Source organism: Rattus rattus, chromosome 12 (assembly GCF_011064425.1).
Source record: "Rattus rattus isolate New Zealand chromosome 12, Rrattus_CSIRO_v1, whole genome shotgun sequence".
Lineage (NCBI taxonomy): Eukaryota > Metazoa > Chordata > Mammalia > Rodentia > Muridae > Rattus > Rattus rattus.
The window spans coordinates 22,365,870-22,510,048 of NC_046165.1; the positions used below are offsets into that span (position 1 = coordinate 22,365,870).

Sequence of the window (144,179 nt, forward strand, 5' to 3'; positions counted from 1 at the left end):
ATCTTTTATAGAATACTCAATAATGTGACATCTGACCATGAATCAGACATTCGTCATGGTGGAGATTAAAACAATAATGAGTGTTTAATGAAATACACTTGGGAAAGGGCAAAGCTTATCTAACTTAAATTCAGTGAACCTGTGTGAAATAGTTAGGAGAGTTTGTTCATAATAGAAACTACAGGTCTATCATTTAACCTTTGGCATGGATGGCTCTATTCCGTCTACGAAACCTCACTATTCTATCTCATCTGCTATGTCACTTTCTTAAGGCTGGGAAATGCTCTCCCCCTTCCTTAACTGGGACCCACAGAGCATCTTCTATAGTGCCCTGACCAGTCTGTCTGTTACTAGAGCTTTGCTCTATGTGGAGGGGCGATATTGAAGTACAAGAGGGTCTTTCCTCAAACCAATAGGACAATGATGTCTTTGTTCCACATTTCCATAATTAATCCCCTGTGTATGCTGTAGTGTGGCCTTGCAATTTTGATAAATCAATAGAAAGTCTGACACTGCTTTAGAATTACAAGAAAATGAAGCTGGAAAGTGGAACTGAATATCCCACGAAGCAAACAATAATGATTGGGAAGAGCGCAAAGCTACACAAATTCACACGCAAGTCTTCCTATTGCTTCATGTTTTCAAATTTATAGACTATAATTAATTAGTCTACAGTGACATCCATCTCAGCAGTTTAAGGTTGATGTTAAGCATGTATCCTCTTTTACCTTGCTGGTGAAGAATTGTTAATCCTTTTCTTTTTTTGTCTGGGTTGATACATGCATAGCGTTAAATTGCCATACATGCATAGCGTTAAATTGCCATACATGCATAGTGTTAAATTGCCGTCAAGTGGCTGTGTCTCCGCCTGTTGTTCTGTCTCAGATTCCTGGAGCTCGACTTGGACAAGTGCCAGTCTGTTTCCATTCCTTTGCCTTCGAAGGCTTTGTTTGCTATAGTTCAGCCAGTGTGGGTTGCTACTGTTTGCTCTGGGATACTTTATCTTCCTTTCCTGATAAGTCTCAGCTAAATTATGTCTGCTTTCAGCCACAGTCTTATGGTTGTTTCGTGTATTCAGTCACTGATTGTGAAAGAAATGTCAAGGGCATTTCAGACTGTTACTTACCAACCTCTTAATTTCCTGATTCACCCTGGAGTGTCTGGGTTTTATGTGTATGTCAAAAATATGCAGAACAAAAGAAATAATTGATAAAAGTTGTAAGTTTAGAGAATTTCTTTACTCACTATCTAATCTTCATTTTGTTTTGAAACACCTACTCTTTACTCTTGGCTTCATTCAAGAACCTGATATCAACTCTAATATTATTGATAAATATTTGTCTCTACTTTTATATCATACCATGTTTGTTAGTAATAAGCATGATGGTTTACTTTTTTGTAGCTCCAAAAGTCTGGGACAGTATCTATCCAGTAATATCAAATAACTAATTCTTGCTATTAGGGATTCTTACTGAGTAGAATCGAAAACTTTTGGTAAATACACATGATTCCCCAGAAATATATCTGTGTGTCAAGGAAAGCTATATACTTATAACTCAATGTGTGCTAAATATATAAATGCTATATTAATCTTGAATTTTAGTGAATCAGCTTCTAATTTATTGTTACATGTACCACAGTTGCAGATTAATAACTCATTTTTGCTAAAAATGTATTATTATTTGGAATAATCACAACTTTGTAATTTTAGAGAAAAATAAATTTGAAAGAACAAAATAATGAGAGGCTGTTCTCTCCTTTAAAACTCAATCCTGCAATCTTTGCAAATTATCTTCAGCATACAAGACTCTCCTTTTGATCAGATAATGAAGGGTAGAGATGTCTAGGTAAATGTCAACTTGCAGCATTTATCAATTGTGAGCTTTGAAGATAGTCATGTTATCTTTTCTTCTTATTGATAACAAAAATTATAATATGTGGCACTTTGCTGTAAAGTAGAAATGAAGAATTGACTATTGATACCTGTCCCCCTGATTTGCATGAGAGATTGATATTAATTCAGCTATGTTCATAGTCATTTCTAGATACCTTGAGCTACCTTGCTTGCATTTAAGCATGTAATATCACCTGTAGCGACAATTTTGGAATGTTGGTTTCGTTAAAAAAATACAGAAATAGTTTATGATTTATTTTGATCCCAAATGTGGGGATATGGGGTCATTTAGCAGCACCTGACTATGATTTGCCTTGTGCTTCAGCAGGGGCACAGATTTTCCTAGCTGCAGATAGTTTCTGCCTTTGTGTGATGTTTGGAATTCTAGGGACTTTTCAGAGGGCACATAAATGCTAAGGCCCCCAAAGGATGTGGTGGGGTGTTGTTGGTTTGCTGTTGGTTGTGGTGGGTTACTCTTAAGAAGTTGGGCATAAAGAAGAAACAACAATAAGAAATTAGATATCCTGAGAGTGAAGATCAAACTTGTCTCAAGGCATTCAATGCCTATATTCAGTGGGAAGTAGTCTAAGAATAACATCACCCCCTTTCCCCTCTTTCCTTTTTTTCCTACTCTCCTATCCAGGGTCAGGGGAATAAAAGGGTGGAAAAAGTGTGGAGAAGGGTAGGAAAGAAGAACCTATAAAGTATCAAAAGAAGCTACAGTGACCCATTTTCTAGCAACACTCATGTACAACTTGAGAACTCAGATGAGGTTAGGTTTATGAGTTTCCCAAGGAAGACAGAACATGGTGACATCTTTAAAAGAAGATCAAACTCAGAATATGAATGAATCTGTTCATAATCATGTATGTTCTATTATCTTCTGGCTATTCAAATGTTCCTCCTACAACTTTGAAGGCAGAGTCTGAAGTCATGTTGTAGAACGGAGCCATTAGATAATGACATTAAAGTAGTAAGTGATTTTAATTAAAGAAAAAATGAGCTTGAGACAGCCCATGAGACATTTCAGAAGGACCTTACCTCCGATGGGGAGTTAAATGCTGTTGACAATGTTAATTCGATGATAGAGTTTTATTGTATTTAGTATTTTCATTCTTTCTTTAACTGAGTGAAACAGGAGTAAACCTTTTGCTGCTTGACCGACAGCTGTCAAAATCTTCTCAGGCTTCCGGCACAGAAGCAGGTAACTTGGATAAGAGCCAAATGATTGCCTTGGGGCTGCCAGGAAGAGAAGACAGATATGGAGCGAGCAGTTTCAGTTGTCAAATGCAGCATGACTGTGAAGAACGTTGCTGCTACTCATTAGAGTCTATCCAGACGGTCTTAGCCATAGCTTCAGTGCCCATCACGTCTACAGAGATAGCAAGAGCTTTTAGGCAAGAGGTCATTTCTCCAGGGAGTCCTTAATTTTTCATGAGAATAAACTAGTCTGTTTAAGCTCCCCGGATCTACTAGGAGATACTGAGATCCACCCATTAATATGAAGGTGAGAGTTCAGACGAGCCATAATGACCAGTGAAGAAAACACTAGGAATGGTGCATGATTGTTTGACTGCCTATAAGAGCAACATTCCTCCTGACCTAGGCCAGCTTCCCTGGAGACTTCTCTGCAAAGGACACACAGATTACATCCCAAGGGCTTATTTACTACTTTTGGTCTTTTGTCAAGGGTAGATTGGGCTGAGCTGGGTTGCATGAAGACTGGATGACAGCTAAGGCGGCTAACCCCAGGCTACCCAGCAGCATCAATTAGAGGTTGACTGAGGTGTTACAGAGAGCAGCTGGGAGCAGTGGAGGCAGACAACTAAGAGGAGACTATAAAAGCACTGGGAAGGTTAGAGATGGTGGAGAGCAGAGACAGACTGGAAAAGCGCAAACCAGTAGCAGGAAGAGTTCAGAAGCCCAGCGAGAGAGTTACCTTGGGCAGATAAGCAGCAACCCAGAGGTGTGCTACTGTGTTGAGGTTATCACAGGACTTTCTTATAGCCAGAGTTGAAGATCCAATAATCCTAAGGTTAGAACTCTTGACATTAGCTACTGAGAATTTGGGTCCGTGACATATCAAAGCTCGAAGCTTTAACACTAACAGCAAAGGGACCTACCTGTCTCCCCAAGTATAGAAATGTCAATGCAAAGGAAGCTACATTTCAGCGATTCAAGCATTCCACCAGGCTAGTACAGGACAGTCAGTCAGTTGCTGAAGACCTGAGAAATTTGAAGTTATCATTTGAGCTCCATTTTGCTGAATCAGTCTCTAAAATGGCTCAGAAAGGCGGGGAGATGATATTAGTAGGAAATCAGAATGATACAGTATTCTTTGGCTTGATATTAAAGCACTGGATACTGAGCATTCCTTCCAATATGCAACAACTATCAGATGATTCTCTGTAAAACACACATGAAGGCAACGTACACCTTTGGAAAAAACTTCAGATGCAACATGAAAAGCAGAAAATATACTTGGATGGGTCAAAATGTTCTTTTGAAAACTGACTAATGATTGAAATAGTTAATTTCAAAGAAAGGACAAGGGTAGAGATCCCACAGAACAACTGATCTGCTCCATGAGACACATGGCTTATGTGCACTTTGGATAAGTTAACATGACTTGCACTGACTGAGGAAATCATACTAGGCAGATCATCTAGCTTGATTGATCTTACCTATGTATTGTGTGACCTCAACTATGTTTCCGACTCTTAAACACTGGAAAGGTAGGAGAATAGGACAGCAAGTGAAGTTTGAAAGGCCTGTGAAATGGCTACAGAATTAACATGTGAAAAAAACATATTAGCTAGAACATACATACACACACATGAACACACACACACACACACACACACACACACACACACACACTCAAGCACAGGCCAAAGTAAAAATATAGCAGGTTGAACACATGTGAAATCCTGCACTACGCTTACAACCCAATCCACAAGTGGGCATATAATATTCTCCATTAGAAATGTATTTTCTCTTAATAAATCATCTGTTTGTGCTACCTTCTCCATGCCTCCATCCAATCACTTATCCTATGATACAAGAATCTTGAATTGCTGTCAGTACCACTGAACTTCAGTCTCCATGGAAACAAACAGGAAATCCTATTAGTGTGTCGGCATCATAGATTATACTGGTTTGAAAAGTATTTCTTTTTACCAAGTGTAGAGTGGGTTGAGCACAAAGAATAGGTGGCCACTAAGGTGATATGCTTGATGTTGTTTATGGACTAACAGCGTTCCACAAGACTAAGCTAACAAAAAGTTTGCTCGTCTAAAGTTTTCCTTCTAACAGTGAAGAGAAACCAAACGATGAGCCAGTTAGATGTAATTTACACTTCAAATATAAATAGACTACACATCTTTGAAATAGTGCAAACCTATGGGAAAGTAGGGAATGGGAATAGGAGGATCAGGTTTACTCTGTGCCTCATTGAGAGAGTCTACCAATGAATTGGGTAGTAACTTGGTGCTTTACTAACAAGTTAAACTCTAAAGATAAAATATGGCATGCTCTCAGTAGTAGATCCCCATATTCCAATCTTCAATTCTTATCACGTTATTAGGTAAATACTTAATGTAAAAGCCAAAGTGAGCTCTTTGAGTCATCTACCTTGTCAAAGATTTTGTTTGCTGGCTTGTCTTAGTACTAACGATTGATACTAAGCAAAGAAAGTGGTTTGCCTTGATTCTCCTGGACACTACAGGTTGTTACAAACTATCCCACAAAGAGTATGAGATATCACGACACCATTTTTTGCATAGCTCTTAGTCAAGAATGTGGGAAGAAAAAAAATAAATAGTCTAAAGATTATTTGCCATTAAATGCAGAACATATGAATAATGGTGTAATGTTTGATTAAGCTGGAAATAATGATAGATACTATATTCTCCCATTAAGATGGAGACCAGAGTAGGATTACTGTGTTCAGGTAGGCAGTGCAGGCTGTGTAGGTCCTAAGGATTTCAAGCTCATTGGTCTTTCATTTACATTCCTTTGTGTTCTTTTTTCTCAAGTCAAGAATTTACATTATCAACTCTCTGGAAATATTAGCCCATTGTGAGGCATTGCACAGCAAGGAAGTCATCTTAGAGGTAGTATTTGTGATATCTAATTTCCTTGAACTTGCCCCAAGTTCACACTTTCATTATGCTCCCATTAGGTTTTTAAAAGGATCCTGTCAGGTGCTCAAGAAATCTCCTCTCCCACGGAATATTTCATAACGGTCCAATGTCTAGCTTCCCACAAGTGAAACTAATAACATTCCTACAACTCTGCAGTATGGAGCTGTCAAACTGAAAAGCACCCTCCACACACTGACTGGTAACTCATGATCTGTCTCAGCAGAAAAACAGACTTTTAAAGATTTCCCAAAGCAATCTGTGGAAGAGTTAAATTGTGATAGAGAAAAAAATCCTTTTTAAGACGGCTGAAAATTGAACTGGTTCATAAAACAGTGGTCATAAGAATTTCTGCCCTGCAACTGTCCCACTGGAGGTCAAAGTGCCACGTGGTTCTATGTCCAGCCAGTGGCTAATTGTTTCTTGGTAAATATATACATATATATATTTTTTTCTTTTTTTAACTAGGACACCATGGTTGACTTTGGAGGCCTGAAAATGTACCCAGATGAAGCTAGGAATGTAGAGTAAATCACTGTTATAAAGATTCTGTTGCTATCTAAGACCCAGATTTAGTTTTAGGGGAGAGCGCTATTATCTAGTCTTAGAGAATTGAGTACCCCCTGGATCTCTATGCTAGCGACATCAAAACACTCTTTTTCCTTGTCCACCGGCCCCAGGAGTATCACTTCAAAGATGCCAAAAGCAGCCAGATACAAGGGATTTAATACAAGATTATTAATCACATTTATTATGCTTACAGAGTGTGCTACTTTTTATGCAAACATCAGATGAAAAGAGAAGCAGGCACAAGACACAGACATATAAGAACTGAAAGCATGCATCATAAAAAGCCATCCCATTTATGGTATGATCATTTTCAAGATGAGGGTAAACTAAATACAGAAATGTATGTCTTGAAACCTTGAAATTGAATAGGTTCCCGTGTGAATTAGTGAATTCCCTGATTAAGGGAAGTAAATTGTTTCAAAATGTGCAGTTAGAACGCAACGCTTAATTTTAACTCTGATATTAAAATACATATGATCTCAGGATTTGATTATTTCTGTTTTATTCTGTATTTTAATTATAAACAGTGGAAATGCATAAAATATTACAGAAAAATGTAGTGGCTTTCTAGGTATCTGCTACTGTGGCTCAATAATTCCCATCAAGTTTGCCTTATCTCTGTCTCCAATCACTCTTCTAGATGTAAATAATTTTAAACTGACAACCGACATCTTATAATTCAGCCATAAATATTTCAGTATATCTCATTCTGGTAAAGACTTCTGAAAATCCTAACCACGATATTATCAATACACCTATAGATCAATGTCTGAAAAGACACCAATTAAATACTGAGAGCTGGTTATGACACCATAAGAAGATTGGTGGATCCTTCTTTGCAAAGCAAACAAACAAAAAGTAGAAGATGGAACCCAATTGTTGATAACAGCAATTTCAGTCTGCGGAACTCAACCATGCAGACAAAACACCGAGAAGCATCATTTATTTAAAACCTGCCAGAGCTTTAGATCAGAGCAGCAGGTGTCTGTGTTTCTGCCTGGGGCTGCTCTGCCCTCTTCCACCCAAGACTAGTGTCAGAGCTGTAGATTTCCTGCGAGGGTCTGATCACAAAAAAGCAGCAGTTTTGATGATGGGGAGAGGACAGCCAGGTTTGAAGCTACACATACAAATTTAGTAGGAAATGAAAGGGGACCCTTACAGCTTTGCAAGGTCCAGGTAAACCTGGAAAATGACACGTGGAAAGGGATTGCAACTGTCTTGCCTGGAATTAGGATATCCTAAAGAGATGCTCATGCCATGCTGTCTGTCTCCTCCATTACTAAAACGACAAACTTCAAGCATTCAGCATTGCTCCAAAAGTCCCTTGATGGAGAAAGGAAAGGGACCAGTCCTGGTGTCCTCCACAGGGGGAGCTTGTCTCCAAGAAAAGAGATTTTTATACTGTTCTGACAGTTTGTCAGACAACTATGCTTGACAGGCTGAAGCCCAGACAGTGACAATGGGCAAGACCACTCTGTGACATGACTGCTTAGCTGTGTATCCCTCTCCACCATTAGTTAAGACCATGCCTCATGCCAGCACACTCACAACTGAAATGGGAGGTAGCTGGAACCCTCTGCTCATTCTAATGTAGCCACATTGAGTAAACCTTTCTTCTGTTTCTCATTATTATGTGTTTATTTAGTTGACTTGTGAGGGACATGTGGGAGAGACTAGCTTGTCGGGGTTACCAGGGCCCAGGCATCAGCTTAAAAATTCTTGTAAGAAAATAATATCCTTAAAGATCTCTGGAAGACTGGAAAACCATACATTAATATATAGAAAGTCCTAGACAGACCAAGGAAAGGAAAAAGCCATCTATGAACTGAGGAAAAGTTTAACTGAATTGGTAGATTCTGTGTAGATTCACAAGGACTGTTAGGCTAAATGTTACTCACTCTATCCAAGCTGACTACCGAGATACACAAACAGAGAAGCAGACCACAGGAAGTCAGGCTTAACAAATATGATTTTTTATATAAATTAGTGGTGACATTTGTAAGTAAATATTACAATTCAAAACATTAAATCTGGACAAGTTATAAATGAAATAAAAGAAAAAGCAAAATAAGGAAATATAAACTATCCTAAATATAAAATCCATGTTTACTAAACTATATTAAGTACAAGTTTCCAAGTTTTAAACAAATACTTTCAGGTACTCAGAGAAGCAAGGGATAGAGAGGTTGTTCAAAACTGACTCTTTCAAAAAAAACAAAAAAAAAACAAAAAAAAACCTGACTCTTTCTTACCCAGAACTTGAATGGAGCAAACACTTATAAAGAAGCCACTGTAAGTCCATTGATAAAATTAAAACCATGAGGACAGTGGCTAAAAACAGAATGAACCCTAACTTATTATATTAAGCTATAGTTACTCTGATACCTAAACCACGCAAAAAACCAACAAATAATATTGTTGCAGAAGTGCTCAATAAAATCTCATAAACTGAATCCAAGAACACATTGAAGCCATTGTTCACCACAACCAAGTAGGCTTCATCCCAGGGATTAAGGGATTCAGGGATGGTTCAACACATGAAAAATCCATCTCATATATATATATATATATATATATATATATATATATATATATATATATATGTGTGTGTGTGTGTGTGTGTGTGTGTGTGTGTGTAATTTATATAATCAAAAAATCACATGATCATTTCATGAGATGCTGAAAACGCTATGATAAAACACAACATTGCTTTATATTAAAAGTCTTGGAGAGATCAGGAATTCATGGCACATTTCTAAACATAATAAAAGAAATATATAGCAAATCAACAACCAACATCAGATTAAATGGACGGAAACAAGGAGTAATCCCACTAAAATCAGTAACAAGACAAGGGTCCACTCTCTAACTACCTATTCAATATAGTACTTGAAGTTTTTGCTAGAGTAATTAGACAACAAAAAGATATGAAGAGAATGAGAATACACATCAGAAAGGAAGAATTTAAACTATCACTATTTGTAGATGATAAGATAGTATATTTAAGCAACCTCAAATATTCTACCAGAGACCTCCTACAACTGATAAACAACTTCAGAAACAAAAGTGGAGAAGACACTGAAGGAAAGGCAGTCCAGTGACTGGCCCAATTTGGGATCCATCTAATGGGTCTAATGAGGGGAGGAGCAGCAAGACTTGACATTATTACTGATGCTATGATGTATTTGGCTGTCTTCTGAGAGATCCTACTAGCAGCTGAATGAGACAGAAGCAGATATTTACACCCAACCATTGGACTCAAGTTGGAGACCCCTATGTTTAAATTAGGGAAATGATCGAAGAAGTTGAAGGGGAGGGAGACCCCATAGGAAGACAGCAGTTTCAACTAACCTGGAACCCTGGGAGCTCTCAGAGACAGAGCCAGTAACCAGGCAACATACTCTGGCTGGTCTGAGGCCCTGGCACATATGTAGCAGAGGACTGTCTGGTCTAGCCTCAGTGAAAGAAGATGTGCCTAATTTTGGAGAGACTTAAGGCTCCAGGGAGGGGGCAGGTTTTGTGGGGGGAGGGGGATCATTCCCTTGGAGGCAAGGATGAGGAGGAATGGGATGAAGAACTGTGTGAAGGGGGATCTGGGGGGCGGCAATGTCTGGAATGTAAATAAATAAAATAATCATACACATATACAAATATGTGTGATAACCAAATAAGCAAAACAAATGAATGTATGATATTAAGGACTCTATGAGGCCGCATGGATAGATGGGACTGTAGAATAATATACAATGTGTAAGCCTGAAACATTGACATGCTATTCAATGATTATTTCAGGTGCACGGTAGTTGGTAAATTAAATGGCTTTCTAAATTTAGTTCATGAGCTAAAAATAATTATTTTCCTGAAACAGTTTAGCACAAGTTAAATATAAGTACCGGGGGCCTTCTTTTTGAAGAACACTAAGGTAAAACTACATGACTTACCTTTAAAATAGAAATAATCATGTAGCAGTTCAATATCTTTAGTGAGTATCTTAAAGCAACCTGACAACCAGAAGAGAAAGTCTTCCTTGACTCTCATTTCTAGATTTAAATAGGTTGAAGTTTGATTTTTCAGTGGTTTGGCTTACAGATACAACATATCATTCGGATTTAAAAAGTAAGGCCATCCTTCCATTTGCGGTAATGTGAGGCCAGGTTGCAACTGCGGCACTGTGAAAAATACGGAGAAAGATGTATTACGTGGCATATGACAGACAGTGGAGAACAAATACTCTGTGACCCTGTAGGTATTTGTGTATGTGTGTGTGTGTGTGTGTGTGTGTGTGTGTGTGTGCGAGTGTGTGTGGTGTGTGTGTGTATTGTGTGATATGTATGGTGTGTGTGTGTGTGGTGTGTGGTATTTGTGTATATGTGTGTGTGTCTGTGTGTGGTGTGTGTGTGTGTGTGTGGTATGTGTGCATATGTGTGTATATGTGTGTGTCTCTGTGTGTGTGTCTGTGTGTGTGTGTGGTATGTGTGTATATGTGTGTGTGTCTGTGTGTGCATGTGTGCATTTGTGTATATATGTGCATGTGCATGTGTGTGTGCACGTGTCTAGATTAGTAGGAGACCTCCAGGAAGTCTGATAACCGAAGGAGAAGAAGTGCCACGCACATGAACACTCTGGGAATAAAAAAGGCTCATCTCTCAGGACAAAAATGACCTTGCTTCCTGGCTTCTGTTTCATCATTTCTTCAAGTCTTGATGCTGCTAGGAGCAAAGCAGAGAAGCACTGAGAAATTCTCTTCCAGTTTTGGCTAAAGCTGTAAATAAATTTGTATTTCTTTTTCCATAGATGTTAGTCTCTTAATTTGGACTACCATTTGGACCCAGACCTGGACCTTAGGTCCAGGGATATCAGTATTTATTTGAATTCCATGAGGAACTAAAATTTCTGAATTATATGAGGAAGAAAGGATGGTTGTGGTCAGAGGGTGCAGAAACAGAAATCAGGCAAAAGGCACAGGTCAGGCCCAGGAAGGGCAAGTACTAGGAACCTGCACTTACTATTGATGCCTGCCATTAGCAAAGCACATTGTATACTTAAAATACGACTGGGGCAGACCTTACAGTAAGCATTCTTTTCCTAGTAATTTTAAAGCATGGACAAGAGGAAAATAGGAAAATAGGTTATAGTACAGACTGTGCTTACAGTTTCATAGTCATGGACTAGTTTCAGAACTCAGGCAGGCCAGCCATTATACATGCTGTTATATGTCATTCACACAATAAACTCCAAAAAGAAAAGTATTCTCCAAAAACTTTACTTTTTAACAGACTTTGATAAAAATATTTTGTAGGAAATTTTTGCATTTTATAAATGCTACACGAAGAAACTACACAAAGGGTGCCTGCATTCTAAGAGATAATATAAAAAAGAAACTCACTCCTAAGGGGTGTTAAACCATGTGCACATTGGCCAGTTTCTACATCAGTCCAAAAATCTTTCTTTTTATTCCCTGCCAGTAAAAATGTCATTCCCTAATACTAAGGCAGAAGAGGGATTCAGTGTTTTAGCACAGAGGATTACTGGATTGAAATTGATACGCCATTTATTTATCTCAGAAGACTCCATCTGTACACGATGTTGGGTTGGCAATACCAGTCTGGTCAAGAATGTTTTAAAACCCAATCATAGAAAGAGGTTTACAGTGCATGTACACGGCTTATAAATACCTAGTATTTAACCGTAACTTTAATTCTCCCTTCCCTTTGGTTTTGCACGATAGTGACTCTTTTGAAAAAGCCACTGGAATTAATGTGCTATTTTATAAGAGCCTATTATGAAAATATTCCATTCAAAACAATTTAAATGGACGACTGCTGAAGCAACTGGGCCAACAGCAGTCAGTCTTGGGCAACTATTTCACTATCTATCTTCCCAACCTCATAACAGTTACTGGGTTTTCACAACACAAGAAGATTTTTAAGTTTTGTATGCCTTATAGAACAGTGAATACCTAATATTCTATTAATTAGACTCCACAAATCAAACACATAAGTAAAATGTGTATGGGAAGATTATATCTATTGAAAATGGATACATTTGTGTAATGAAAAGTATAAACCAAGAAAAAGATGATATTCGTATTTAACTTAATAATTATATGTATTCTCTTAATTTAGTAAACTCACAACTTTATTACACTTGATTTTCAAGTCTTTTATTTTTTAACTAATTCGTAGGTTAAAAGTCTGTTAACCTTATGTACACTCTCCTGGTGTATAGGTTGTATTTTTGAGACCTTTTGAACTTCTCAGAATTTCTTTATTAAGATCTTATTATGAGATTTAGTCCAAATGAGTTTCTCTTGATATTCCAATTTAGGAGAATATGTAACTTTGTGTTGAATACATAAGGAAAATCTCTCATTTTAAAATAATGATCTAGACTTTTATGATTTTATTATGTTGAGTTCCTAATATTCTAAGTCAGTGAAACTTATGCTATGAATTTTCCTCTTAATAATTCTTTCATTGTGTCTCATAAGTTTGAGTATGCTGTGTCTTCATTTTCATTGAATTCTATAAAGTCTTTGACTTCTTTCTTTTTATTCTCCCTGACCAAGTTATTATTGACCAGATAGTTGTTCAGTTTCCTCGAGTATGTGGTCTTATTGTTATTTTTGTTGTTATTGAAATCCAACCTTCCTTTGGGGTGATCACATAGAATGCATGGCATATTTCAATCTTCTTGTATCTGTTGAAGCTTGTTTTATGTCCAATTACATGGTCAATTTTGTAGAAGGTCTCAGGAGGTATTGAGAAGAAGGGATATTCTCTTGTTTTGGGGTGAAATGTTCTGTAGATGTCTGTTAAATATATTTTGTTCATAACTTCTATAAGGTATTCTGTGTCTCTGTTTAGTTTCTGTTTTAATGACATGTCCATTGGTGAGAGTGGGGGGTTGAAATCTCCCAGTATTAATGTGTTTTGAGCTTTAGTAAATTTACTATTATGAATGTATATGCCCTTGTATTTTGGGCACAGATCTTCAGAATTAAGATTTCCTCTTGGTGGATTTTTTCTTTTGAGTATGAAGTTTCCTTCCCCACCTCATTTGATAACATTTTTGTTGGAAATCTTTTTACTGGATGTTAGAATGGCTACTTCATGGGGTTTTGGGGGGGGGCAATTTGCTTGGAAAACTTTTTTCCATTCCTTTATTTTGAGGTGTCTGTCTTTGTCACTGAGGTGTGTTTCTTGTACGCAGAAAAATTCTGGATCCTTTTTAGGTATCTGTTCTGTTAGTCTGTGTCTTTTTATTGGAAAATTGAGTTCATTGATGTTGAGAGATATTAGAGACAGATGATTGTTAGTTCCTGATACTTTTGTTGCTGGAGGTGGTATTATGTATGTGCATGGTTCTTTTCTTTTGGGTTTGTTGTTGGCTGTTTAATTTCTTTTGTTTTCTTAGGGGTAGTTACCCTCATTGTGTTGGAGTTTTCCTTCCAGTATCCTCTGTGGGGGTGGATTAGTAGAAAGATATTGTTTAAATTTGGATTTGTTGTGAAATATCTTGGTTTCTCCATCAATGGTGATTGAGAATTTTGCTGGGTATAGTAGCCTGGACTGGCATTTGTGTTCTCTTAAGGTTTGGATGCATCTGTCCAGGATCTTCTAACTTTTATTGTCACTGTTTGAGAAGTCTGGTGTAATTTTGATAGGTCTGCCTTTATATGCTACTTGGCCTTTTTACTTACTGCTTTTAATATTTCTTTGTTCTGTGCATTTAGTGTTTTGATCATTATGTAACAGGAAGATTTACTTTTCTGATCCAATCTATTTAGTGTTCTGTAGGCTTCTTGTATGTTTCTTTCTTAAGAAAGAGGCATCTCTTTCTTAAGTTAGGGAAGTTTTCTTCTATGATTTTGTTGAAGATTCTTTTCTCGCCCTTTGAAATGGGAATTTTCACCCTCTTCTATTCTTATTATTTTTAGATTTGATCTTTTCATTCTGTCCTGAATTTCCTGGATATTTTGGGTTAGGAGCTTTTTCTACTTTGTAATTTCTTTGACTGGTATCTTCAATTCCTGAGATTCTCTCTTCTAGCTCTTGTATTCTGTTGGTAATAATTGCATCTGTAGTTCCTGATCTCTCCTAAGCTGTCCATATCTAGGTTTGCCTCTGTCGGTGTTTTCTTTATTTTTCCTTTTTCCATTTTTAGGTCTTGGATTATTTTGTTCAATTCCTTCACCTGCTTGATTGTATCTTCTTGTAGTTCTTTAAGGGATTTATTTGTTTCCTTTTCTAAGGACTTGTACTTGTTTGCCTGTGTTTTTCTGTACTTCTTTAAGGGAGTTATTTATATCTTTCTTGAAGGACTCTATCATCTTTTTTAGATAGGATATAGGTCAGAATCTTGCTTTTCAGATGTGTTAGGGTATCCAGTGCTTGCTGTGGTGGGAGAAATAGGTTCTCTGGGTGCCAATTGGCTTCTGTAGCTTATGGTTTTGTACTTGCCTCTAACCAACTCGTTATAATTGGTGTTAACTGGCCTGGGTTTCTCGGACTGGAGCCAGTCTCCATGGAGGCAGGTAGAGCTCTGTGACCTGGGTTAGAGTGAGGCTTCTGAGAGTCAGGTACTCCTATCTTTGGTTGGGGAAAGGGGGGGGTGTTCTGTGTCTCTGGCTAAAGCAGGCTTCCTGTGTCCCTGGTTAAGGCAGACTTCTTGTGTTCCTTGTTAGGGAAAATCTCCTGGGAGACATGTAGACTTTGGGTTCTAGTTGAAGATAGCATTGCAAATTGGAAGGACCATTCCCTTGGTTAAGGCAGACCTTCTGTGTCCCTGGTTAAGGCAGACTTCCTGTGTTCCTTGTTATCGCATACCTCCTGGGAGACAGGCAGGCTGTGGGGTGTGGGAGGGTATTAGCCTGCCACACTGGCCTGGGTAGAGTAGCAGATTAGAAGGAAAGTGGAGCTCGGCAGGAAGAGTAGGTCTCACATCAGCTGGGCTCTGTTGGTGCCCAAGCTGGCATGGGTATTTGGGTGGGAGTGTCACCTGTGTCCCTGGTTACTGTAAACTTCTTGGAAGACAGGCAGACTATAGGATATAGGAGACCTCTGATCTGGCCCAGATAGAGAAGCAGACCTGAAGGGCTCACACATATTCTTAATCCCTTTGTAGAGACCTGAATACTGTTGTGTAATGAATTAGCACTACTCAGAGATCTTTAAATATTTTTATCTTCTAAAAGGATTTTATTCTTTGTAATTCTGAATGTTGACCTTGACTTTCCATGTATATAAGTGGTCCTTGCCCTATCTCCCTAGCCTTTGCAGAAACTACTAAACATTTCACTCATATAACAATCACATTTCCTTCCAGTTATATGAAGATTTGATCTGATTGGCTGAGATAAATGTTTGTAAGTCTGTTGTCCCCATTTCAAGTTAGTGGAAATGCAGAAGTCTTTCTGATGCTTGGGGGAAAACCGGTCCTTGAATTGACAGCTAGACTCTGCTGCTCCAGAGATGATGGCCTCACACTTCAAGAATTAATGAAAACATTGCACCCTGGTTTCTGTACAGTTCCATACATTATGAGCTACATGGTTTTACATTTCTGCCTGAAGAATTATTGAAATCAATCTATATAGAGGAAAACATTTCTTTTTATAGTTCTCATCCAACAATTGAAAAAAATGCCTTTTTTTTTTGCAAATGAAATAGACTCATCATATCGTACCTTTTATATAAATGTCATTTCTCAACAGATAAATATGGTCAACTCTGAATTTTAGATTTCTTCCAATTCCTACAGTATTTTTGTGTGTGTAAGATAATGTATCTGTAACAGTTCTATCACAAAAATCCATTTTTACCCCAAAGGCAATAGATTAAAACTACATGAAATGCTCTTTCATGTACTTCATGTTTTTAGAATATTTTATTAGAAGTTCCTGGTTTTGTTTTCAAATAATTATAACAGCCTAGGAAAAATATATTACAAATATAAACAAACTAAACAAAGAAGTGTAAATATTTAACAAGCCCAGACAAACACAAAGTGTTAAGAAGAACTGTGATGCTGGCCTGAACAAATAAGTTTATGTGATGTGGTGGAAATTAAAATGTCATTGACAATTAAAAAAAACTCGCTTATTGGCTTTTTCTTTTTTGCTATGTTTTTGTTTGATGGGGAAAATATCTTTTTAGCCCTACCATACAACAACAAATTGCTGCTATGTGTCACAGTTTATATATCCATTCATTTGTAGATATGTGTATGTGTGCTTGTGCATGTGTGTGTATGCATGTGTGTATGTGTATGCATGTGTGTGTGTGTGTGTGTGTGTGTGTAATTACAGCAAATGATGGTCTTACTGATGAACACATAGTTATGGTTTTGAGTAGAAAATCATTATTTTTTTTCTTGGTAAAGAGACAGAGAGAAATCCATATGGGTCACCAGAAACTCTATGGTGTCATCCATGAGAGTGTACACTTTTCTAAGACTATGCCTTTCGCCAGTCCTTATTGGTGGCTCCTCTTTCCAAACAGTCAGTAGCTACCTCCATTTTCCCCCAGATGTCAAATCTCATTTCCAGTGTCAATTCAAAACATACAGCACACAAGGAAACAGCAATCTTTTCCAATTTTAGAGAGAAAAGTCTGGTGCTTTCTTCTGCACCTTATAGTCCTATGCTTGTCTGTGTTCTTATTGTTCCTATATCTTAAAATAAAATTTAACAAAAAAGTATAAGCTCAACATTCCTTTTGTTTTTCAAGATATCTAACAATTGTCAAGGAAGAGGATTCCTTAGAGATGAGATAAAATCAAGGTGAGCCAACAACTTCACCAACTACTCCCTTAAATGTGTTACTAGGCTTCTAAATGGAGATAGGAAGCCCAGATAAAGCCTATCAAGTGTATGCATACCTTGCTCCAAGTCAGACATAGCTCAATGAATCTATTTAGTAACAGAAACCAATTGGAAAAAAGCCAGAGATCTGTAAGAATTCTCATTGTGACATCCTTTGATCTTTCCCAAGACATGCCCACTGTTATGGAATATAGATACAAAAATAATCTGGCAATTTTTATTCCATGCTCTTTCAATGTATGAGAGCCAATAAACCACAAAGTGTAGTAAAAAATAGACAATAAAACCCAAGAAGAAAATAAAATGAAAACAATCATTCTTATACATCCATTACTCAGCCTTTTTTTTTCTTCAGTGTTGAGATACTGTGTCTGATCATGTCACAACATGCAAAGAGCTATCTGAAGTCATCAACGTGGTCAGTCCTCACAGTGTATATTATCAAATGTCTAATCTCCTTGTGGCAGCAAGTAAAAAAAATGTTAGATCAAAGATACATGATGAAAGAATAGCAGTAGAAGCAACCAGTACCAACCAAACATTTACTATGAAACGAACACCATTCATGGAGCTATAGAATTTAACTGTATTTTCAACCTTATGGATAAAGCATTCTAGCAATGTTATAAAGTAACTAAAGTTATTCTTATTTTAAGTGTTCATGGAAGGAAAATCAATAATAGTTTAAGAGATGGCTGACTTAAGCATATTTATCTGAAAGAAACATGATGTTCATTTTTCAGAGTCAGAAATATTCTTTGGTTTAAATAAACATCTTAACAAGTCTTTTGAGCGTTGAAAGAAAGCTATGGAGGTAGGGAGAGAGCTGGACTCTCAGAAGTGCTGACAATCCAGAGAGCTCAGAGCATAGAACTACTTTTACCCATATTTCTGACCCAAAAGGAACCCACCTATTGCCCTCTCTGCCCTCTGGGCATAGAGACCTAGGAGCTGTCAGGGGCAGGACCCTTCCAGTTTCTGCCTGCACTGAGAGGTGAAAGCCAGTCTCCAGGAGTACCTACACACCTGAGAGCAGAGGTAAGACCAACTCTTCTGCTTCAAGCGACCCACCTGGAGGCTTAAGGTCACACAAACCCAGGAACAGCCCTCTCTTCCCAGATTTGGCTGAGAGAAAACAGGTCTATAGGAGTACTGACACACAGGCTTACAGGAGGCTCAAGCCACTATCAGGCTAACACCAGAGAAAACCTGATGGTGAGAGGTAAGCACAGGAACCTAATCAACAGAAACCAAGACTACTTGGCATCATCAGAGCCCAATTCTCCCATGAAAGCCATTTTGTTCTGATGAAAGTGTCCTTTGCTTTGCACTTTTATGAGGTCCGATTTGTCAGTGTTTGATCTTAGAGCTTAAGGCATTGGTGTTTTGTTCAGGAACTTTTCCTTAGTGCTAATTTGTTCAAGGCTCTTCCCCACTTTTTCTTCTATTAGTTTGAGTGTATCCGGTTTTATGTGCAGGTACTTGATCCACATGGATTTAAGCTTTGTACAGGTGATAAGAGTGGGTCGATTTGCATTTTTCTACATTCTGACCTCCAGTTGAACCAGCATCATTTGTTGAAAGTGCTATCTTTTTTCCACTGGATGGTTTTAGATCCTTTGTCAAAGATCAAGTGACCAAAAGTATGTGAATTCATCTCTTGTGGAAATTTTGGGGCCACTTAAGTATACTATCATATCATTGGCAAATAGCAGTATTTTGACTTCTTCCTTTCCAATTTGTATCCGTTTGACCTCCTTTTGTTGTCTGATTGCTCTGGCTAGGACTTGGAGTACTATATTGAATAAGTACAGAGAGAGTGGGCAGCCTTGTCTAGTACCAGATTTTAGTGGGATTGCTTCAAGTTTCTCTCTCTTTAGTTTAATGTTGGCTACTGGTTGGCTGTATATTGCTTTTATTATGTTTAGGTATGGGCCTTGGATTCCTGATCTTTCCAAGACTTTTATCATGAAGGGGTACTGAATTTTGTCAAGTGCTTTCTCATCATCTAATGAAATAATCATGTGGTTTTTTTTTTCCTTTGAGTTTGTTTACATAGCGGATTATGTTGATGGATTTCCATATATTGAACCATCTCGGCATCCCTGGGATGAAGCCTACTTGATCATGATGGTTGATCGTTTTGCTGTGTTCTTGGATTCAGTTTGTGAGAATCTCATTGAGTATTTTGGCATCAATATTCTCAAGGAAAATTGGTCTGAAGTTCTCTTTCTTTATTGGGTCTTTGTGTAGTTTAGGTGTAAGCATAATTGTGGCTTCAAAGAAGAAATTGAATAGTATTACTTCTATTCCTATTTTGTGGAATAGTTTGAAGAGTATTGGTGTTAGGTCTCCTTTGAAGGTTCGATAGAATTCTGCACTAAACCCATCTGGTCCTGGGCCTTTTGTTGTTGTTGTTGTTGTTGTTGGGAGACTTTTACTAACTGCTTCTATTTCTTTAGGAGTTATGGGATTGTTTAAATGGTTTATCTGATCCTGATTTAACTGTGGTAACTGGGATCTGTCTAGAAAATTGCCCATTTCATCCAGATTTTCTAGTGTTGGTAAATATAGGCTTCTACAGTAGGATCTGATGATTTTTAGGATTTCTTCAGATTATGTTGTTATGTCTCCCTTTTCATTTCTGATTTTGTTAATTTGGATACTCTTTCTGTGTCCTCTGGTTAGTCTGGCTAAGGCTTTATCTATCTTGTTGATTTTTTTTTTTTTTTTTTTGCAAATAACCAACTTCTGGTTATGTTGATTCTTTGTATAATCCTTTTTGTTTCACTTGGTTGATTTCAGCCCTGAGTTTGATTATTTCCTGCCTACTTCTCCTCTTGGGTATATTTGCTTCTTTTTCTTCTAGAGCATTTAGGTGTCAAGCTGCTAATGTATGCTCTCTCCTGTTTCTTTTTGGAGGCACTCAGAGCTATGAATTTTCCTCTTAGAACTGATTTCATTGTGTCGCATAAGTTTGGGAATGCCGTGCCTTCATTTTCATTAAATTCTAAAAAGTCTTTAATATCTTTATTTCTTACTTGACAAAGTTATCATTGAGAAGAGCAATGTTCCATGTACATATGGGATTTCTGTCATTATTGCTGTTATTGAAGACAAGTCTTAGTCCATAGTGATCTGATGGGAGGCATGGGATTATTCCAATCTTCTTAAACCCATTGAGGCCTGTTTTGTGACATTATATGGTCAATTTTGGAGAAGGTCCCATGATGTGCTGAGAAGGTGTATTCTTTTGTTTTAGAATGAAATGTTCTATAAATATTTGTTAAATCCATGTGGTTCATAATTGCTGTTAGTCTTTCTATGTCTCTGTTTGGTTTCTGTTTCCATGATCTGTCCCTTGATGAAAGTGAGGTGTTGAAATCTCCTACTACTATTGTGTGAGGTACAATGTGTGCTGTGAGCTTTAGTAAAGTTTCTTTTATGAATGTAGGTGCCCGTGCATTTGGAGCATAGATATTTAGGATTGAGAATTCATCTTGGTGGATTTTTCCTTTGATGAATATGAAGTGTCCTTCCTTATCTTTTTTGATAACATTTGGTTGAAAGTCGATTTTATTCGATATTGGAATGGCTACTCCAGCTTGTTTCTTGGGACCATTTGCTTGGAAAATTGTTTTCCAGCCTTTTCCTCTGAGGTAGTGTCTGTCTTTGTCACTGAGGTATGTTTCCTGTATGCAGTAAAATGATGAGTCCTTTTTATGTATCCAATCTGTTAGTCTATGTCTTTTTATTGTGGAATTGAGTCCATTGATGTTAAGAGATATTAATGAATAGTGATTGTTGTTTCCTGTTATTTTTGTTGTTAGAGGTTTAATTATGTTTGTGTGTCTCCCTTTTGGTTTTATTGCAAGGACATTATGTTCTTGCTTTTTCTAGGGTATAGTTTCCCTCCTTATGTTGGAGTTTTCCGTCTATTGTCCTTTGTAGAGCTGGATTTGTATAAAGATATTATGTAAATTTGTCATGGAATATCTTGGTTTCTCCACCTATGCACCTATGTTAATTAATAGTTTTGCTGGCTATAGTAGCCTGGGCTGGCATTTGTGTTCTCTAAGAGTCTGTATGATATCTGCCCAGGATCTTCTGGCTTTCAAAGTCTCTGGTGAAAAACCTGGTGTAATTCTGATAGGCCTGCCATTATATGGTACTTGCCCTTTTTCCTTTACTGCTTTTAATAGTCTTTCTTTGCTTTTTGAGTTTGGTGTTTTGACTATCATGTGACAGGAGGAATTTCTTTTCTGGCCCAATCTATTTGGAGTTCTGCAGGCTTCCTGTACGTTTATGGGCATCTCTACATTATCTTTGACAGTTGTGTCGATGTTTTCTATGGTATCTTCTGCCCCCCCCCCGAGATTCTCTCCTCTACCTCTTGTATTCTGTTGGTGATGCTTGCATCTATGACTCCTGATCTCTTTCCTAGGTTTTCTATCTGCAGGTTTGTCTCCCTTTGTGATGTCTTTATTGTTTCAATTTACATTTTTAGATCCTGGATGGTTTTGTTCAATTCCTTCACCTGGTTGTGTTTTCCTGTAATTCTTTAAGGGATTTTTTGTTTCCTCTTTAAGGGCTCCTCTTTGTTTATCTTTGTTGTCCTGTATTTCTTTAATGGAGCTATTTATGTCCATCTTAAAGTCTTCTATCATCATCATCATGAGATGAGATTTTAGATTCCAGTTTTGCTTTTCCAGTGTGTTGGGATATCCAGTATTTACTGTGGTAGGAGAACTGGGTCCTGATGATGACCTCTTGGTTTCTGTTGCTTATGTTCTTGTGCCTGCCTCTTTCCATTTGGTTATCTCTGATGTTAGTTGGTCTTGCTGTCTCTCACTGGAGCTTTTTATTCCAATGGGCCTGTGAGCCTGTGAGCCTATCTTTGGGGTGAAAACATTCCTGATAGACTAGCTCTTTGCAGGCAGGTTGTGGGTCTGAGAGCTGTGGAAGAGCCCCAGCTCTGGGTACAAATGGAGACTGGAAGGGTCCTGTCCCAGGCCACCGTGCTGCTCCCAAGCCCTGTGCACTCCCTGCTCGTCTCTCTTTGGGCAGTCAAGGGATAGAAAGTGGTGTTCTATATGTGGGCTGTGGGCTTAGAAGGGAGAGTACTCCTGGCAGTCCAATTCTCTGCAGGCAGGTTTTGTGTCTGAGGGCTGTGGTACAGCTCTGGGTACAGATGGAGACCAGAAGGGTCTCCATTATTCATTCTTAATCTAGAAAATCATAATAAATAAAATTGTCCAAAACAGATTGCTCATTGAGTTTGAATCTTTGGCATTAAAATACACTACAGAATCTTCTGCAGGAACAGAGATTCATACCTACTGACAGAAACTATGATTCACTAGAGTTGATATCATTTCATGGGTGATTGCGAAGGCTTTATTCTGCAGCTTGCCATGCAATTGTGAATCTTCAGCAATTAAAGGAAAACTTGTCTTCTTGAGCAAAAGAGGCTAAATGTATGGACTTATCATTCAGCCAGTTGTGTACACTTCACTACAATCAGATCGTTGGTGAGTATCCGGAAAATATCACCACAATATGTTATTGGACACAGGTTGGTACATATGCTAGAAAAGAGCTAGAAAGAAAAAGCCAAAACTAGTATTGAATTTGGTGATCTAGGGTACGTTCTGCAGAATTGAAGAAGAAATAACTTATCAAAATATTGAGCCACTGGATGAAATAAGATATGCAAGCATAGCAAGAATAGCATAGGTAGGTGGAGGCAGAATCCAAACAGATTGGCAAATATCAATCTTCTGTGCTTTGCCTTTGCCAAAAACATGGTTAAGCTTATCATATATTCAAGAATACACATTTAAAATGGTAAAGGTGAAATATGGGTTAATAGATGAAGACAATAAATGGCACCCTGAGGAAGCATCACCTACATTGAGAATGCGAATAATCATTGTGACTGAACCTTAAAACACGATTCTTCTAATAACCAATGGCATGAAAGCAATGGGAAAGGGGACTTATGGAGAAGGAAAAAACTGTAAACAAATAACTTTAACAAGTGGTTCTTATTTTCTTCTTGGTTCTAACAAACCAAGTGAACAAAGCTAAAATTAATCACATTGCAAATAACAATTTGGATGTTTTATTGAATTTGTTATGATTGAGGTTTGATGATTACAGGAAAATTTTACAATTTCTGATGTGCACTAAGGATTTAAATATAATGTGATGTTATGATTGGTCATATCATCAACACGGCAAGACTAAAAAAGAGATGGAGTTTTAAAAAAGCAAGTAGCTGGGAATTGCTCAAATCCTTGATAATATAACATATTTTTGTCTATTTTCGTGTCTGTTTGAAATTTACCACAATGAAGAGATTTTTACATATGTGGCTATTCAACTAATATATCATTAATATTCATTGATTTCATGCCTTGGAAACTCATGTAATGAAACCTGGAAGATTTGTTCTTGAGTACTTATGAATTTAAACAAATCTTTTAGCTAAATCAATCTTTGGACTTGATTTTCCCACTAGAGTTTTGAAATCACTGATGCTCCTCTATGTAAAAAATTATGCAAGCTCAATCAAATGATTGAGCATACAGGTTGTGTCCTATGCAATCATGGCTATATATAATTGATCATAATTTGTTTGGTGAAAATTCTGGACTTTGCTTTGTATGAGGCACTATTTTCAAACACAGGGTTGGATGCACAGGCTTAGTACACAGACTATTAATGTATATTTAAGTAAATAGAATTCCCAGGGCCTTGGGATTAAAGACCATCATTGCAGAGAGTGTTTAACATCTCCGGCTTCTAATTCAGCCTCCTACACACACTGTGGTACTCTCCCATATATGTTGGATTCTTTATGAGTGAGGAGGTGTGGAAAATTAGAGTTTCAGGCATTCTACATGAGCCCTTTGGACAGGAATTTGCAACCACAGCCATTCAGAAGATGTCAAAAATGGGAAAACCACTGAATTGTGTATAATATTCTCTACAAAGAAAATATACTAAAATACATCCACAGGGCAACAAGGGTGAAAGTGAATTCAATCCAGATAGAAACTGTGCCTTAGAATAAGCATCATTTTGTTCCCAACAGTAACTGAGGATAATATAAAATTAATCTTCTTACCAGTTTCTATGAACTCAATCCCAAGGAATTCAAAAGCACTAGGAATAAGAAGAACCCCCAAAATATCAGAAAGCCTCAAGATTGTTACTAAGCTTCCATGTGCATAAAAATGATGATTTTAATGGCAGCCACAATATGTTGTGGACCCTAAGGCAAACACAGCATTAGAAACTAGATTGCCATAAAATGCCTTCCTCAAGGGACTAAAATTTATTCAAGTTGTCATTAGTTCCCAACATAACAAGCTAATGCGAACAGCAGTGAAAATTGAATCTGAGTTCTGCTAAAAAAAAAAAAAAACCAAAAAAAAACAGGTCATGTGTAAAAACAGCTCATGGTAAGAAGCAAAGCAAAGCACAGGAACCAATGTCACCCTCAGCACTATCTGTGACTGCAAAGCATGGCTATGTGTGACCAAACTCAGCTTAGTCATTCACTCCCCAATGGGTTCTGCATCTCCAGAGAGCAAAGTTATCAAATGTGAAGGGGAGTCTAGGAATGGTAGATATTTGGGCATGTGAGCTTCTATTTCTTTACCAACTCACTTTTGTTACTCACCTCCTGAGCAAAGTACCAAATTGCTAACATCCTCAACAGAAGAAATTGGGAGAGCAGGAATGAAGGATTCAGAGTTCTTGGGGGGTGTTGAATGGTTGTATCCTAAAACCTGTTCTATTTGCACAGACCCAAACACATGTTCTGTGTTGACTAAGTACATGGTCAACCTAACCTCTTAGGGACTTTGTGGAATGGCCAGCTTACTGCCCCATGCTGCTAATATCTCTTCCTGGAGACCAAGGTATCAGGGATGGAGATGGCTCAGTGGTTAAAAGTACTTGTTCTCACAGAGAATCCAAATTCAGTCTCCAGCACCCATGTCAGGTGGCTCACAACTTCAATTCCGGTGGATCTAATGCCCTCCTCCTAACTGCCTATAATCACATGCACATACCTACACACATACAATCACATAATTTTAAAATAAAATAAACATTTTTAGAAAGGAGCAGGATTTAGTTTTTATTTTGGAAACTTTTAAATGATGTCTGCTCATTATTCATACTTAAAAAGGGACTGTGATAAGCGTGTGTGTGTGTGTGTGTGTGTGTGTGTGTGTGTGTGTGTAATATACAATGTAGAGTAAATTATCTTTTATGTTGACCAAAAAATTAGAGCAGTTCAATGTATATAGAAGAGATGGTGCCTATGAAAGAAGGCGTTTGTGCTAGTCCATAAGCGAGTTGGATGAAGGGCAGGAACTTGGTTGTGTGGTTTGCACATTGTATGGGTGGGGAGTTGTGTAGCTGCTTGACTAAAGAAAATCCCAAATAAAATGACGAATAATCCAGAATTGAAAGTAAACCCAAGAACAAGCATCCTGTGAGACTCCCCTTGGATTGCATCATGTGTCTCTTGATTGTGAGACTTCAGCATGACTGGTTTTGTTGCCACTTGATAGTTACTTGGTATAAGCCACAGAGGAGGCAACAGATGCCAACAGGAGGGCACACATTGCACCAAGAACAGTATTCTAAATACTGGAAAGTTTAAGCCTTAGCCCTATCAGACCTTAAATTATTTGAATTAGTTCAACTCCAGTTTCCCTGTGAATTCGATGAAATTAGGCAATTCATTAGAGAGGTGAGGTCTTGTCTTGTGTGAGGCCAATGACCTTTCTGGTAAGGACCCTTCTCTTTTTTATATTATTTGTTCTATTTGTGTTTAATTTTCTAGGCCATGATAACAGATATGTTCATATATTTTGAAGCATTCTTACAGCGATGCATAATGTCTTTGTTCAGGGACAATTCTTTCTTTATATTGCTGCCACTCGATACAGTATACAATAACAGTTGACCAGAGTATACAGCATGATATACAAGCTAGAGCCATATACTATACTATATTACTATATACTATATACTATATACTATATTATCTATTATTACATGCTAACACATATTTATAATATACTTTAACAAAATCAACAGGGTAATTTAAATTAAAAATAAAACAAAACCAAACCAAATTATTTCAATAAATTATTCACTGAATTATCTATATATTTTAAAAATTTTTACTTCATACTCTTTGTGCTTATGACATATGAAGCATTATTGTCCATTTAAGGTGTGATTTTCATTGCAATGATTTAGAGGCCTCTGTATGGATCATGCATATGCAAAAGCAGTTCACTTTCCAATGATTTTTTTCCTAGAAATATTTTGTCGTACAAAAATAAGTTGGCTTTAAAAAAAAACACTAATCACTTTCCACAAATATTAGTAGGTGAAGGGTAGAGTGAACATATTTCAGTGAAGTGTTTGTTTTCTATGGGCGTAATATATTTTTTAAAAGTACATTTTTGCCTTCTGGGTGATCTGATGGCGTTTAAACACAAAATGAAGTTGTGGGTTTGCATAATTTATACATACACAATTCAAACTCTGGAATCAAGTTAGGACATGAAGAATTTAAGAATTTAGTTGCATAAATCCCAGCTCTGTTCTTTGTATGCTTTTGGCTTTGTTTTGTTTTGCATTATTTTGTCTTAGAAACAAGGTGTTGCCCAAATCCTCTTACTTTATGCTGCAGACACCAGTGTCAGCTACACTTTGCAGTTTGCTGCTACTCGATTTTTTCCACTGGAAAATGGATATTATTACCTCATTGTTATGCAATGCAATGACAGTTACCATGAAGTGTTTAAAGTATCCTCTAATTTATATCAGATATTCAATAAGTATTATTTAAGTTCAGATAAGTCTATAAACCTCATCCTTACTTTTTGATCTTTTAAATGAAATCCATCTTATGACTGTCCCTCAATCATGTTCTTAAAGGTTCTACATAACACTCATTATTCAAAGCTATTTGATTGTATATTTCTTTGCCTGAGTTAGTCAATTTTATTTATTGTCAAATGCAAAAGCAGTATCTACCAGATGAAATGCATTAATATTTTATTTCCATGCGGCTTCTTCAAAAGCACAATCCTACAATTATTTGGGCTTTTTAGTTTATAGTAGATGAAGTTTTCTATACTCGAGTTTTTAAATTCTTTCCTTTCCTTCACCTTAGTTGTATAGACATTCGCTTTGTCTATAAACACACACACACACACACACACACACACACGCACACACACACACGCACACACACACGCACACACACACACAAATTAAAGCAAGTTAGATTGTTAGATTCAATCATTCTGACACACAATTTGTTATATCTGATCAAAACTATAAAGCATTGATTTTCCCCCTGAATCTTTTCCCATTATCTTGCCTGTCTCTGTGTTGTTTATGCAACACCCGTAAACATCTAGAATTGAATCTTGGACAAATTTGCACAGTATGCACCATTTCGATAGAGACATGTTGCAGATCCCCGGGAGTCGCCTGTGTGTCTACCAAACAACATATTCTAAACTAATCTTCGGGGCTGCTTTCTTCCCCTGCACGGACTGCCTCAGCTTCTGCCAAACAGGAAGCCACACTGGGATCCAGACACTATGTTTCTGTCCCCAGGACTCCTTCATGATCTTGCTGCCTGCAGGAACTCAAATGACTTAAGGGGTGACAGATAGAACAAACTTTATGGAGACCTGAAGAAGAAACGAGAAAGCAACTTCCCGCAGAAACCAACCAGATGTCTTGCAGCCATTTATTTATTCTCCCTCTTCTGTGTTTTGCAAGCTGGTTTAAATTTAATAGATTCATTATATACCACAAAATGTCATGTGAGCCCACACGAACTTCTTCTCCAAGAGGCAAGAGGTTAGGCAATTGTTTGAATTTCATAAAGAGAGCCAGATGTGACTGTGGTTTCACACTAATGCAACTCAGACCGTGAGAGGGAATGGTAATCTCTGCTGCTGCTGCTGCTGCTGCTGCTGCTGCTGCTGCTGCTGCTGCTGCTGCTATTAGACTTGGGGCTAACAGAGAAGACTGAAAGACCCTTACTCACCTTTCCTGCATAAAAACAGCGGGAAATTCTAAAGAAATCCAGTATGCTATTTGTCTTATTTAGTTTGTTAATTCTGTTTTTGGAATATTAGGTTAAGAAATCAAAATCCATGAAAATATACGAGTTGAGGGAGATGAAGGGGGGAGGGAAATGATGTAAATATAGCACTTATGTATGAAAATCTCAAAAAATAAAAAATTTAAATGAAAAACTAAGTAAGGAACATTTTGTGAAGTCTCTTTGGTTTCATTTGGTGTGCCAACTAGCTGAATCTATTTATTCAATAAACACTAGACTATTTCAAAAATCACTATAGAAACTAGAACGTGTGAGAACACATTCTACACAATATATCACATTTTATGTGATGGGTTTCGATTTCCCTCCACGCCCTATTCACTAGCTCCCAAATATATCTGCATATTAGTGACTCGGCCTGTTTTATTCTTTGGAGTGTTTGAAATCAGGATATCAAAAGTGCCCAGAGACAGGGTCTGGGAACAAACATTCAACTAAAAACCAAAAATCTTCAAAGTGTTTTTTGATGATCAAACCAATTGAAGGATGATTGATCCACACAGGAAATATATCAATTATCTGATTATTGCATCAAGGCAAGTCTTTAATAAATGCCTCAGAGCAAAAGCCAACCATTTGTTTCCTGGAGCCTAAATTTCTGTTCTGAAGACACAAGTGGGAATTCAGTCTCCAGTACTGACTGTACGGGTGAGAGGCAAAGGCAGGATCCTACTCTAGAGAAAATTAACTTAAGTATTTTCTGTACTACGATGGTGAGATACGGGGCTGTTTGAAATAAGCCTATCTGGACTTGATTTCAAAGGCAGAGGCTGGGCTACAGTTGTGGTCTCCAACAAATCCTAGCATGGCCAACTTTATAATCACACCCATGTGCTATGAACTGTTTCAAAAGTGGCAAAGTGGTGTCCATCTTCTCATGGGCACTTCTTCCCTCTCTCTTCATGATACCATGAGTCTACTTAAGGAGACCCCCCCCCAAAAGCGTCCAGCTGTAAATCACTTCTTACTCCTTTGTGAGGCAATTGATTCCACAAGTTCTTCCTCTACTTTTACAACTTTGACCTCCAGGGTTTGGGAAGTCCGCACGTTTAAGAGCTCCTCAAAATAGTCTCTGCTACATTAAAAAATCTAAGTATATAGTTTTTCATTAATTAACAATACACAGATTTCTGAGTGGCTTTTTTACTTGTGAAAATCAGCTAAGCCCTATGCTAGAGCCCCTGCACAATTTATTAATGTGACAAATCTCTTTATAAGTCATCAATAGTTATAAAAATAAAGTATTCATAGTACCTAAAGTAACCATCTGAGAAAACAAGCTTTAGGAACAATGGCTTTAGCACAGCAACCACATAAAAGGAAGAGAAAGGCAGACATTACAAAATAAATGGTAGAATTCAGAGTGTGATAGGTGTGCACATGGTAGTAATTAGGAAATAAAAGCATATGCAGCTAAAAGTCAGAGATTCGAAATGCTCATATTGAAGAAATAGTCTCTGTGTTATAGATGATGAGATTCATAGGATCCTAGGTAAAAGGAGGGAAAATCAATAAGGCTCTAGCATTTTGCTCTGCATCAGCGTGTGTGTGTGTGTGTGTGTGTGTGTGTGTGTGTGTGTGTGTGTGTGTGTGTGTATTGAGACCAGAGCAACCTTGTACCTGTTCAGGATGTCTTCTTCCACCCAGGTACATGCCCATCTCAGTACTTCCCTCAACACTGAACTTAAGTCTACCTTAAAACAAGGTGTCAATAGACCTTCAGCCCTCCCTTGCATGCCAGTCAGCTGTCACGCTGCCTCATTCAGGAAAGAGTCCTGCAGATCCCACATCACAGTCGGTATGGGTGATCTTCATTGCTGTAGATCTGGGAGTACCCATAAAGTCTTTGCATTGCATCTAATCTTAAAGAAAAATGCTAGTTTAAAAGGGGCTAGAGATGTAAAACATAATGAAAGCAGTAGATTTACAATGTAAATATAAGTGAAAGAATGAGATAAAATTTTGAGAATTAGGATATTTAAAAAATATTCTTAAAACAATGTTTCTCAGAAGATATTAGACATTGCATATGTCCTGTACTTGAGAAACTATTTAAAAGCAGATTCCAGACGACTCTGAGTAAGAAACACTAAATTAGAATAAGGAGTTGTTTTCCTTTGGGTCCAGGAGATGTCTTAGATTATGGAATTGTACCTTAATTATACTGGAAAATCACTCAGGAATTGGTGGGATGTCAGAGATGTCTGCAAACTCATCTTACAAAGAAAATGGTTTCTGTCAGTTATGTAGATGTGAAACCCCATCTGCTTAAATGTCCAGAATTGTGCTGATGTGCTTTTCTGAACGAGTAGGTCCTAGTCTCTAGGAAATAACTCAGGTGCCTATTTAATTGCCACAACTATATTTAAAGTGGATTTAAAAAATAGAGGCACCTGGTTTCAATGCTAAAACTTTTTTAAATGAATGAATTCAAAGTAAATTAACAATGCTCCCCTAACTTCCTATGTTGTAAACTGTGAGTGAATAAACTGAGCAGCCTGCTGACTCTCAAAGGAATAAAGAACCTAGGAGGTATCTCTGTCCCTGGGCTTTCTGCCAACAGTCTAACTTTTTGATGGACAGTTCTTGTTAAAAGTACGAAAATCAGCGAGCATATCGACCTGGAAGTTTTTTTACTTCAATTGACACAATGCAGATCCACCACCAGCTTACACAGATAAGGCCTTTTATCCCCTCAAAATAAGATGTGAAGCCGAGGTATGACGAAACTGCTCCAGAATGTCACTCACAAGGCTGCATCCTGTTCTATCTGCTCCACTGCCCACAGTGGGAGGCTCTCATCCTAACACTTGCAGTATGTTTGCTGTCCCTCTAGGCTTGAATCACCTGCCAGATTCAAGGATGAAGTAGAAATTAGTTAACGTATATAATACTGGAGTTATCTTTTGTATTTTAAAAAATTATCCAATACCTTAACCAGTATCAGTTGTGAACTAAAACTGAATCACTTGGCCATGTATAGCTGCAAGAGAGTCTACAAAGGAGACTGTTTGGACTTTCTATTTATCATAATTGAAACAGGAAAAAGATAATGAAATTATAGATGGTATTTTTTCATAATTTTAATTTATTCTTTAAATTTTCCATGAATTTATACAATGTATTTTTACCAAATTCACCCAGTACTACCACCCACCAACTTCTAGGAGTACAATTCAGACATTCTCCTCCAAAGTCGTGTCTTTATTGTTTTGTGGAGGGGGTTGTTGAGTGAACATTTTCACAGACTAACTAGAATTACAAATTTCTCAGTTTCTTTTGTTTTTTTTTTACATTTGGTGTGTGTGTGTGTGTGTGTGTGTGTGTGTGTGTGTGTGTGTGTGTATCAGAGGACATTAGAGAGTCTCGGGGTTTTTTTCCCCGGTTTTTGAGGATTTATCTCAGGCTATCAGGCTTCACAGCAAGCACCTTTTCCTATTGAGCCTCGTTACTGCCCATCAGCCATTAATTTTAAGGGACTCCTTAATAGTCTTTCTTCTTCTTTTTTTTTCTTTTTTTCGGAGCTGAGGACCGAACCCAGGGCCTTGAGCTTGCTAGGCAAGCGCTCTACCAATGAGCTAAATCCCCACCCCCAATAGTCTTTCTTCTTAAATAATTTTTATATCTTTTAATCCATGATCCATGCATTATTTTATATTTGGTGTTAATGTGTAAATTCGGAAAAATGTACTTCTTGGCATCCACAATATTGTCTGGGTTTGGTAGTTGTATATGGGATGCATCCCCATATTGGGCAGCCTGAAGTATCCACACTTTGGTCTTCCTACTTCTTGGGGTTCGTGTGGCTTGTGAATTGTATCTTGGGTATTCTGAGCTTTGGGTCTAATATCTGCTCATCAGTGAGTGCATACTATGTGTGTTCTTTTGTGACTGGTTTACCTCAGGATGATATTTTCAAGTTCCATTTATTTGCCTAAGAATTTCACAAAGTCATTGTTTTTAATAGCTGAGTAGTATTCCATTGTGTAAATGTACCACATTTTCTGTAGTCATTCCTCTGTTGAAGAACATCTAGGATCTTTCCAGCTTCTGGCTATTATAAATAAGGCTAAGTCAAGCACTTCTTTACAATGACCCAAGAAAGATACCTACTCATCAACATATACCTTAGTCTTCTAAAAGTCTTTTACCTGGCAATTTTCATGGATTCTACAACCCCAGTGTCACGCCTCAGTTCAGAGATTCATCATTCCTTGGAATAATTTCATGACAGGCTCTTTGTCCGCCCATCTCATGTGGCTCCTCTCACTCCTCCATCCCATCACCAAATTGACCTCTACACCCTAATATTCACCCTTTCATAATAAAATTATCTATGACACATTTTACTCTGAATAAAGGTCATAATTCTTGGAGTGGCACCAGAGATCCTTTGACTCTTGTCTACTTGGCCAATGTACTTTTTAACATCTCTTGAATCCTTTTTTTTTTTCCTTTCTAGACAAAACCGTTTGCACCATCTCTGATGAGGCAGCCTATTTCATAGCTCTGTGCTCCCACTCATTGTGTCTACAATGCCCTTCTGTTTCCTGCTGATGGATGCAGGGATAACTCTTACTGAAAAAGGACTGACTTCCCTTTGAAGATGCAGATCTATGACTATATGCTCTGTAAAGGGATCTTTTCTGACCTCAGCACTCCTTCTTCATCGCCAAACTGCCGCTCCACTGACTTGGCACATTTATTAATATTCACCCGTAGTAATTTCCCATACCTGTATCTCCTAAAGATAAAAAGTGAATTAGAATCTGAGCTTTCTCTCACACTGCCATCAGTGTATAGAGTTTTATAACTCTGCTCCTGTTGCCAGATGTAGTTCTAATAAAGCAGTGTAACCGTGATGCCAGCAGGCTTTCTGTATTCCTCATAGATGATGGCTTCTGAATAAACCACATGCTACAAACACTTGCTGTATACTGACAGCATGTGTTCATGGAGCTCCGGTATGCAGGCATCATTTACAACACTTTGTTATTCGGTATCTTGTTCTTTTCATCCTTGACAAATTCATTTCATTCCTTGAATGAAATTGTCCTTTCTGATAACTTGTTTATTATTTATTTTTATATTACATTCTAATGGAACTTGGGAGCACAGTGTCACAGCAAAAAGGCTATGATTCGAGGATAAAAACAATAACCTCGGTGTTCAAACAGCATGAAATAGGATGTAATCATTTTAGTTTGTTTTTGACAGATGTATAGAGCAATTTCATGCCACACCATTTCCTATCTACATCACAAAAAATGAGCTGGTACTAGTGATTATTAGCTGTTTGTTTATCTCATAACTTTCTTTCCAATTGCACAGGTGTTACCATTGGGCATCTCACCTAATTAACCGCTTGCTTATGCCAACAAGACCAGTTCAGTATTGGAGAATGGATAGAGTATAACTTACTCTTCATAATGGAGCCAAACGGGGAGATGGCGTGATGAGCTTGACTTGTTCTGTATCACTGTGTTGAAGTTATACAACTAGATAAATCATTTTTTTATCATTTGTTACTTATACCACCTTCTTAGGATACTTCTGAACCTGTTAGAGCAGTGGTTCTCATCCTTCCTGAAGCTGTGACCCTTTAATACACTTCCTCAAGTTGTGGTGATCCCCAAACCAGAAAATTATTTCATTGTTATTTCATATCTGCAATTTTGCTATTACCAGGAATCATAATGTAAGTATCTGACATGCAGGATGTCTGATATGTGACCTCCAAATGGGGCCTCCATGTCTGGTCATTAATGTAACTTCTTTTTAATCCATCAATAGTTTTATATTGAAATTTACTACTTGGTGTTTATTGCTGAATTTTGCTTGCTATATTGGACTTTTTTTCTGATGACGTTTTATTTGAAGAATTCTTGGGTTTTAATATTGTTTTGTTAGCTTCGTTGTGTGACTATTGGAAAGTGTTTCTTCTCATGTGCTCCAGGAGAGACTGAGAGTTACAGCAGCATTAGCAGCTGCTCATGGCTTTTGACCTCTGATTCTTTACAGTTAGACTCTAAAAAAGCAATCATTTTCCTCTTTTGTTCCAAATCTTAACTACATATAGTATGTCCTCAAGTACTTCCTATAACTAAAGGAGAGTAAATAAGGTAGAATGAAACAAACGAATAAACAAAAAATGAATGTAAATGGTATTAGGTTTATATTCCCTAAACAATTTTTAGGGAATATAAAATGAAGATGATCCCTGGATAAGGGTGTTTATAAAAAGAGGTCTGATGCTTTTTCTAACTGGTGATTTGTTCAAATGGCAGATAGCTGCCAACACTCTCTTTCTGTTGAAAGTGGGATAGGAGAATTCTAGAAAAATTGGGGAAGTAGAAGAGATTTGTGGAAGAGTAGTCTGTGATTTCTGTTTGATATGGGGAAGAGGGGGAAGTCTACTCTCCGTAGGGTAGCTGGGCTGGAGCCATTTGACTAATATCTGCTCTCCAGCACAGCCATCTTCTGGTTGCGGGATCCTCACTGCAAAGTACACTATAGAGACAATGATGGAAATTGGGCCAATGGCAGATTGAGTATAAACCAGACTCCTGGGCTTCAAGTATCAGTGTATGGACTAGCATCTAAGCTCCAGTGAAATAAATGATAATCTTGTGTTTTATCTTAACATTGGTCATAAAAGGCCCTCAACAATGTAGTGAACATTCCTCCAGTTACCAATACTAAGAAACACCAAGTATCTTCCCATGCATTTCCTTCTGTGTTAGTCTACCTGTCAAAGAACTTGGATCCCAAATAGTTAGGGAAATAATTGGGGTAGGAACGGCATCCTGAATCATCCCTCCTCTTCATTCAAGTCAATTCCGTGTTGAGTGGGAGGGATGGAGGGAGGACTTTAAGTAATGTCTGAATGAAACATTATTTTTGGACTACACCAAAATTACCTTGAAGTTAAATAATTCTCCCTTAGTTGTTCTTAAGGCACTGCAAAGGACATTTCACATAGCACCCTATAAGGCATGGATCTAGAAAAGTAACAAGTTTTCAGAGTTGCCCACAGACATTCCTAGAAGTCCTGAAGATTTGATCATTTCATGGATAATATGCTAGTTTCTTTGAGATTATTTTCAGCTGAGTTATGGTTTGGTGTGTGTGTGTGTGTGTGTGTGTGTGTGTGTGTGTGTGTGTGTGTGTATGTGTGTGTCTGTGTGTCTGTGTGTGTGTATTTCAGCTGTACAACTTGATTCTTTAATAAATAATTACCACAACCAAAGATTCTGTACTCTTGGTACTGACACTTTAGAAAGGTGTAGGATATATATATATATATATATATATATATATATATATCTTTCATAATAATATATCAACAACAAACAGTTACTTGATGTTTACTGTTATAATCATCAACTTCCCATTACTGGAGCAAAATACTTAAGACAACCAATTTAAATAAAAGAAGACATTTTGATTCACAGTGTTAAAGGTTTCAGAACATGTCACTTGATTCCGTTTTTTTGATTTGGTTTGGTTTTGGTTTTGGTTTTGTTTTGGAGAGTCTCTAGAAAGATTCTATATTGTGGCCAAAAAAAAAAAATGAAATGGAAAATCTCCTGGCTGAGAACAAGTGAGTGAATCAGGAAAGCCAGTGCCCTACAATCCTCCTCGGGAGCGAGCACTCCTGGTGACTTCACGTTCTCTCTAGGTTCCTACCTTGCCAGTTTCTACCAGATCCCAATAGTGCCAAGCTGAAGAGCAAGCCATTAACACATGCGGCCCTCGAAGGGCACTGCAAATTCAAAGGAGAGCAACTACTGGTGCATTTTACGTGGGTGCCCATTTCACTTCTGCTGGGTAGCCTCCAGAGCCTCGGTGAGGTGAGTTTTTATGATTTGTTTCTGACTGTTAGGATGAATGACCCAAGCTATGTGTGTTGCAGCACGAAGCATTCCCTATTAGTGCTGAAATTAACAAGGACCACTTAGTTCAATTTGCACAAACTCTATGCAAGAGCGAGCTTCAACCCTGTTGCTTGAAATTCTAGCTTCTGCTCTGCTTTCTCCTGCCTTGGCTCATCTGCATTTGACCTCTGTATGTGCCTCTTTCTACATCAATGCAAGGCTGGCTACTAATGCCTCCAACTTTACTGTTCTGAAATACATTTCTTCATCTCTCTATTCTTTATGAATATCCTTATTCTTTATTATTGTAGGTGGTAGAAATAAACAAAGATATGGGGTTAACTTTAAAAAACACAAAATTTCCTAATTTATTTTGTTAAAAAGTATGCTATGTCATGGTTAATAAAATAGTTGCATGAAATGAAAATTAAATAAATTTGTAATTCTAACACAGGTGTCAAGACAAGCACTGTGACTCATGCCTGTAACCCCAGTCAAGGCATCGCCTTGGGTTTGAAGACAACTGGAGTTACATAGTGAGTTGCAGGCAAGCCTGAGCTATAGTCTTGAAAAATAAAATAGCAGCGGTTCACAGAAATCAAGGCAAAATTGGTTTTATTGCTGTAAAGAGACCATTCAAGCAATCATAATTTCTAAATTCCTAATTTAGAACTTGAAAATTGAATGGATGTTTGATTTGCAGCTCTCCACAGCTTCATGGAGCATTCAGATAATCTGGGAGAGGGTGCCATGGTTCACAAGCTGGGTCTCTTCACTCTGATAAGCATGCCTGGATGGAACTCCTGCCAGCCGGTTTCTCTGGCAGTGGGACGGTAGAGGGATGCTTCCCTAATGACACTCTTTGCTCTGGTAGATGTACTATTGGTGTGTTCCATTCCTGGGCTGCTGCTCATTGTAATATGATGAAAGGCATTTCTTAGAGCATCACACCTATGAACAAGGCTGCAAAACCTTTCACTCTATGGCATTTCCAACAAACTATATAAGATATTTATATGGTTGCTAGTCATCTTTATTTTAAACATTATAGAGATGAAGGGAAAGTATAATACATGTTTCTTCAATCCTGACTAGAAGCTTCTACTAAGAATGATAACCTTTTACACCCCCCTTAATGCCCATGTAAAATTGCATTAATTTAAAGTCAAATTTCCATCTTTTGCAAGTTCACAAAACTTGGGTAAATGGGCAGAGGTAGATAAGAAAGAATTGAAGCTGTTCTTGTGCATATGACTCTCCATGGAGAAATGGCTCCCAGAATCTGCTAGGCTTTTATTTATATCCATGGCAAGAATACATAACACACACACACACACACACACACACACACACACACACACACACACACACACCACACATACACACACACACCACACACATATACAAACTACATACACACATGCACACATAACACACACATACACATACACACATGCACACATAACACACACACACATGCACACATAACACACACACATGCACACATAACACACACACACATGCACACATAACACACATACACGCACACATAACACACACACACACCACACACACACACATACACACACACATACACACACACACACACACACACACCAAGTATATTACCAGGATTATGTATTATTTTATTTTTAAGTTTCATAAAAATGATATAACCAAAGTGAAGACATCTGTTTGATGTGTTTTTATTTTAACACTCTTTCTGACATTAAATTAGGAAGACGCAGAAGATGAGGAAGGTAATAGAACAAGGGACACTTTGTGCATCTTGTTCCCGAGGATCGCAGGAATGATGAAAAGGTCAGGCTGTTTTCAGCCATGATGGCCTTGCCACTAGGCCTCTGGCCTTCATTCCTAGGGACAAGCCTAATTTGAACCACCAGATGTCATTCACTGTGGCTTTAAACATTTCCAGAGACCATTTATTTAAACATTTGGCCAGACGTTTTCAAGATAAATCCCATTTTAGCATAAAAGTTACACAGATGGTCCGAGGCTGGATTTTCTAACGTGTGGACAGCAGGTGTCATTGTTTTCAGAATTCATTTCTGAGTCAGGAAATTGAATGAAGTACAGAGGGAGATAGAGTTGTTTCCCAAAGTTGGCCTCGGGAGCAGTCTGCAGTTTCCACAGTGTTTTTCGAAACTCCCTTCCCCTTGTGCCCTTAGCAGAGTTTCTGTTTTACTTAGAAATCCAGGCAAAAACAATCACAATACATCCAAAGTTCTGTTTATATAGAAACTTTCTGAGAATTGAGTTGCAGGCAAAGAAATCACAGTATCAATCTTCCTTTCCCGTTTGAAAGGCAGGAGATGCAGCACTTCTTAACGAAGGCAATGCAGAAGGGATATGTTTGCTGAGACTTGATGACATAGCCATGGGCATAGTCTACCACAATGGTAGGTTTTCCTTCTACACATCCACAGCTCAACCTAATGATGAATCCCTGTCCTTTGTGAACTCACTGGACACTAGCAGTGTCCTGAATTTCTAGAAGGTGTCCCTTCCTGTTCAACAAGAAGACACTCCTCAATAGGGGTGATTTTCAGATTTCCTGGGTGAAATAGGAGCACACTTGGGATTTGTTATTGAAAACAGGGAAATAGGGAGAGATTGTATCCAGCGGCCGAGATGGATTTGACTTACCCTGGTCAAGGGCGAGGCTGTGTTTCCCTTGTGCTTTATATGTAATTCTATGAGGTGAATGTCTTATACACTCTGGAGGAGACAAGAGGCACACAGAGATATTAAGTTTTATGCTCAAGGTTACACATTAAAGATTCATGTCTTTTGTAGGATGTTTTCCTTTTAATGGGAAACTATTTTACAAAGTGAAAACATTTAAAAAAAGTGCAATTGCAATCTAAAAATTAATTGATTTCTGGTTACTTGTTTTCCTACTTATTAAAAACGGGAAGGATAAGGCTGTAGCCCATTGGTGAGGCCTTGAGTAGCATGGACAAAGCTCTGGTTTCAATCCCTGACCCCGCTGGAGAAGTAAAGTGACAAGATATGGCTAAGGGAAAAAGTTAACTCTTGAAGAGCAGAAAAAATGATTTAAAAAATAAATTAGATCAGTGACCTAAATATATTTTCTGAAGTTCTTTGGGTTTCAGAAAGCAATTTTACAAGGTATAAGGAAGCATTTACTAGATATTGAGCCCATCAAAGAGGAAATGAAATGGAGAATATTGAGTTGAAAATGTGAGCCAACGCCTTATTGTCTGCTGCATTGCATCACCTCAAATTGATGTTGCTATTTCAACCCCTGGAACCTCACACATAGCCATATATGGGGAGGACGTTAAGTAGAAGATTAAGTTAAAAATGAGACTGCTTGAGTGGAGTTTAATCTAATTGAATTGTGTCCTTATAAAAAGAAAGGGACACCAGGCTTTCATGGGCACTCAGAAGAAACACCACATCAGGACCCAAATAGGGGATAGTCAATAAGTCCAAAACAGAGGCCTGGACGGAAACCAAACCTTTGAACTCCCTAAAGCTGTATGCTTAACTTCCAGGCTGAAGGGAAAATACGTTTTGCTGGTGATGAGTCCTTCTGTTATTTGTTTTGGCAGACGTTGGTAACTAATATCAACCCTTTCTAGTGTGTCTAATCTTTACATAGTGAAAATTGTATTACAATGACCTGCAATGTGTATAAACTAGAGCTGTACAATCAATAACCATCAGTAAAATAGTGAGGATGGAGGGAATTGTTCTCCATATTAAACTATTACTGAAAAATCAATGTTTATCGTTGCTGTATATCTGGTAATTATATTCCTGAGGTTGGCTTGTGGTTATTATTTTTTTTCTTTGGTCAACACTAGTATAGCCTATATTCAACTTACTAAGTTGCAATATTTTATAGTGATATGTTTATATTTAATAAGATTATGACTCACTATTCACTCACACTACAGCATCCAAAAAGAACTCTTGTCTTTTTTTTTTTCCCCAGAGCTGAGGACCAAACCCAGGGCCTTGCAATTGCTAGGCAAGCGCTCTACCACTGAGCTAAATCCCCAACCTCAGAACTCTTGTCTTAAATTACTTTTTGAGACTGAAAATTTTACTTCTCTTCCAGTTATAAGTAGTCTAAATCTTGGCCCTAACCTTCTCATAGCTGAATTTCTAATTGGTCCTTCATACAATTCATATTTCTAATTTATACTGTTATGTTGTACAATTTTATACCTTTATGAGTTAACTTAATATTTACTTATTTGCATATAAAGTTATGTTTAAAAATCAAGCTAAGGAAGAGACAAAGAAGAAATCCAGTGTGTAAGGAGACAGTCAGTAGGATCAGCGTAAATGAAACAATGTGGCTATGACCTTTGACCACTTAATACTTAGCCCTAAATTTCTCTAGAGACATTGAAAAGGCAGAATCACAAAAGGCAACTCAAACCTTGTAGGATAACAGAAGGAAAATTACATTTCTCAACAAAGTCATATTTATCTATACTTCAAACACTAAGAAAATATCTCTCAGTGGGAAATTCATAAAGAGATCTGGGAGACAAAAATGGGTTTTGTTCTGAGAAATGTTTTGTTTTTATCTAACAAAAGTAAGTACCTGTAAATACTTTCTACACACCTCATAAATTCTTTTCTGCAAAGAAAAGACAGAAAATGTTTGCCTAACAAAAACATAAATTCCTCATTAGAAAATGCAATCAGAAATAGAAAGCCTTAAAGAATAGATATTTTAGTGTTTGAAGTTCTTTCTAGCTATGCGCTTATCAGTAAGAGCTCCCCTCCAGCTTTCTTTCAAATGCCTGGTTTCACATCTCTGTTCCAAACAATAAGCTTCTTGGTGCAAATGAATTTGGTAATTTCACAGCCATGTTACAATACAAAGATTGTTCTCCTTTGTTTCCTAATAACTTAGTTTTTTTTTCCAGATACTTATGAAGCAGTAATAAATTATAATTTTGAATAATAAATGAGCATTTATCTTCTCAAAGAGTCAGTTCATATATTTTATCCTACTATGGGAAATTCTCAAATTTAGTGATTTGGAGCACAGCATTTGTGGAAACTATAGAGTAGAAGACCTTGCTTTTTTGTTAGTTTGTGTGTTTGTTTAGTTTTGTGCACAGTGACCAGTACAGTTTTATCCTGACATATTCTTACTCTGCTCACATAGCCTTTATGACATGCAAATCACATACCATGATATGCATACACATTATGTAAAGAGCAAACAGCCAAAGAGATGTGTGAACATTGTAAGTGGGTCTAGCATATGGTCTGAGCTCCAGGGACTCAGGATACCATTTCTTCATCTTTCAGGCTTACCTAAAACATCAACTCTAGTATCTTTTCCTAAGCCATTCAATTAAGAAAGAAAATGGTGGGAACCACAGATACCTACTAACAAAAGCAAAGTGGCCAAAAAATTAGTCTCTCCTGGGGCTTAAGTGGTTTTGAGTGACACCAGTTCAGACTGCTAGCTATATGGAGCTTTCTGTAGTTTGCCATAAAGATAATTGTAACACTCACAAGATTGTGGGAACAAAACAAACTGGACATTACTACATTCCCATGAATCTGAAAGAAAATAGCTGCTCTGTGGCTCAAAATTAGATAACAGATTAAAATGCAGAAACATTAAACTTTGAATTTATAAATGAAACAATAAGGTTCAACTTAAGCTCTTACTGGAGCGAAAAAGGAAAGGGAGTTTTTTGTGCCAAGAGAGAGGAACATTTGGCTCTACTAAATCTCCAAACCCCAAGGTCCCTGCCTCTTCCACCAACTGGGTAAGTGACAACGTTGATAAGTCACTACTTGGAACAAGAAACAAGCTGCAGCCAACATGCAGATACCCTGGTTAGGTGAATCTCTGTGAGTTCAAGGCCAGCCTGGTCTACAAAAGAAGTCCAGGATGGCCAGGACTGTTACATAGAGAAACCTTGTTTCAAAACAACAAGAATAAGAACAACAACAACACAGCAATAGTAATAAAAATAAAAATTATTGATGTTGAAAATGCTCCAATGGGTAAAATGTTTGCTATGCAAGCATAAGAATTCAAGTTTGGATGCTAATGGCTGCCTGACAAGAACCCCAGTGTGTGGAAAGTGGAGATAGGATGTCACTGTTTGTATATGCTTGGCTTAGGGAGTGGCACTATTCAGAGGTGTGACCTTGTTGCAGTAGGTGAGTCACTGTAGGTGTAGGCTTAAAACCCTCATTCTAGGTTCCTGGAAGTGAGTTTTCCACTAACAGCCTTCAGATGAAACTGTAGAACTCTTAGCTCCTTCTCCTGTACCATGCCATGTCTCCACTTTGATGATACTAGACTGAATCTTTGAACCTATAAGCCATCCCCAGTTAAATGTTGCCTTTTATAAGACTTACATTGGTCATGGTGTCTGTTCACAGCAATGAAACCCTAAGACACAGGAGATCCATGGATCGAGGTAACTAGATGGCCTTTTTGGTTCAATTGAGAGACCTTGTCTCAATAAATAAAGTGGAGAATGATTCAGAAAGACACCTGGCTGCAAACTCAGGCCACTGGGAACATACACATGAATACATAGTACCTTGTATCCATGCACACTCATGAGAGCCTGTAAACACTTATCCCACACATACACACAAAATCAGTGACCGCACAGAGCACTCAAGTTGATGAATGAAGTCAGGAAATCAATTCTAAACCTAGATAAAAAAATTTTTTTCTTTTTTTTTTTCCAGAGCTGGGGACCGAACCCAGGGCCTTGTGCTTGCTAGGCAAGCGCTCTACCACTGAGCTAAATCCCCAACCCCTAGGTAAAAAATTTAGACTAGAAATCGTCATAAATATTGATGAGAAATTCAAAACCATGCCTGAAAATTATAGCAAGTAAATTGAGATTTTGAAAGAAGAAATATCAGAAATGAAGGTCAATCTGTTGAATGAAAAACACAATAAAAAAATAAATCACCAACTTACCGAGAGAGAGAGAGAGACAGACAGACAGACAGACAAAACAAAGTCATGAATAACAGACAACATTAATACAAACCAAAAATGAACATGATTGAAAGGAAGAACTGTAGGATGTATTCAATGGAACAAAGCTAAAAAATCTAAGAAGAAAAATAGAATCGAGCTATAATTTAAGCTGTAAAAAAATGTGTTCAATAAAACTATAGCAGATGATTGCATATTATTATCGATAGACGTTGAAATTATTGAACGAAATTGACATCCAAGTAGAATATTTAGAATACCAGACAGACATGAACAAAGAATGATCCATCTATAACATCTTGCAGTCAGGATGAGAAGAGGACAACACAAAGAAAAGAACATAAAAAAACATCTGTAATGGAAAACCACCTACAAAAGCAAAAACATCAGAATAATAAGACATCTCTCATCAGCAATCATACAAGCCAGATCGACATGGAACCATAATTTCCAGGGCCCCAGTGCAAACAACTGCCAATCAAAATTGTTATATTCAATCGCGTTTTTAAATCCACAGAGGAATAAGACATTATCAATTCACGACCAACCTGGCGTGGCAATGATTCTCAAAGGTATGTGAGACAGAAGGAAGGGGAAAGCACCACACACTGGAGCTCAGAAAAAGGTAGATTTCATAAGAAGGAGATTAGACCAAGGACAACCAGGAAAGAAACTATCATGCTAGCAAAATAAACAAACAAACCCGTAATGGTAACAATAACCAAAAAATGGAAAACGTTCCAATTAAACCAGAAAAAATAACCAGCAATCTTGCAGGAATTGCTATTTCTCAGTATTAACTTGAAATGTGAATGGTTTTAACTCAGTAAGAGAGTGAGGCAGAAGGGCTCATTATTTTAAAATAAGACACAATTCATTATCTGCTGTTACCAAGAAACACGCCCATGGCAAAGGTATTGCTGTGGGGCAAGTGGACATGCCACCAGACAGAACTGGTAAAGTTGGGCAGGCTGAAATCCTGGGGTTTCTCAGAATTGAGAAGTGCAGGCATGGGGCCAGCTTTATGCCAAGCTCTACTTGTTCTGGAACATATAACCAGGACACCCCACTGAGTGGGCCATAACAATCTGTCACTTAGGGACAACCTCTGAAGTCCTTCCCCATGCAAATAGAGCATCCCTAACATCCCAGACTGAGCCAATGGGAAGCATTTACCCCTGGATCCTAACCTACTTCCAACATGTTTGTAAGGTCTCTACCACATGGAATAAAACACACACGGAGTTATTTCACCAAGAATCATCAGAGAGTAACTGCTTCATTGAGAACACTCAGAGGAAGAGTTTTCTCTCCCAAATCATTCATTGCCGGACCTTGGATCCACCCAGCAGGGCAGGTTTGTGTCCTATTGTAGCCTATTCACAGGTACTCTTCCTGTTGAACATAGCTGCTACTTCCTGTCTCCCGCTGTGGTTTGTTTTTCCTGCTTGCCTTGGCTTGCTCAGGTCAGCCACCAAGCTGTCACTGACATTGGCACAGCTACTGTCGTGGGAGAGACCTCAGTGAGCTTCCCTTCAGAGAGCTGTAAACCTTTGGCCATTCTGCAGACCAGAGTCCCACGAATCTTATTTCTTCTGGTTCCTCTGAGAAAGACACCTGAAGATACAAGGACTTTGTTCTTCCTTCCTTGTAAACCCCAGGGGCCACCAATTCCAGTCGTAACATATCCCTAGACTGAGGATCAAATGATGGAAGTCGATGTACCAAGCAAATCGAAGCTGAAAACACTTTAGCACAGCTGTTGTTTGATAAAGTATGCTTCAAGCCAAAATTAGTCGAAGAGATAAAATGGCGACTACAAGCTAATAAAGAAAACAATTCATTAAGGAGCAGTCACTATGGAAATCTTCATGAGTAGTCCTTAAATGCCTAAAACCAGAGCTAGGCGATGCTCAAAGGAATCTAACTCTACAATAACAAATATACCACCTCTATATTCATGCCTGTTTCCCAATCGCCACAGTATAGAGCAGCTTAGAGAGCCGACAACATACATACAACAAAGAAAACACGGGCTATCTATCTACATATAACAATAGAGTCTTATTAGACCATAAAGAAGAAGGAAATCCTGTCATTTTCAGGAAACAAAACTAGAGCAGGCTTAGGATGGTTGGATAATGGGCTCATATGCAGCCCTGTTGGAGAGGCAGAATTAGGATGTGAATTTGGCCTGCAGATCAAGTTCATCTGCTGAAAATTATCTTAAATTCAGAAGGAACTCTGTAGCTAATTACAGGAAAATGAATGAGTTTTCAAGTGAGTAAATATATTAATTTAGCTAAAGACTGCATCAAAATAATTGTTTTCTTTTAGGGGCTACAATAAAAATCTTTAAATTTAGATTTTTCTCAAAGTTTAGCTGCCCATTTTACTATATAGCTCTTCATATGCAGTTTCTGGTTTTTTCTGTTTTTTATTAGGATTACTAAGAAGCTATTATTTTCTTCAAAACTTTAAACAACATTTTGACCCTTTCGGTCACCAGTTTTCAGAATGGTCTTAGGTCTTTCGCAGGTCCTCGGATGCCCATTTGTTTAGCCCATAAGGGACACGTCTTTCTACATAGTGATACAAAAATGATTGGTGTAGGTCGGTGACATCCGTGCTCATGGAACTAAATGATGAAGGAAGACAGTGCCAGAGCATAAATCACAACAGCGCTCATCAGGGTCGTCTCCGTGCACACCTGGGAGATAAAGGGTCAGCTGATTTATGTGCAAGTTAATTCTCAACAGCTTGACATATGCCTCGACATACGGGAAGAGGGAACCTTGGTTGAGGAATCACCTATCAAATCGTCCTGTGGACGTTGATTTCTGTGCGGCATTTTGCTGATTAATAACCCATGTAGAGATGCCAACTAGACATGGTACCACACCAGGTCAAGTGCTCCCGGGCTGTAAAAGAAAGCAAACTAAAGGCTTCATTGCATTTATATACTTAGAATTGCTACAACAATGAAAGAAAAAGAGTCTGTGAATCTGAGAGAGAGAGAGAAAGGAGGGCATATGTGAGGAATTGGAAAAACGGAAGTGAGGAAAAATGGTGTAAGCATATTTTAAAAGTTTAAGCTAATTAAACATAAAGATGTTGAAATGGATTGAAACTCAAGCTGAGCAAGGCTTGGGGAAAAAGCCAATAAGAAGCACTCTTCCACGGCTTTTTCTTATATTTGATAATAATATACAGTAAATGCTATTAATAACTCTAGAAGAGAGACTTTTGAAGGCTATAAGCAAAGACTTATCCAAGATGGAGCCCAAAACAAAGAGGGATGTCCCTAAGCTCAGGGACTCTAATGGAAGAGTTGGGAGAATGATTGAAGGCTCCAAGAGGATATAACTTTATAGGAAGAACAACAGAGTCAACGAACCTGGAACCTTAGGATTCCCAGTGACTGAACCAACAACCAAAGAGCACACACGGTCTGGACCCAGGACCCACACACATATGTAGCAGATGTGCGACTCAGTCTTCATGTGGGTCCCACAGAAACTGGAACGGGAATTGTCCCTAAAACTGTTGCCCATCTGCAGAATCTGTTTGCCTGGCTGGGCTGCCTTGTCTGGCCTCAGTGGTAAAGGAAGTTATTAATGAGGCAGAGACTTGAGAGCCAGGGTCAGGGGGGCATGGAGAGGTGGGGCTCCACCCTCTCAGAGGGACCGTGTGATTTGGAGGGGAAAGGGGGCCCATGACGGGAATGTAAAGTGAATAAATAAAGTAATGAGGGGAGAGGGACATCCTCTCCCAACACAAAGTGAAGGCACTGAAAGCTGAAAGGTATCCCTAGCCACTCAAAGATGATCCAGGGGTCCCCATTTCTAGAGTTATCTTGTTTGGTTGGGTGTTTTGGTCAGTCACTTTCCACCTTATGTTGGGGGAGAGGACATTTACTTGTCCTGAAAGTTACAAATTCATTTTTGTTAGATTGGCCAGCCAGAGAATGCTTGAATATACCTATTCCTTGTTCTGCCACAGCAGCCCTGGGATGGTAGGCATGTACCCTCAAGACTGCAATGTTACACCAGCCCTGGGATGGTGGCATGTAGCCTGGAGACTGCAATGTTGCTCAGATGTTTGGTTGCATAGTAAACATTTTACTGACCAAGTCTTATCTTCATCTTCCAACCTAAAAATATAATAAAAAGGAATGTTCCTGATGAATTAGAAAATGGGCTACATTTTCTTAGATCCCCAATGCTTTTATTCATCTCTTTTTAATAATCCATATATTGAAACGAAAATATGTATACAGAAAACACAACAAACATAATTATACCGAGGGAAATCACTCAACGATTTGTTTCGATTAGGAGTTTATAGTTTTTTTGTTTTTTTTTTTAACAAAACTATGTTTGCTTTAATAAGGAACTCTAAAAAAGGAGGCAGAAATATACTTTTTTAAAAAATGAATAAACATATTCTGTAAAGAAAATATGTGAAGTCACATATTTTGCTGCTAATAATAAAATTTGAGTTTTCTGGAAAAAAGTCATGTTGGGAAATGTTCACCGTGTCACTATGAAAGCTATCCAATACATATTATTTTTGATCATGTTAGTAGTCATATTAGCAAGTGGGGGAGCTTTGACATTTCAAAATGAAAGCTATAAATCAACTTTTCGCAAGTAACCAATGTGTATCATCGGCAAATCATGGCAGGATTTGAAGTGCAGACTGACCAATTAAATTTGATGTAACAGAGCACACAAAGTTCACTGATATCATTTGAAACTCCACATTGCAATTAACCTTCAAGATACCACTGCTTGTCAACCTTTATTATGGTGTTAAGAAAATGCATCTATAATTATCTGGGGAAAGCTATGAGATAATCTTCATTTTTAAAATCTATACATATATGTATGGTCCTGTTGTTTCAAATGGCAGAATTAATGAAGACCCATGGGGGCATAGTGGTATTCCACTAAGCCAGAAATGAAAATTTTTCTTAGAATGCAGCACAGTACACTTATTTTAAATATTTTTTGGGGAAAGTATAACTACTTTTCATGGAAGCATGTTATTTATATTGCTATTCGTGTAAGGACACATTTCTTGATTTTAAATTAGTACATATTTAAAAGAAACTTGATCTCCAATGTCAATTTCACTAAACAAAAGTTTTTTGGAGTACCCAATAGTTGCATGAATATCAAGGATTTCTAAGATTAAAATGTTTGTGAATAGCCTAGTAAGAGCACCAGTGGAAGGGGAAGCCCTTGGTCCTGCCAAGACTGAACCCCCAGTGAATGTGATTGTTGGGGGGAGGGCGGTAATGGGGGGAGGATGGGGAGGGGAACACCCATATAGAAGGGGAGGGGGAGGAGGTAGGGGGATATTGGCTTGGAAAGGGGGAAAGGGAATAACAATCGAAATGTAAAGAAGAAAAAAAGAAGAAAAAAATGTAAATAAGAAATACCCAAGTTAATAAAGATGAAAAAAATGTTTGAAAAACACTAATTTATGCATATCCTGTGTATGAGAGGTTTTCCTATTAATTCTTTAACTCACTCTGTCTGAAACGCTCTGTCTTCCTGCTTTTCCTTTATTGCCTTCATAGAGCATGTAATCTTGCACACTAATACTAAATCACATTGGTTTGTTGGATTTTGCAAAGAATTTTCTCCGGGACATATTCAATGTTTTTGTTTTATTGTGTTGTGTTTTGGGAAGGATTGTTTGTTCACTTGTTTGAGACAAAATCTCACTATTTTTTGCAAATGGCTTGAATCCATGGTCTTTTGCCCACAACTCTCATTTACTATTAAGTTATATCATTGCTACATGCTTTCTGTTTTCATATCTATGTCTTCCAACAGATGGCAATGAGTCACATTTGCTGTCCTTGAGGTCATATTTTCATCTTTACTGGGATTCTTGACTACTTGTTAGCTAAAGTCCATGGGTACGAGTCTGACTCTTCAATCATTTATTATATTTTTTCCTATAATCTACCATGGATTTGAAATGTTTCAACATGGAATTTAAAACACTAGAAGGTCTCCCTTCCACTTTAATTTATTCCATACTATATTCCTATTGTAGTCTTGTATGTTTTTCTTGTGCATATCTCAAAATAGAAGTGAGAGAGGAAAGTAAGATGAACATTGAAAAGTACTGTTTTAAAACTTTTGGGGGACACCTGTACACTGAAAAAGAAGCTAGGTATAATGTAGCTCTGCTTTCTGCCATCAACTGTGAGGTTCTGTTTGCTGGTTGATTGTGGAGATAAATGGATTCTTGTTCAACATGTATTCACCTGCTTTCCTCTTCACATGGGCAGAATATACCTCCTTGACCCTTTGAGCTAAAGTGTCCTTAATTTAGAAGACCAGGTGATGATTCGCTTCAGTTGTCAACTTGACACAATCTAGAGTCACTAGAAAGACTCTGAAGGATAGGTGGTCTAAATTAGGCTGGGGACATGTCTGTAGGGGATTGTCTTGACTACATGAATTGATGTGGAAAGAGCCAGTCCACAGTGGACAGAGCCATTTTCTCAGCAGGGCACCCTGTGTTATAAAAGTATAAAAGGGATATTGAATGTTGAGTAGGCATACATGTATCTTGTATGCACTTATTTCTCTCTGCTCTTGACTGTAGATGTGATATGACTAGATGTTTTAAGTTCGTATCACTTGAATGCCCCTGCCATAATACACAGTACTTGATATCAGTGCTATTATAGACTGCATAAACCCCTTCATTACCTAATTTGCTTTCTTTTTTTTCCAACATAATATTTTTATTGATTATTTGGGAATTTCATATAATGCACCCCAGGCACACTCATTTTCCAGTCCTCTCAGGCCTACCCCCACCATTGACCTACACACACACACACACACACACACACACACACACACACACACACACACACACACATGCAAACAAACAAAAAAGAAGAAAACAAAGAAATCCAAACCAAAAATAAGCAAGTTCAATTTGTGTTGCCCAGTCTGTTAAAGAAAACTGAGTCATCCCCACCTACCGCCCTGCCAGATGTTATCAATCACAGAGAGCCACACCTCAGCATCCTTAACATAATTTTAAAGAGTTTTCTTCAATGGATTCCTATGTAGGCTTTTTTTTTAAAGAGGTGGAGGAATAGGGGTTGTGGAGGTGGGGGAATAGGGGCTGTCACTGAAAGTGTCTATGTCTCTCTTTCTCAACTGTGCATCTACAGTCTTCAATAGTACTTCAAAAGCAGCTTCTTTGTCCTTTACAGTCAGTGGCAGTATGGATTGTGAACTTTCTCGTGCTTTCTGGAAATAGCACAGACCTCGAACATCCACATGGCCTTCTGGGTCAGCAAATGAAATAGACCTCAGCGTGGTCTCTGGTGTCAGTACAGTTCACAGGCATCGACATTGTCCTCTGCTGCAGCATGGGCTACAGACACCCCCATAGTCCACAGTGGCAGCACAGACCAGAGACATCAACATGGTTTCTGGCAGCAACATGGGGCATGGACATCTGATTTACTTATTGTTCAAGCATTTTGTCACAGCAACAGAAATGAAACTAAAGCAGAGTTTGGGGAAGACATGGAATTGGAGAATTTACACTGTGTTCTTCGTGTTGTCTGATGATGTGCTGTGGGCGAAAAATACAGGGGTCATCAATAGCTCTTCAAAAGCAGCTTTCTTCACAGTTGGTGGCAAAATGGATCATGGACTTTCATATATTTTCTGGCAAAAACACAGACCTAGGATATCCACACCATAGCCTGGAGCTGAATACAGGTAACCTGCTTACGAAAGCTCAACCTTTATCAGCTGAGCCACAGCCAACCGTAGACATTTGACTGGGAGTTCTGAGCAAGAAAGCATCTGTGTTGTATTGACCTCTACTAAGCTCTTGCCCTCTCTGACCACAAAACTGTGACTACATAAAACATTTTATCTTAGCCCCTTCGATTATTTTTCTTGACTCTATGACAAGACCTCTAGTAGAACTAAGTTAGAGGGAAGAATGGTTTGTTTCGGCTGAGGCTTAAAAGGAAATAGTCGTCTGTGAGGGAGATATGGTGGTGTATGATGACAGGGAAGCAAGGCAACTGCTTGTGGCCTCTCTGAGAAATCTAGAAGCAGAGAGAGGGCTGGGATTGGGCTGGGCTACATCATTCCTAATGATACATCCTACCCCCTACAGCTAGCTATTCCTAGCCTCCCAACAAAAGCATTACCAGCTAAGGACCAAGTGTTCAAACACATGATCCTCTGGGAGATGTGTCACTCTCAAGCTATGACACCTTTCCTTGACCCTTTCAGAGGTAATTCTATTTTAAAGCCCAGGTAGTTTCATGGCTTTTGTTAAGGACCTGGGATGCATCACTTTTGAAATGTGATCATAAAGGAAGACAATATCCCTGTTGTCCACGTTCTATGGGAGAGCAGCAGCTAATTTTAGAAGGTAGTTCTTGTTCCAGGGTGGAGAGCTGTCTTCTGTCTTGGAGAAAGCCTGGGAGCATTGAGCATTTACATACACATCCTACTCTCCATCCCACTTCAGCCATACTTAGATCATTCAGTCAGCTTCAAAATGAGAAATGAATCTTCATTTTCCTGTCTTACAATCTCCCTGGACCAGTCTCCCTTCCTGCTTTACTTTGTCAATGTTGATTTTTCTTTGGCAGATTAAGTGTTTACTGTGTAAGACATTGAATTTGAGGAGGACTTATATTCCACCTTCACTGTGGCAATAGCTTGCTTAAACTTGGTATAAATTACTTTCTATGCTACTTATGATTCTTTCAAAATAAAAGGGAAAGGGTAGGAAAGGATGACATGGAGAGGATCCGGACTGGGGATAAGAATCAAAGTGTGTGTGGGCTGCAAAAAGCTAGGTCAGAATTAATCTTGGTACAGATAGCTCAAAGGGAAAATGAGCATACGGCAATCACTATCTACTATTGGAAAACTCATATTGTGCAGGATGGACTTGTTTCTTGTTATTCAACATCAATAGGTTAAATTTCACATAGGGTCAGCAGCAACATAAAGTTTCTTGCAATTTAGTTAAAAAAACATGGAAGTAACCATAGATTTCTTTTCTTACTAGGGAAAATAAAATAATTAAGAATGCTTGTTATACCCCAGTGAACGTGATTGTTGGGGGAGGGCAGCAATGGGGGGAGGGTGGGGAGGGGAACACCATAAAGAAGGGGAGGGGGAGGGATTAGGGGGATGTTTGCCCGGAAACCGGGAAAGGGAATAACATTCGAAATGGAAATAACAAATACTCAAGTTAATAAAAAAAATAAAATTAAAAAAAGAATGTTTGTTATAAAATGATTCAAGAAGACATTTCTATAGCGATAAAAAATAACAATAAAGTTTAATTACCTGTACTGCTCTATTTCTAATTAATAGAACAGCAAAAGAAGTGTCCAGAATTACTTTATTTACTGGGAGAGATGCTTCCCATGTTTTCTATAACAGGAAGTCTTTGTTGATCATTTGTACACATCTGTAGAAGTCACTGTACTCAATACATATCTTCTTGTCACTCCTTACAAATAATCATTACAATATCCCACGTCAGATGCTTGCAGAAATTCAGAATCTTAGAAGAATTACATTAGCCAGTTAAGATTTGTCTACATCAGAGTCTACATGTTTTCTCAATTAAAAATTTGAACAAAAAACCTCTGATAAAGCTTTTAATTATGAAAAATACAGTGACATCACTAGAGGTTATACCCATCTACATCAAGATTCCAGGAATGCTCAGATGTATTGCACATAACCTGTGTTTACCTGTTCCATGCTGACTGCACAAAACTCATTTGTGGGCTTATTAAAAACATATAGTCTAGCCTGAGGGTCTGACTGAAAAAGCCTGGAAGAGCCCAGAATCCATATTTTTACCAAGTCATCTGGCTTTGTCTTAAAGGGTCATATTAGAGAATCATTTCATTAGCCTTTGCCTTTAGAACAAAAACTATTTCAGTAGGAATTTTAATCAGAGTAGAATAATAAATCTTTTGAGGAAATATTGATAGAAAAATACTGAAATGTAAGTATTTTTATTTAATATGTTGAAAGGAGAGCCTCGTAATAAAATACCCAAATAGATGTCAAAGTTCTGACTTTATTATTTACATGAAAAGACTCACACTGAAAGGTAGGGTGACTTTGTTTTTTTTTTTTTAAATATAAGTCCAATCAGCAATCAAAGCTAATCCATTCTTCCGCAAATAACTAGATCTTCTCAGAAGTCTGAATTAGCCTTTGGCCGAAGATGTGAAATTCATACTTCAGAGAAAGAAAGAAATGGAAAGTTTTCAGTTGTGCTTTCTAAAGAAGAGAAGCCAATCCAAAGCTCTCCAGCATTGCAAGGAGCAGAGCTGCCCTCTGGCAGGTCATGCACACATGCCTAAGTAACTGGTGATATGCAGGTGAATGTGTGTGCATATAGGTACATATGTGTAGATGTCAAAGGTCAACACCAAGCACCCTCCACAAGTGTTTAAATGCAGGGTTTCTTATTGGCCTGGGGTTTGGCAAGAGGGCTGGGTTGCAAGGACAGGGATTCCCCAGTGATCCCCATGTCTACCCTTCCCTATCATGCCATCCCCTCATGCTCGTCTTCCATGCTGGCCATCTGAGCTATTCTCCTCAGCTCAGAACCAGCTGCTTCTGAAAGCACTGTGGTAATGGGATGACAAAGCCATTTGCATGGGTGTGTCCTTGGGTTTCAACACCTGCAATCAATTTTTCCAACATGGCGTCAAGAGAGTAACAATGGTATATGGGATTCAAATGATATAAAGCATAATCATAGAGATATATTAATCCCCAAATAGAAGCAAACTTAAACTCTCCTTGGCAAAGCTTCCTACTAGGTAAGAGGTATAAAAACACAGAGGAAAAATTAGATCCACATGGCATACTGTGCCTTAATCCTTTGTAAACCTTCTCTCAATATATGTCTGTAGCACCTAGACATCTTCGAGAACATAATTAGATTCCTTATGTTTACCTGGCAACATGTATTTCATAAAATGTGCTTGACTGAAAAGTATCGATAGAGCTTCCTGTGAAAAGAATGCGATGGGCTATTTTTTCTATTGTAAAAATGTTGAAATGAAAAGAAAATTCTATAAATGGCAGAAAGACAGAAAATCCTGTCTTAAAATCATGATTACCTTAGCTTCCCAGACTGCTCATAAGGAAATATCCCGGGCAGGTCTGCACTCAGCAAATGCGTCGTCCTACCCCTCGTGGACTTGGAGTTTGAAACCAAGAGGCAGAGGGAAGTGCCTCCTTCAGATTGCCTTCTGCCTGGTAGACATTCTCCAGCTGGGATTCTGCAACTTTTATGTACTATATCTTTCTGTATCCAAATTTGATCTTTATGTAAAGATACAGATAGATATAGTACATAAAAGTGTGTGTGTGTGTGTGTGCCTGTGCGTGTGTGTGTGTGTGTGTGTGTGTGTGTGTGTGTGTGTGTGTACCACACAGGAGATAGCAGCATAATTCAATTCATACCTAACAGACCTAATGCTGCATGTTTAAGTATCCACCTTAAAGACTGGTAAGGCAAGTGTGGTGGCATGCACCAGTGCTTTCAAGGCACAATCAGGTTGATTTGTGAGTTTAGGGCTAGCCTGGCCTACCCAGAACCTAGAGTGGGTTCTACGATCCAGGGTTACACAGAGAAATCCTATCTCCAAACAAAGAAACAAAATATTTAAAGATATATCACTGCAATCTTTATTTGTACAGTCATTTTAAATTCACAGTAATCACACTGGTCACTAAAAGTTAGGTTGTAATAGCCATTATGGTCCCACTCAATGATTTTACAGATATCAGAGACACTGCATGTTTGAACATGGAGCATTTATTTCATATAAGGATATAAATTGCATTTACCCTTTTGTTTACTTTGTGTGTATGTGCATATGTGTGTAGAGGTCAAAGGACAACGTGCAAGAGTCAGTTTCTATAGAAACCATGATTCCTGCAATACAGTTGAGGTCATCAGGCAGAGCGGAAAGTGCTCTTTAACTGCTGAGCCATTTTACCAGTCTGAGCATCAAGCGTTTTAACAGCAAATGGCTACAAACCAACGACAACAAACAAAAACAACCAGCTAGACAAAAACGGACTCAGCAGGGTATATTTACATATCTGTACATGTATACATACATACACATATGTGCAATAACAATAATCACAGAGGCTATCAATTTGAGGTACCATGGGAAAGGTTGGAAGGAAGAAAGAGAATGAAGAGAAATAGACTTATATATTAAATTAAAAATATATTAGGAACTGGAAAGATGTCTCAACAATTAAGAGCACTGGCCGTTCTTTCAGAGGACAAGAGTTCAAGTCCCCAGACCTATGTGGCAGCTCACAACCATCTGTAATTCCAGTCCCAGAAGATCTTCTGCCCCTTTTGGACTTGACAGGCCAAGCAAGCATGCTGTCAACAGATATAGATGCATGCAAAACATACATACACATAAAATTTTAAAAATTACTATATTAAAAATGTTTACCTATGCAATGATCAGAGAAAGATGAACTACATTGACTTATTGTTTATCATTTATAAATTTTAGCCAAGATTAAATGGCTCAGATAACTAACTGGCAGATGGCTAACATGGATGGACAAACAGCAGCAGAAGCTGGATGACACGAGTTTCTCTTTTTACTGTGAATGATTTCATTTGATGGCTTAGAACCTTGTTTGTTCCCAACAGTAAGCATCCATTGATTTATGCATTTTATACCTGTCGTAATTATAGTAGAATATATCATTTTCTTTTTTTACCATTGTTAACCTCCAGCCCCTCCCCTTGTGCTGGCTTAGATGCATGACCTCTCTTCTTTGATACAACCGGCTAGATCCTTACAAAGTTACTTGCATGGACGGTTGCAGGGCTGACCACTTGTATTAGATAACCAATTTGGGGGATCTTCCTTGAAGAATACTTTCTCCTGCTGTCAGCATTCTGTAGTTACTTGTAGTTTTTCTCCAGGACTGAGGACTTCTGAATTCCCCCATCCCATGTTAATATGTCTATTGCTGTCGACCTTGTTCACATAGTGCTCAGGCAGCCATTTTGGGAGATTTCATGGAGGTGGCTTCTGATACTTCTAGAAGAGACAACTCCACAGAAAATGTCCTGTTCCTCTGGCTCTTGCAATGTGTCTACCAGCCCTCTTCTTGAATGATCCCTGGACCTTAGGTGGAGGAATTTGCTGTGAATATACTAGTTGGAACTCGGATCCACACCTCTGACTTTTGATCTGTTGTGGTCTCTGTAATGTTCTCTGTAATGTGGTTTCTATAATGGTCTTTGCTTATTATATAGAACCGTTACCTTGACACTAAATATTTATTATGCAATTAGGGATTATACTAATTTTACAAACCGGCAGTTGTAGGCTCTCCTCCAAGATCTGTGACTTTACCAGTCTTGAGTAGTGGACCAGGTTTCCAGTACCAGGAAAGATTTCCCTTTTGCTGAAGAGGACCTTAAATCCAATTAGAGAGCTGCAGGTTACCGCCAAGATATGTGTACCATTATTGTTGGCCTGGGGTTTTAGTTTATTGCTGTTTTGGCTTGGTTTTGGTTCTCCAAAATAACTCAGAATGGCACAATAAAGCTAATTCTACTTTAAGCTGAGATTGATAGTTGATAGCAATGTATTTTAATTTTAATATAAAAACTGGCTCATCAATGACAATAAATGTGCCAAACAAAGTTACCAAGATGATTACCAAGATACTGTAGAAGGAATGAGGAGCAGGTAGAAGTAGAAGCTGGAAAGAGGAGGGTCAAGGGAGCGAGGAAGTGAAAGGAGAAGAGCTTAGAGGGGGGGAAGGAAAGGGGATGGAGGGGAGGAGCAAGAGTGTGGGGGAGAGGAGGAAGAGAAAGGGAGAGAGATATAAAGGCAGTACTTAGTAAAGTGAAATATCACCTGACTTATAAACTTTAATGAAGAAAGGGCTTATTTCAAGAAGAGAAATTTGGAAATGCATAAAGTTTGCATCCTATGAATATGTTTCCAAGTTTAAGCAAATCAGGATGAGTGAGAAAATTAACATTCAGGGACACACAGGAAGGCACACAGTGTCTCTCTCTCTCTCTCTCTCTCCTCTCCCCTCTCTCCCTCCCTCCTCCTCCCTCCCTCCCTCCCTCCCCTCCCTCCCCTCTCTCTTGACTAAAAAAGAGATTCTGAAATATTCATCAGCACTCAATTGTAAATTCATTCACATAGAGCATCTCTCTGGAGTCAGAGTTTACAAGAAGGGTTGCTAAATTCAGATGGGAGCCACTGTGGTATTTCATTAAATATTTACATTAACGGAGTACACACACACACACACACACACACACACACACACACACACACACACACACCACTTTGGTCCAACTCCTAGAAATGTATCAATCAATCTTTACAGAGAGCTCAAATGCTTCTTTAATTCCTTTAACATCCTCAGACACGACACAAAGTAGCCTCTCAAAGTCACTTAAGGCCCCAGCAACCTTCCAAATTTGGCCATATACACAGTCAGCTTCTCTTGAGGAACAGCTCTGAGGCTGGAGGATGACAACTTTCCAGAGGAGAATTGCTGCAGATGTAAGCTTACTTTTCTTCTCGAGTTGTCAGTGATTGCTATTCCTGGAGAATCATTTATAAAACCCCTATGTGCAAAGTCTATGGGTGATTTATGAATCCGGGGCCACCGTAGAGCACCTGGAGATCCATCATGCCTGGATTTGTATTAGCAATAATGAATTCCAGTCAATGATCAAAGTCAGTGCAGCGTCCTCCAAATGGCCTGAGAAGCTGCTGGCCCTCTGGCTGTCGTCAGCTCTCTGCTTTTTATCATTGTCTAATCATACAGTCTCTCTTTTCTTTCCTTTATGATAGAAAAAGAGTGTACTCTATAGAATAATAAAATATAGCTTAGCTTCCAGGTTCTACTTTTCTGTTTTCCGCTCTTGTTCACAGCTCCAGTGTTCTTCTATGGTCTTTCATTTTTATGCCTGAAATTCCCCTGTACAGCTTAAAAGATGGGGATGTGTTCCAAGACAGGGACATACTCTGAGATTTTGTGACCGTACCAACATGATGCAGTTCTCTTCCATGGTCCCAGATACCATTGCCCTTCTGCTCACAGGGGCTGTGCAGTTCAACCTATTACAGCCAAGCTACAGATTCATGGGGTAAAGCACGGAACTGAGACTATGGCTACTGCAACCTAGGAGTAAAGACTCATGTATGTAAGCATCTCTTAATATGGAATATAAATGGTTTGAATAATTCTCACATAAATTAAAAAGTATAAAGCGTGCTAGTGGACAGCACTTACCCACAGGGAGCTTACAGAATGGGAGCTGTTCTTGGGAATTGATGACTGAGTGAGGAGTCAATCCGTGTGTGGTCCCCAGAGCCTCATAGGCTTGAGTGATTGTTCCCCATCTGGAAGGTGTGTTAATGGGGGCTGGCCTTGAGGTTCCGGAAGACTCCTTTGTGTCCAGTGTGCTCTCTGCCTCCTGCTGGTGGATCATGACGTGAACTCCCTCTGTTCCTGCCCTCATGCTTTGGCTCCACTTTCACGACTCTCACCCTCTGAAGCCATACGCTCAATAAATTTTCTCTTCTCAAATCAATTGGTCATGGTGTTCTTTCACACAGTAGAAAAGGGACTAAGATGATATGATTGACTAGGATGTCTCCATGTCCTATTTAAGTGCTATGTACTCAGAGTGTTCTAAATTAAAGTTTATAAGCCCCTTCTAGTAAATAACTTACTATAACGTTTTGGGGGTACAAACTTATAGTTTTGTGATGATTCAGAACTTACTCTTTGTGCAATTGTATACCAGTGTTTTCCCTCTTCTGTTTTTAAAACATTTGTAGGGTTCTAGAAAGATAGCCCAGTGGTTGAGAGCATGTACTCGTGAGCTGTTCCTTTAACAGAGCACCTGAGTGCAGTTCTCGGCCTCTACATTGGATTGATCAGAAAATGACTGCAGTTCTGCGGGGGTCCCATGCCTTTGCTTTCACTGGCACTTGTCCTCAGGTCCACAAATTCAAGCACAGACACACACACACACACACACACACACACACACACACACACACACACACAGGTTTCAGGGGTGGTTAATGAGAGGGTTTGTGGGCAAAGGGCTTGTCACAGAAACCCGAAAACTTGTCAATCCTCGGAAGCCATGTAAAAGTGACAGGAGAGAATTTACTCCCAGAGTTACCCTTTGACCTCTACGCACAAGCTGGGGCACGTGGTATACAAACGCCCATGTAAATACACCCTATCTATAGACACGCAGTCGTAATGACAATGATGTTTGGATAAACAGTTTATCAAAACCTTTTTTTACATTTTTAACATTTCTTAAGACGTAAGACACAAAGCAGCAATAAAGCTCCTCCTATCTCCTCAGGAGTCTGAGCATCGCTGTCCTGTCTACAGCCCGTCCCACCTAAGCTCTCCAGGGACAGCAGCAAGCATGGAGCTGTCACTTTTCGTGATAACAGCGGTTCCTAGAGAGCAGCCTGAGGGAGTTGCCTAAGGCCATTTCACAGGGATGTTTATTTTTTCATAAGGAGGAATACACACTAAAATAGGCGTGGAAAGCGTAGTGTGGTGAATGCGTAAGCCCTCAGCGTAGGCATTCGTTACCATCATCAGGGGCTATGTGCAGTACACTATTGTGAGTGCACACTGGTACGACAGGCTGTGCATAGCTTTGCTTAGGACAGCCTCACTGCACAAACGTGTGAATGGCGTAACACACTGTGCTGCGACAGCAGCAGCTGAATCACTCGGGGGAGGGATGCTGTCAGCCCCATGATTGTCTTCAGGGAGAATCATCCTCCACACAGCCCACCCTGATTGAGATGCTGCTGAGAAACACAGGCCACCTTCTTTCCTCCGTCCTTTCTGTATCCCTCTGCTCGGAATTGTGTCTCTATTTCCTTACAGTTCTCCATCGTGTTATATTCTTCTTCATGGTCTCACCTCTGAAAGTTTATTTCTTTTCTTGCCATTGTTCTCCCATTCTTTCTCCTTTTATTCTTTCTCTCTTTTATGTTATTTCAAATACTAGGGTTTTTTTTTCTCCCTTTTCCCGTTTCATCCCTTGCTTCTATTTCACACTCCCAAAGAACATCCCAGCCTTCAGAGTAATGGACTGTGATCTGGGAGAAGACAAAGAATAAAGTTCAGGACTATCTTGGAAAATTATTCCTTTTTGACAGATAGACCACAAGGGATACTCCTCAGCCTTTAATCCCGGGATTGAAATAAGCCGTCTAGAATGGATTTGCAAATTCAATGTACGAGTCTCAGGTAATATAAGACAAGAGGAAAAGTAATTGTCAACTATAAGAATTACAGGAGAATGATGAAGCAAATTTTAAATCTTTGCTGAAAATGAAAACCTGTCTTGGCAATGGAGAAAAATATCATGGGAATTCAGAACAGCCTCCTGACTTCTGGAAAAACAATAGCTGCAAGTGAACCTGGAAAGAGCTGAGCTCTCCCTCGATTTTGTTTCAGAACAGCAATGATCTCTCTCTCTCTCTCTCTCTCTCTCTCTCTCTCTCTCTCTCTCTCTCTCTCTCTCTCTCTCTCTGTCTCTGTCCCTCCCCCTCCCTATCCCTCTCCCCTCCCTCCCCTGCTTGCCCCCCCCCCTGTGTGTGTGTGTGTGTGTGTGTGTGTGTGTGTGTGTGTGTGTGTGTGTGTGAAAAATGAGACTACTAGGATGAGCCCTGTATTATTAATATTATTAGTCTGTTTTTTGTTGCTGTGAAAACCACCATAATTAGAAACAACTTGAGGGGTGGGTGGAATTATTCGGCATACATGTCCTGATCCTATTCCATCACTGAGAGAATAAGAGTACTGTGGTGATTTGAATGAGAATGGACCCCATAAGCACATATGTTAGAATAAATGGTTTCTAGTTGGTTGAACTGTTTTGGAGGTATGGTCTTAATGAAGGAGATGTGCCTCTGGGGCAGGATTTGAGGTTTCAAAAGAGTGGTACCATTCCCAGCGTGTTCTTTCTGTCTCCTGTTTGTGGATCCTTGAGGATCAGGTTGTGAGTGCTAAGCTGTTAGAGTGTCATGTCTGCCTGCTCACTGCCGTGCTTCCCACGGTGACAGTGATGGATGAACCGTAAGCCCCCAAGAAACCCTTCCTTCTGTAGGTTGCCTTTCTTGAGGTATTTTTCACAGCAGTAGAAAAGTAACCAACACAGACTCTGAGCCTTCTAGAAACTGAGAGAAGAAACTTGATAAACTCTTCCAGGCAACACTTGACTGCAGCCTAGCATTATAGACTGAATATAAGTGTTTTCCTGGGGTTGGGGATTTGGCTCAGTGGTAGAGCGCTTAAAGGTCCTGGTTGGTCCCCACCCTGGAAAAAAAAAAGAAAAAGAAAAAAGTGTTTTCTCTGAAATATACATGTTTGGTCATGGTGACTTTTTTTGCCATGATAAAACACCCGAGCAACTGCTGAAAGACCCAGAGTTGAAGGATACCTATGGTGACCTATGACAGAGAAGGTCCTGTAGCATCTGGTCACACTGTAGACAGCTAGGAAGAAGAAAGCAGTGTGTGTAGGTGCTACTAAGAAGAGAGCAATGCATGCTGGTTCTGAGATAGCTTTCTTTTCAGATAGTCCAGGATCCAGGCCAGGATATGCCACTTTTAGGGTGAGCCTTCCAATCTCAGTTTACCTAATCTAGACAATCCCTATAGATGCAGCTAAATTTCCCCCATTGGAAGCCACTCCAGTGCTGGTGTTTGTCCACCTGATCCTTGAGCCTGAGGCCCTAGGGAGAAAGAGCAAGGCCAGTGAGCTAAAGTCTGTTGTAATTCCTCCAAGCCCAGGAGTTAATGAGGATTCCAGAGAGGCCCTTCCTCGTCTGATCGTTCTTGACAATGGTCATTGGTCATTATAAATCTCTAATCCCTAATATGACTATGTGCATAGTTAGGACCAGGATAAAGTTTGGCTGCAGTTGTGTAGACCCCTAATCCAAGGCTGTAACCGTACTTAGAAGTGGGAGAAAAATAATAGAAATGTCATCTCTGTTTCTCCCTTTCATTTCCGTTATCACGTGATGACACACTGAGAGAATGACAACTGACAAGCCACAAACAAAAAGTTCTCACCAGCTACTATGCTGACTAGATTTTTCTTTATTTTTTTTTATTTTATGGCATCTGGAGTTGTTGTAGAATTAGTGCACATAATCTGAGTCACAGACTCTGCCTCATTTTACTAGGGACTGCCAAGTAGACTAAGCAACGTTCGAAGCGTATATTGGCCATTTGAGATACGTAGCTGAAAGAAGATAATACATTGCATTTCCTTATGTCTGAATCATTAAAATATCAAGGAAAACAAGCACACTCTACATCACTAGACATCCAATGAGAGTTGGCATGTGGACTAGCATCATAATGTACTATTTTACTTTATGTGTATGGGAAAATTCATATGCTATGCCTATGAAAACCAGAAAAGGGTGAATCTTTTGAGCTAAAGTTATAGTTGGTTATGAGCTGGCTAATGTGGGTGGTGGGAACTGAGCTCTAGTCCTGTAGGAGTATAGCTAGCGATCGTAAGAGCTGTGCTACCTCCCAGACCCTTAATGTGCTGTTTTTAGTTCATCTTTTAATTATCTTACTTTAAAACATATTCTAATTGTAGCAAACATGTAGACTTTGAATTGGAAACACAGGAACAGAGGGACATGAGGCCAGTAATTACAGGCACAGTGCTGTGCATGGAAGACACAATAATGCACAATGTTTACTGATTGGTTCAGCCTGGGCTTCACTCACACTGCTTTGAAAAAAAATCATTTAAATCACATCATGAAAATATTTTTCTTTTAATATCTGTTGATTTTGAAACTCTAAAATTCGATGAAAATGACATTTTTAAAAAGCCAAATGATATGGTAAAATATTACCATTTGTGGAACATTTTACACCTATAATTTATCTGGAGCTATAAATTATTTCTGTTGCCTAGGATGCATGCATGAACCGTAAAATCAGCATTTAGAAGATTAAGACAAAAAAATATAATTTGGGGCTGGATAGCCTGAAGAAAGACACCCAAGCACCATTATGATGTGCAAATATATGATGGAGAGGTGGGAGACAAAGTGAAGCTGAGGGGTTGAGGGTTTAGCTCAGTGGTAGAGCTGCCTAGGAAGCACAAGGCCCTGGAAAAAAAAAAAAAAACAAACAAACAAACAAACAAAAAACAAACAAACAAAGTGGCTGAGGGTTCGGATACAGAAATGGAGCTGGAAACTCATCAGTGGTGAGGAACAGACCATGGTGACATCTGTGTCACCACCAAAGGCTACGTGGATGTCAATAGTCTGGGTTGCCACCTGAAGCTGCTGTAGAGCATGGCTTGCTAATCTGAGTAGCCTGTGCTGCTACTTAAGGCCATAGTGACATCCAGGCCCATGCTCCTGTGCAGGACCATGTCTATGTCCTTAGTCCTATCTTAGGTGGAGTCTGTTTTGATGTTTGTCGTGGTTTGAATATGCTTGGACCAGGGAGTGGCATTATTTGAAGGTTTGGCCTTCACTGTATCACTGAAAGTATGGACTTTAAGATCCTCATCTGGGCTGGAAGTCAATATTCTACTAGCAGCCTTCAGATGAAGATGTAGAACTCTTAGCTCCTCCTGCACTATGCTTGCCTGGATGCTGCCATGCTCCCACCTTGATGATAATAGATGGAACCTCTGAACCTGTAAGCCAGCCACAATTAAATGTTGTCCTTACAAGAGTTGCCTTGGTCATGGTATCTGTTCACAGCAGTAAAACCCTAAGACAATGTCCAAAGCCCTGTTTACCACAAAAATACCATGCAGATGTCCCTTGTCTAGGCTGCCACCTAATACCATGTTGCTGTCCAAGTACTTGTTGAGCTAGCCCCATCCCTTGCCTGCAGCAGGAGAGCTGTCCCTGCCCCCATCTACCAAGTGTTGGTGTGAATGAGGGAAAGATGTCCTCCCCTCTACCCCTCACTGCCTTTGGCAGGGACAAAAACTGGCCTCAAGGTCATGAGAGCTAGAAAACTGGCCTCACCCATTCACAGCTGCAGCACTGGGGAGGGTGGAGTGCAGACCCTGCTCATGTAGGGAGGGGTGAGCCAACCAGAGGATGTTAGAGTGGGAGAGCTAGTCTTGCCCCATTGGCTGACTGCAGTACTGAGTGAGCTAGCAAGGGCAGTACTGGAGAGCTAACCCTGGTAGTGCGGGTATGGAAAAGTGTACTACCCAGGCCTAGAGTGCAGGGCTTTGAGCTGATCCGCATCAACATCTACCCCATCTGTGAACTGTTGGAGTATGTGAAGCTGCCAGTCTTGCAGATCCGAAGCTGAAGGATCTCCATGACACAGGGCAACAATAAGATATCTGAGAAGAGTCCTAGTCAAGATCCAGTATTGATAGTGTAGCAGAAGCCAGAGGCCTTGAGCCAAATCAATGACTCATTGTAATGAAAATTTGCAAGTAAAGATGTGTGGACCATGTGCATACTGTGTGACAGAGTGTAACATACTATAGATTCCATGATATACTAGGTTTTTGTTTTACTCTTTTCAGGGGAGGGGTTGCAAGGGCAGATAGAAAGGAACAGGGAGATGAGTGGGATCAGTCATGCATGGCTGGATATGTATGATGTGAAATTCACAATATATATTGTGAATATATATATATATATATACATATATGTATATATATATGAAATTTCCACACAATCAGGAATATGTACATGCACATAAAATAAATAAATTTATTTTTATTTTTAAAAGCATTACTCTTTAAATGCGAAGATCATGTCAGAATACTGAATGTAATCTCTCTGGCTATCCCTTTTCTCTCTTCAAGGCCCAGGCAAGTATCTATTTATTTTGTGTTATATTTTATCACATTTATTACCTTAGTTTGTGTGATTTTGTACTAAACATGAATGTGTGTATATGTGTGTGTTTGTGCATGCGTGCACGTGGATGTACACCCATTATGATGCAAAGAGTTGGTTCTCTCCTTTCTCCTTGTAAATGCTCAGAATTGGACTAAATTTATGAAAAGGAAATTTATCACTAAGCTGATTTTTAGTGTATTGTTTGAGAATTTAATACACAGTCCTACAAGACCACTTACCTGTTTGCTTCAGCTACCTGGATCTATCCAATGCCATAGCACCATTTTCCCCTGACTAGAAATAAAACTCGCTAATTGAAACAGTTGCGCATTCTGATTTTCTACATTCCTTCTTCTGGTCAATATGCCACATTGATTTAGGAAAAAAATCACCTAAGGAGCTAGAAGTATTTCAAAACTATGTGATTGTAGAGAGGAAAAAAAAAAAAAACAGGAAAGAAATCGTATTCAGTTAAATGAGTGGTTAAAATATTTGCCTCTCCTTTTCTTTGTTATTCAATATACTGGAGAAAGTGGATCCCCCTTCCTTACTCTCTTGCCAAGAACCCTCTGTTAAGGGTTCTTTGTCTCTTTTACTAGACAAATCCAGTACTTCTGGATTTTACCTCATCTCTTTATAGACTTATTACTGTATTCCTGGGCCTTTCCATGCCCCTCACCTCTCCTGGTAGGATACACCTGTTGGTGTGTCCTCTGGTAGAAATGCAGAAATACGCAAAACACCTCTAACTTACCATCTTATAAAAATTTGTGTTTATGTGATGTTCTTAAATTCTTAAGTAAACTTATATACCCATGCCACAGCTGCCTCTCTACAAGTACACATGGTGTTTTGTATTCTTCAAAATATTTTTCTTCTAGACAACAGACTAATTCTCAGAACTCATCCATACTGTTTTCCCTATTCAAATTTAAGGACTTATATATAAAATTATAAATGCAAAATTCATTATCTATTGCATCTTTTCTATCAATATTAAACTGTACTTTCAATAACTTCTAAGATAAAGTCATCTTAAGTATGCATAAGCAATTCTGTTCATAATTTGTTGCATGCTATAAGAGGAAGAAGTAAAAATTTGTTTCAATTATTTTTTCTGAACTCCACTTGCTTCTTCTTTCAAAATAGATCTAAGGGTAGAACACGGGCTCAGTAATAGTGTAAATGATGTATTCTTCAAGGATAAATGAACACATTTTCGACAACAACCTGGTCTGGATCAGGAAAACGGTGGCAGTATGAAAGATACACCAGAAGCAGTGTGTAGAAGAGATCAAAATGAATTGACTGCGAACACAATCTTTTTCTTGCCTTTCTTTATGAACAGAATCTTCCATTACAGAAGAGAAATAAAAGAGAAACCAAACTTTGGAAACATCTGTTATCTGAGCGTCTAAAGCCCTAGTTCCCTAACTGAATTACGATGAGATATAAAGACTGAAAGGTTGGCCATGACATCGGGCAGACACAGTAAACAGCTGGGTCCCCAACTGCCAGAAAGTCTCCAGCAGACGCTTCCCAGGTTCACAGGAGGTGATAAGCCTCTCCCTGGAGCAATCAACATTTCTAAATAAGAAATCAAGAGAAGATGAATTGCCTTTCAAGGTTAACTCAACAGTTATAGCAGATTTAAAGCATGGGAGTATGATCTATATTTAGAGTGTAAGGTCGGTGTCTACCTTATTGTTTCCAGTGTTCTCTTAATTTTGTTTCCAATTAATTAAATACCTGTTTATATTTCAAGCTGCTAGATCCATGTCCATAAATATGGATGTCTGTTTATGATCTTTGTAGCCTACCACTTCATGAGCATAATTACCTGCTCATACCTTCCAATGCACTTCCAAGCAATAGATCACATTTAAACCTCCTAACTATAGAGTAGACATTAGTAAATGACTCTTCAAACAGGCAGACTGAGGTCTAATTCAGAAGCTATCTTGAACACAAATGGGCACTGTCATCATAGAGTACAGGATCAAATGCTCAGCTCTACGTAGGGGGCATGTGTGCTTGACAGAGTACAGGGTTGTCTGCTCTGGGACAGTGTCTGTCCTAAGTTGAGGAGGGGTTTGGAAAGGGTGTGTTAGTCTATTTATTTTTCTCTCTTTTTCCCCCCTCTACTGTCACCAGCTTTCTGAAATGATATTTGGAATTCCTGTATTGTCTTCCTTCACTCCAATGTAGTTTTCTACAGTGACCCTAAGAATGACAGTTGGAAACACAAATGTGATTCTGTCATTGCCATGGTTTCAGATACTTTCCACTTCTCTGTAATTGAAGATCACCAACCTTGGGCCAGCCATTTGGAAATAATTTGTACTTTTCACAATATATGAACAAAATGCAAATACAAGCTATCGTACCTTCTCATAATATAAAATTATAACTACAAAAAAAGTATGTCCATAATGTTTTTTATATAAGCATTAAACGAGAGAAGGCTCAGGGAATAAAAGAAACTGTTGCTCTTTCAGAATCCTGGAGGTTGATTTAAAGCACCCAAATAATACTAACAACATTATGTTAGTGTTAACTCCAGTTCCGAGAGATCTTATGCCCTTTTCTTGACTTCCATGGCATTGTACATATATTGCACAAACATGCATGTAGTTAAAACATAAATAAACATAAAACTGAGGGAAATTTTAAAAACTGTTTTTAAACCACTCCTTTTAATAACTTCTAAATAAAAATATATGTTGGTGAAGACGAGGGGCCATTAGTAACTAGACTTAAAATTTTGTCTGCCATTCTGAAAGATGAAGAAGTAAAAAAAATTGCTTTCTGATACTTGCACTTCCAATATGTGGGGGGCTAAAGTATGAGGATTACTGAGAGTTCAAGACCAAACATGGATACGTAGTGTATTCCAGGCTGGCCATGGCTACTGTATTAGATCTTATCTCAAACTTTTACAGTCACAGTCTTTGACTTGACTTGCTATCTATATCAGAGGCTCACTCCATACTTCATCTTTCATCTGGCCCATGCTCTTCAAGCATGGACCATATCTCTTCTCAGCCATGATAGACTTACTAAAAGTTTATGACCTTAATCAGTTCTTCCCAGCATCCTGATTTGCCTTTCTAGAAAGTCTGCTCTTGGTATTGCTAAGCTCAGTTTACTATAACTTCATGTCTGGGGGACTGGAAGTCAGGGTGGATGGGTAGGGGAACACCCTTATAGAAGAAGGGGATGGAGATAGGATAGGGGGCTTATGTCCAGGAAACTGGGAAAGGGAATAATATTTGAGATGTAAATAAAAAAATCCAATAAAAAATATCACTTCTTCAAGAAGTAGTCTATTCTTAGGCTGGGCTAGATTTCCAGTATAAATGGAAATGTCTTGATAATAACCAGCGTGCTCATTTTTTTTGTTTAACATTTTGTGTCCTTGTCCTCAATCCTAATGCTTTCTCTATGTCACCAATAAATCCCTACCCCATGACATTGAATAGATAATAAGCAGTCTTGGTTAAGTCAATCATGACATATCTTCCAAAATTACTCATTCCAATTAGACTTTCCAAAGCTTTGCAGCTTTGATAACCTTTCTATAGCACTGTAGATGAAACCACACACTCTAGTGTTTATACTATATAGACCTCGTTCCTTCCCACTCCACTGGATCTGCTACTTTCTTCCCTCCATGGTTCTATGTTTTAACTTTGCCAAACCATCTCTCAGGATTTTCTTTTTTTATAAACATTTGATATTCTAGACCTTTTTCTATGGTTCCCTTTCCTCATAGAGCTTACTTGAGATTTCAACAGGACTCAGTATAAATGAATATCATCCCTGTCACTTTTATAAGAAATATTTGTTAATACTTATGATATTTTGAAATTTATAACACCATGATAATACATCAACACCACTTACATATTATTATATTATAGTTGAAAGTTATTTAAAATTTTTGCACGATGCATTAAATTTGATATCTTGCAGGAAAAGTATAATTTGTGAACTTTGGTTGGTTCCATACAAATTTCAGCAAAGAAAAAACTTAATTTGTAAACTCTTGCTCAAATCCCACTAAATAAGTCATGCATTATTTTTTAGATCATTCAGTGGTTATGCTATAATATTCTATAGATCTGAATGTTTACAGAAGAACCCCGGAATGCCATGAATACCACCTCACTTTTAACAACTCTTTGAATATCAGCAAGGCCAATATCTGTTTTAAAATACTCATACATTCTTCTGATTCTCAATTTTTTTCAAACATACCATTAGTATACTCTTTCTGGACACACATGTTTGAGTACAGATAAATGTATATTTTTAAATAGTTTGATTTTATAAGTTAAGAATAATGTAAAATATTTAGTGGGAGCATTCAGGATGCTTTAAGATTACAGTGTAGGAAAGAAATATTTGGGAGATAGTAATTATAAGAGCAGTGAGAATTAGCGTAGTGTGAATCATGAACAGATGGAAACATTTGATATTTTTAAAATGATTTTTTCCAGATTGAAGCAATTATATATCCTCATTATGGACAACGAGAAAAATCTAATAAGGAATTAAAACTTGTAATAATATCACCATAAAAGGTAATTGAATCAGGCTAGAAAACAGGTAGGCTTCTGCAGATCTTCATCTTTCCCTCAGCTCACCAAATCCAATCTCCCAGTCTCACCCTGCAGCTGCTCTACAGCAGAACATCTGTTGCAGACCTCCCACACCCCCTCATCTCCAGTGGATCACATAGATGGTCGCCTTTTAACTTCCCTGACTAAACAGGGAGGCTAACTGAAGGTCTTCACCTCTCCCTCCATTCCTCCAAGTCCAACACCCTATTCTTATCCCCAGATCTGTAGTAGACATTCTACTGTGGCTTCACCACATTCTCTGTCCCTATCCGCAATGAACTAAGTAGGTGCTAGTGGAACATTCTGCTTCCCTCCATCCTATGGACCTCCTCAACTTCACCTCTCCCAAGCCAATTCCCATGCCTAAGTGTCAGATCCAATCACCTAGATACGTTTTACCTGGAACCTGTCCATGGCCTCACCTTTCAGGATCCCAGAATAAATTCTTCCCAGGAAAATCATAGTCACTCCACTCTCTGAAGAAGCAGAGAGGGTAACAGAAACCAAGGAGGTGCAGGGAGAACAAAGACAAGAAAGGGTACAGAGCCTAGAATTACAATCTTCCTAAACCTAGTTCCCTAGATGTCAGTGTAAAGAAAACTATAACAACCAGAACAATATGTGTCCACTAGAGTCCAGCAATCCTACTGCACAGGCCCTGAGTATTGCAATATAAATGAAGCACAAGAAAAAGACCTTCAAATACACTGTATGAATATAAAGGTCCTGAAAGAAGAAATCAATAAATATCTTAAAGAAATCTTTGAGAATGCAAACAGTGAAGGGGAATGAATAAACCAATTAAAGACCTGAAAGTGAATCAATAAAGAAAACCCAAAATAAGGAACATCTGGAAATGAAAATTTTAGGAACTGAAATAGGAACCTTGAGGCAAGCCTCACCAACAGAATACAAGAGATTGAAGAAGGAATCTCTCATGCTCATAGATTATGAGGATTAGTGGGATTAATATAGTAAAAATGGCCATCCTACCAAAATCAATCTACAGATTCAGTGTAATTCCCATCAAAATTCCAACACAATTCTTCATAGGTCTTAAAATACAATTTTCAGATCCACATGGAAACACACACACACACACACACACACACACACACACACACACACACATAATCCATGGTAGCTAAAATAATCATGAATAATAAAAGAAGCACTGCAGGTATCACCATCCCTACAGTATACTGCAGTGGCATACTGTTGTTGTGAAAATATAAAAATAAAAAAAAGTAAGGTTGACTTTTACCCCTCAAGGTCTGCACCCCAGTGCCCCCAAGATATCTGCTAGATATCTTGGAGGAAACACATCCCAGCCACACACTTTCCTACACTCAAACCGTCACATAAAAGAACACACAACACAATAATCTTTGACCCAATTTGTGAGGAGCTGTCCGAGGAGCTGTCCTCACAGATGTGAGGAGCTGTCTGTCCGAGGAGCTGTCCTCACATATGTGAGGAGCTGTCCTTACATACTCCATTACAAGATGGCACCAGCATCTGGCAGAACGCACCTAGTAAAAGGGCACACGCAGGCGCCTGGTAACTTCCCTACTCAAGGGACACGTGCGTTATGGTACGCCATCTGGCATAATTGGCAGCGACCAGTCAGAGAGTGACACGTCCTAGGCGAGGATAGTTTCCTATATAAGGGACGGTTATTCCTCACTCGGCGTCTCCGCATTGTAAGCTTATGCTCTCCCTCTCAAGACGCAGTAAAGCTTTTTCTGTAGAAGGATCCTGTGTGTGCCGCGTCGTTCCTGCTGGCGAGACGTAGCGCGGGACACCAATTGGTAATATATAATTGCCCACTGAAACATACAAAGCCCGGTACCATCCATCCCTTAGGAACATTGATAACCTGTAAATACACAGAGCAGAATCTTAACATCGCCTGCCATGGCTTCTCACCCTCTCCTCCACCCTGTCTCTCCTTCTCCTCTAGTCTCCTTCTCTTCCTTCAAACTTCTCTCCCGCCCATCCTTCCTTCTCCTCCAATGACAGGCCTCCTTCTATCCTGTACCTGCCCCTCACCTGTACTTTACAAATTCAATGGGGAGGTTCTGGTGAAGTCACCTGATTTCTGAATACTTATATCTTACCAATTGGGTCAAAGATTATTGTGTTGTGTGTTCTTTTATGTGACGGTTTGAGTGTAGGAAAGTGTGCAGCGGCACGAGACAATGGGCCGCCGCTGAGCTGAGATGTGTTTCCGCCAAGATATGTAGCAGATACCTTGGGCACTGGGGTATGGACCAAGCGGGGTAAAAGACATTACCAATTTTTTATTTTTATAGTTTTACAACAACAGCATACTAATAGAAAGTATATGACACTAATCCAGAAACAGAGGTATTGGCCAATGAGATTGAGTTGGATACCCAGACATAAATCCGCACACCTATAGACACCTTATTTCTGATGAAGAAGCCAGAATTACACGCTAAGAAAAAAAGGCAGTGTTTTCATCAAATGCTACTGGTCAAACTGCACAGTTGCATGTAGAAGACTCCAAATAGATCCATACTTAATATCTTGCACAAAATTCAACTCCAAATGAATCAAAGACCTCAGCGTAAAACAAGACATACTGAACCTTATGGAAGAGAAAGTGGGAAATAACCTTGAATGCATTGCCACTAGAAAAGGCTTCTGAGCAGAATACCCATAAGCAATGGCAATAAGATAATAAATCTGACTTTATTAAACTGAGGGGCTTGCACTTTGCAAAGGGCACTGTCATTCACTTAAAGCAGCAGCGTACTGAATGGGAAGACATTTTTACCAACTACACATTCAGTAGTGGTCTACTATCCAAAATGTAAAGAACTCAAAACACTGGATATCAAGAAAATAAATAACCCAATTTAAAATGGAGTACAGATATAAACAGATAATTCTCAAAAAAGAAGAAATTAAAATACTGAGAAACACTTAAAGAACATTCATCATTCTTATGAAATGAAATGAAACTACATTGAGATTTCCTCTTACTCCTATCAGAATGGCCAAGATAAATAAACCCAATGACAGCTCATGCTGGCAAGTATGCGGAGTAATGTGCACTCGTCCATTGACAGCAGATGTGTAAACTTGCACACATACAGTAGAAATCAATGTGGCAAACATAAACACCAACCTACCTCAAGATCCGGCTATGCCATCATGAGTATATTCCTGAGTGACACTTTATTCTACTACACAGACACTTCCCCAACTATGTTCATGGCTGCTCTATTCGTAATACCCTGAAACTGGAAACAACCTCCATGCCCTTCAACAGAAGAACGGATAAAGAAAATATGATACATTTACTCTATGGAGTATTACTCAGCCATTGAAAAACGAAATAATGAATACAAAAGTAAATAAATTGGATTGGTAACTATCATCCTGAGAGAGTATCCCAACCTAAAAATACAAATGTCATATATAGTAACTTGTATGTGGATTTTAGCTGTTAAGTCAAGATAACCAAGGTACAGTGCATAAAGTCACAGATAGGTGTAGAGCAAGACACTAGCAAGGGACACTTAGATATTGTTAGAAATGGGAAGTAGAATAGGTAATTATGGGTGGATACTGAGGGCTTGATTGGACAATCAATTGGTAAGGGCAAGGATAGAGAGGGGGAATACAAGGAAAAACAGATAAAATTACTAGGAACTTGAGGGGTAGTATAGAAATCTAACACAATAGAAGCTTTCTGAATGCATGTACATAGATAAAGGTGAGGAACAAGAAACCACTATATAAAGCAAAAGATAGTGCCCTAACTATCTCTTGCCTCCATTAAATATTCCAGTATTGGGATTGGGTTACACCTAATAAGTTGTTGGACAAAGGGGACCCAAAATCTCCCCCCACTCCACAAATTCTGGCTTTTGCCAAGACTATAAGACTATAGGTTGTTCTCCAAAAGCTGACAGAAAGGTCCCATTGCTAAAGATAATGCCTACACAATTCATTAAACATAGGGAAAGCAAGATGGTGCCTACATACAGCCATTGGCCTTACATTCCAGAATCAGTACTAGAGGGAGGTACCAAGTAAGTACCAGAGGAGATATGCAAATACCAACCCAGCCACAAACTTGTGATCTGCAGTGGTATTCTGTTTCAAGATATGCTAGAGTAATAGCCGCACAATGTTGTAGGAGTAACCAACTAATATCCGATTTGATTTAAGGCCCACTCCAGGAGATGGAAGCCATACTGCCCCTACTCTTGATGCCTAAGAAGCTGAGACTAGATAGCCCAAAGAACTAGTATAAAGTCAAGTACTAGAGTTCTAAAAGCAACAACAACAAAAGCAAGCAAGGAAGGAAGGAAGGAAGGAAGAAAGAAAGATAGAAAGAAAAGAAAAGTAATGATAAAGTGACTCCTTCTGATGATTCTGTGCTATACTCAGATCAGCGCCTTGCTCACCCATCATCAGAGAAGCATCTCCCTGAAGCATTTGAGAAGAAACACAGAGACCCACAGTCAGGCATTATGCAGAAAGTGAGAGACCTTGGAACATTTAGCTCTAAATAGAATGTCTCAAATCTCTCTTCAGTGTTCAGAGAACCCCATAAAAGAGAAGACTGGAAACACGTAAGAGTCAGAGGCAACAGGGAACGTTAAAGGGCCCCCCCTTTAATCAACATGGTTGATGTGCATACGAACCCACAGAGACTGAGGAAATGTGCACAGGGCTGGCATGGGTCTGTGCCATTTCTTCTGCGTATGTTATTTCCTCCTGTTTATTGTTTTTTATGAGATTCCCGGGTGTGCAAATGAGTGCCATTTTGTCTCTTGTGCCTTCTCTTGGGCTGTTTTTCTCCTGTTTGTTTTGTACAATTCCAATGTCTTACGTTAGTCTTATATTATTATATTTTTAAAATTATTATCTCTTAGAAGCTCTCTATCCTTGCCCTTACCAATTGATTGTCCAATCAAGCCCTCAGTAGCCACCCATAATTATCTATTCTACTTCCCATTTCTAACAATATCTATGTGTCCCTTGCTGGTGCCTTGCTCTACACCTATCTGTGACTTTACGCACTGTAGCTTGGTTATCTTGACTTAACAGCTAAACATTTGGTTTGTAATGAAAGAGAGAAAGGGGGAGGGTGAATCAGAAGAGCAAGTGGAGAAGAACTGGAAGGAGTAAGAGAGGGGAAACTGTAGTTGAGATATTTTATATGAGAAAAAAATCTATTCCCATAAAAGGGGGGAGGGAGTAACTGAATCAAAACAGATACCAGAAATATTTGTCTTCTTTGGTGTTATATTCTATATATTCACATATATGAATATTTACATATCTATATGCATATGTTCAGCTTTAGAGTTATAAAACTGTATTTACTATTTCATAGCCATTTTTTCTTCAGTATCATCTTCAAGATATTTTTATTTCTAATTTTGGAAAAACACTCATAAGTCTATAGAGTTTGAATATAAACATGATTTTAATGGTATCCTAAATTATGGTAACTTAAGTTATGACTTAATTGTTGATTATATAATTGATAAGCAACCAATTTTTTCTCATGATGTAAAACTACAAATAGCAAACGTTATTTCTTGAACATTATTGTATGCATGCTTAATTATTCTATTCTATTTTCCTTGACTCCAGCTTTTTGATCATAAATTACGTGTATTGTTAATGCTTTTGAGATTACTCTGACTGTTTTCCCTCATGGCAGAGAGAGTCCACCCGTAATTTCTTTGTGACGCTTCCATTTTTCAACTTTTGTTTACCAATACTGAATAGTAGTGCAAAATGTTACAACTTCTTAGTTTGAAAAAGAAAATCTTATATTCAAAGTAAAGTGACAAGGGGATGCATGCCATTCATGCATATTTGAAAAGGTTAACCAAGAATAATGACCACTCTGCCACAACAGAGCTTCAACTTTACAGCTTCAACTTCTTACAATGTTCCCCAGGAAAGCCACTGTGTGCTGTATGAGGTCTCCCCCACCTACTGATGTGTGGCTGCTGGCATACACAAGTACATAGGTGCACACATTCCATGGCTGGTGCAGCTGTATGGATTCAAATATTATTAAGGCTATCAAAAATATGAAAATAACCTTTACCTTCTAATTTTGCAATGTAAGAGTTGTTTGTTTTTATTTATGTATGACTGTCATTAAAGTCAAGCAGAAAATTTGTAATTCTGAGCTTATAAGTCCTCACAAAGGGTAAAACCAAATGAGGGGATTTAGGACGCTCCCCCATTACTCCTTTATCTCTTCTATAAAAGAGTCATTATTTTTCCTTTCAGAATAAACCATGCAGGACAAGATTGAAATTTCCATAATCTGTATTCTAGTTGTTTTAATGAAAGTAGATGAATCATTATTGTTAGCAAATATGGTTCATTTGGGTAGCGTTAGTCAAATACAAGCCCCTCTCTTGCATAAATTTTGTAAGGATTTAAAACAATAAGCACTGATGTTTCAGCATATCTGTGCCTAGTGATAAAGAATCGGACATTTTTGTGATGGAAAAGCCCAGGGTTAGGTGCCTGTGTAGCTCCTGTTTGTATTGTCCTGCACATTGCACTGGGTAGGCAGAATGATCATCACAGACTCCAGGGAAACTCCAGAAGCCGTGACAGGCATCTTTTGTTACCACAGTAAAGAGAACAGAATCTGAGAATGTCCCTCAATGTTGAATATGGCTTTAACCTACGTTCTCTAATCTAAGTTTCTCTCATGCACTGAAATGCATACATCAGAATACTGCTAAGTTCTACCACAAACACTTGACATTTCCCTTGAGGGCACTAAGGAATTTTGACAAGAATTATAATAATCAAATAGCAAAACAATAAAGTAAAATATACAGAATGAAGTGGGTGGAGCTAGTGGAGAATGTGAGAAGCCAGCCCGGTGGGACTCAGAAGAAAATTGTAAAGTGTGTTCCACGGAAAACATTTGTTCCTTGTTTTGTACAAAGTGTAAGGCATTATTCCCTCAAGGGAAGTAGGTTAACAATTCAGCAGCCCTTTTCTCCTCTGTACTTTAAAACCTAGGACTTTATTCCAGTAAGGTGCCATATCTGAGAGGAAAATAATACACAAACTTGAAATAGCACAAAAGAAATGAGGATGGTTTCAACCTTTAGAGCACTCCTTGTTAAAGTGTTAGGTTTTTTGTTATGTTGAGTTTTGTTTCATTTAATCTCATCATTTTATTTGGTTCCAAATAGGTTCTCAGTCTTGGCAGGAAGAGCATTTACTCATTGATCCGGTCACCAACCCTAAATCATTATTATTTTTATTTTCATAGTGCACAGAAAGTAAGAGCAGTAATTATGGATTATTACTCAAGCAGTGAGAGTCCACTCTCCAGTGTGAGCTAGAGTTTTATCATGGACATGTCCCAAATGTGGATGTTGTTTGTTTAAATAACATTTATTTTAGAGTTCTAAAAGTAGATGATACCATTTCTGCCTAGCAACTGATTTTGTTGCTGTTGTTGTTGTTGTTGTTGTATTTTGGTTTTAATGCTTCAAGACATCTTTATTGCTGGCTCGCTGCCAGAATCTGTAACAGCTCTGGGAACATGTTCTAGAACTTTCCAGAATTCTGATGCTGAACACAGCGACCTCAGAGCTCTCCCTTCTCCTTTTAGGGAATTGATTTTCTTGAAATATGTATGACTCACACATGTCAAAATGTCTATTACATGTCTCTGCCCTTATTTTAACTCAGTTTTATAAGTTTTTTCAGCTATCTTTAAAAGATAGCAAGTAAAGGCATAATTCTTTCTAGTCAGTATCAGCACATTTGGCCAATCTATACTGCATGATCAACTCTCTTCAACTGAGTTAGTACTGAGGTCTGAACTAGAGCAATCTGATGGTTTCTTACACGTACTATACCCTAGCATCTTGCAAAGCAAGTCCACTTACGTAAAAATTCAATAAATTAATAACAATGAGTGAACTCTTACTAGAATGCACAAATTTAAAATATATGGTATCAATATATCACATATATTCATATATACATCTATATTTTCCAATATATTTAGTGTCAAACAGTTTTCATAGTCAAGCTAATTAACATTTCTACTATGTAATATATTACCTGTGTGTATTTGTGATGATAGTCTTTTAGATGCACGTGTGCTAACTGCAAATATACAATGCATTATTAACTAGGGACACCCTGTGCTGCAATTCAGCTGTCAAAATTTGTTCCTCTTGCATATGGCAACTTTGTAGCAATTAGTATTTTCCTTGTTATTCCTTTTTTCATGTCCTGGGAACCTGCTACTCTCCTTCTCAAACTCAACTTGCTTGCATTGCACATACACGTTCAATCATTCAATGCCTGCAGTCATCAATACTGTTATTCTGTCCCTGGCTTATTTCTCTTAGCATAATACCTAGGTTTAGATATGGCACTTTCTTCATCTGCTAAGCATGAATAATACTCCATTTTATTTCGATGAAATCTTTCCTAAATAATTTAGGTAACAAAGTATCATGTGCACAGTGTGTGTTCTAAATGAATAAAACTTATCTTATAAATCTGCCTGTTCATTGCCACGGAGCTCAAACCCATCTCAGAGTCAACTGCATAAATGTCAGCTTCTAGTAATGGTGTTTCTAGCTAATTGTCATGTTCTAAGATTCCCTGGTGGGCTGAAAGACTGTACGATCCAGAGGAACAGAAAGTCTGCTGTAAGAGTGTGCCTTTTGGTATCACACGAAAGGTACATCTATCAAAATCTCAACAATATGGCTGCTTAAGCAAAACCCAGGCAATGACAGACAATGCCAGCTAATGTATCAATAAATTTCCAGCTAACTTATGGAAATAATACAGTGACAAAAATGCTGTTGAAAAGATGAAAGGAAATGAGATTGGAAGACAGAATCCCTCACAGTTTTCTAATGGTCTTAGTATTTAATTCTTTGTGTCAGCTAGAAAATGTTCCCACTTTTCCTTATATTTGGGTGGGGAAACTTTTAGAAAAACCCACCTTGTTGGGCCTCTGTGGGAGAGAATGTGCCTAGTCTTGCCCGAACTGATGTGGCAGTGAGAGAGAGAGCTGTGTGAAACAGTGTGTGTGTGTGTGTGTGTGTGTGTGTGTGTGTGTGTGTGTGTGTGTGTGTGTGTTACTCAAAGGAAAGGGGGAGGGAGGGAGGGGGGGGGTTCTGTGTAAGGTGGTACAGGGGGGAGGGGGGAGCCGATATTGGGATGTAAAGTGAATAAATACACAAATAAAGGAACCAAAAAAAGAAAAAGAAAAAGAAAAAGAAAACAGGCTGAGCAAGCCATGAAGAGTAGCACTCCCCAGGGCCAGCCTGCCTGGTTTGAGTTCCTGCCTTGGATTCCCTTAACACTAAGGGAGATGAAGGTATAAATCAAACTTTAAAAAAATTTTTTTTTTGCTGTGGGAATGAGCAAGTAGCTCAGGTTATTCAGTCATGAAATTTGGTTCAGTGAGTTTCCTTCTCCTTAATTAAGTCATTTATGTGTGTGTGTGTGATATGTATGTCTGCATGTATACACACTCAATCATTTGTGTGGGGGTTAACGGATCACAACCACATAGGACACACTTTAATCTCCTTAGCGTATAATCATAGATTTTTGTGTAGAGATAGCTACAACAATGTTCACTGTGTCCTCTTTGTGGCCATAGATATTAGGCTGACTTCCTTGTGTATTCATAAATTTATTCTGATAGATTCCCAGTGATTGTTGTCTAGTTTCCAAAGATACAAAGGCTGTGCTCAGTGCATTCCTGAACAGCAGCTATTTGACCAGGCTTCACTCCTTTACACACAGGATCAACCATATCACTGTTTAGCGTGCCTGGCATGGACGTCTTCTTATGTTATTTCAAGGGTCATCTCCCTCATCCTCTGTTAAGCCCTCGAGGCTAATGTTGGATGACACATTGTCTTCTAACAGGAAGGATGTAAGCACCCTACTTGCCTCCTTCAGCCCTTTTATCCACTCTGCTGCTGCTCACCTTTCCTGAGCAATGCTTCTGCTTGGGAATGGCCTTGGTGGCTCTACTCTATCTCTCATCCTCGACAGAGCAGGATGCTTGCAATATGTCTGCTTTGCTACTCCATGGAAAATTGGCTCTCCTCAAGGGAATTTTTCCAAGTCATGAGCTTCTTTGACAAGGTGGTCAAGCCTAAAACACCTTCTGTTAGCAGTTGAAAGCCAAGTCTGCTGGTCTCACCTCTAAGTAGGGAGAGGAACTCCACTTCACAACTTGAGTCAGGAAAGGGAAGTTGTTTTTGAAATCGGTGGATCCTACTGCCAAGTGTAAATCTCATGCTTACCATCAATCACTGTGGAATCTCCTGAATTTTATACTATCCATAAATTCTTCATATATATGTATAAACATCTCTGATTGGTACACTGTGGCATGATATAATACACATGCAATGATATATTACATGTGAGGTATGTCATGATTGATATGATATATGATGCAAGATATATGACAAATATATATTATTTCTCCTCAACCTTCTCTCTTTTTTTTCTTTTTTTTTTTCGGAGCTGGGTACTGAACCCAGGGCCTCATGCTTGCTAGGCAAGCGCTCTACCACTGAGCTAAATCCCCAACCCCTTTCTCCTCAACCTTCTCAAACTTCTCTGTGTCTTCTACATAGCTGTATTGCTAAACATTAGTGATAAAATTATATTTTGTGACTAACACAAGTGCAATACAGAAAATAAATACAAATATTTAAATATATGAATTCTATAAAGACTAGGGAAGGTTCTTATAGTCTTGAACTGGTAAAGATCATAGATTAGACTCAAGGCTCTAAGTAGATTAAAAGTTTTTGTAAAGATAATTACAAAAATTTTAGTTGTGGATAGCAATAATCTCTGATTGATCACATTCAGTCAATATTTTTGAAATGATAAATGTGTATCTTCTATATTTGTAATTCTAGTACTAAAATTATTTCCAGAAATGTTCTGGTCTATTTAAAAATTGACAAACTTAAATGACATTCTCTTTATATGAGTTATGGATGGAATATTGGAGAATATAACTGCTTTTCAATAGAGAACTGATCTGTTTGAGTATATAATTATCGATAAATAGAATAGTTAAAAAATCAGGCAACTTACATTTGTTAATTAATTCAGATAAACCAATTTTTAAGGTAACTTGCAAGTGAACTGTTAATTAGATGATGTTCATAGCTTGTTAATTAGCTGAACTGAAGAGCAGTAAATGTTAAATTTATCCTTCCCTCTCCAACTAAATATCTTGAGTGTTACCTATTTCACATCTCCTTTGCTCCCTTCTAATATAACCTCCAGCCATTCTCACTTGGCCTCCAAAGGATTGTTCCTCCTTCCACTTCAACTTCACCCCTGTACTCTGCTCTGTTGCTAGAACCCAGAGTGACTTGCTGCACCGTAGGCGTCAAAGTATGTGTCACATTGTGGATCTCTTTAGTGACTTTTAGTTATGACTCTTTTTCATTTGGCATCTTAAATGTTCTTGTCTCTCCTTAAGGTAATCTCCATCTTTTTCACTCAGTCTAGATTTCTAGGATGAAGAATTATACTTGGCTCAGAGTAGCGTGTTGATCTGCCAATAACTGCTTGGGTGTTAAAGTAAAATCCATGTTCATTGAATATTATTGTTCATTTACTTCTTCTACTCTACTAATGCATGCTGGTTAGTGTTTCCAAACCTGACACAAGCTAGAGTTATCTGGGAAGAGGGAACCTCCGGTGAGAAAATGTCTCACTCTGGTTGCCTGTAAGCAAGTCTGTGGGGCATTTTTTTAAATTAATGATTGATATATGAGGGCCCATCCCCTTAGAGATGGTGCTATTCCTGGGCCAGTGGTCCTGGCTTGTATAAGAAAAGAAAAGCAATTGGATTGTGAGGATCCATCCATCTGAATGCTTTTGCTTCAGATCTTGTATTCATATTCTTGCCTAGACTTCTTTTCATAGTGAACTATCAACTATAAGATGAAATAAACCCTTTACTCCTCACTATGTTTTCTTTGGAACATAGTGCATATTGCATCAGCAGAAACAAAGCCAGGTTAAACTGGAAAGAACATCTCTTGGGTATAATTAATGCAGCACATAGATTGATTATATGAATATTAATGAGCAGCACTTGTCTCCCCTGCACTTGATGAGTGTAAGATTAATTACTATTAGACAGAGTTCATAGAGAAATTACTCACGGAACCACTGCATCTCCACAATTATACAGGTGGGGATGATCACCCCTACAAAGAGAGGAATTGGTGCAAGAGAGTTATTTTCTACTGGTCTTTGATCAAGTATACATTTGACAAAATAATAGTTGATATTTATTGTTTCGAAGGTCAGCTAGACTTTGAAATGTATACTCTTCAGAAGTCAAAGGAGCCCCACAAGAATACTCTGAGAACCTCACAGTCCCCATGTTGTGGAGGGAAGCTGAGACAGATGAAGTTACAGAATTATTAAGTTAGGGATCCGTGAGTAGTAGGACTGTTGGTTGTGTCCTCCTTTGGAAATATACATGGAACCTTATGACACTATGAAAGCTAGTACTCAGAGATGGGCACTCAGGTCGGTTCCAGATCAGAGGTCTCTGGGCCCTGTTTCTGAAGCTCATGGTGTCCTTAGAAATAGGGACTGAAATGAATAGAAATATGCAGCTGCCAGGGGTGGTAGATGGGGTATCCTCTAGAAAGTCCCAGAGATCCGGGATATGAGAGGCTACCAGGACTCAATGGGGATGTCCTTTGCCAAAATGTCCAACAATGGGGAGATAGAACCTGAAGAGACCACCTAACTTAGAGAGACATGGCTCCCAGTGGAGGGATGGGGTCACCAACCTAACTTCAAGATTTTTGACCCAGAATTGTTTCTGACTAAAAGAAGTATAGGGACAAAACTGAATTGAAGGAAAAGCCATCCAATGACCAGCCCAATGTGAGATTTATCACGTGTTGGTGGGCACCAAATCCTGATACTCTTTCAGGTGCCATTTTGTGCTTGCAGACAGGAGCCTAGCATGGCAGTCCTCTGAGAAACTACCAGCATCTGACTGAGACAGATGCAAATACATACTTATAGCGAACCATTTTACTGAGGTCCGGAACCCCTATGGAAGAGTTAGGGGAATGACTGAAAGGGTTGAAGGGGATGACAACCCCTACGGAGACCAACAGTATCAACTAACCTAGACCCCTGGGCCTCCCAGAGACCAAGCCACCACCAAAGAGCATACATGGGATGGTCCTTGGCCCCTGGCACATGTGTAGCAGAGGACTGCCTTGTCTGGCCTCAGTGGAAGAGAATGTGCCTAATCCTATAGAGACCTGATGCCCCAGGGAAGATGGATATCCAGGGGTAAGAGCTAGGAGTGCGTGGGTGAGGGAGAGGGGTGTGGGGATGAGGAGCCCTCTCTCAGAGGCTAAGAGGAGAGAGGATGTGGTAAAGAACTCTTGTGGGGGACCAACATTTGGAATATAAATAAATGAAACAATAAAAAATTGAAGAAAAAAGGAAAGGAAGAGAAAGAGGGACTTTTTCATATTCTACTTCTAATATATACAGATATAATTTAAAAGGGGCCATGAATTTGAAGGGGAGAAAGATGGGGTATATGGGATAGTTTTGAGGAAGGAAAGAGAAGGGAGAAACATTCTTATTAAAATAAATATTTTTTTAAAAGCTAAAAAAGAAGAAAACAGAACTCAAACTATCTAGGAGAACCAAGGTACTAGCAGGAAGAAGGAACAAAAGGGAGGAGGTCTAGAGTATACATGCTCAGCATATATCTTATATTTGTATCAAAGTGTCCTTATGTAATATACATAATAAAATGAAAAAAATAAATATGTTTTAAAAGTAGGTGATGAGTGAGTGTCCCTTGTGATTGTCCATGGGTCTCAGGCCTGCTACTCTGCCTTTCCATGAATGTTAATCTCTAGTACAGGTAAATGTTGATATTTTCAGAATGCATACTTGAATAGGACATTCTCAGAATGCACATTTACTAGAATATCATGATATTCTATTCCACATGTAAAAATGGGAGAAATATTCCACATTTTCAGACGGTCTCCAGTAAAATATTAGAAATATTCTCATTCAGCATTGAAAGTTATTGTAGAGAAATACATTTTTAAACAGCATGGAGCTTAAGGATCTATATAAACCATTGTGTATCCAGAGAATGAATGAATGTAGCAGCACTGTTATTGCTTTGTGTTCAAGTGAGGAAAACACAATTCCTTTGGTTATGGAACGAGGCAATTCTGTCTTATAAGGAATAAGTCTACAGCATACTAAAAGATTAACATAGTCCTGTCAAATGAACTGTTTAAAACTAGTGCTGTAATAAATATTGCATCACTTTTAGACCACATAATGCTATAAATTATTTAAATTGGCATGCACTTGTTCTTTTGTGGTATTGAAAAGAGAGGTAGTCTGGAGAGATGGCTCTCTTTAGTCAAGAACACTGGCTGCTCTTCCAGAGGACCCCCACTCAATTTCCAACACTTACATGTCAACTCACAATCATCTGTAACTCCCATCCCAGAAACTCCAAACCTTTCTTTTGATCTCCATGGGCACCAAGCCTGTAATGGCCCCCACACGTAAATACAGGCAAAACACCCATACACATAAACTAAAAATAAAGGTCATTTTAAAAAAATAAAAAAGATTGGAGACTGAATTTTTGTGCTTTATTGATGAGCTCTTCTGGTCTGCAATTAATTCCTTACAGGGTTTGAATTTTTGTGTTATGAATTATGAATCATATGCTGTATGACTCAAGTTGATGTTATCAAAAGATAACATTAAAGAGCACAGATGGCCTTTTGTAGTTAGGACAAAAGCCAAATATGGCTCCATTTTAAATAGGGCTTATAAAACGAATATATAGAAGAGGTAGAAATAAGCGCCTTCTCAGAATCATGCATTCTTTTGACAGTGCATGTTATATCACACTGTGTGCAGGGCCACATATTATTAACAAAGGATTCAATGATGAGAAAAACAGTTCTAGCTCCATGGAGAACTTATATTCCATTTTACTTGGGGCTCCTAAAGTAGTTACATGTAATTTAACAGGATTTTGAAAACTCTTGGTTATTTTCTATTACCACAAAAAACAATTATCAAGATGATTACAAGAAATTAGCATAGGTGACATCAAGATCCAATTACTACGCTGTCCTTTAAGATGTGGTCACTGGTGAGTTGCTCAGGCCCCAGGAGAGGGTCCTACACTCACCTGCAAATAGGAAGCACTAATTAAACTTAGGGAGTGATTAATTTACATAAGACACATGAAGTTGGAAGAAAGATGTATTTGGGGGATCTCTCAAGGTGAGATAAATGAAGGAATTAATGAGTGGGTATATTCAAAATACATTATATATATATATTAATTATATATATATACAATTACATGTCTTTAACATGTCTGAATATTGTGTTTGTGTGTGTGTGTATATATATATACAATATTCAAAGAATACATTTTAAAAACCTGTTTTTTATGATCTCTAAATACACAGTCTAGACAAGTATCTTGGAAATAATGTATACTATTATAAAAATAAGTTAGGAGAACAATGCTGCTGTTTCCTCTTAAAAAGAGACAGTTTAGGTCTGGAGAGATTAAGATCAATTGCTGCTCTATTAGAAGATCAAGGTTCAGCTCTCAGCACCAAATCTGGTGGCCACGACCATCTACAAATCTTGTTCCAAGAGATCTAACTCCTTCTCCTGGTCTCAGCAGGCATAAGACAAGTGCATGGTGTCCACATACATACAGAAACCTACAGAGACACAAATAAATAAATAAATAAATAAATAAACAAACAAACAAACCTCACAATTTAAACAGACATGTTATAGGCTCTAAAATGTCCTTAAATAAAGAAACATGTACAACACATTCTGATAAATTATACACCATACCTAACAGAAAACCCTATAGTCTACTTTCAGACCTCTCCTCTCTTCTCCTCTCTCCTCTCCTCTCCTCTCCTCTCCTCTCCTCTCCTCTCCCTCTCCTCTTCTCTCTCTCTCTCTCTCTCTCTCTCTCTCTCTCTCTCTCTCTCTTTCTCTCTCTCCACTCTCTCTCTCTTCCTCCCTTCTTTCTCTCCCTCCCCTCCCCTCATCCCAGACCCAATCCTCAATTCTGCTCCCTGTTGCTGCTACAGAATACCAATTTCATCCTTTCCTCACCACTGCCCACATTTCCTGTGGATCCCACAAGGCTTCCTCTTCTAACCTCCCTCCCCAGCTTGTTGCCTTGTCCCAGACCCTACCCAACTCCAGCAGACACCCAAAGCTAACCAAAGGGAGACTCCTCCCACAGCAAGAAGTAGGAAAAAAGCAAACCACATGAATCTTACTGCTCCTGAATTTCAATTCCCCCCAGCTCTGTAACCGGAAATCTGCTATGCTCCCCCGCCCCATGCCCATTTCTCTCTGACCCCATTCCCAACAGATCAAAAATGTCTTCTCCTCCAACTGTCCTTCCCCCAACTCATCGAAATTCCCCAGCCTCCAACCCGTGACACATGTGCTGCAGTCACTCCCTGTGAACACACTAGCTGAACAGACCAAGGCAACAGATATCACAAAGCTATCACGCCCTTTAAAAACCCAGAGAGGAAACAGATATTGAGGAACAAAACACCTACCCAACAATGACGAGTCCAATAATAAGTACCTTTAATCATCCCAAACTCAAATGCCAAGACACCAGCATAAAATCACAAACAAAAGCAGACAGGTTATGCTTCCTCTAGAGCCTAGCTATCCTACCACAGCAAGCCATAAATATCTCAATGTACCTGAAGCACAAGAAAAAGCCAGTAAAACAGCCTTTATGAATATGATAGAGTTCCTTAGGGTAGAAATAAATAAATCCTCTAAAGAAACATAGGAAAATATGAACAAAGAGTATGAGGAAATAAATAAAACTGTTCAGACCTAAAATCGGAAATAGAGTTATTAAAAAAAAATGCTGAACTGAGAGAATTCTAGAAATGGAAAATTTAGAAATTCAAACAGAAACTAGAGGGGCAAGTTTCACCAACAAAATTACAAGAGATGGAAGAGAAAATCTCAGGCACTGAACATATGATAAAAGAAGTATATAAATTGATCAAAGAAAATGTTAAATCTAAAAACTTTCTGACACAAAACATCCAGGAAATCTGAAACACTAGGAATTGACCAAATACATAGTCTAACAGAACAAATACAAAAAGAGTATCCACCCTTCTGTCTCATCCAAGAAACACACCTCAGCATCAGGGATAGACATTACTTCAGGGGAATATGAACGATATTCCAAATAAGTGGGCCAATGAATCAAGCTGGTATAGTCATTTTAATATTTTACAAAATTAACCTCAAGACAAAATTAATCAAAGGGGATAGGGAAGAACACTACATACTCATCAAAGGAAAAGTCGAATGATATTTCACTTCTTAACATCTATGCTCCAAACACTAAAGTGCCCAAGTTTATTAAAGAAACACTTCAAATCACATATTGACCCTCACTCACTGATAGTGGGAAACCTCAATGCCACACTCTTATTGGACAGGTTATCCATACAAAAACTATACAGAGAAATACTAGAGTGACTAGATATAAGAAGTAGTTAGATCTAAGAAGTAATTACAGATCATTTTACTCAAACAAAAAGAATATACAAAATTAGAGAGGTCTCATACTAGCAACTTAACAGCACAGCTGAAAACTTTAGAACAAAAAGAAGTGCCATGCCTGAGGAGAAAACAGCAAGAAATATTCAAACTGAAGAATGAAGAATATTCAAACTGAAGAATGAAGGAAATAAAAACAAAGAGAACAATATGAAAAGTCAGTCAAATGATGCATTGGTTCTTTGAGAAAATCAAGAAGATAAATAAATCCTTATCCAAATTAACTAAAAGACACAGAGAGAATTTCCAAATTAACAAAATCAGAAACAAAAAGAGGGACATTACAACAGACACCAAGGAAATCCACAAGGACATTCTTTTAATACCTGTACTCCACCAAATTGGAAAATATAAAAGAAATGGATCAATATCTTGGCACTACTTACCAAAGTTAAATCACTATCAAGTAAGCTATTTAAATAAAAACTATAATGCCAATTGAAATTAAAAGTCCTTAAATGTCTCTCAACCGAAACAAGCCCAGGGCCAGACAGTTTTAGCACAGAATCTGACCAAACTTTCAAAGAAGAATTAATGAAAATACTCCTCAAATTATTTCACAAAATAGAAATAGAGGGAACATTGCCGAATTAATTTTATAAGGCCATAGTTACCCTGATAGTCAAGCCATATAAAAACTCAACAAAGAAAGAGAATTTCCGATCAATTTCTCTGATGAACATAGATAAAATACTTGTAACCCAAATCCAAAATCAAAAAGATCACCTACCATGATAAAGCAGAGATGCAAGGATGGGTCAATATATCAGAAAATGTAACCCATCATATAAACAAACTGAAAGAAAAAAAAACATATGGTCATCTCATTAGATACAGGAAAGGCCTTTGAGAAAATTCATCACCCCTTCATGATAAAATGTCTTGGAGACTCCTCCTAGACGCCTAGCAAGTGTGACTGTTATGTTACCTGTGTCAGCAGGTGGCAGAGAGAAGAGAGGCTATGCCTATGCTCACAGTTCTGACCTCTGGACACCTAAATGAGTAGTAGCCTAACATTCCCTGAAGAAAAGGAAACCAAAAATCAACCACCAGTCGGGCTCTACGTAGGCCCTGTGGCTTCCAGGACCAGGAGCAAGCCAGAGTCTGGAAGAACCCTGCCTGGGACAGAGTCTTTTGAGCAGCAATGAGTCTGAGATGGTCGGCTCTTCATGGAACCACTTAGTAACTCTAGGGGCCCAGCCAGGAGCAAGCTCCAGATGACCACCAGACGGACACCATGGAGCCTAGTCAGGTGGCTAGTCTGAGATGACCTGGGTGGGGAAGAGCATGCCCAAGATGAACTCTGCCCAGTGCTATAATGCATGATCAGGGCATAGCAATCCTGAGATTATTCCTCAGATGATCCCAGAAACTCAGAAACCATGCGCACCTCTAAGAGGAGCAAGAAAGTGGTGGAAAAAATGGAAGAGAAAGAGAAACAGAAGGAGTTGGCACAGTGAAGGGAGGAGGAACTGGGGATTCAAGGGTAGAGAGAAGCAGCCTGATATGGCTTGCTTAGGACCAGAGTGGGGCCCTGGCCTGTACTATCACAGGGGCCACATCTAGATCTGTGGCCCTGAAGCAGCAGCAGGGGTGTGTTACCACCAAAGGCCAGGCGGGTGTCCCTGAGAGCAGTCTGCACATGGGGAAAGACCTGGCTCTAGTGTCCTGAGGGAAGAGAACTGCATCTTCTGCAGCAGCACTGGGAAGAGCAGGCCCTGCACCTCACCGGGGCAGGAAGGTAGTGCAGGCCCTGGTTGTAGAGGCTGCTAGTGAGCTGGCCCTGGGGTCCTGGCGTGGGTGACCAGCTCAGTTACCTTTCACGCCCAGATCCATGGCTTTGTATTGACACACCCTAATATCTATACCATTGACGAACTGCTGGAGTTCACAAAGGGCTGGTACTACAGTCCCAAAACTCCAGGATCTCCATGACACAGAGAAACAACAGGGTATCAAAGAGGAGTTGTGAGGTTCCACTATAAGTAAAGTAGCAGAAGACAGAGGCCCTGTACCACACCAACGAATAATTGCAATGAACATTTGCTTGCAAAAATAAAAAAATGTTGACTGACAGGAGTACTGCGGGACACACTGTGACACACTACAGCTTCCACAAGATTGTTTTTCATCTATTTTGGGGATGAGGTTGCAAGGGTGCAGGGTGGGTATGAGGGGAAGGAAGATGAGTATGAATGGCATGCATGATGGGAAATTCACAAAGAATCAAGGGAAAATTTAAAACAAACAGAAAAGTTTTAGAGAAATTAGGGATACAGGAGACATGCCTAAACATTGTAAAGGCAATTATTTACAGCAAGCCTGTAGCCAACATTAACGTAAATGGAGGAAAACACAACAGTTCATTGAAATCAGGAACAAGAAAAGACTGTCCACTTTCTCCATATCTGTTTAATATTTTACTTGAAATTTTAGCTACAGCAATAATGCAATTAAAGGAGATTGAAGGAATATAAATTTGAAAGGAGGATGTCAGAATGTTGTCACTCGCAAGTGATATCAAACTATACATAAGTTACACTAAAAATTCCATCAAAGAACTCCTGATAAACACTTTCAGTAAGTGACTAGATACAAGATTAACTCAAAGGAAAAAAATCTATATATACAAATGACAAACAGACTGAGAAAAAAGTCAGGGGAACAATACCTTTCACAATAGCTTCAAATAATATAAATATCTTGCAGTAAGTCTAACCAAGCAAGTAAAAGACATGTATGATAAAAACAACAACAACAACAACAACAACAAAAACAAACTCTTTAAGTCTTTGAAGAAAGAAGATGATACCAGAAGATGGTATGCAGATGTAACAAAAAAGACAAACATCTAGGTTAGCTAAAACAATCCTGAACAACAAAAGAACAGCTGGAGGTATCGCCGTCCCTGATTTCAATTTGTACTACAGATCTATAGTAATAATAATAATGATAATAATAATGGTAATAATACTACTACTCCACTATTTATATAATAATAATAATAATAATAATAATAATAATAATAATAATTTTAAAAACCCAGGGTATTGGCATAAAACAGACCTGTTGATCAGTGGAATTGAATCAAAGATCCAGACATAAATCTGAAAACATATGGACACCTGATTTGATGAAGAAGTCAGAAATACAAATAGAAAAAAAACAGCATCTGGATATGTCCATGTAGAAGAATGTGAATGGAGTCATACTTCTGAAACTGTGCAAAAATTAAGTCCAAGAGCATCAAGGACCAAAACATAAAACGTGATACACTGAACCTGATTGGAGAGAAAGTAGTAGATAATCTTGATGCATTGGCTTCTTAAATTAATAAATGTGACTTCCTGATGTTGAAAAGCTTCTGTAATGAAAAAAAAAAAAACCACTAACAATAACACAAAGAAGAAGCCTACTGCATGGTAAAAGACGTTTTACCAATTCCACATAAAGGACTACTATGAAAAATATATAAAGAACTGAAAAACCAGATCAAATAATAATAATCCATTAATAAGTGGATACAAATATAAGCAGAGAATTCTCAAGGAAGGAAACTTAATGGGTGGGGAAATACTTTAAGACATGTGTATCCATCAGGGAAATGCATATGAAGACTACTTTGAGATTCCATCTTTTATCTTTCAGAACCACTGACTGATAATGGAAGTGACAACTCTGGTAAGTTCACAGCACTACTTCCTTTAAAATATAGGCAAGATCTTAGATTACTATTACCAACATATACAAAACCCACAAAACTCTAGAACAAAAAGAAGAAATAATACACAAAAGAAGTAGACATTAAAAACAAACCTTGGGACTGAAATCAATAAAATAGAAATAAATAACAATAATAAAAACAATACAGAGAATCAATGAAACAAAGAATGGGTTCTTTGAGAGAATCAGTAAGATTGACAAACCCTTAGCCAAATTAAGAATAGCAGAGAAGAGAACAAAATTAACAAAATTAGAGCCAAAAAGATCATGCCAACAGCCCCCTAGGAAGTCCCAAGAACCAAAGACCTGTCCTCCTCCAAATTCAAAACTCTAAAAGAAATGCTCAATTTTGTTGACAAATATTTGCTACTAGAGTTAAATCAAGAACAGACAAGCAATTTAAACAGATGTAGTAAAAGAAGAAGAAGGAGGAGGAGGAGAAGGAGGAGGAGGAGGAGGAGAAGGAGGAGGAGGAGGAGAAGGAGGAGAAGGAGGAGAAGGAGGAGGAGGAGGAGAAGGAGGAGAGGAGAAGAAGAAGGAGAAGGAGAAGAAGGAGAAGAAGGAGAAGAAGGAGAAGGAGAAGGAGAAGGAGGAGAAGGAGAAGGAGGAGAAGGAGAAGAAGGAGAAGGAGGAGAAGGAGAAGGAGAAGGAGAGCAGCAGCAGCAGCAGCAGCAGCAGCAGCAGCAGCAGCGGTCATTAAGAGTCCCATCGCAGCCTTATTTATAATAGCCAGAAGCTGGAAAGAACCCAGATGCCCTTCAACAGAGGAATGGATACAGAAAATGTGGTACATCTACACAATGGAATATTACTCAGCTATAAAAAACAACGACTTTATGAAATTCGTAGGCAAATGGTTGGAACTGGAAAATATCATCCTGAGTGAGCTAACCCAATCACAGAAAGACATACATGGTATGCACTCATTGATAAGTGGCTATTAGCCCAAATGCCTGAATTACCCTAGATGCCTAGAACAAATGAAAACTCAAGACGGATGATCAAAATGTGAATGCTTCACTCCTTCTTTAAAAAGGGGACAAGAATACCCTTGGCAGGGAAGAGAGAGGCAAAGATTAAAACAGAGACTGAAGGAACACCCATTCAGAGCCTGCCCCACATGTGGCCCATATATATACAGCCACCCAATTAGACAAGATGGATGAAGCAAAGAAGTGCAGAAGTGTAGATCGCTCCTGAGAGACACAGCCAGAATACAGCAAATACAGAGGCGAATGTCAGCAGCAAACCACTGAACTGAGAATAGGACCCCCGTTGAAGGAATCAGAGAAAGAACTGGAAGAGCTTGAAGGGGCTCAAGACCCCATATGTACAACAATGCCAAACAACCAGAGCTTCAGGGACTAAGCCACTACCTAAAGACTATACATGGACTGACCCTGGACTCTGACCTCATAGGTAGCAATGAATATCCTAGTAAGAGCACCAGTGGAAGGGAAGCCCTGGGTCCTGCTAAGACTGAACCCCAGTGAACTAGACAGTTGGGGGGCGGCAATAGGGAGAGGGTGGGGAGGAACACCCATAAGGAAGGGGAGGGGGGGGATGTTTGCCCGGAAACCAGGAAAGGAATAACACTCGAAATGTATATAAGAAATATTCAAGTTAATTAAAAAAAAAAAAAAAAAAGAGTCCCAACCAAAAAAAAAAAAAATGCCCAAGACCAGAGAGTTTGAGTACTGAATTCTACCCGACTTTCCATGAGTAATTCCAATAATCCCACAAACTGGAAACAGAAGGAACATTGCCCAGTTCTTTTTATGAGGCCACAGTTACTAAAACCCAAGAGAGAAAGAAAATGATAGATCTTTGTGAAAATAAGTTCTAAATTTCTCAACAAATACTTGCAAACAGAATCAAAGAACACATTAAAAAGGTCATCCCCAGGACCAAGTACAATTCATCCCAGAGAGGCAGGGATGAAACAGCTGAAAGAGAAAATCCACACAATCATCCCCTTAGATGCAAAAAAGTTAACTCACGACAAACCTAACAGAAAGTTAACTCATAATGAACCTGACAGAAATCTGAATGGAGAACAACTTAGCATTTTGACCAAAATCAGGAACAATAAAAGGTTGCCCAGTCTCTCCATACCTAGAAACATAGTACTTGAAGTATTAACCATTTCCAGAGACATTTCCTCCTGCAGCAGATGGGAACAAGCACTGAGCCACACTGCCATGCATTATGCAGAGAGTGAGAGACCTTAGAATACTCGGTCATAAAAGGACATCTTTATCAAATTCCTCCCCTCAGCAATCAAGGAAGCATTCATGAGAGGAGATGGAAATCCTGTGAGACCCAGAGGAGACGGAGATATTAAGGCAACAAGCCCTCTAAACTCAGCCAGACCTACACACAAGTTATGGAGACCCTAATAGCATACCCAGGCACTGCTCAGGTCTGTGCCCAATGGGGACCCAGCCCTGGGAGGAGAGGTGCACACAGATCCATCCCTAACACAGAAGCTACGTCCAGTTGATGCGCATTTGTAAATGAAAAAAATCAGTTATTTCCAAAGGAGTCCCTTTGGGGATGCAAAGCATGCACAGCAGTAAAGGGCTAACATAAATTATACTCGATGGCAATTCCGAAGTTCTGTTTTATAGTGTTTGATAGGGAGTTTTATAATTTAATCTTATAGACTCTTAGCATATACATTATGATTTCTGGGTTTTGTGTGTCTAGGGGATTCTTATGTGTAGGGATGTGTGTGTGTCTGCATCTATATGAATATCTTGCAATTTTTCTTTGGCTCTTTTTCACTTGTTTGCTTTGTCCTATTTCAAACTGTGTGTATTATCCTTTTATTTTTCTTATTATAATTCTTTAGATGCCTGATGGTTTTCTTTGGAGAGACTGAAGGGTATGGATTCCAATGAGAGGGAAGGGAACAGAATCTCAGTTGGGAGAGGGGAAATTGTGATCAGAATATAATTGGACGAAAAAAATCAGTTTTCAATTAAAAGAAAGAAGCAGACTTAAGAGAATATTAATTCTTTAAAGTGATTTAATCTATGTATTTCTTGTTTGATATTTCAGTCATGAGAATTTTTCAACAATTTTCATGTTTAAAGTTAATCATTACATTTCTAAAAGGAAATACTTCTCTTACTTCTTTGCAATTAATTTTATTATGACAAGCTCTTACTTTCATAAACACCTACTGAGACATGCAAGAACTGATTGGAGATACACTGAGTCATCAAACTTCTTCATCCAGGGAGCTGGAATGTGGCTCAGAGATTCAACAGGACATACTGATCTTGCAGAGGATCAGAGTTTGGTTCCCGCCACCCAGGAAAGTTATAATAGCCCATAACACCTGGGAATCTTATGCCAATGTTACTCATATGCACATACCACCAAAAGGCAGACTTGCCTACACATAATTAAAAATAAATCCCCAAGCTCCATCCAGCCCATTTACATATGCAGAATGCAAATAAATAGACAGTGAACTGCATGCTGAGGACTGCATGGTGTGGAAGATGTGGAGTAAGGGTAGCACTCCTTCATTGCTGATGAGAGTGCAAAGTTGTACAGTCACTAGGGAAATTAAGGTGATTCCTCAAAAAGTATTTTACAGACAGACTTGCGGTAGGGAAGAACAGGGGCAGGATGGCGGCCATGCTGTTGGGAGAAGGGTAGAGGGGGAGAGTTCTGGGAAAGAAGGCTAGAGTTGAGGGGGCTCATTTGGGAGTATTGTAGAAACCCTAGTGCATTGTACACTTCCTGGAATGTATGGAAATGATTCTAATGAGGACTCCTAGTAATGGGGAATATGGAGTATCAACCGACCAGATCTAGTAGGCAGGCGAAGCTTCAAATGCTGGGGCTAGGTTGCATTCAATTGAGTTGTTGGCCAAGGGAATCTCACTGAAATGCCCAAAGAAGCAGGCTGTTGCTAAGGCAAAAGGTTGCTCTCCACAGAGTGACAGTATGGACCCTTGTGGAGGACAATACCCACACAACTCATTCAACATGGAATGGTCAAGTTGGTGCCCACATAAAGCCTGAAGCTCTAGTCTTTTCTGTACAGGAAGGTATTCTACAGTTTACCAAAAGAAAAGTACGGATACTAACAGACCCATAAAACCTTTGACCTACAATTTGTCCTGCCTGAAAAAAAGTTCTAGGGCAGTAGTGGCATAGAACTTGTTGGAGTAGCCAACGAATGTCTGATTTTGACCTAAGGATCACTCCTGGAGAAGGAATCCCACACCTTGTTTTTCTTGGGAAACCAGAGACTAGCTAGGCCAAACACTACTGGTCAAAAAGAAAAAATATACTAACTTAAAAGCTGTAATATATATTCAGAGGGCCTGGGGCAGTAATTTATATATAAATTACTCCTAATGATATTCTTCTATACTTATAGATCAATGCCTTTTCTAGTCATCATCAAAGGAGCTTCCTTTAGTGGCAGATGGGAACAAATACTGAGACAAACAGCCAGATATTATGCAGAAGGAAATTCTAAATTGGAAGTCTCCATCAAGTTCTTCCCCTCAGAGCTCGGGGAATCCTTTGAAAGAGGAGGCACAAAGATTGTAAGCACCAGAGGAGGTGGAGGACACCAGGTGAACAGCCCTCTAAATCAACTAAGCAAGTTAGCATGAGCTCACACACAACGAAACAGCAAACACAGGGCCTGTACAGGTCTGCAGCAGGCCCTCTGAATATATATTACAGCTTTTAAGTTAGTATTTTTATGGGACTCCAGACTGTGAGGATGAATGAGTCTTTGATTCGTGTGCCTGCTCTTGGGACTCCTTTCCTCCTGTTGGATTGCCACGTCCAACTTGGATATGAAAGTCTTTTGCTTTATCTTATTTATCTTATTATTTTTTGTTTTGTCATGATTGATTGCTATATTCTAAAAGCCTATTTTCTCCTAATGAGAGATAGAAAGGGAATGGATCCAGAGGGGAAGAGAGTTGGAAAAAAATAGGAGGAGTAGAGGGAGAGGACACTAGAATCAACATATATTGTATGAGAAAAGAATCAGTTTTCAATAAGAGACAAAATAAACAAGGAAAAATAAACAAGGAAAAATAGAAAGAAGAAAAGTGTGTACATGTTCACACATTTTGTTACTGTGAAAACACAGGAATCTTTTATGAAAGCAGTCTGAGTAGGCTATAATATTGTTACTTTTTATATATTTGAAACCTGTTTTATTTTTCATCTAGAATCTTTAAACTTTTCTTTTTGAGAGTGTAGACTTAGGTCAATTCTGCAGTGTTCATAGAACTCCCGAGAAAAATAAACCCTTGCATTAAAGAAATTACGATATATAGTTGGAAATATCAAATGTCAAGGGTGGACAAACAGAATTCAAAGTTCATTGGCATTGGCTGTGAATCCTAAGTATCTTTTCAGTAAAATGACAGTATTAGCATTTTGTATATTACAGTTGGGTACAAATGTTAGTTCGTAAATTATTTTTGTAGATAAGTAAAATTGCAAAGCAAGTTAACAGAAAGAAAAAAGAACATGAGAAAATGAAATAGTAGGAGTTGAACTACTGTAGCAAATTAATAGTCGATTGGATCAAATAGCTTAAAAGCTAGTTCAGAACCTTAGTAAACCCGACAGTATTACTTGGTCTTAGGCTCTCCATCACCTGCATTGCAGCCCACAGCATCAGTATCTCCAGTTCTAGGGACTGTGAGGCCCTTCTCAGATCTCGGCAGACACCAGCAAACATTTGATAAACAGCCGTACATGTGACTAAAACATCCCTACCTGAAAATATAATAAATGAATCTTAAAAAGGCAGTCTGTCAGAAACCAATGTATTTATCCACAGATACCTTTTCCTATGGCACCTACTTTGCTTTGGAGATAAGCATAAGGGAGAAAAAGAAAAGGAAAAATGCATAGTGGGAAGAGAAGACAGAAAAGGAAGAGGAGGGGGAAGAAGGCAATGAAAGGAAGAGGAAGAAGAGGAAGAGTAGTAGGATGAGGAAGGACGAGATAGAAGAGCGGCTTTTAGAATAGATGAATGTCTTGGTGTTCTATGCTGTGAGGAGACTCCATGACCATGGCAGCTCTTATGAAACCCAGCAATTAAACAGTTTCAGAGGGTTACTCCATTATCATCACGGAGGGGTGCATGGCCTCACACAGACAGACATGGTGCTGGAGAAGTTGCTTTGAGTCCTACGTTCAGATCTGCAGGCACCTGGGAGAGAGAGACCCTGGAACTATCTTGGCTTTTGAATCCTTAAAGCTTACTCTGAGTGATACACTCCCTCCAACAAGGCCACACCTAATAGTGCCACTCCCTGATGATTCAAATATATGAGCCTATATGTGCCATTCTTATTCAGACCATCACAGTAAGTATCGAGTACCAGATTATACCAAGTGCATAATCTATATAATAAATAAGCATCACCGCAGGTAATCTCTTAGTATCATTTTCCAAATAATGAAACAAGTACCACAAGAAATAAAGGCTCTCCTTAGGATCATAAATCTAACAAGTGAGGGCAGGGAATTAACATCAACCTACATCTGTCATCTATTCTGGGTCCTGTAGGTGATTTTCCATAGAAGCATTTCAGCATTGACTGAAAATGCAGTCTTTCTGTCTCCATGAACATCTTCTATTTACAGCAAGTCCATGCACTGGCAGAAGAGATGGGAGGAAGGAAGTGTGGGAAAGTGTAGAAACCAGACACTCAGTTGGGCTGGTGACTCATTTTATGGCACAGCCTTTAAAGAGTGAGCCTGGATTATGGTCCCCATCCTCATCTCCAGAGACTGAAATGTAGGATATGCATTGCTGAGTGAGAATAGGTAATGCTTCAAGATGCTAACACAGATCTCTTTAACCCAGACTCATTTTCTTTCTATATAGAAAACATTCACGTAGAGTGGATGCTATGGGAATACTTTTGCTCTGATCATGGGAATTATTATAAGAAATTATTATAAGAAAGAATCGTACACTCATCTTTGAGCAAAGAGGAATTTGTAAAGAAAGACTGCTTCCTGATCATAATCATCAGCTTCCCAATCATCATCAACACCAACAACAACAACAATAACATATCCCAAGGTAGTCTCAATGAAAGGATTTGTCATTGTCGTTCCTTTATTTAAATTAAAGCCTTAATTTATTTTTAATTATGTATGTATGTGTTGATATTAGTTTGTGAGAGGACAGTACCCATTGAGCTCAGAAGGGAGCATCAAACACCCCTGGAGTATTTGGAGTTTATGGGCCACCTTTTGGCGGTGAATAGAACCAAACTCTGGTCCTTCGGAAGAGCAGAAAGTTGTGTTAACCACTGAGCCATCTCTCCAGTCTGTGAGGTTTTTTTAATTGCTTTTTCAATTGAAATATTTATGATATATGGTGTGATAATTTGATAGATGCATACTATGTATAGTGGTCATATCAGGATAGTTAATATTTTTAAAAATAAAGTGTGCAATTTTACATATTTGTGGGGCATGATATAGCAGTTCAAGAAATTAAACGCTGCAAAGGAAGCAGATAGAGAACACTTACACACTGGCGGCAGGGAAGTAATTGGAATAGCACAGTATGAAGGATCCTCGAGGAAGCAAAAATAGATAAAATAGATCTCTATGACATAGTCATCTCCCAATCAAGGCTGTGAAGCACCCCACGCTCAGCTGTTCACGTGGGATCTTGAGTGTAAAAGGATAGATTCAAAAGCGGCCTCTTCAATGCTTATAATAACACTACCTAATTGCAGTGATTATATAGAAAGCGCATGCCTTCAGGTACACTCAGGAATTACCATAGGTGAATGCACAGTCTGCCTTTTCAGTGACTTTAATCATCCACCTCCCTCGGCCACAATATAGGAACGTTGCCCACAGTAACATCAAAGCTTTTTTCTTCCCATGTTACAATTTAAAACACAACAAAGAAAGCAAAATAGGTTCATCTCCCAGATAACAAAAATGCCTCAAATTTAATAAATTTTGAATGTCGCCACTCAGTTGGAAATATCTAGCATGTATAAATAGGTCAGTGACACAATGGTGATATTTATAGCCACTCGGAAGTCAAAAAGTATCGTGTTCATTGAAAAGTGGGAAGAAGGGCCAGGTAAAAGTAACAGTATACTGCTTTGAGTGACCAAGCAAATATTCTTCCAATCTTCTTTGTGTGGGTTTGACTTTCGGCTGTCAGTATCTCTTAGCAACCATCATTTATACGGCTGGGAATGAATATAAAATAGTCTGGTGTGAGGTATTCGAGTAGTAGTTAGCTTATTTTTCTTTATAAATCCAGTTTGCATCTGGTTGGAATAATGGAGGGGAAATAAGGTTATATGGTCTCCTTCCTGTGTTGGTAACGGAACAATCTCGAACCATAATTGGGAACGTGGAGGTGCAAGTCTAATCTTGATGTAAAAGGAACAGAGCACTCCTGAGCCTACCTATAACTAATTACTGCTAAATTGGCAAAAAAGTAGCTGCAGTTGCCTCTGATACCGATTTCGATGTGCTACAGAGGAAGGTGATTTTATTAGTTCTGAATGTTTAGAGCGACACACATCCCACGCTGTCTCTCAACATCATAAGTGAAATCATTCCCCAGAATTACAGTGTAGGTATAAGAAATGAGGCCAAAAGAAATAGTACTGAAAGGAAAAGCAGGAGATTTACCACCGCAAGCCTCCGCAGTTGGTCTCTGCAGTCCGATCAGAAGTCCCTTGACTGCTGTGACGGTCGGCAGCTGCTGCGTATCTCTGAGTAACTTACGTACAATACAAAGACAACACACGCTGAAGTGACAGTTCAGCCGGTAAAGTCCCCTCCCCGAGGGATGATGATAGGGCTCGATCCCCAGGACCCACATGGCAGAAAGTAAAAAGGAAGGAGGAAATGAAACAGAGACGCCCATGAAAAGGTAGAAAATAATTATACAGATGTGTATCAAAGAATTTAACTCCTGATATTAACCAGGTACTTTGATACACAATTTTTTTTTTATTCTAAAGGCACTACTGAATACATCGGGACTCTACTCTTACCTAGAAAGTTGACATGTCTCTTTCTCTGTGTGCTTCCAATATAATGAGTTCCCATAGTCTTTTGCTTGATCTCCATGACAGACTTGTTATTTCATGCCCTTTGGGCTTTAAATTTTTTTTGTTGAGAAATTATCTGTAATTCTGAAGGGCCTGTGGCTTTCCACGTGACTTGGTGTTTCTCTTCTGCAGCTCTGACAATTCGTCCTTTTTCCTGTATATTTAGCAGTTTGACTGTAACGCCGTGTGGGGAGTTTCTAATTTGATCTTGCCTATTTTTTGTTCTATATGACTTTTGCACTTAGTCTCTCAACAAAAGTGTTAAAAGCCCAGAAGGGCATGAGACAATAACTTTCTGTTTCTGAAAAATCACAACTACCGAATCAGAATATTATATCCAGCAAAATTATCTATCATAAAAATGTTTAGAACTAAAAAAGAATTTTAAAAATTTATCTATCAATGTAGAACTGATAGATTTGTTTCAGTAAAGTGGCAGAATACAAAATCAAAACACACACACACACACACACACACACACACACACTCTCACGAACAAGCAGCCTTTCATATACCAGTGATAAACACACCAAGAAAGAATCAATAAAACAATCCTAACAAGTCCAACCCCATTCACAATAGTGTCAGCAAACATTTTGGAATAAGCCTAACTGTTGAGGTGCAGAACCTTTACATTAAAAACTTTCAAACCCTGAAGAAATAACTTGAGGAAGATGCTAGAAGAGGAGAAGGATTTGGATAATCAATACTGTGAAAATGACCACCCTGTCAAAAGCAATGTATAAATTCCATGTAATCTCAATTTTAAAAAAAAATGTCATTCCTTACCAAAATAGAAAAATAATCTCAGAGTTATCATGGGATCATGAAAGACCCAAGAATACCAAAGCAATCCTGAGAAAAGTTATGTTGCAGGGGATGCCACCATAAGGCATTCCAAGTTAAACTCTGAAACCATGGCAATAAAAGCAAAGTGATACTGGCACAGACATAGACATGTCAATCAACGGATCAATAAAATAAAAAGAGGATCCCGACATAAGATCTTACAACTACAGCCATCTTTTTTTTTTTCTTCTAATGAAAGTGCAAAAGTTACACAAAGCAGAAAAAAACAGCTTCTTCAATAAATGGTACAGATAACCCTCATCTTTAGAGAAGCAAATTCTGTCACATGATAGGGGACAGAAGCCAATCACAAAGAGATGTATATGGTAGGCTTCCAAATTAATCAAATTCATCAAAAAAAAAGACAAAAAGATTTTTATTAAGGTTTAGCAAGGAGTAAGCAGACACGTTTAATGGACAGAGCTTCAGTTTTTCAAATTGTTGTGTCTCTAACCAAGCAAGTAAAAATCTAGATGACAAGAACTTCAAGTCCCTGAAGAAAGATATAGAAGATGGAAAGATCCGCCAAGCTCAGGGATTGGTAGGATTAACACAATAAAAGTGCCATCTTACCAAAAGCAATCTACAGATTCAATCCAATTCCGGACAAAATTACACACAATTTTTTGCCGACCTTAAAAGAGCAATTCTCAAGTTTATATAGGCAGACAAAAAAAACCCAGGCGAGTCAAAACAATCCTGGACAATAAGGGAACCTCTGGAGGAATCACCATCCCTGTCCTCAAGCTGTACTATAGAGCAATAGTGATAAAAAAAAAAAAAAAAACAAAAAACTGCATAGTATTGGACAGAGTCAGACAGATTGATCAATGGAATAGAATCGGAGACCCAGCAAGAAACCTGCACACCTATGGACACTTGATTTTTGACAAAGAAGCCAAAACCACACAGCAGAGAAAAAGAAAACTTCTTCAATAAATAAGAAAGCTTCTTAAGGGGGCTGGAGAGATGACTCAGTGGTTAAGAGCACTGACTGCTCTTCCAGAGGTCCTGAGTTCAATTCCCAGCAACCACATGGTGGCTCATAACCATCTGTAACAGGATCCAATGTCCTCTTCTGATGTGTCTGAAGACAGCTACAGTGTGCTCATATACATAAAAGAAATAAATATATTTTTTAAAAAAGAAAGCTTCTTCAATGGCTGGTCTGTCTACGTGTAGAAGAATAAAGATAAATCCATATTTATCACATTGCACAAAGCTCAAGCCCAAGTGGATCAAGAACCTCAACATAAAACCTTGTAGGCTAAAACCTACCTACCTAGAAGACAAAGTGGGAAATGGTCTTATTTCTTTTTCTATGATACCAAGTTACTCGGGCACATCCTTTCCTGAGGACTTTGGCTCTGACAGTCCTGACCTTTCCTGTTTATTTTTATTAACTGATCCCTAACTTTAGTTCTGGCCAAATGTCTTTTCTTCATAATTTTTTTCCAGAGTACCTCATATGTAGTTACAATTATTTTGGGGGGAATACAAGTGATATTTCAGTATTGACTTTATTTCATTGTTTATTTTTTAAAGCTAGATTCTGTAGTAGAGTGTACACACACACACACACACACACACACACACACACACACACACAATCCCTATCCCAGGTTTCCAAACATCTTCCAACTCTCCTATAACCTATTAAATAAAGAAGATATTTTAACCCCAAAATAGCAAATAAGATTCAATCTAAGGCAAGTTACAGAACATAAAATATTAGTAAGAAGAAGTACAAATACAAGTCTAAAAGCAGATTTTAGTGGAACATAAGACAAACTAAATATCCATAGGTGTTTATATATAATAAAAGGCAATGTGCATACACATATGTGTTTACAAAGACAGGCTACTTTGGGAACAAACAACGTGGGGAGTTGCTTGTCTCACAGTTTCTAAGGATGAAGCCTGTCCTAAAACCTAACTTTGTTCTTACTACTAGAAAATTTAAATCTTTAGGGAATGGAGAGATGCGTCAGCACTCATGATAGTCCCTGATCCCACAGAAGACTGACCTGAGTCCAGCAGCAAAACCAGGCAGTTCACAGCAGCTGATATCTCAAACTCCAGAGTATCTCCTCTTCAGGCCTCTGGGGATAACCTTACACACACACATACACGCACACGCACACGTACATGCACACGCAGCACACACACCACATAAACACACACATACATGTATACAAATACACACATACACATACACACACACTCACACACACTACACACACACACACATACACATACACACATACACATACCAACACACCACAATACACATACATACAACACATGCCACAAACACACGTATACATATACAAACACACACATACACACACCACAAACATGCATACACGTATACAAACACACACCACACACACACACATACACCACAAACATACTTACACATATACAAACACACACATACACATTCTCACACGCATGCTTACATATATATACACATACCAACACATCACAAATACACATACATACACACCACAAGCATACATATACATATACAAACACATACATACATACACACATACATATACCAATACACTATAAAGACAGATGCACACACACACACACACACCACAAACACACATACCAACACACTATAAAGACACATGCACATACATACATACACACACATATGAATATGCACACATAGTTTTATAAAAGGAAAACAAATGTTAAAATAAAAGCTAGCAATGTAATTATTACTGGCCATGTATGTTCTTTAACGTTAAGAGTGCATGAGAACCTGAGACCAGCACTATAAAAATAAAAAATTCAAAGGCTGACATTAGTACGTGCACTGTAATAACCTTTCAAATTCAATAGTATATATAAACTCAAATTGAATAGTTTTAAGAGAATTTTCAAGACTAAGTCTTTTCATTTGCTTTATTAGACTCAAATAAGTCCAATTCACTTTGCAAACCTTTCCATGTTTGCACTTTTTAGCTCTAGACATAATGCCCTCCACAGATGGTGGATGTCATTTGATCCTAGCCCTTTCTAGCAAATTCACATATGTCAGCAAATGAGCCTAAAACAACTCCAGGTTTCAAATGCAAAACATTTGTAAATTGCACTGATTCAGAATCAGAACAACATAATAAACTACAATCTAGTCATTCTCAGTGGCCTTATTCAGCAGAAAAAAAAACAAAAAACAAAAACAAAAACAAAAACAAAAGACAAAAACAAAAAAAGCGCCAGAGAATGGAAGCCAAGAGAGGATATGGAGCTTGGCTCTACCAGTGCTCGGCTTTTGGATATTCAATTTCTTGCCTGTGGAAAGTGCTGGAATGGTGTCTGTGGAGAATAAAACTACTCATTATTTCATACAAGAGAATGAAAGATCAGACTTGCCGCTAATACAAAGGCCACCCACAACGCAGGATCTACTTCCCACTTCAGATGAAACGCTGTGCAGTTCCCAGTTGCATCGCCTCTCTATCCACCAGCCTGTTTCCAGTGGCTTCGGTTATTAATCTAATATCAACTATATTCACATGTTTGTATCAGTCATGTTAAATTTTGTCGTGCAGGATGGTTATTTGTAAAGACGAAACAGTTCTGTCTTACTTTTCCGTTGCTGAGATAAAACATCACAGCTTACAGTTTCAGAGGGTTCGAGTCCATGACGGTAGAGCTGGGAGCTCATATCTCAAGCCACAGGGAGGAGACAGAGAGGACACCGGAAATGGCTTGAGTCTCTTGAAAGCTTTAACCTGCCTCTGTGGCACACCTCCTCCTATAAGCAATACATTCTAACCCTTCCGTGATTCTAAACATACTTAATTCTAATTTAACTCGTATTCTGATGCTGCTTAATTTAATACATTCAGAAACCAAGGACCAACATTCTACATATTGGCCGGAGGATGGGGGGCATTCATGCAAACCACCACAAATTATAATGCTGATCTTACGTTTAAATACAACATTGTTACTCTTCATGGCTTGCGGTGATAGAAGAAATCCAACGCTTGGCCCTGTGGAAGCAAGTGAAATTATTAAATCAGCTGCCGTGATTCAGGTCTGTCACCGGATGAATCCTGAGAAGAAAGCAAGAAAGAAGCAAGGATGTGTCTGCAACACTCACTAATTCGTTGGCCATCTTTCTATCTGTCTTTCTTGCTCTTTCCTCTCCTCCCTTCCCATAAGGCACTGCACAGTGTTTACCTACACTTGGTGAGGGGAAGGCCTTCATGCTGAAGACTTTTCTGGCGCCTTGAAGACACCCCCTTTGGCCAGTTCTCATTTAATTCCTTTCTTACTGGTAGCTCTGAGAGGAGCTTACCTCTCTCCTGTCTCTAATTTACTTTGGCAATTACTGACCAAGGCCAAGTCTTCACAATTTAACCTTTGAAGAACACATGCATGATTCCTTGCAACCAAAAATACTCTCAGTCAAATCAAACCGTGATGACGGTTAGCACACAGCTTGCCTAAACGAGGGCCAAGTGGCTTTCCTTTTTCTGGAAACTAGTTGCTTGTGTAAACAAAATATGTTTCATTATTGGGCAAACATTCTTTTTTTTGAAAGTAAAGCCAACAAAGGGGAACACAGCCCCTCTGCACCTGCGCGGCAAGCCTGCTAGCCGCAGATTAAAGTCGAAGGCGGACTCAATGACATGAAAGTAAAAGGCAGGAAGGAAAATAACGTTTCTAAAATAAATACACTTTTGCATATACATCTGAGAGAAGATGGCTGTAGTTCCAAAGAGTTGATTAATTCCCAGAGGTTCAAAAATGGCACATGAAAAGCCCATTTTATCAGATAATGCTAGTTTGGCTATAACACACAGAAATAGAATGGCGGGGTGGGGGTGGGGTGGGGGTGGGAATAGCAATAAAACGTATTCTTTCTCTCTTTCATTTAGAAGTCCAGAGTGAGTGGGGATGTTGTGGGTGGCGTATGAGCACCATGGTGTCATGAGGGACCCAGATTCCCAAGTTTCAATGTCACCGTTCACATAGGAAGTGCCTGCTTTCCTAAGGTGTACCCAGATTTCAGAGCAGTAGCTGGAGTGCCCCATTACTTGGCATCACAGACCGGAAGAAGAACAAAAGATGGATCAAAAGAGTATGTACGCTTCCTAAATAGCTCAAATCCTTAAGCAAACTTCTAAAGTCTCATGTCTCGGGGTTTCTGCTGTGATCAGCAGAATTTATTGGGCCACTGCTGACAACCAGGAACCAGATTATGTCTTTTCCTTTAAACTGTTTTTAATGGCAATAATCCAGATAAAATGTAAACTTTTCCTACTGCCTCAGAAGGGGGAAATCAGTTGTGTTGCAGGTAATTAAAAGGTATATGGATATGAGACTTCTGAAAATAAAGGAACTGGGTATCACTTTAGGGTAAGCATAGACAGAAGGAAAAAAAACAAAAAACAAAAACAAAACAAACAAACAAAAAAAACCAAAAAACAAACAAACAAACAAAAAAAAAAAGCAAAAAAACTGAACGCTGACCATTTCCCTTAGAAACATCTTGACACTTCAGGGAGCAAAGGTCAATTTTCCCTTCCCATTGTCAAAGTCCTACGAAGTTCATTAGCTTTTATGGTGTTCATCGACAGTTTCTGGACACCAGGCTCTTTTCTATCTGATCCATTTACTTCTTTAACCTGCCTGAGTATGCCTGAGATACCAACTCAAGAAAAAAAATAAAACTTTGTTATTCATAGTGAAGCAGTCATTAAACAAGCAAGCAGAAGTACGAGAAGGACAAATGGGTAGAGGAGAGACAAATGGGTAGAGGAGAGACAAATGGGGTCCAGACATGAATAGCACAAGGCGCAGATGGACTACTGTGGGTTGTCATAAAAACCTGTCAGAGCTTGGGGTCTCATTGGCCTTGCTTTCAATTCTGATCTTGCCTTTTCTTAACTGTTTTGTGCTGATCGGTTCCCTTTTCTAACAAAGTGTTAGAAATAACTCAAGCCTCTCCTAGGCTGTATGGAGATTCGTTGAGACAGAGGCGTCTTAAATTGTGCCAGAAAAGAGTATCCTTACAGCAAGCACTGGTCACATTGTTATCTTTTTCCTGTTCATTTTCAGATGGTTTTTTTCTTTCCTTTAAAACACTGGAATCATTATTGAAATAATACCACGGTCCATCATCTGCTCCTGAAGAAATTATTTGAATTTTTTTTATTTTAAATTTTTTATTTATTTATTTTTTTTTGTTAACAATATTTCTTATATACATTTTAGGGTCCCCTTCCCTCCCCTTCCCTGAGGTGTACTCCCCCATTGCTGCCTCCCCGACAGTCTAGATTTCATTCTTAACAGGACATTTCAACTGGTCTTACTAATATTCAGAGGAGGTCAGAGTCCAGGGTCATCCAAAGTTGACTTTGTTTGGTTGGCATTTTGTACATATAGGGTCTCGAGAAGCTTTCTCTGATTCCTTCTGTCCCTTCTCAGTTCAGAGGTTTTGCAACTCATTTGCTGTATTCTGGCTGTGTCTCTCAGGAGCGATTACACTTCTGCACTTCTTTGTATCCAAAATTGGGTGGCTGGCCTTATTCTGTGTCAGGCTTGAATGGATGTTCTTCAGTCTCTGTTTTAATCTTTTGCCTCTCTCTTTCCCTGCCAAGACTTGTTCCCTTTTAAGAAGGAGGAAGCATTCACATTTTGATCTCCGTCTTTGAGTTTCATTTGTTCTAGGCCTAAATTCAGGCATTTGGGCTTCCAGAAATTAGAAATGAGTTTTTCTGGAATTTTCCAGTTCTAACCATTTGCCCAAATTTCATAAACTTTGTTTTTGATAGCTGAGTCCATATCACCACATTTTCTGTGTCTGGGTTCTTTTTATAAATAAAGGCTGATCATATGCCCAAACTATTCAATGTCCAATTTTCTCTGATTTCAGGGTAAGTCTGATGGTTTCATTAGCTTTGCTGTCACATTATATAAATGTTAAAATGTTAAATAAATATTCTTTGTTTCTCAAAAACATTTGTCTGCTGCTCTCAATAACCTCCTCTGTTGTAATGTTTTAATGATCCAATTTTTTTTCCCCATTTATGTCTTCTATTGAAATTTTTCCAGTGCAGTTGAGAATGTTTTACTCAAAGTGGACTTTTCTGAGATTCTGTAAGAAAATATCCTTATGTTTCTGTCCATGCTCTGTGTGGATTCATTTTCTGGGTCTTCAATTCTTGTCTATCTGTCTGTCTCTGTACACTTCATTTTTTCAATGTTAAACTATCAGGGATAGAGTCCTTTTTTAAAATTATTCATCATTGTTCTATCACAATACTTTTTTTATCATTGATTTCAGCTCTTCTTGTTGCACTAAAATCTAATCCATGTAAAATTAGAGCATCTTTTACTTGTTAGTTAAAGTCACACCGAGGTTTAATGAAGAGGGTGTCTTTTCTTAAGATAACGTATAATATGATTTAAAACCATGGAATGCCCACTTTAAATAAAGAGACTTCATTGAATGACTAAGATCTCCTTTTTGTTGTCTGATTGCAGAACTTCCAATTGAAATAATACCATCTTTCTACACTATTTAAATGTCCATTTAAATAACCTGTTTTATCAAACTCCTTTGGGCAAGCTCAAATTATTTGCAAACAGTGGAATTTTTTGAAAAGAATTTTGTTGGACATCCATCCAAAAAAATTGAAACCATAAACAACTTCATAGAGCTCGATTTCCTTTTGTGGAAGGTCAGACGATAGAATTCTGCACTAATGAATCTGGGCTCTTTTTGTTGGGAGTGTAGACCATCTATTTTATTTGAGTTTATACTGCACGAGAGAAAGAGGTCATAAAACGGAACATCAGAAAAAAATACTCCCCCAGGACCATCAGAAGAATTTCATTATTGGAAATCAGACAGAACATTGTGCTAGAAGCTTAGATGAATACTACATGGTCCAATAAAAAAAAAAAAAGAGGGATTAGCGCTATTTCTTGCAGGTTGGGCAATGAGGCAAATAGACTGCAAGGCAGAAACAAGCATGGAGGAAGATTATTAGGAGGTGCTGCTGTTATCAGAGTCTGTGGAAAAGAAGTTGAATAAGCTGGATCGCAGGGAAAAAAAATGATATGGAGAGTTTTAGCCAGTCACACAGGGAGCTTGCATTAAAGACAGCCCTGAAGAATTCTTAAGAATAGATGCAGAGCTGTTTGTGGCAATGGTGTATGACCTAGAGCAAAGAAATACTCTTCAGCACAGGCCTAAGAGTTGAGTCTAGACGCTGGTACTCAGAAACTGGGATAACTGACCTTTCACTCCAGAATGAGAATCTAGATGCTCAATAAATGTCATTACATAATTCTTTTAAAACCATCAGTAGTGTCTCCAAAAAAAGAAAAGCTGATTGAAAACAAAGTCACACTGATTCTATCTCTACAGGTATTGATGTACTGATTTGGGCCACGGATGCCCAATCCAAGCATATGGATGCTGGAGACAATATATTGGTATGGGGCTGTCAAGGTCCTAGCAATTAGTGATATAGATTCAGATATCCATGCTCTCTCTTTACATTATAAGATTCTGAATATACTTTACATTATAAGATTCTGAAGATACTTCCTTCCAACTTAAGAATAAATAAATTCTCTGGAAGTCTTAAATGAAAATAATCTTTAAAATTAGGTGGACCTAGTCAATTAACTAGGGTTATTGAAGTCAAAATTCATGGAGGGGAAACTACAATTGCCACTTTACTAAACCAGCATGATCCCGAGGTATTTTCTAAGTATTTAATTTTATACTCATGGATAAATGTTGTCCTCACCTCCATACCAAAGACACTTTTCTTATTGGTAGACAGAGACCATCAGAGAAAATTACAACCAAAGTGCAAAGAACAAGAGACCGAATGGGTCCCAGGGTTAACGGAGACATTTACAAAACAACCGAACTCAAGGCTCATGGACAGTTGTATATGTGGGGGGGGGGATATGGTGGGGAGTGAGGAAGAATTGTTAAGAGCCAAAGAAATGGGAAATTTGATTTGAGATTGGGTCTCCTAGGCATGTCAGAAAGGCTGTGCTCAAGATGTCCCATCAACACGGGTGCCTAAGGAAGACCTGAAGGACAACACTGACAGATATGCTAACATGGAAGGGGAAAGCCCATGGGGCTTCATCCCTAGACAATGAACTATGAGAAACTTGGGAATGATGAGACCTGGATGAATGGTGGTCTTCAAAGGAACACCATTTTGTCATATTTTTGAGAGAAGTGACTGCCTCCATCAAAAACATACCTTGCAAATAAACAAGCAAAAGATGCATAGAGAGACAAGGAGAAAGCAAACTCTTAAAAAGTAGAAGGAGCAAGGTGGCAGGGGCAGAGATTCCCCACCCCTGAGCAGACCACAGGCCACTACAGCACTGTAGATCCTTGCCATGTAGCCTGACAGTTTTAAATTGTTTTCAATCTGGTCCATTCCTTGCTAAATGTGCCCATTCCTCCCTTAGGAGTAGGATATTTACCTTTTGCCTGATCTTATACTATATCTTAAAAATATATAAATTTACTCTTTGTTTTGTTTTATTTTGTTTTAATTTCCACAGGGAATCACATGTAATAGTTTGCCTTGAGTTTCAGTAGAGACTTTGGACCAGGAATTCTGAGCAATGCTACACCACTTAAGACCTTGTAACCTCACATGAGCCCTTGGGAGACAAGAAAGGAATGCTCTCATTTGGATCTGAAATACTCCCTAAGTGTCCATGTGTTAAAATCTTGCTTCTTAACTTTCTGCTGGTGAGAAGTAGCAGAAACATGAAGAACTGGGGTCTAAGGTTTTTAAGTTACTGTGCATGGCCTTGAATGGGATTGTAAACCTCTAACTATGATGAGGACCCAGGACACAGTCATTCTAGACAGTTTAAAATGTTGAGGAATATAGGGGAATATGGGTCTACATCCTGTTTGGTCTGTAGACCTATAGACACTTGAGTGTTAAAGGCCTAGACAATGTTTAGCCTTCTATAAATTTAAATGTATTCTGAATATTCACACCCCCCCCGTGAACTTAAAATTAATTATGGTGTGCAAATATATATGTTAAAGGTACTACCTCAGTCAACACTCATTTAGGAAGGAGACCTGTGATTCATTCTAAGGTAGGAGTCATCATCTTACTTAAATAGATAGGTCAATCGAATTTTTCAGATTGAATGACAAGGTAATTTTCATAGTCCCATCCTAGGTCGCAGACCAATAGGCAAGATGCCGAAACAGAGTGCTGAGGTTGGCAGATGGAAAGCACAGAAATTGCTTAAACCTCAGCTCCATGAAGTCACTCATCTCTGCTAATTTAATTAGGGGCGCTTCCTTGGCAGGTGATAGTTTTATCCGCAGTCAGCATTATTCAGCACTTCCTGAATTCACTGTTTACTGATTCTTGTTTCTGTAAGTCAGAGAGAAATTCGCTAAATTGTGTCTATTCCTCATACCCCATACCCCAGAGACCATCCAGAAGCAATTGGGCTCAAACTCAGAAGTTTCATCACCTCAATTCAGCAAATAACACTGGCTAATTAAATTTTAGAACGAGGGTGTAGAAGGCAATCCTCATAACGAATCTTTACTTTCTCTCAGTTTGCTCTCTGGCAGAAATATTAGGAGACAATTTGTCAATGTATGCTTCCACAGGCCACAGTCCTTAACTAAAAACTGCTTGGAATCACTGAGGCTTGGAGAGAAGCATTTTAATGCTGACATCTTGATTCTGGCAGCCGCTGAGATTCCCTCTCAGATTTGAGGCAGCTTGACACTGGAGAGATATTATAAGAATATTCAAATCCTCCCTTCTCCTCAACAGTATATCAGAAAATGGTCAGGACTGCTTCAGTGCCTCTTAAGACCCACATGTAACTATTGGATACCTTTAGTACTGGACAAAAATAACCTGTCCTAAGTCCTAGATTTTGTCCCCAAGCTCCTACATGAACTACAAAACTCCATTGCCAGTGGCAAAAAAAATGTTCATCTTTCTGAAAAAAAAAAAAAAAAAGATGCTCAGTTTCAAATATCAAGTTTACTGGGTTAAGATATGAACAAATTTTTGGCAAAATATTATTTTTAGTGCTTCTATAAAGATGTTTCTAGAAGATACTAGCAAGCATTTGAGTCTAAAATAGATAAAGTAGTGTCTTGCCCACATCAATGAGTATTGTATAGCATGCTAAGGGCCAGGATAGTAACAGTTGAAGGAAGGTAAGAAGTCACTTTCCTTGTATTAGGATATCCATTTTCTGCTATTGGACACTGGTCCCTAGTCCTTACGCAGTCAAACTTTCTGAGTCTGATATCTGCACTTGAGTCTCATGTCCTTGAACATAATATGCCAATATTGGCCTCCCTGGTTCTCAAGCTTTGAGTTATTGAATTGTTGTACCTGTTTTCGCCATTCTCGGATTTCAGGTGATGTACTATAAGATTCTTCAGCCCCTATTGTTTCATGAAGCAACTCTTCATAACAAATCTATGTGTATTTTCATATGTATTATTGGTTTTATTTCTCTGGAGAACCATGACAGATGTACCTACCATCCATTGTGTCAAAACAGACTGGAACTCTTTTTGATCTCAGGTCCTTCCTACATTTCACATTGCATATCATTAATATGTTAATTTTAACTCCCATCTCTCTTTACTTCTCTCCTTTGATTCACTGACCAAGGATCAGGCTTTCCTGATCCTTCAAAGCCTGTTCTCTGTGGTATATGTAATATGAATATTCTGGACTCTGGCTAGTAGAATTCACCATAAAAATAATTCAGTATACTTGGCAGGGTTATTAATTGCACAACTATTTGACTCAAAGCTTTGTGTGTTTTGATAATTTTGTTAAAACCTGTATCCGCTGCATTGTCTTGCTGAGTGTTTAAAAAAAATACATATGACGTTGAAGTATCTCTAATAAATGCTTAATCCATCAGATAAATCATACCCTTCTTTTTAATATGTGCCTTATCCTTTGAAATTTTAGATAATAATCAAGCATAACAAAAATAGATATATCATTAGCTTCCATGTATTATCCTAATTGAACTGAGCTCTGACTATTTACATTTGAAATTTTTTGTTTGAAATTTTCTCAGTATACATCACAGAGACTGCACTGATCCACATCTAAGCTGCAGCCTTCCCAAAGGCTTCATATTAGCATTTCTGTGTGATCTGCCCTCAGTCATTTCTACTTGAGAGCAGAAAACAAAAACAGAACTTTGGCTAACCAGACATATTCATGACAGCGACTAACTCTTTAAAGGATATGTATTGCTCCTGTACTCTTCAAGGCTGGAACAGGAACAGTGAGCTTCTGAAACAACCAATGGAAACTACAAAAATGAGGCACAGAATATAGAAAAACATTTATACAACCAGTATAGAAAAATCTATACAAACAATATAGAAGCCTCCACCAAACCCAAACAACAGTAATAAAAAACCACCACCAAATTTAGGTAAGAGCAAAGATTTATAAAGAGCTACAAAACACTTTACTATTTGTATGGGAATTTTTAGATTGTTTTAATTCTTTGAAGAATGTCCTTGCTAATATTTATAAGACTATATTGAGCCTGGCGATTGTTTGGGGAATACAAACTACTTACCAATACTAGTTCTTCCAATGTATGAGCATAGGATGCCTTTCCATCTTCGTTTGTGTGTCCTTCAATTCCTTTCATCCGTGTTTAATAACTTTCATTGTGAAGGGATCCTATCCATTAGGTTAAACTTTTCCCTGGTTTTTTGGTTGACATTTTTTGTGGTTTCTGCAACTGTTAGAAACTGAACTCCTTTCTTTCATTCTATTTCAGATAATTCACTATTGGTGCATAAGAACACTACTGAGGTTTTTTTTTCTTTGTTGATATTGTAACTTGCTTCTTGCTAAATTGACTTATTGTTAGATTTGGTGGTGTTCTTTTGTTACAGTTGTTTGGATGGAGGCTTTCTATGCTGTTTGTATAGATTTTTCTATACTGTTTGTATTGATTTTTTTTCTATATTTAGAATCACATTAAAACACTGATACCTCTTTCTCAGTTTCGCTGACCTACATTTCTTTGCCTTTCCCATTATCCCACCTAGGACCCCAGCACTACAGTAAGTATAAGCGGTAAATGTGGGCATTTTATCTTGTTTATATTTTAGCTACAAAGCATTCAAGATTTGCTTTCTTGGGATGAATTTAGCTGTTGCCACTGCAAGCCTCTCCAAGGCTAAGGAGGGTTCATACTCTGTACCCAAAGTTACCAGAGAAAGTTACCAGTTTGATCAGAGAAGGAAGACTTCTATGCAGCTCTGAGCACATTCCCCACAAATAGAACGATCCTCAGTTGATGATTTGATACCTAACTCCCTTTTCCAGAACGTAAGCAGTTACCCTTGCCATCCTTCACTATGTGGAATTAGGTATGGAATGTGATGGCCCATCCTGTAGGCCACCACAATACCTGACCCCATAGTCCACTAAGACCAGCACAGTACCCAGGCACCCACTGCTATGGCCTGAGTATTGCAGACAGGGACCCACGGCAAGATCCTTAAAACAAGACACTATGAGGCTGACTGGAATAGAAGTGTGATAGACTCTTGAACCAGTGTTTTACTTGACATTAGGAAAACTCCAGATGCTCACATTTGAGAACTAGCCCAGGGACTTAGGGGTAATGTAATCAATCTACAGGTAGGTTTTACCTGCCTTCTAGTAAGCTCAAAGATACAATGCTGTCCTTCGGCTCTTTTACCCCAGGGTATGATTCCAAAAGTTATGGTAGGTGTTAATGAAGATAGTCTCTTGAACAAGATCTACGCTAAGACAAATTTAACTGGATCTCACAGCCATGGGAGGAAACAGTTCAGTTCCAGAGATCCAGGAAGTGAGATGAGTTAAGTACCTCAGGTTCATTCCAAAAGCAACAATAAAAGAGCTCCAGACTTGAATCTGTCCTACTGGGTCATAGATCTCCACCGGAAGCCAGCACAGGTATAAAATCTCTGTGTAGACTCTTGCCTGGTTTGGGGACTTTGATTCATTCCTGGTACTGGTTCTTCCTGTGGCAAACCTGACTGTGAACTCATAGGCACATTTTCTCACTCTTCTCCATAGTAGATAGTGTCTATGTACTACAATGATTAGAGAAGAATTGGTAGAAGTCATCTACTAGATGACCTACTAAAAGGTGTGAGTCTTCAAAGAGGAACTGTGTCACTCCTTTTAATGTATGGTATATTTAAATTATTTCCCATTTGAATAAAAACATGGAAGTCATTGGTATATGGAGTATATCCCTGCTCAACAGAATTGAAGCAGGAGGAAGATTATAAGGTCAAGACCTGGATAGCAAGATATTGTTTTAAAGCCAAAATCAAAGCAGCCAAACATTCAAAGAGCAACAAAAAGTGAATAGAAGCACATCCTCCGTGTGTGTGTGTGTGTGTGTGTGTGTGTGTGTGTGTGTGTGTGTGTATTTGCATACACACGTGTGTGTACTGGGACAGGAAACAGAGCAGTAGAATACTATGTCTTCTTTTATTTTTGGTCCATAGTCTTGGATACTTTGCACTGGACTTCTGTCATTTGATGATGATTTCTGCCTTGTTATATAACAGGGTTGGTGATACCTTGCTACATTTTTGTGTGAACATCAAATCATGCAGCTGTTAGAAGTACAATCAAGCTGTAAAATGCAAAGATCAGACACACGACTTAAAGCACATCAAATCAAAGGCCTAAGAAGCCTTTGAATTTTTCCTTTTCTTGTTTTTCTTATTCTTCCAAAGCAGTGTGTGTGGACAGCCAGTTCCAGTACATGGCTGCAGGCATCAGCTGACATGCGACAGGAAGAAAGAAGCATGCAGATGAAATATGTTCAGTAGGCTCACTTAATGGAAAAAGGACTAAATGAGGATATTGGTGCTAAATAGAAGGCAAAATTAAAGGCACTTAGAGCACATTAAGCAAAAGCTGGGCTGTGAAAAAGGAAAGTCACTTTTATTATTTGCTGGCTGCAGGCTCAGCCGTGTGCTGGAAGGCAGTACAGAAGTAATAACAGCTACTGTTTCTTAAGGTAAAACTACTATTTTGCCGTATCCAAGGTCCTGATCTTCCTGGGAGAAAGACATTATATATTAGGAAAGGAGATGGTGATTTAATCATGGTATCTTGTTAGAATTTGGAGACTTGGTAAAATGTAAATTATATACACCTTTATTTTTAAAGAAATGTCATCTCCTTGGACTAGTCATCAAGACAGAAGAATCTATGACAGATTCAGTTGTTGTGTCTTTGTTGAAGTTGTGTTATTTCTTGAAGCATTGCCAATGTAATAAAGAATTCATTTTGTTGCTAGCCACTTTACCTTGGATACAACATACCTCAATAAATCAATAAAACATCTAACCAGTGACAAAAATTTAGTAGATCAGATGGGTGAATAGCTCTAACTTGTTCCAATCTTTATGTTTGATAATAATAATAATAATAATAATAATAATAATAATAATAATAATAAATAATTTTACTGGTTTTAAGAATAAAGAAATATTTTTATTTAAAAGTAAATACTGTTTATGCCTATTTATCAAATAAAATTTAATAAATTTTAAGTAAAATTATTCACAGTTTCTAAATGAAATTTTTAGTAACCTCCAGATTCAATTAAGAGTTGTTACTGATAAATTTTTTATTAACTATTGATCTTTTCCATTCTTCTTGAAGGTCAATGATTTTAACACTATGTACCATTCTATAAAATGAGCAGTTTGTGTGAATCTTCTCTAGTGCTGAATAACTACTATATATCAAATGAAATGGGCACTGTGGTGTCTGAAGCATGTTTAGTAAAGATATCAGTAAATAATATCTGTTATTAGTGATGGCATTACTGTAGACTCCATTAGTATTGTGATAAACAGATTAAAGTATTCATTCAAAGAACACAACAGACAAAAGTTGTAGTGAGCCATACTCATGCTAGGTCCAGACATGAAACTGGTTTTGGCAATCACATGTATGAACTGTTCAATTACTATTTAAATTAGGCACATCATACAAAATTAAATTGCTAGTTTCTACAAAGATAATCAAATTGCCGTTGGAAAAATGGGAATATCTGATGCTGAAGAAATAACTGTGAGGTAGTTTATGAGAACTTGAGTTTGGGTACCTGCCTATGTAGAAACCCCGATACCAGACATGAGAAGCTCTCATTTGAATTGTTGACCAGAGTAGTCCAAGAGACTCCCAAACGTACACTGTCTTGTTATTGCTCTTAATTATATCACAGAAGTGGAAAATAAGTCCCTTTTGCCAAAGACACTATGTACCTTAGAAACAGGGTCGAAAGACTATTGAACTGGAACTGACCTGAATGTCCCCTCTCTGAGAATGGGCTTTCATGGTACCAGAGGGTACCATGCAAGCTTTCAAAGGAAGGAGACAAGCAACAGTCCTACCCTATTATGTTGCCTATGAATGATATCAATGACTAGCATGTCACAATAACCCCATGGGTACAGTGGCAACATTAACATTTTGGCAGTAACCGACAGCTCTATAGCAGAACTTAACAGAACTTAAGGTCCACTTAAGAGGAAAATCATGTCTGGACTGGAAACTCAGTGCTAGTTAAATCACGGTTATTGGAGAAGAATCTAAAACAACTACTTTACTAAATAAGCATAATACCTAAAAAAAAAAACCTGTAAATATCTGTCCTTATACCAACAGATAAGTATAGTCCTCTACCTTCATCAAAGAAAGTTCTCTTCACTACAAACTGAGACCACTCCATAAAAATACAATCAAAGCATAGGGTTGTGGAGTATAGTTTCTTTGAATAGATCTACAAAATAATTCCACACCTAAGACTCAGAAAACATAGCACAGGAGGGGGTAGAATGATTGTAGGAGCCAGAAGATCAAAGATTTTAATATGAGATGATGTCTCCTAGTCATATCAGAAGCTACACCCATGCCAAACTAGATGAGAAAAAGTCCACAAGATCTCAACCCTACACAAAGGACTAAAGGCTCATGTAATAAATAAAGGTGGAGTAAGAGAGGTTGTCTTCCTCAGGGAAGAACACACCCATTGTCTGTCCAGTGTCAAATGGCCACCCTGAAAACATACATACAAGTAACTCTATGGAGTCAACAGGCTATATTTAAAAGTATATGTGTGTGTATGAATACATAGGCATACAATAACAATTAATGAAAAACAAGGTTATTATGAATTCAAAGGAGAGCAGGGAAGGTTTACAGGAAGATGTAGAGGGGAGAAAGGAAAGGGAGAAATGTTGTAATTAAATAGCAATGTCAAAAATAGACAAAAAGAAACCCACATCATGTGAACGTGTAAAAATTTGAAACAGTAAAATAATAAAATTAAAACAACAGCAAAGTGAGCAAACAGCAACAGAACATACAGGACAGAGTGTCCTGTTCCTGTCATCCGGGGTAGACAGGAATATCTCACAGACTCTGTCTCCCCCATGACTTAAGTCCTCTTCTTCTTCTTTTCCTCACATTGGCTTTATAAGAAAAAGGCGTAATTTGTTTGCTTGTTCCTGAACAACACAATTCTGTCATCTCATGCTGTCTTTACTGGGGTATATAATTGTCCAATGTTGTTACTGGTAAAGATGGTGGTGATGGTGTGGTGGTGGTGGTGGTGGTGGTGTGTGTGTGTGTGTGTGTGTGTGTGTGTGTGTGTGTGTCTGTGTCTGTGTCTGTGTGCGTGTGTGTGTGTGTGTGTGTGTGTGTGATTTCTTGTTTACATTGTTTTTCTCTGCTTTAGAGAATGGGAACTTTATAAGACCAGAAACAGTCATCATAACTCATAAATTGTGACACTTCTGTCATTGACAGGCACATGGTTAGAGCTCAATAAATATTTCATAAAATAATAAGTAAACATAAAAGCAAACGAAATATGCTGAGGCCTGATAAATTTGCTTGCAAATGTAATATGTTGAGGTCTTAAATTCATTTGCATACTAGTTTTTACACAGAAACTAAAAAAGAAATTTATTTTACTCTTACACATAGACACACACATAAACTGGTCATTTTTATATGCGGTATTTATTTTTCTTCTCTGTACTCTTTTTTTTTCCGTATTTGGAACTTGATTTTAACATGCAAATGAAGTATAAGATTACTGTAGAATAAGACCTATTTTGTGCACAGATCTGTATGGCTTCAAAATCAAATACCAAAAAGCTGAAAAGTTAATCATGATGCCTTTTGTAAGGTCAGAATTGTTATGCATGGCAGCCTGGGGACAGGTTCTAACAAGAGTGTTTCACAAAACTAATCTCGAAGTGGTTGGAGAATTCAAGGCTTACGGCCTATTTGTATTTCCCTCTTTAAAATTCTGGAGATTTTTCTACTGAGAGCATACCAGCAGAACATGAATTTCCATAAATTGGTCCACGCAAGGGGATTTCTAAACTTTTCTTTTCTCTCTCTTCTCTATTGCTAGGTTTAGAGGGTCAAAAGATTCAGGGTTCAAAACTGTGATCTACTGAGACTATGGATTTGTCACCATGGCAACAAGCAAAATAAATCAGTAAGCAAGGATAAGAGAAAAATACCCTCCTCCGTTGTCATGCAACAAGCAAGTTATCAATGCAGCAGAACTTTTTCAAGATAAGACAGCAGTCCTATTGTAAAGGTGACAAATACCACTTCTTGCCCTCCTACTTCCTGTCATTTTCTTCTGCTCTAAATAGGGAACTATTTAAATGACGGGTGAGGAAGTCCATACTTTAAATTGCAATTCCACCTATTACTATCAATTTCTCACTTTAATATACAAATTATTCAAGGCTAGATTAAGTATAATTGGAAGTTAATGGTTTCTTTTTGCCCAAGTGGATTGAAGCATACGAACTAGAAGAAACATTTAATTAGCAAATAGGAATAGGGGAACTTAGAATCCATTTTGCATGTGAAGAACCAGTCAAGCAGGCTCAGAAATGGAGTTGCTCACAGAAAGCAAACTGGCTCGCTTGAGTCTAGAAGAAGCAAAGGAACTGGAGGAGGAGTTGGGAATTCTACCTTCAGTCATCATCAGGACACCCACTTTCTGATTGCGATCCACACAGGGCTGCCCCCCATGACATACAAAGAAGCGGTAGTGACTTCAAGGGTTATAACATGAGACTTGTTAGAGTTCTAACACCAGAGCTCTGAACTATAACAACTATTACTTGTGGCATCACAACTTAGACTCAATTGTCCACAAGAGATCACGTACTATTTTTTAATCGCAAATGCTTCTACCTGCTAGATGCTAAATAAATAAATTAGAGAATGAATTAATGAATGAAATAAACAACCTGGATTGCACATTCTATCCATTAAAGTGTTTGCTTTTGACAGTGACATCCAGAAACAAATTTTTGAAGGATGTAGATTATCTTTTAATGAGCTCAACTAAAATAAGAGTGGATCTTTAAAGGCATTATACTTTTAAATCTCTTCTCTGAGTCTAGTATCCATTAGTGTAATAATCCTTAAAGGTGACAAAAATCACAGACCAATTATGCGTATATCATTGAACAGGCAGAGAAGAGTTTATTCAATATGAATGCAATAAGGAGAGAAATTTAATTCAACTTCACTGACAGAATGACAGAGTAGAAGCTGGTAAGAGCTCATGGGAAGGGCCACGGGATGTCAGGGGTCTGCCCAGGCAGTGAGACTGGGTTATTTGCACTTGTAAATTTCTACCCACGGAAGCTCCTCTCTGGAGACAGAGGTGTTGGAGTTCTGTCTTTAGTGATGATTTCATTTCAAAAGGGTAATCCCCAGATCCTTGAAGAAAGCATTCCTGTACTGTGCATCTGTGAGCAGATTTACATATCAAAGGAGAAGAGAGAAAGTTTACAGCTGCCTGTTGTCTGAAGCAAAAACCTTAGGGAAGGGAAGGTTAAAAGTCTCTAAGTAGAAATTTGGTCAGACTGATGGAAAGTTTATGACACCTTGGTCATGGTGGAGACTTCAATTTGATGAGGAAAGTGAATCAGATATCAAATCCAATGCCAAGTGGTCAGCCGCAAGGACACATTTATGTATGGACACATTTTAAAATATATACTGCAACAGACTGAGAAGGTTGCACTTATGTCTTATGTATTTAGGAGTGTGTGTGTGTGTGTGTGTGTGTGTGTGTGTGTTCATGAAACAAGAATTAAAGATGAGTCATAAATTTAAGAGAAAGTGGGTCCAAGAAAAGAATTGGAAGAAGAAAGGGGAAAAATGACATAATTATATTATCATGAAAAATATTATTGGGAAACTTTATTCATTTTGGTTTAATTTTCATTATGATGAGACTTCAGGAATGATAGCATTTCTACATTAAGTTAAGCTACCATTTCATGATTTTTATTAAGTAAAATTATTTTTCGGTCTTAATTTTACTTTCATTTAGTATTAGTATTTTTTGCTTAATTTTTACCTTTTTTCATAGAAAAATCCATTGTTATTATTACTACCTTAAAAATGACTCCTTAAGCTTTGGCATACCTTTTTAAAAGACTTGTATATTTTTATGTGAACTTTTGGCTGCGTGTATGTACATTTACCATGTAAGGGCCTAGTATCCCTGGCAACCAGAACAGGGCATCAGAGGCCTTGGGATTGTGGTTACAGACAGTTGTGTGCCTCCATGTAGGTTCTTAGAGCATAGCCCAAGTCCCCTGCACAAGCAACAAGCTTTCTTAACTGCAGATCCATCTCTCATGTTTTGCCTTTTAAAAGCTTCTCATAAGTGAGGATGAGGAGCAAAAGTCACACTGAAAATCCCAAGAGGGTTTGTAACAAAGCAATTCTTTCTGTATTAATTAAACAACTCTTTGGGGGGAATAGGGGAGAACATCTAAAGCAGTAAGCCTTGGGAAGTGCAAATAAAGGTTCTGATGTGTCTTGGGTCTTTCAGTTGGGCGAGAGTCTGGAAATCTCAAAATTTATGTGGTACAAAACGAGAATCTTGACCATTTGCCAAAAGAAGAGATCACTTCCACTTAAGAAGTCTTTGTGGAAAACATGGTATTGAAGTAAGACTTTAAAATTCAGGAGGTATGTTGAAGAAGATAAATCAAATTTTAGTAGTTGGGATATGGGATAAACAGATCTAAAGTAATAAAAATTGCTATTTGTGCACAAAAAGACTATATTTAACCTTTAGTTATGCTTCTTTAACTATCAAAAGTTAGACTACTAGGTTTCCTCTCTAGAGGTATCTTCTGCTCACCAACCAAGCATAAACAGTCTTAGAAATCAGTCAAACCTTTGGTTCCATCTGAGAAGATTCATCTGAGTTGTATCAAATGGTGCCTGAATTTCTGTTTCTTCTGCAGGCTACATGACTCTTGAATATTGCCATTTGACTGATTTCTTCCACTACACTGAAAACTCCCTTCTCTTTCAGGTCTTGCCCAGTTGGCTTGGGTCTCTAGTAAAATATGGAGATGTCTGGAGGCAAGGGCCGAATTAATGACAGGAAGTATCATTTTACATATGCAAAGAAACTGGGTTAAAAAAAAAAAACACCATGATTTTAATCTCTCAACTGGGGAGTTACAGCTCAAAATCATTTCTGCTCCTAAATGAGCAATTCTTCTACTTTGTCATGGAATAGGTAAATGGTAATGTCTGAACTTTACTTATTTAACTTTGAGGTGATAATTATAATTCTCCCTCCCCTTTCCTTTTCAAATCCTCCCGTATACCTCCTCACACTCTCCTTTAAATGCATAGCTTCTTTTTTCATTGTTACTGCATCCCTGTGTGTTTGTGTGTGTATGTGTGTGTGTGTGTGCGTATGTGGGTGTGTGCATGTGCATGCATGTACGCATGTGCATAAATATAACCTTTTCAGTCTGTAAAGCGTTACTTGTATACATGTTTTCAGAGCTGATTACTTGGCACTGGACAGCTGGTTTGTGTGATCTTCCTTGGAGAAGACCAGTCCTCCCTCCCGATATTTCCTCAGTGGCTTACAGTCCTTTGTGTAAGATTGAGTCTCACAGATTGTCCCCTCTCCACTTTTGTATGTCCAACGGTGTCATCCATTGCTTAACTACTAAATAACATGATATAAAGTATATTAAAAGATCAGACTTTCCTTCCAGTTTCCTTCTGCACCCTGAGCTGACACTGTGACACAGCTCTCTGTACCCAGATTCCATCAGTAGACAGCTGTTCTCCCGAGAGTGCTGACACATAGAGTTACAGAAAGGTCCAGCCACTGTCAGAAACAGCAAGACCAGCTAACACCAGAAATAAACAGATGGCAAGAGGCAAGTACAGGAACCTAAGCAACAGAAACCAAGGCTACCTGGCACCATCACAACCAGGTACTCCCACCACAGCAAGTCCCAACACACTGAAAAAGTAAGATTCTGATTTAAAATCACATCTCATGATGATGTTAGAGAACCTTAAGAAGGACATAAATAACTCCCTTTAAAAAAAATAGGTAAATAGGTAGAAGCACTTAAAGAGGAAACACAAAAATCTCTTAAAGAATTATCGGAAAATACAACCAAACAGGTGTAGGAATTGAATAAAACCATCCAGAATCTAAAAATGGAAAAAGAAACAATAAAGAAATCATCAAGGAAGACAACCCTGAAGATAGAAAATCTAGGAAAAAGATAAGGAGTCATAGACTTAAGCATCATCAACAGAATACAACAGATTAAAAAAAAAATCACAGGTGCAGAAGATACCATAGAAAACATTGACATAACCATCAAAGATAATGCAAAACACAAAAAGCTCCTAACCCAAAACATCCAGGAAATCCAGGACACTATGAGAAGATCAAACCTAAGGATAATAGGTATAGAAGAGAACGAAGATTCCCAACTTAAAGGGCCAGTAAATATCTTCAAAAAAATTATAGAAGAAAACTTCCCTAACCTAAAGAAAGAGATGCCCATAAGCATACAGAAAGCCTACAGAACTCCAAATAGATTGGACCAGAAAAGAAATTCCTCCTGTCCCATAATAGTCAAAACACTAAATGCACTAAACAAAGAAAGATTATTAAAAGCAGTAAAGAAAAAAGGTCAAGTAACATACAAAGGCAGACCTATCAGAATTACACCAGACTTCTCAACAGAGACTATGAAAGCTAGAACATTCTAGACAGATGTCATACAGACCCTAAGAGAACATAAATACCAGCCCAGGCTTCTATATCCAGCAAAATTCTCAATTACCATAGATGGAGAAACCAAGATATTCCACAACAAAACCAAATTTACACATCTTTCCACAAATCCAGCCCTAACAAAGGATAATAGATGGAAAACTCCAATATAAGGAGGGAAACTACACCCTAGAAAAAGCAAAAAATTAATCTTGTTTCAATTAAACCAAAAGAATATAGCCACACAAACCTATTTCCACCTCTAATAACAAAAGTAATAGGAAACAACAATCATTGGTCCCTAATATCTCTCAATATCAATGGACTAAATTCCCCAATAAAAAGACACAGACTAACAGGCTGAATGTGGAAATAGGACCCAACATTTCACTACATACAGGAAACGCACCTTAGTGGCAAAGACAGATACTTCCTCAGAGTAAAAGGCTGGGAAGAAATTTTCCAAACATATGGTCCCAAGAAACAAGCTGAAGTAGCCATTCTAATATCAAATAAAATTGACTTTCAACCAAAAGTATCAAAGAACATAAGGCAGGACACTTTATACTCATCAAAGGAAGTATCCACCAAAATGAACTCTCAATTCTGAACATCTATGCTCCAAATGCAAGGACAACCACATTAATAAAAGAAACTTTACTAAAGCTCAAAGCACACATTGCACCTCACACAATAATAGTGGTAAACTTCAACACCCCACTCTCATCAAAGGACAGATCATGGATACAGAAACTAAACAGAGACACAGTGAAACTAACAAAAATTATGAACCAAATGGACTTAACAGATATTTCATCCTAAAACAAAAGAATATACCTTCTTCTCAGCATCTCATTGTACCTGCTCCAAAATTGACCATATAATCAGTCACAAAAAAGGCCCCAAAAGATATAAGAAGATTGAAATACAGGAGCAGCTTCACAGCACACCTGAAAGCTCTAGAGCAAAAAGAAGCAAATAGAGCCTAAAAACTTAAATTACCCAAGATACAATCCACAGACCACATGAAACTCAAGAAGAAGGATGACCAAAGTGCTGGTGATGCTTCAGTCCTTCCTAGAAGGGAGAACAAAAATATTCATAGGAGGAAATAGGAAGAAAAGGTTTGGATCAGAGACTCAGGGAAAGGCCATCCGGAAACTGTCCTACCTGGGGATCCAACCCATATATACACATTCTCCAAACCCAGACAATATTGCTGATGCCATGAAGTGCATGCTGACAGGAGCCTGATATGGCTGTCTCCTGAGAGGCTTTGCCAGAGCATGACAAATACAGAGGTGGAATGCTCATAGCCAGCCATTGAACTGAGAACAGGGTCCCCATTGGAAGAGTTAGAGAAAGGATTGAAGGAGCTGAAGGGGTTTGCAGCCCTGTAAGAACAACAATACCAACCAACCGGAGCTCCCAGGAACTAAACCACCATCCAAAGAGTACACATGGACAGACCCATGACTCTAGCTGCATATATAGTAGAGGATGGCCTTATTGTACACCAATGGGATGAGAAGCCCTTGGTCCTGCCAAGGCTCGACCCGCCCAGTGTAGGGGAATGTCAGAGCAGGAACAGGGAAGGAGTGGGTGGATGAGTAGGTGAACACCCTCATAGAAGAAGGGGTAGGGAGGGTGGGATAGGTTGGTTATGAACAGGAAACCAGAAAAGGGGATAACATTTGAAATATAAATAAATAAATAATGGAGCTAAACAAAGAATTCTCAATTGAGAGATATTCAATGGCTCATCTGAAGCACAAAGAACTAAAGAAACTGTGAATCAAAGCATGGTTGGACTAAACATCAATTGGAAATGCAAATCAAAACAATTTGAAATTTAAAACAACTCACACCTCCAGTCAGAAATGCTAAGATAAAAAACTCAGGTGACAACAGATGCTGGCGAGGATGTGAAGAAAGAGGAACACTCCTCCATTGTTGGTGGGATTGCAAGCTGGTACAACCACTCTGGAAATCAGCCTGGAGGTTCCTCAGAAAATTGGACATAGTACTACCTGAGGACCCAGCTCTACCACTCCTGGGCATATACCCAAAAGATGCTCCAACATATAACAAGGACACATGCTCCATTATGTTCATAGCAGCCTTATTTATAATAGCCAGAAGCTGGAAAGAACCCAGATGTCCTTCAACAGAGGAACGGATATAGAAAATGTGGTACATCTACACAATGGAGTATTACTCAGCTATTAGAAACAATGACTTCATGAAATTCTTAGGCAAATGGATGGAACTAGAAAATGTCATCCTGAGTGAGGTAACCCAATCACAAAAGAATACACATGGTATGCACTCACCGATAAGTGGATATTAGCCCAAAAGCTCAGATTACCCAAGATACAATCCACAGACCATATGAAGCTCAAGAAGATGGATGACCAGAGTGGGGATACTTCAGACATTCTTAGAAGGGGGAACAAAAATACTCACAGGAGGAAATATGGAAACAAAGTGTGGAGCAGAAACTGAAGGAAAGGCCATCCAAAGACTGCCCCACCTAGGGGAACCCACCCCATATGCAGACACCAAACCCAGACAATATTGCTGATGCCAAGAAATGCATGCTGACAGCAGCCTAATGTAACTGCCTCCTGAGAAGCTCAGCCAGAGCCTGACAAATACAGAGGCAGATGCTTGCAACCAAACTTTGGATTGAGAACAAGGTCCTCAATGGAGGTGTTAGAGAAAGAACTGAAGGAGCTAAAGGGGTTTGCAACTCCATAAGAAGAACAACAATATCAACAACTAGATTCCCCAGAGCTCCCAAGAACTAAACCACCATCACAAGAGTACACAGAGTTGTGGCTATGGCTCCAGTAGCTTAGGATGGCTTTGTTGGCCATTAATGGGAGGGGGGCCCTTGGTCCTGTCAAGGCTTGAAGCCCAGTGTAGGGGAATGTCAGCGCAGGAAGGTGGGAGGAATTAGGTGGGTGGGTGAGGGAACACCCTTATAGAAGCAGGGGGATAGGAAATGGAATAGTGGGTTTCTGGAGGGGAAACTGGAAAAGGGGCTAACATTTAAAATGAAAAAAAAAATCATACTTGAGTCTGATGAGAAAGTAACAAACATAATTAATAATGAAAGGAACAGAAGAGTCTTAATGAGACTTCTAAACGATGCAATTTGGGGTGAGCAAGCTAGGGTGTGAGCTCAGTTCTTGCTGTACAAACCTGGGGGCCTGATTCAGATCTCTAACACTCAAATAAAAGCTGGGCATTATGCATGCAACTGTAATTTCCAGCACTTTAGAGAATGAACAGGCAGATATCAGGGACTTTCAGACCAACCAGAAAATGGATCTCCACACTGAGAAACCCTATCTCAAAAAATAAGATGAAAAGGGATAGAAGAAGAGAGCCAGCATTGACCTCTGGCACACACACAAGCATACCCACACATATGTGTAACTCATGTGCATCTGATACGTGAATACAACCTATAGAAATCTACAGTATCATGCACAGAGCAAAGCAATTTTGTTATGGTAGAAATGTACTTGCATAAATTAAGATAGTTACATTGCTGGGTAATATATTTAGTAACCAATATCATATGTGCAGTATACCATTGACTAAAATGTAACTATGCATAGCACAGCAGTATACTCATAGGTTTCTGTGAGATTTGTAATATTACCATTAGCAAAAAAGAATGAGACTTTCAGAAGAATAATCTCGTTCATTTATTTGTTCTCTTAATCAGCCACTAAAATGAGGATGTAGAGATCTACATTGATTACTACATTTCTCTGAGATAAGTCGATCTGTATGACTATTACAGTAGAAATTACCTAGAATTTTTTCTTATTAAGATATCTATAAATGGAAACTGGTTGCAAGAGCATATTGATTGAAATTATTAAAAATGCAAAACTCCCAGGAGACTAGCCTTTAAAAGCACATATATTATCTCTGAGGTTATTTAGTAACTGTGTACATAATGAAACAGATTGAATCCCCAAAGTTCACAGAAAGTGTTTATGAAGCCAGAACAATTTTCTTGTTGCAATTTCTACAGGAAGTATTTATGAAGCCAAAACATTTTTTTTTTGCAAATTTCTGCTTTACACACTTTAGATGAGAGCACTTACATTTCTTGATCATTTAAAAATCATGTAGAGAGCCTAGATCCACAGGGTTCACAGCCCCTCGTAATTAACATTATGTACTCTTAGTACCTATTTGTTAAAGATTTTAATTACTGCTCCCCTGCTCCCCTGAAGTCACAGACCTTATAAATCTAAAGACATTCTTTACTTTCTTATTATAAAATTGAAGTATTGAAAAATTGGCACCATGTTTTGAACTGGGGTTCTTACATCATGTGACACTCATTATTGAGAAAATATGTACTATAATAAGAGCCCTATCATCAAATGCTGCCTTGGAGCAAGAGGCTAAAACAAGACTTGCTGCTTGTTTTCAACATCGATATTATTAAAAGATGAAGAGTTTGCTTTTGACTTGTCCAAGATTGCACTGAATACTTCTAGAGAAGTTTTAAAATGAAAATTTCAAAGTGAAATAACTGAATCCTTGCACACTTCCTGGGGATACAAAATAGTGCAACCTAAAAAAAAATACTATGCAAAGTTCTTAAAACTTTTGAATATAGGGTTACCGTATGGTCTCATACCTCATTTCTGGATGCAAATCTACAAGGAATGAAGTCATGATATCAAGAAGACATTTGTACCAGCAGTATGTTCCCTGGAGGATCCCTCCCCCACCAAAAAAAAGAAAAATGTAAAAGAAAAACAAAAAGAATTAAGAAGCAGAGACTACCTAAATTTTCACAACAGGAAAATGAATAAAGCTGTTACATGCATGAACAATGAAGCATTTGGCTGTCTTATAAAGGAAGTCAATTTAGCAATAGGAGGTGCTGTGGAATAAAATGGAGGACCTTTTGACTATACACAATAAGCCAGTCACAAAAGGGTAGAGTGTCTGGGTCCACTTACACAAACCCCAGAAGTTCATCAAGTCCACGTAGCAAGCCAGAGTCCAGGGGATGGGTGAAGAGAGAAATTCGGGCTTATTATTTGTCAGTATCCCCACTGGATTTGTGTGTACACTCAGAAGTTTTATAGAATGAAACTGTCTTAAGGGAAAAATCATTCTTATTACAATAGAGTGAAATGTGATACACTGACAAAACACTCCTGTCAGGTTCACGTAGCATTGCAGAGGTGTGGGAGGTACAGAAAGATGCTTAAGAGCCAGAGGGTCAAGGACCTTCCTATGAGATTGTGTCTCCTAGGAATGAAAGAGATTGTACCCATGAAGTCTCATGAATATGACTGGCCAAAACTGAGATGAACAAGGAAAACGCTAACACGTCAAAGTAGATGAGGCAGGATGGGGACGTCAACCTTACACAAGAACTACAGGCAACTAAGACATGCCGAGAGTCAAAGCAATAGTCTTCTCCAGGGATGAGCATGACATTTGGTGGATACTTATCAAGGAGTCAGCCCTGAAAACATACATGTAAGTAACAACAGTATACAAGCTGAGTAGGTTCTAGTGAGGAATGCAATATACATACACTAATAATGAAGGAAGAAGATAGGAACCTGAAAGAGAGCAAGTGGGGTACAGAGGAGGGCTTGGATGGAAACAAGGGAAGGGAGATGATGCAATTATATTGCTTTTATTTGTTTCTTACTTTTTCAGATTTACCATTTTTTAACTGTTTATTGACTCTGTGAATTTCCCATCATGCATTTCAATCTCACTCATCTCCCATCCCTTCACATTAATGCTCTGCCCTTACAACCTCTCCACAGCTGTCTCTGTTGCCTGGGCTCTACTCCAATGCCCAGGCAAGCTTCAAGGGTTGCTATCTGCAGTGCCGCGGCTGGTGAAGGGTGAGATCAGTTCTCCCAACTGCCATAGCCAGTGAGAGGCAGGGCCAACTCTGCATAGCCTTTGGACATCGATATGGTTCCAGGTGCAGCCCAGACCAGGGATGTCCACATGTCCATTGGTGATAATATGGGCTACAGATATTGACACAGACCCTTGCTCCTACATGATCCAGACATTATCCTCGGTGACAATATGGGTTGGGACTTCACCGTGACCTCAGGTAGCAGGGCAGGCTATCCACATCAAGCTATTCCTTTCCACCCTGGAGTCTCCAGAGCCACCTCTCTTCACAGTGTCCAAACCATTCTGCTATTCTTTCTCTACCATCTCTCTACCCCATATTGGTTCATTATAGTGTCTTTCACTTTGGGTGGGCCACAGGGTGGGTGGGACCTCTGGGTGTCTTCAAATATCCAGCCCATAGATTCTAAAGGAAATCAATCTCTGCTCGAAGACAAACACAGCAGACTAGATCTGTAATTCAACATAGAGTCATCCAGTTTCATTGTTGAACCCCTACCACAGCCAACTACAGAGATGAGTAGATAAGCCAATGACGGGAAACAAACACAGCTGTGGTCTCCACTCTTCAGGTCCTGTTCTTCCTCCTGGGCTAGGCTGCAGCTCTGGGAGTTAGTGAGTCACACAGTTGTGAGTTTTCTCAAGGAAGAATGCATAGGTTCGCTGGCAGTTGGGAGTTTGTTACTGGCTCTTTTGATGGACAGTATAATTCACCTAGAAGCAAGAACAGCACCTGCCTTCCCACCTCCAGTTTTCCCTCACTTCACAGTGTACAAGCCTCTTGGCTTCTCTCTGTCTTCCATTTCTCCACCACCTATTTGCTTGCTTCTTTTTCTCCCATCCCTCCACAACTTACCGACTCAATTCCTGCCACGCCCTACCTGGTGAGGATCTAGGGGCCTGCCATGGTGTTATCCTGGTGCTTACTCAATGTAATTATATCATAATCTCAAAACTTAAACAAAAACAGAGAGAAACTGTTTAAAGTAAAAGAGCACACTCCTTTTTTATGTTGTCTCCAAATGCATTTGGTCTCACTGCTACAGTTTTCTATGTGTCCGAGTTATTCATAATAACAACTTTTCCAGGGACAACTGAGCAGAACTAATTTTTTAAATGTACTTTATACCCCATTTCACTTATACGAATAACAGTTTCTAAAGATAATTTAAGTAGAATCTTGATACTTTGGACTATAAATTTTAATATAATCTCAGAAATACTGGACACCATCTCTCTAATAGATACTGAGTATGAAGAAATGAAGGATGCTATATAGCTTCATGGAGTCCTTATATGAGGTTGAGGACTGATGATAGTCAAGTAAACACATAAATTATAATTACTACAGAGAGGGACTACCACACTTAAATTACTACAGGAGGAAATCAATGAACAACTGGAGTCAGGGATATTTTTCTTTAACTGTAACAAAATATAGAGGCAATCCACTTCAGAAGTTGAAATGTTTATTCGAGCTCAAATTGTGCAGATTATAGCTTCCGTCCAATTGGACCATTGCTTCTGAGGCTGTAGTGAGACAGCATAACATGGTAGAAACTGCTCTCCTTATAGCAGCCAAGAAGCCAAGAGAAGGGGGTTAGACTCTCAGCATCTCCTTCAAGGGGACAGCTACAGTAACCTAATTTTCTCCCAGGAGGATCTATCTCTAAAATTTTTCATGTCCTCCTGAGTAATGCTCCGAGCCATAGGCTACTTTTAAATGATGGACTTTGGGGAGGTATTTCTCCAAACAAAGCAATGACAGGGGAAAGGAAATATCTACTGACAGTATGATGAGATGAGATTCTTCATGGAACACATTGAGGTTGAATGAGAAGGAGCTAACAAGGTGACAAAGCAGGACTACAGCATTCAAGGAAGGAATTTTGTCTCTTCATGCAGATGAGAAACTCATCATGCTATGCTATATGAGTTACTCAAAGGCAAGGCCTTCCCATGATTGGGTCTATTTGCAGGTGAAAAAGTAAAGGCCTAGGTATAGAGTTTTTGGAGAAGGAAGAGAGAGAAGGGGGAAGAAGAACCAAGATGGAGGAAGAGAAGGAGGACCCAGATCTGTGTGACTTTAAGTGGCCACAGTTAGCTATGAGTATTTCATAAGGGATGGATTTTTGTAAGACAATTTGTCTTATCTAGGTGGGCAATTTATATCAATATCATCTGGTTGTGAGTTTATTGTGTGGACATAGTGAGAATTTACTGATATAAATTTGATTATAAATTACGAGCTTCTAGAGTTTTGATTTTAATGGGTTACTGGTAATTGTCACTATAACCACAAGGGGTAGATGGCTGAATGGGATGGCATGGTGGTGACCCACAACATGGGAACTAGAAAGGCAGTTGCTTCTTGGGCTAGCCATGGTGGCAAGATCGCCACAGGACTCAGAGAGTAGCCAGTGGCAGCATGGGATGAAAACTGGGAACTTGGAGAGTCAGGTGGAGACATTTTGAGAGCTCTGGGCCAGAGTCTGCCAAGTCAGGCTAACTGGGATAAAGATACCCTGCAGATGCCATGTGGCTCTAAGATGCTGGCAGTACCATGGATGGTGTCTTGATTTTTATTTATACCATATTTACTACAACACTGGGTAGACAGAAGCCAGATGATGCAGATGTTTGAAGCACCTGACAGGGAGTTGTTTGCTTTCTAACACACAGCATGATACATACATTAGGAAATACAAACAAGAGAGTTTACATCATCCATTATATTTCTTTTTGTAAATGATTCCTTTAGTGATATTTTGGGAATCAGGAATACAATTTTCTGCATGTTAACCAGTTATGGTTTTCTGTTAATCAGTATCTACTGTAAGAAGCTTCTCTGGTGAGAGTTGAGAGATGCACTAATCTATTCATGCTAATACCCAAATCTAATCACATATATATATATATGTATATAATTATATATAACAATGTAATATATTATGTTATATGCATATATTATATTTTATATTATAGGGTTGGAAGTCATCTAGGAAAGGCTGAAGCATCCAATTGAATTTTCTGGAGATGGTTCACCATTTTGCATGGCCTGCAATGGTTGAGCTCTGAGATGCAAGGTCCTTAGAGGTTTCATCCCAGGAATGCTTCCTGTTGCTATCTTCCTGTCATTCCTGCTTCCTGTCTCTCCTGTCATTGTTACAAAGCCTAATGATTCCTGAGCATTAGCCCGCCCTATTGGACAGATTTTCTGTAGATCAATATGAAAATACATTCTCAAGTAACAATGTTATATAGACAAATTGATGATTTCATAATTCCTGATTATTGTATAGAATTCCTAAATTTTACAAGTAATTTCAAGCCCTCTATAGAATAAAAGCTGTAAACAGAGTTCTGTTAACCTTCAAGTGTTGTGGCACAAGGAAAAGAAAGCAAGCTTGAAACAAATGTATGATCAAGAAAAACATTCCTTCTAGGTTAGATGTGAGTCTGTTATCTGGTAACTAAAGGTCATAAACTGGGAATGAACTGTTTGTTCTAGGTAAGGCACAGAAAATAAAATACAAAACGTCAAAGCTCATAAGACACAAGGCAGATGATTTGTCTCTTGACAAAACTGTGCTAACTTGTGGCATAAAATTACTGCATTAAACTTCTAATGAACTTATGAAGCTTGTAACAAATAATGAATGTTTAGTGAGACACGAGTCTTAATGGAAAGACATGTAAACAACTTTGTTGTAACTCAAGTCTTCTCAATCTATGACATGAATCATTGCCTTAAACTCACTATGAACTTACTGTAATATAAAAGTATTTAGAATATCATGTGATCAGTCATCGTGCTGCAGCAGTTCTACCTGATGGAAGCATGAGTTAATTTTTTAAATAAAATATAAAAATTTAGAAAGGCAGTGAAACGAGGGCACAGCCTTTTTCTGCTTCATCCAGAGTGTGTGTTTTTTCTGTGGGCATGGCACTTCTTCTTTTCCTTTCTTTCTGGCTCACAAACAGTTAATGAACTCTGAGCCTCTTGCCTGATCAAGGATGGGCCTGCTAGTGGAAGAGGAGTCAGAGTAGTTAGCAGCAGAAATTAATTGCCAGGAAACCAGCAGCTTTTAACCACAGGATAGCAAGAGAGAGTTAAATTTCCAGAAGCCATCAGTTTCTGGTCCACAGAATGGTAGAAGGGAATTGTAAGGCCAGAGATTATCAGCCTTTGGCCTTTATCTGAAGCCGTGTCCCACATCAGCATTACCTATGAAGGCCAGGGCTGGTCCCCTAGCATTACAGTATATATTACACCAAGGTAATCTTTATTGATTTGAACAGATAGATATCACATCAGAACCTATCAGTTTTATGAAGTCTTGTTAATACAATTGGCTTCCGAGGATGATCCTGAAGGGAAAAATAAGATAATATAGCATGTTCTTAGTCTGCTAGCCTATCGATTTGGGAAGTAATTTCCTTAGGACTGAAAACACAGAAACAATCATACAAATGGAATTGAAAGTTGCTTCTAACTTTTTCTATATTCAACAGTTCGGTTATAGATTTCACACCCACCTGAAAATATTAAGCAAAATAATCTGTGTAGGCTGGAATGTCCCATGCTTTCCAAACTAGGTAAAATGTTATTTGATAAGGGGTTTATACTTACTTATGCATTAATATACCTAGAGTGTCTGATTCTGCTTTGTTATTCAATAGTCTGAACACAGCGTGGCATCCTTTACAACAGATGCTTTGCACCATCCCATCTCCTACTCTCTGATTCCTTCAGAAAGGTATGTCAGGGCTATCCTACATCATTATCTCTTGGGAGAAAATACTGACAGAATTCAAACATGGGTGGTCACATGCACACGTCTCCTAAGCCCCACTTTATCTTACAGTGCCTTTAAATCTCCTTAGTGATGTCATATCCCACTTTATCTTACTTACAGTGCCTTTAAAGCCTTGTATATGGATATGCTGTATATGTTGTATATGGATATGCTCTACATATTGGTTGGCTGTTGTCAATAAATGAAAGTGATCGTCAAAGCATTTAACATTTGACTTGTCAACTTAAATTATGGTCTTTAGGGACTGGCTCGTTAATTCTTAATACAATACAGGGCCCCATTTCAAGTGTGTTCATTGTGCTTAGGCTCCAATGCCTCATTTAATTAGCTCAGGATGGAGGGTAAATTGCCAAGTGGGTAGCTGTCAGCTGATGATGCCTACAAGGTTATTTGGAAAAGCTAAGCCTCCTCAAGACCTGTCAACACAAAGGTCACTGCTTCTCAATAATGGCTGCACTTTTAAAGAACACTGACATTCTTTTGAGAGGCTCAGGTTAATACAAACAGGAACTACTGAAGAGAAAGTCTGAACATTGATGTCTTTGTAACTTTGGGATATGGGAGGTATTCAAAATGTGTAAGCTAGGTTGACAAGCAAGGGATTGAATGGGTAAATTAGTTCCAGATCCCCTGCTCTGAGGGACAGGTTTAGTTCAAGGCCTTCAGCTTGATATTGTGTCTTTTTTTGGCTCTGTTGCTCTCCAACTAGGAAGAAGGCTGCAGCGCCAGTAGGAATTACCAATCCATTGAGACAGAGAGCTGTTCCACAGACCGTTTCACAATTCCAGAATCTCAAAGCCTTGTCCCCACATGTGTAAAGTAGTCATTTTACATTATTGGACAAACTTTGAACAGAGTGTGACATATCCCAGAACGTACCTGTCTCAGTAACAATGACATTTATGATAAGTCCTATGATAACAATCTAAAAGACCATAATTTTGAGATTGTTGAGATCAGTGCTGGGCGATCACTGGGCCATTGACGACCAGCAGGCAGATGAGAGTGGAGATTCAAAGTGGGCCAGGAGGATGGCTGTGGGATTTTCAGGAAGGTCTGATGTTCAAAGACTGCCCGACAATGACTTCATTTATTGAGCCAGAAAAAGGAAGAAGTGCCATGTACATTTTCATGTGCTGAGAGTTAACAGAACTGTTTAATGCCCAGCAGGTGTGTCATCAATTGTCTTATAACTGTTGAGGCTGGTGCAGGCTCAGGAGATGAGGCAGAATGACGGGAAGACAGCAGGCATTCCTGGGATCTCAGGTTGCAGGATGTGGGTGTGTGGTGGCATGCAGAAGGTGCATTCTGGGATGGTATGGACACCATCCGTGAATCAAACCACGTAACATCTGCAGGGCTATCTGATTGGCGGACAACGAACTCTGTTGACTACTCAGATTCTGAAAGACACCATGCATCCCAGTGAAATCAAACTCTCAGGGACATGGCAGAGATATGGGAAAAGAACCAGGTTACTATATTTATGAGAGAGATGCTGATCTGACGCTATGTGGCTTCTTGACGCCAGGAAGGCAGTTCAAAAACTGTAAATGTTCCATTTAAAAATTCTGTCAGTTAATCCTGGACAGTTTGTTGGTTTGGCAGGCGTGATGGTGTGGAGGAGAAAAGGCAGAATGGTGGCTGTGTTTGTTCAGGTGAAGAATATGGCTGCCAGCGGCAGCGGCACCAGGCTTGCGCAGATGACAGATGAGCCCAGGTGACAGGCAACGTGGAGAGTTCAGAGGATGGGAGATGAGTGAGACCGAAATGCATGATGGGAAATTGCAAAGTCAAAAATCTGAAATGTTTTCAGTTGGAAATGATCCCGCAAAACAGTTCGTCTATAAAACACAGTGTACACAAACCAGTGAGGACAGGTAACATTATTTTATTTTGAGGATCTGTGATGAATTGCGTCAGAGTTTTAAGAACTTGCATGTTGAAAGGCAGCATTTAATCAGTTCTTTTTCAGTTTATAATGAAGTAGGAGATGTGAATTTATGAGATGTAGACTTCGAGGCTGATACATGTTGAGTACGGTGCTGAAAGTGATGTGATGGTTAGTTCTGCTGCTGTACAGTCAATGATATTACCCAGCAATCTTTATACATTATTCATCAGAATGCAGGAAAGGTGCAGTTACATGCATGAACTTGAACTGATTGCAGGCTGTGGGCCTGGGGACATTTCGGAAATTACGATTGCATTTCCTGAGTGAACCATGCTAATTTCTTCAGGTGCTGCAGCATTGAATACGTTGCTCATGTTTGTGGTGTGGGGACCAGTGGCTGACATCAGCTGGATCCCAGGCCTGGCTGTGAGCTTGTTACTCCCTTCTGGGAAGACTGAGCATCACCAGCACTGATCTTGATTATGGTGCCAGCTCTTTCTGAAACTTTCAGATGTGACTGCTGAAAGAGAACTTTGTTTTGAGATGAAGTCCATTTGTTGGTACCATTTGATGTGCAGTTGAGGCTGAAGATGTGATGAGCCATTCCTATTACTTGTTAAGTGAAATAAATTTAATAATAACATATTTGGTTAGTTGAAGACTTTTGTGACAGGAAACTTTTCTTTGGCCCTTTGATTAGAAACTTTGTGTTTAAGTTATGATGTTCTTTATTGTTCTTTCCATTTTTGAATTCTGAATGGACTGTTTGTGTTCATGGTTTCTGGTGCAGAACACCAGCGAGCTCTGGCTGGCCTGGCGCTTTACAGGCTGAAAGGACCTGTTTATGCGCATGCGTATGCGTGCCGCGTGCTGCACGCATGCGCAAACACATACCTGAAGCAGGATGCGGCAACAATGAAGAGCTTATGCGTTGAAGGAGGTGAAGGAGGTTGAAGAGGGAGGAGGTACGTGAGATCGGACGTTACCGACCCCACTTCATGATGAAGTGAAGGTGTCGTTTAGAACGAAATGATTTGATCAGTTGATTAAAATCGTAATTGTTTGCGCAACCAGTTCGCTTTGCATATGAAGGTGCTGAACCTGAAAGGAAGAGTTTTCAGTGTAGTCAAGTGGCGTGGTCATGCAGGAAAGGACTGGTGACGGCAGAAAGATCTTTGATGATTGAAAGGTTGAAACTGGTTGTTCGTCTTACTTCAATACCATGTTTTCTGAAGACTTCTTGAAATGGTGATTTCTTCTTTGGCAAAATGTCAGGTGCAAGTTTCAAAGCAACTGAACTTTGTTGCACTTGCTGCTGAAAGTTATTGAAAGAACTAACTTTGAGATTTTCGGGCAGAACTTTGTCCTTATTTTAAAGGCTGAAACATGGGAGGATCTGCGACCAGAAAACATTTGCTTGTAGAACGTGGGCACACAGTGCCAGAATACAGGCCACATGTTAGTATACATGACCAGAAGTTCAAAATAAAATATGCAAAGTCTTGAGTAAGTTTTTAGGTGTGTAACAGTAGTTTTCTGAAAAGGTGAAATTAAACAAAATATAAGTAGTGAGACCTAAAATTTTATAATAGAAGTAGCTAGCAATGTGAAACATCATTCTGATGTTTCGTAATTGCTCCTAATGCATGGTTGACGACCACTGGCATTAGACTGATGATTCAAGTGAAATTTATTTATTTAGCATCTAGCAGTATTTGTGATCTCTTGTGGACAGTGATCTGAGATGCCTGAGTTGAAAGTGGGAGTTTCAATTGTATAAAGTGAAGGTGGAGTGCAATTTAAAGACTACCCGTCATTAAGAAAATATGGGAGGGAGCAGAAGTGTGCCTTTAATGGGACTGCTGAAAGTTCTGCTGCGTGATAACTTGCTGACTGTGGCTGCTTACTGTTGACAATCAGTCTCAGTAGATCTTTGACCTAAATGGCAATGAAAGGAGAAAGAAAGAGTTTAAATCTAATGAGTGTGCTCTCAGTGAAAAATCTCAGAATCTGAGAGGAAGCCGTGAGCAGACCCACTGTAAGTTCAAGTACAGAGAAAAATACCAGTTATGTGTGAAATTTCTTTGTTGTCGGCAGAAGTGTCTGAACTATGGTTATGACCTGATGCAAAATTATTCTGAAAATCACACACACACACACACACACACCACCACCACCATCACCATCTTTACCAAGCAACAACATTGAACAATAGCAGCATGAACGACAGAATTGTTCAAGCAAACAAGTATGCCTTTTCTTCAAAACAATGTGAAGACTTGAGGAAGACAGAGTGAAACATATTCTGTCTAACAGATGACAGAACACTGTCTTTGTTATTTCAAGGTTTCTTTATTTTTAAATATAGAATTACTTGTTTTCAGGCGTGTGCAGTGTGTTCTTTGTGAGTTAGTCTTGTTTAGACTGGAAGCGGAAGCCAGAAGTTCAAACTGCTTCGGCATCCAGATCTGTGTAACAGGCTGCTGCAACATGCTTGCCTTGCCTTTGTGAGGATTACTAAAATTTCATTTAAAAACAATGAATAATTACATAAAATTTCTATTAAATTTGTTGATAAACAAACATATAGCAGTATTTACTGCAAATAAAAAGAAGCTCTTCTTTAAAACCAGTAATTATTATTGTGTGTGTGTGTGTGTGTGTATCAAACATGAAAGACGGAACAAGTTAAACTATTCTGTCTACGATCTACTAGAATTTTGTCACTGAACAGATAAAGTCAGGAAGGACGCAGATGACGAAATGGTAGTTTTACCCAGCAAGCGGTATTGTTGTGCCTGCGGCTGCAGCCAGCAAAGTGACTTTCACCCATTGAAAAAGAAAGGAAAAAAACGCTGATTTACAGCGATTAACAACTGCATGAACTAAAAATAAAAAATATACCATACATTAAAGGTGTTCAGTTCTCTAGTAGAGTCAGGTTGCCTGGGAAGAACCAGTACCAGGAGGTGAATCAAGGAACCCCAAACAGAGTCTGAGATTTGGAAGGTGGAGTGAAACCCCCCCCAACACACCCCCCCCCCCCCCCCCCCCCCCCCCCCCCCCCCCCCCCCCCCCCCCCCCCCCCCCCCCCCCCCCCCCCCCCCCCCCCCCCCCCCCCCCCCCCCCCCCCCCCCCCCCCCCCCCCCCCCCCCCCCCCCCCCCCCCCCCCCCCCCCCCCCCCCCCCCCCCCCCCCCCCCCCCCCCCCCCCCCCCCCCCCCCCCCCCCCCCCCCCCCCCCCCCCCCCCCCCCCCCCCCCCCCCCCCCCCCCCCCCCCCCCCCCCCCCCCCCCCCCCCCCCCCCCCCCCCCCCCCCCCCCCCCCCCCCCCCCCCCCCCCCCCCCCCCCCCCCCCCCCCCCCCCCCCCCCCCCCCCCCCCCCCCCCCCCCCCCCCCCCCCCCCCCCCCCCCCCCCCCCCCCCCCCCCCCCCCCCCCCCCCCCCCCCCCCCCCCCCCCCCCCCCCCCCCCCCCCCCCCCCCCCCCCCCCCCCCCCCCCCCCCCCCCCCCCCCCCCCCCCCCCCCCCCCCCCCCCCCCCCCCCCCCCCCCCCCCCCCCCCCCCCCCCCCCCCCCCCCCCCCCCCCCCCCCCCCCCCCCCCCCCCCCCCCCCCCCCCCCCCCCCCCCCCCCCCCCCCCCCCCCCCCCCCCCCCCCCCCCCCCCCCCCCCCCCCCCCCCCCCCCCCCCCCCCCCCCCCCCCCCCCCCCCCCCCCCCCCCCCCCCCCCCCCCCCCCCCCCCCCCCCCCCCCCCCCCCCCCCCCCCCCCCCCCCCCCCCCCCCCCCCCCCCCCCCCCCCCCCCCCCCCCCCCCCCCCCCCCCCCCCCCCCCCCCCCCCCCCCCCCCCCCCCCCCCCCCCCCCCCCCCCCCCCCCCCCCCCCCCCCCCCCCCCCCCCCCCCCCCCCCCCCCCCCCCCCCCCCCCCCCCCCCCCCCCCCCCCCCCCCCCCCCCCCCCCCCCCCCCCCCCGAACTGGATATGTAAAAATAGGGCGAAAGAAAAATCAATCTGTACAGCATATCAGGCAACAAGGGGCACCGATCAACAATGGGGTCAGTTTGGCGGAAACAATTTACAGTATCAAGCAAAGAAAGAGCCTCAGTAGTGTTAACATGCCAATGGTGAATTGTCTGAAATAGAACGAAGAAAGGGAGTTGATTTCTAACAGTTGCAGAAGCAAAAATGGCAAACCAGGAAAGATTCCAACCTAATGGATCACAATGAAATTGACCAAGAAATTGAAGGACACACAAGCGAATGGAAAGGCATCTAACTGCAGTGGAAAGAACAAGTTGTTCAAGGTAAAAATTTTCTGATGATGATTTATTACTTGTCGTGTGTCATGGAAGTTCTCTGTGAGAGCTCGGATGGGCACACTGATGGATGGCATTTATTAGAGATCTTCAGGTCATATGTTTAGAGCACTCAGCAGAACAATGCAGAGTTTTAACAAGTATCAAAACACACAAGCTTTGGTCAATAGACCATGCAATGTCTTCCTTGAAATATACTGAATTATTTATCGGTAATTCTACTAGCCAGGTCCATTCATGTTACATATGCAGAGACAGGCTTTGAAGATCAGGAAGCCTGATCAGTGAATTGAAAGGAAGAAGTAAAGAGGATGGAGGTTAAAGGTGCTGTATTGAAGTATGCAGTGTAATGTAGGAAGGACTAATCCAAAAAGGACTAGATCATTTTGACACAATGAAGTGGTAGAATACATCTGTCATGGTTCTCCAGAGAATGAACCAATAATACATGTAATGCACATAGATTTGTTGTAGTGCTAAATGAGCTGAGATCGAAGATGCAACAAGCAGGAGGCTGTATGTTCAAGGACATGAGATAAAAGTGCAGATGTCGGACTCAGAAGTTTGGAAGGCAGGACCTTTGGGACCAGTGTCAATAACGAAAATGGATGTCTAATACAGGAAAGTGACTTCAACTGTTACTATCTATTGCTAGCATAACTATACAACTCATTGATGTGATTTTACTATTTTAGACTCAAATGCTGCCAGTGTGAGGAGGGAGCTGCCAGGAGTTCAAGCAGTTTTAGTTAAGGACTGTGGAGATTGTCTCAGTCAGGAGGTGGCAGGGCTGGGCCTGGGATGGGCTGTAATTACCTTGAAATGTTGACCATGAAGTTCAGGATGAACAATCATTCAAATACAGTTGTTTCTACTTCACCAGCAAAGATAAGCTGGAGTGGGTAACACATGGACGCCCAGGGAAGTATTTCAGATCAAATGAGCATTCCTTTCTTGTCTCTGAAGACTCATCAGTTACAGATAGTGATTGTAGCATAACAGGTACAGTCCAATGCAAAGAACTCAAGCCATGCCCGCAGCAGTTCACATGGAATTAAAGTAAAACCAAACAAACAAAGAGTAAATTTATATATTTTAAGACATAATATAAGATCAGGCAAGGTAAATATCCTACTCCTAAGAGGAATGGAGCACATTTGAAAGGAATGGACCAGATTGAGAAACAATTTAAAACGTGGAGCTGCATGACAGTATCTGCAGTGCTGTAGTAAAGTTTAAATCTTTTTGTACATTTATTTGCAAGGTATGTTTTTGATGGAGGCAATCTTCTCTCAAAATATGACAAAAGATGGTGTTCGCTGAACCACCGATATCCAGGTGCCATCGTCAAGCCCCCCGTGTTGATAGGACATCTTGACACAGCCTTTCTCTGACTGCCTAGAGACCCAGTCTCAAATCAAATTTCCCATTTGTCTTCTTACCATGTCCCCCATATACAGCTTGTCATGAGCGCAGAACCGATTTATTTAATGTGAGCAACATTTATCCATGAGTATAAAATAATACTTAATACCGAGATCTGCTGGACTGTGAAGTGGCACAGTATGAACCTCCCATGGACTGACTTCAACTTTCGTTGATGATAGGTCCCTGTGCAAGATTATTTTCATTTAAGACTTCCAGAGAATTTATTTATTCTTATGTAAGTTGAGAAGGAATGGATGCTAGGACCTTGACAGCCCCATGCCAATATACTCTCCAGCATCCGCTTATGCTTGGATTGGGCATCCGTGGCCCAAATCAGTACGTATTACCTGTAGAATGACTCAATCAACTTTTCTTTGGGAACACTGATGGTTTTAAAAGAATGTAATATTGAGCATCTAGACATTCTCATTCTGGAGTGAAATCGATTTCAATGCCAACGTGTCTGAACTCTTAGACACAATGCTGAAATTTCTTGCTCTATATACATATTAATATATATATATATATATATATATATATATATATATATATATATATATATATATATAGTCATCATTATAGGCAGCTCATCTGTTCTTAAGAATTGTGAGGCTGTCTTTTAATCTGGCTTTCCTGAACTGTCTCCATATCCTCCTGTGATCAACTCTGAACTCTGTTTTTATTAACTTTTTTTTTTTTTTTTTTTTTTTTTTTTTTTTTTTTTTTTTTTTTTTTTTTTTTTTTTTTTTTTTTTTTTTTTTTTTTTTTTTTTTTTTTTTTTTTTTTTTTTTTTTTTTTTTTTTTTTTTTTTTTTTTTTTTTTTTTTTTTTTTTTTTTTTTTTTTTTTTTTTTTTTTTTTTTTTTTTTTTTTTTTTTTTTTTTTTTTTTTTTTTTTTTTTTTTTTTTTTTTTTTTTTTTTTTTTTTTTTTTTTTTTTTTTTTTTTTTTTTTTTTTTTTTTTTTTTTTTTTTTTTTTTTTTTTTTTTTTTTTTTTTTTTTTTTTTTTTTTTTTTTTTTTTTTTTTTTTTTTTTTTTTTTTTTTTTTTTTTTTTTTTTTTTTTTTTTTTTTTTT

The 144,179-nt window shown here is 38.9% G+C and overlaps 1 non-coding gene across 1 annotated transcript; it reads left to right on the forward strand.

Moving 5' to 3' along the window:
* The first annotated feature begins 88,741 nt into the window (after window positions 1-88,741).
* On the forward strand, window positions 88,742-88,871 carry LOC116914132. Its single transcript, XR_004389693.1, has one exon. It is a non-coding gene; the product is annotated as a small nucleolar RNA SNORA17 (small nucleolar RNA).
* The last annotated feature ends 55,308 nt before the right edge of the window (window positions 88,872-144,179 follow it).